Here is a 144,179-nt window from a genome sequence, read left to right as displayed (position 1 = left end):
AAATGTACACATTTGGCATTTGTAACGTGCAGCATGCTTTGATTTCATTTAATATGACTTTTTGGAGGAAACAGACTCGTTTCAGTTGAAGAAAACAATGACCCAAAATATGCCCAAGTATGGTTATCACATGACTTCTATTGTTGCTTTAAGAAATGGGGTCAAACCGGGGTCAGCTTTCCGACTGAGTAGTGGCAGAATTTCAAACACAGTACCGGTATTCCATATTAAAAAATATAATTGCAACCTCGTTAAACATATCATAGTGCTATGATAAACAAACAATTAATGGTACATGTATGGTTAGCATACACAATCGTACACCGACAAAAATGTTGCGCTAAAAGTGTGTTTGTAAGAATTTCTGCTAAGGTCAAGTTACGGTAAATGGGCTATGTCACAGATTTTGGTAAAATTGTGCATACATATTTGGCTCGTTGAACTTTAACTGAAAATCGAAAACAAAAATGCATTTATCTTTTTTTTTATTTTCAGAAATATTACTGATTGATTTCTTTTAAAATAGGTGACATTTATATAGAAAGTATATAAATCAGCAAAAAACGTCCTTAAATTTGTCTTAAAATCATCAAATCTCCAATTTCAAGAACACAGAGTTTTCTTAAAAAAAATTTTGTTGTTGGTACATCAATTTAAATTTAAATGATGTTAAATAATGATAGGGTCACCGACTTCGTTTTTACGGTAAACATCATTCAAAGTAGTGTTGTAGGTGAAAACATACCACATACGTCGAAATAAGCGTAACATCATCTCGTTGCAGGCCGTAAAACGTCGATTTAAGACATTTTTCACTACCAACTAGATATCAAATTTGTTAATACCATAAACACGAAATTGGTGACCGTATGATTAATTTACATCATTAAAACGGAAATTTATGTATCAACAACATATAGTTTTTTATGAAAAATTCATGTACTTGAAATTGGAGATTTGATGATTTTAAGACAAATTTAAAAACGTTTTTCGCTTATTTTATGTGCTTTCTATACAATTATCCACCTACTTTGAAAAAATTTAATCAGTAGTATTTCAGATAATAAATGAGATAAATACATTATTGTTTCGATTTTCAGTTATAGTTCAATGAGTTGAAAACGATGCAAAATTTTACCAAAATCTGTGACATAGTACATTTACTGTTCCTTGACCTTAACGTGATATACTTGTAATCTATCATATGGCGCAAATTAATGTTAACTATAAGAAGGTATAGATACACATTTTAGTTTGCAATGATTTACACGTCACAACTTAATTAAATCAATACTATAAGCAAAAGCGTAGCAAAATGAGCTTCACCAGATAGATCAGAAAAAAAATATTAATCAAATCAGAGAATGGTTATTTATATACGATTTTTTACGCTTTCAATGTAATGTGTTTTTATCATTAAGGATGTTCGCTACTCTTGTTTTTGACTTTTTTCAGATATTCGGAATTCTCTAGTTTTATCCATGTAGTGCCAATAACAATTTTGCCAACTGACCCCTTCTTTTCTTTTCATAAATTTTTTGCATATAGTTTTAAAAGTAATTTTTTTAAATTTTATAAAATCCTTGTTATTTTTTCGTGACTTTTGAAAGGAAAAAGGTGTCATTGTTAAATATATGAAAAATCTAGAGAGAACCATTTCCCGCCAAATTTTCAATTGATTATATCTCAAAAACTAGAGCCCGGACCTATCATTTTTTTTCTAATTTTTAAATTCCCTTATTCATATTCTATCAATCTATAACAGTCATTTAAAAACCTTGTTATTTTGAAACAGAGGAGCAAACATCCTTAAATTTTATAGTTTTGAAAACGAAAATATTCTGATATAGTTTCCTGTCATATGATGTGACTCGAAATGCCTATACCGAGTCAAGAATTTTCCGTTTTGAATTTTCCTTGGAGTTCGGTATTTTTGTTATTTTACTTATTGTATTTACCTGTACGTACTACTACAGTTATAGCTTCGTATAAGTATGAGATCAGGTATCATTGCAAATAAGACAACCGAAGGTCATGGTTGTTTGTAGCTATAGATTACCTTTAACAAATACTTAAACCGTACTATAAGCTAACAAAAAAAGTACCAGTAAAACAATATGTATTTAACAATTGAAACGAGAAAAACTAATAGCACGTTCTATTCTAAAACAATAAACGAAAAAAAACAACAATTCAGACAGCAAAAAACAAAAACAAAAAATACAACAACCATTAGTAGGCTTCCGACTTGGGGAAAAGCCAGTAAAGAATCTGGAGGTCTGAAATATGATTGAATGGGATAAACTCGACTCTAATTCGACTCTACAGCGGTGAAACAGAGGATTATAATTATAAACTGTACAATCAATTGACTCATCAGGTCGGCGCAAACCCCAGAAAACCCCTAACAAAAAGACAAACGACATAAAGGATCGATCCAATAGTACTCGAAGTTACCGAAAGTCAGTTAAGCCAACTACAACTAAAACAACATTTATGTTTTCTCAGAAAAAAAAATAAATCAGTACACATGCAACGAATTTAGTGTAAAAACGTCATCAACGTCTTCGGTTTGAACTTAAAACTAACATTGATAGTAAAATATAACCATTCCATTTAAACAGTTATGTTTGTAATTAAGTTACCAGTAGTTAACCATTGGTCAAATCTCGTAAATAGGTAAACAGAGACAATCAATGTCACAAATAAAATCTGAGGGAATCGCAGGTACTTTAAATGGAGCCAGTCTTTGGGCGTCTACAAGGTAAGTGTCTCCTGCTAAACATGTATTACCCGCCATGCGAAACCATACTAAGTCAAAATGTCGCAGATCAGACAACGATACTGGTATCTAAAGATCTAAAGACCGCAACAACATGTCGCTAGTGAGTTGAAACACCTACACATGTATCCGTAAACCTATCCGCGATGGTGACCGGTAATAATTGTTTTAGTACGGTTTTGGTTTTATCATTATCTTTGTCTTTTTGAGTCCAGTCTTGTTTCTCCACGACCTCCAATGAACTGCCGATTCAGAAAACTTTTCTGAGTATAGACCATTAATATTGGCCATAGAACATGAACGATACCACCAGGCTCCTCTTTTATAGATCGCACAACTTCTTTTATCTAAATCGTTGTCCCTGTCACGAGTACTAAACATCATACCACTCAATGATATTCCTCTAGTAATCGCCATACTATTTCCTGTAAAGAATGTTAGATATGACACTATATTATTATGCGTAAGCTTCATCATAAGTCAGTGAAGCGGAAACATTTGGACAAGATCAATAGTAATCTAGTGGACAGAAACACGTTTAGTTCCCAGAAATTTAGTTGTTGAACAAAAAATAAAGTTTTACTTAAAAGTTTGCATAGTTACTTATTGTTCAGTATAACAACTTTATTGGGTTTTAAAAATATTCGACAAAGTAAGATAATCGTTTTATTTCTTTAAAAACTAATAAAAAAAGTAATTAACACGTAAGCTGGTACATGTAAACCAGATCACTTGGATATGTTTCGGCATTTAGTTTTCTCTCTTTAGTACAGTGATTGACCATTTTGAGCAGAAATGGTGGTCATAAGGCACAGAGGTTGTGCTATTAAACTTCAAAACAAATGTCAAAGTAATAAAATAAACAGAATGAAAAAGATGCGCATTTTGACAATTAATGTCCCTCTAGTGATGTTTGACGCCTTAAATTTGAAAAATTAATGCAAAACCTTTTACAAACGTGGAAGATGCAAGTTAACATTCAACAAATGTTCTTTATTTTAATTTTGTTTCATAGTTCATAATTCAACATTCGATTTCAACATTCAAATTACATCATTCAATGTTTAACTTTCAAATTACATCATTCATTCAATGTATAACATTAAACATTCAACATTCATATTCAATATTCAGTATTCAATTTCAATCAACATTTGTTATCAACTTTCAACCTTCGTTTTTTTAACATTTACCATTTGATTTCATCATCCAAAACTCAAAACTATTTTGTTAACTTTATTTTCTCCCATGGATGAATTTTAATCAACATTCGATTTATAACATTTTCAACTATCCATTTTCAACCTCCAACATTCGATTTCAATATTTAACTTTTTTTTTGAAGTACAGATTGAAAATAAAATTTGGTAAATCTACTTATTAAGGGCTTCGTAACTCATCACTGACAAATGTTTGTATATCGATTGATAACAAATAACAAGTCCCCCTTCAAACTTTATAGACAGATACAAAGGGCGGTATGAACACATGTGAACAAGTAAGAAGCAGTTGTGTTCGTTTTTGTTTTAAACAGAAATTAACCCGAGTCGCGTTTATAATAAAAGCCAGAAGTTACCAATGGGACAATCAGAAGTCATAAGTCTAAGAAAATCTGACAATGCTATGACATTGAAACAAATGCAACGAAAAGACAAACACCGGTGTATAAAAGACTTAATAGAAAACTTAAGATTGAGAAAAACTAACAGATACACCATATGCATTTATGGAAGAACGCATTAGATACACCTTGAATGACCAATTTGGAAAGCCAGAACCACAATTTGTGGAAAGCATTCAAGGGATAAATCATAAACCAAAGAATTTAACTGTCTAAGGTGATCTCGCCATGCAGTTATGATGAAAAACTATGAATTTCGTATCGTATGCTCAGAAATTACTACGTCAATTAATCATTTCGATTGTGAAATTGTTTAAAGAATGATATTTATCACCAAATGTGTACTTGCGACGTGAAGCATGACGGGTGCAACTAGTATAGTAAGAACTTGAGATTATCCTTAGTTTTTGGTGTGGTTAGTGTTGCTGAGTCTATCCCGTTGTAATCTTATAAAAAAAAAATGCAAACATTTCTGAATTGACCAATGTATCAAAAGAGAAAGTAATATCGTGGCTGTCAGTCTATTTGAAAAAAAAATAGTGACCAAATATGAAATCGGATTCAAGGTCGAGGTTTACTTAATACCATATTCCGATTATTTGATAAAAAGGTTAACTGATTTATGTAAATTGGCATACGTTTCAAAATATTTTATTCATCTGATCGCAATATAAACGATAAGAGAAATGAATCTGATTTTTTTTATCACTACACGTTTTTCTGAAATAATTTTTATAATGTACGCAGGGCCCCAACACATTGGGAACCTAATTTCATAAAATATTTGCCTTCTTTAAACTTAAAGGCCTTTTTCGGAACAATTATTACTAAAAAAGGTCAACTTAGCCTAACAGAATGGCAAATTTAAGTCAAATATATATATTTAATTAAAAATTAAACTATGAGCTGGGTGATACAAGAACGTTTTTTCTTTGTTATGCGATACCAATAACAGATTGTTAAGAGATATCTAGTTAAGCATGTTAAACTAGGCTCCCCGATCTTGCCCTACTTATTTGTTTACATAATGATTACCTGCTGTTCCATAGTAACCGGTCAGATTGACTTTATAGTAAGCACTCTCATCACCAATATACATTGTACTGTATACAGCATAAGATGTATTCCCTGTAAAATCTTCAAGGTCAAATCGGACTTGGTAGGATCTTTGTCGAAGTATGAAATGTAGATTATCATTCCCTGTAAAAATTAGTAATTATGTGTAGAATATTTGTAGGACATAATATTCGTTAAAATTAAACAACCTTCAAATTGCATACACTTTCAGCAACAATGTTCAGTTTTATCATGTCAACTTGGTTTTTTTTTAAACGCTAGTAAATTAGTTAGGGCAAGACTTTTCCAGTATTCAACATTTCCATTTATGGTTACAAAATATGTTCAGTACGTTTTATACATTTTATATAAACGATTCTTCAGTGTTTCGAATTTATGCATGTGAAGTTATTAGTTTGGCTTAACTACAGACCCTTGATTATCATATATTTGCTCATGTTTTCTACGCAATTTGGACTGCATAGATAATGATCCGAATGATTTTGAGTGCGCTTATGTTTTTTTTACCCAGAATACAATAAATTCTTCAAGTCGAAAAATTTACAACAAACTTAATTCTGTTTTCAATTTCAGTTTTGCAAAATGTAAAGGAATATTACTTTTTGTTATTCAATCAAATACTAATAAAATATTCGTCAGCATAACAATGGCTTAATCTTGTTTTATTTTGAATTGTCTTTAATTTTATTGTATTTAATAGTTTTGAAATACATTTAACATATCAAATAATCAAAATAAAAAAAAAAGTCAAATTTATTTTTTAACGGTTTACTTGATGCAAGACAGCGTCTAATTAGCTAGGAAAAAAGTATTAACAAAATTCCAAACTCCGAGGTAAATTTAAAAGGTGGAAGTCCATAAAACATGACAAAATCAAATGTCAGATTATATCAACCAACAGAACGAATGGTAAACAACTGTCATATTCCCGGCTTATTACAGGTATTTTCCAAAAATAATAGTGTGTTAAACATGGTTTTATAGCTAGCCAAACCACCCATTTGATTTTACATAAGTGTAAATAAAAACAAAAGTATATTTTTATTATAGTATCGTACTTTAAAAATCAACAACCGAATATTGTTTTATCTACTGATTTGAATTAACGAATCGTACTTAATGGAGTCATGCTCTGAATCGAGATCGATCGAGAATTTGGTATATACTTTAAATTTGTTTTGATCTTACCCGACATAGGTTTAAAAGTTATTCCACCTTTTTTCTGATGCAATTTTACAAAAAAAGGCTAAGAAACATTATTTTTGATAGATAAAGGTCAACGGTTTCAGTAAATATAATATTCTAAGGTAATGAAATTCTTTTTATCTAAATTTGGGACCCATTTGACATTTTTATGCCGCTTTTTGCAATATTTTATGGCAAATGAATGCAAAATATTGCTGTGGATACATAGCTATATAGAGATTATGTTTCAACATTTTAATTATTGAAAATCAAATTTATGGAAGACATTGATTACATAAATATGTTATATGACAAAAACAGTTAGATTATTTGTTATAAGGCCAGGCAAAGAGTGTGGTGAAAATTTATGAAGGTAAATTCTTTTTTATTTCATAAAGTCCTGTTGAGCTTAAATTCAGTAAGCATTTGTATAGCAAGAACAGACTTGCGGTAACTTTCTGGGATGAACGGGTTCAAACTAAATGGGCGTGGCCTTTTCAGATCCAATGAACACATGAAAGGGTATTATACAGTTGTCTTATTAATCAAGGTCTAAAGCAAAGACGGGAGTAAAACCAAATCGAATTGCATTAACACCCAAAATAATGATACCACTGTTGACAAGACAAGCATATTATGCTGTACAAGCATCGCTCGTCACACAATTGCGAGTAGATATATAGTGGCGCCTATCATGACCAATAACGAAAAATAGAAAATTAGTTTAATTTGTCATTGTCTGGAAAACAACTGAATGAACAATTTAAAAAGACTTCAAATGATTTAACTGTATACATAATACATCTTGATTAGACAAGGGGCTTCGGTGGCCGAGTGGTCTAAGTAGTCGAACTACTGTACCACAAGCCGGTCAACACTGAGGTTGTGGGTTCGAATCCCGCACGGGGCAGGTGAACTCGATTCTAATCTTAATTGAATAGGATTGTCAGTTTTCCTACCGAAGGTCGGTGGTTCTCGCCGGGCACTCCGGCTTCCTCCACCCATAAAAACTGACCGCCTCGAAAAAGCACAGTAGTGTTGAAAGTCGCTTTAAACACCAATAAATCAATCAATCAATCAATTAATCTTAATTAGACAGAGGTTATAAGCCTCTTTTTGTTTATATGCTTCAGGCAAATTATTCCGGAATTACTTAATAAGATATATGTCCTATTTTATTATAGAAATGTAAAACATATACAAACTCCTAAACAACATCGCTTAGTAGAAACTACGTTACCATTGTTTCGACGATTGTAACTTACAGTCCATCCTCCATTATCAGTGTTCATTTCACAGAACACAGTCATGCTGGGTCCGTTTTCAGGCTGGATAGTGTACACTCCACTACATGATTCAGCTGGTAACTCACTACAGTCCTTTGGTGGAGGATTTAACCCTTAAATTGAAAACAAAATTAGATAAAAGCATGTCCAAAGGCACCGAAAACTTGAAAATCAGTGGTTGTTGTCTGTCATATTCATTTTTTCGTTCGGAGGCCGACCGGTGGCCAAAGGAATTCTTTTACAGTGATTTCTAGCCATGCAATTTTGAGGTTGTGTTTAAGAGCCCCGCTCGTGATGAAGTGTGTTCAACTCATATCTTAATTGACAAGAATTGTCGAAGTCTCCGATCCTCTCCTGGTACGCCGGCGTCCTGTATAAAAAATGGCTGAAAGTTCAAAAATTATACATGTATTCCATATATTAAAAGATACTGAATTCAAATTAATGCATCCAATGCGAATTTTAAAAATCCATTTTTCGTCAATGGAGCTTAATACCATCTATTGGGAAAGTCAAAGTATCTATTAAAAGTTAAAGAACAACAAAAAGTAACTTATAAATGCAGCAAATAGACAGAGTGATATTTCTACGTTAGAGTAATAGCCATTGAATTAAATGAATGTTTTACGGTTATATCCACTTAAAGTTCTCAATTATCAGTAACAAACTTGGTGGATAGTTGTCTCATTGGCAATCATACCCGTCTCTTAATTTTTGTATTCTATAAATAAATAGAGATGTGGGATAAATGTTAATGAGACAACAACCCAACGACATATAAATATATATATGTACAAAACAATTGACTATCAGGCTACCATAACATCTCTGAGTTGCAATCTACCAGCAGTTACATTGACACCGTTAAAATTCACCAAAGATACAAGGATTATTATTTATAATAGTAGATGTGGTAAATCTAAATGGGACTCATCAACAATAGTAGAATTAGTCATATTTTTTTAAATAGCCACAATAGAAGTATGCATGCAAAATACTCTGAATTCTAGTTTATGTTGATTTTTAAATTCTAGTCTTGAAAATTATGTGTAGAATATTTATCAATGAAAACATGCTTCATCAATTATTTAATTTTATTTTCACATGGTAAAAACCTGTTTTGTAAAATCAATGAAAACATATTTACAACTTTAAATAAATTAAAAAAACATGTTGATTGATGATTTAAATTTTGCAACTAAAAGAAAAACAACAGTACATTCTCTTTTTTAAAATGTCTTTTCATTTTAAACGCATTTGTAAACTTGCATTTGGAATGATAAAAAAAAATTAGATTTTATCAATAAATATGTTATATCTTTCTTAATTACTCAGTTTTACTATTTTTTAAACATCAAAATTATTCTTAATAGTAGAAGTGGTAGAATGTAAAGTGTAATTATACCTGTAATCATTTGGTTTATTACTCCTAATAAACTTATTGTATAGTATCTGTTTGTATTGATCAAATTTACAATTTTAAAATGCTGTCATTCTACGGAGAGGACAAGTAACTTAAGAAAAAGTAAACTATTTTTCAAGTTTGTTAATATGTTTTGTATTCTTTACATGTAATTATACTTGATTACTTGAGGAAAGTCCAAATTGAATACGCAATAGTAAGTCATGCATAAGATTAGTCATTCTATATGTAGTTACGTGAAAAAAGATGAAAAAAAATATCTAAGTAAGAAACAATTCTTATTCATTCGTACATGATATACACTGGCATGGGGTTGAGTGAGGATGAAATACCTCCAAGGACAGAACATTTTGCCAATCATTCGCAATTTCAACATATCTATCATATTAAATGAAAAGAAAGAAATACGCCAAATGCAGGAAAAAAATGTAAAGTGTTTTTATGATATTAGATTATCCAGGCTAAACTTATACAAACTCCTGATACAGAGATTTTCTGGGAAAGAACAATCTTTGATTTTCATATTTATAACATTTTAATTCAAAAGTTGGGGCACTAGTATTAGTCATGACAAAATGATACCCAAGGTTCACGTATTGTATTTAATTTAAATCTATTGTGATTATCAAAATACTCATTTTAGTTTAAATTATTTGATGTGAAATAAATGAAAATTAGATTAACAAAATAGAAATAAAAATAAAATAAAATAAAATAAAATAAAAAGATTAGATTAAACCTCTAATTATTTAATTACGAGTACCTGTAAGCCCTACCTAAACTCTTCTTTATAGTTTGTGATTCCTTTGCAAATTCCTTGTAAGGGCAGCATTCAAGAAATAATGAACAATGTCCTAGGTTTGTGTCATATGTACTGGAGCAGCAGTTGTTATCATTTGTGCAAATCATGGCGCATTCGATTCCAGAACTGACTTTTATTGTCTTCATTGATGCCCCAACTAATCGTGTTTCCGTTTCTTTGTGAAACATCTGAGATTTTAAACTAAAACATGCAGTAAATTGTGTGAAAAATATACAATCTGATACTGTCCTTAAATAAAACATAGTTTTCACTGGTATGCTGCTACCGATTGCGACTGTTCATTTCACAAAAGCCAAACTAAGAATATGAAGTTTTGACTTCGTTTCAATTTTGATTCGATAAAATTTGATCATGAGATAAATTGCATAAATAAAAGATGTAAAAATTGCACAGTTGATTCATCGCCTACAGAAACAAATGTTTACATAACAACCGATTTTGATCGGCATCACAAGATGCAAATTGCAAAAATGCAATTTATCTTCTGTAGTGTTTAAAATCAAATGTAAGAATTTTGAAAATATTCAAACTGCATACCTATAAGACTTCAAGGTCAATTCTCTCTTCGATTGTGTAAATGTATGGTCTGGGAAAACTGATACTTTTTTAGATTTATGATTAGACTTAGTATGTCATGTTTGAAAGCTGCAACGTGTAAATCATTCAACAAAACAAAAACATCCAAAAACTCCTATGACTATTATTTTTTCACGACGGAGTCATCTCGGATAGCCTGGTTCATTTAAAACAGTAAACAATTTTTTTAGCAATAATGAATTTTTCTCTGGTTTTGCAAATTTGAAAAAAAAAAAATCAAATTCTTTCCGTGATAATCAAATATATTTGTCAATTTTTGTATGAAGTATATATATGATAAGTTACCATTTTGGAAGGACCATGACAAGGCTCTTTCGGGCATCGGACTACTATGAGGTGTCATTACTTGTGTCCCAAAAGAAATGACATACATGCAGATGTAATTTAAATCCCACTTATGCATGAAAATTAAATTTTGGGACAATATATGTGATTGATTTTTCTAATGAAACTAATGGCGTAATCTAAATAACTCATGTTACTCCTTGACTTATAAAAGCAATTAAAATATTGATTGTTTTTCAAAATTAAAATTGCAGCGGCTATTGTACTTTTAACGAACAAAATGTAACATACAGTAAATACTTCATAGCTTATTGCGGTCTGATATTGCTATACAATTATCTGGAATAACATGAATTTCATATTCTTCGTTTAAAAGATAGACATGAAAAATTCAAACATTTAAACAAAGCATTCACTGTAGATGAAAGTAACATGAGTAATGCATTACCATTTGTTTCAATGTATTTTTGTTGGGGTTGGTAGCGTTCAATTTTTAGTTTTCCGTGTAGTGTATGTTTGGGACAGTTGTTTATCTATTCGTTGTTTTTCTTTATTTTTTTTTTTCATGGCTTTATTTGACGTATGATTTTATGATTACCATCATTTATACTTTCTCCCTCTTTGTAATAAAATTAATTTATTCATAACATTAAAAGCTCATTCAGAAAAGGAGCTTGCGATATTGTATACACTATTATCTATTAAAGAAGACAATTCGTTTAACGCTATGCCTCTTTTTTTATTTTTTTATGTCGTTTTGTTGCTGTCTTACCCAATATCATGTTTCAGTCCGTTTGAACGAAATTTAAACCAAAGTAAAAACTATCGTTTATCACTGCGTTTGCCATGCATTTCCTAATTATCAATTATAATCAATTAAGGTCGCAATCAAAATTTTAGAACCCCTTTGTTTGCGTCGATGTGGCGCGCTCGACTCAGATGCGGAGTTCGTGGGGTCGAACTCCTGGTCGTAACATACCAAAGACTGACAAGTGGTATTTGCATCGCTACATTTAGGAGAATGAGAAAAAAAAAATGTTGGATGGAGTCAGAATTATGTGTTCAGTTCATGTCACACATCTTAGTGTAGAATGCTACCTTGTAATCTAGTATGTTATAATGCGACTTAGTAGTTCAAAGCAGGGTTCCTATTCACATCACATGCTCGTCCTGATAAGCATGTTATATTTGCCACTTGATGTTAACTTTAATCACTCGTCATAATTATCATCATCAAAATTTAAACAGTCAAACAGGAATAATAACATCGGAATTAGCAACACCAAAGCAGGTGACATTCAAAATCCTTAAGTTGAGCATAAATACACTAGGCCATGGTAAAAAAATTCACACAGTCACACACACAAACAATTGCCTTTAACATTACATATAAAACTGAAAACTGAGTAACAGGCACCCTACGAAATGAGAGGCTCCGGGAGGGTTAACTGTTGAATGCTTAAATTACACTGTTGTACCATTGATTTGAGATTTTGATATTGATGGCAGATGTAAAATATGCACTGTTTAATCAATTGATACACATGTACAACTAATGCGTCCCGGGTAATTTAGAGAATGAAATGTGTACGGATACTAGCCTATTGATATGACTGTATGCTGACCTACATATCTCTATAGTTTATTGAATTTAATTGTTAATTTTTGACAGCACCAGGGAAAAAAAAGACCAAACGATAAACAACAGTATACAAATCACAACATTGAAAACTAAAATGTGGGCAACACGAACCCCACCAAAAACTAGAGGGATCTCAGTTGATCCGGAAGGGTAAGCAGATCCTGATACACATATGTCACCCGTCGAGTTGCTTATGAGATGAGCATAATTCTGTAGGTGACATTCGGAAAAACAAATAAACTAACGGAGGCTGTCCTTGAATAGGACGTAGTTTTCTCACTTATATGGTGCTATCGATTGATACTTCCGATTCCATAATTAACAAACTCAGAATATGTAGTTGTTACGGCGTATCGAAATAGTTGTTTCATTTTTTATTAGAGAAACTTTGATTATGTGAATTATTGCATGAACAATAAATGTCAAAATCATATAGTTGATACAGCGTCTAAAGAAACAAAAATGTGCGTGTTAACTGAAAGATATATTTTATAACTTTCAACAAAAAGTGTTCTATGAAGGTGGTATATGAAAAGCGATAGTCTTTGAAAAATAAAAACCATCACAAGGCTAATTTGGAGTGTCCTTACTTTCATCTCAAAGGAAATGACATCGATGCATATGTAATTTCAGTCGTTATTGCACATGAAAGCTGATAAACTAATTGAATTTTGGAACAATATCTGTGATTGATTTTTCTAATGAAACTAAAAACAATATCTAAATGATTCATGTTTATATCTTGACTTTTGAATGCAATCAAAATCTGGATTATTTTCAAAAGTAAAATATCGACAGCTATAGAACTTGTAACGAACACTCAATTAAATACAGTAAATATTGCAAAGCTTCTTTCTGTCTGGTATAGCTATACAATTTTCGAGTATAATTAAAATAGAACTATTTTCGTAGACATGAAACATGAAATATGCAAACATATGAACAAAATATAATCATTTGCATTCACTGCGATAAAAGCAAACATGAGTGAAGAATCACCTTTTGTTGACATGTAATTTTGCTGTGTTTCGTGGAGCTCCGTGCTTTGATTTTCGAGGAGTGTTTTTAGGACGGTTACTTGTTTTTTTTTTCCTCGTTTTTCTTTTCTTTTGTATTATGTTTTGTATTTGACGTAATAAGTCATGTTTTGTATTTGACGTAATAAGTCATGTTTTGTATTTGACGTAATAAGTAATGTTTTGCATTTGACGTATTGTGCCATGTTTTGTATTTGACGTAATAAGTCATGTTTTGTATTTGACGTATTGTGCCATGTTTTGTATTTGACGTAATAAGTCATGTTTTGTATTTGACGTATTGTGCCATGTTTTGTATTTAACGTAATAAGTCATGTTTTGTATTTGACGTATTGTGCCATGTTTAGTATTTGACGTATTGTGTCATGTTTTGTATTTGACGTTTTGTGCCATGTTTTGTATTTGACGTAATAAGTCATGTTTTGTATTTGACGTAATAAGTCATGTTTTGTATTTGACGTATTGTGCCATGTTTTGTATTTGACGTAATAAGTCATGTTTTGTATTTGACGTATTGTGCCATGTTTTGTATTTGACGTATTGAATCATGTTTTGTATTTGACGTATTGTGCCATGTTTTGTATTTGACGTATTGTGTCATGTTTTGTATTAGACGTATTGTCTCATGTTTTATATTTTATACATCAAGTCATGTTTTGTATTTGACGTATTTTTATATGATAATCCCACTGATGACTTCTGTCTCTCTTTGTAATGAAATGAATTTATCTAGAGAATAAGACACCCATCTACAAAAGGAATGTGACTTTTACTTGGAGCAAAAAATACTTTATACACTATAATCTATTAAAGAAGACTGTTTGTTGACCTCTATACGTCTTTGCTTTTTCTTATGTCGTTGGGTCGCTGTCATACCCGATACAATATTTTAGTCATATTGAAAACAATTTAAATCACACCGTAGACTGGAAAGAGATATTTGCTGGGTCTCTGCATTTACGAGATTGACGAAATACTGATTGGATCGAATTATGATTAGGTTTCCGAATAGAGACACAAATCTTCGTGTGGAATAATACTTTATAAACATGCGCAGTAGAAAATGGCATGGTAGTTTATAGCAGAGGTTTTATATTTAAAGTATTCAGTCTAATAATGTATCAAAATTGGATAACTTGCAGCAATTCGATATCTATTAACACTAAATGCTAAATGCACTAGGAAAGTTAGATAATCCATTCGTATTATTCATTTGTAAGGGGTATTATTATTAAAAAATGCTTTGATTGGTAAGCATCAAGTGGGCACATAGTTCATGCATATTAGAACGATAATTGGTAAGCATCTATCAGTTAGAAAGATACCAAGGGGACATTCAAAACTCATAAGCCGAGCCAAAATAGATAAGGCTATGGTAAAAAAAAAACAGAGACAAACAATTCTACTAAATACTACATATGAAACTGAAGATTTAGTATCATGAACCCAACTTAAAACCGGGGATGCTCTGGAAGGGTTTACTATTGAATGCTAAAATCATATACTACATGTACTATGTTGCCTACCATTAACTTGAGGTCTTAATATTGATAGTAGATCTTAGATTTTCACTTTGTAATTGTTCATAAACAACTCATGACCTCCGGGGAATTTAGAAAATGAAATTTGTACGGTCACTTTCCTTTTGATTACACTGTAAGTTGACATATAGATCTCTATAGTTTGTGAAATATTTCTTATTGTGTTTTTCAACAACTCTGCAAAATTGAGTTTCTCGTTGGTTTCGAAAATTACTTAGATTCTATGCATTCGGATTGTTGTTTTAAAATATAACACACCCAGTCAAATGTCACAATCGGTTATTTAACTTGTTCAAATGCTTGAAAGTGGATATTCTACGTTTTAATTTTAAAGAAAAGATTCGTTTGTTATTAATTTTGCGAGCATTTTATTAACAGTGATTGTTTCCTTAGTTATATTGTATAAGTTGATTGGTTGCGAAAGAATCCATCAAAATGTATTAAATATTTCATCGTTTATTTGTGGTCTATAATAGCTTTATCATTTTCATGTATGGTTGAAGACCTAGAAGTAATTGTATTATATAATTTATTAATAAAATAATTATATACGTAAACATCATCATATTAGAAACATTTGTGTCTTTAAACCATACAATTAGATCAAGCGAAGTATTTCATAGTTGATACTTCATTTATTAATAGACATACAATACAAAAAACAAAAGATAATAACTATTGCATTTTGAATGATCAAAGCAAAACAAAATGATTACATCAAGAGTAATGTAATAACAGAAAAATGCAATGCATTAAAAAGAGTTCAACCATTCATTCACAGACGAATTCGACATGTTAAAAAAGATTTATTTTAGTAATAGTTATTGATAGTTATTGTGAAACTATAAAAACTCCTTTTTGTGTCGTTTGTATTACACATACCATCAACAGTACCAATTGTTATCTGCATCAGATGCGCATTTCGACAATAACTCTCTCTTTATTGATGCTGGAGGTCAAAGTATTTGAAAATCCAAAGCTTATTAAACAGACGAAGAGCTTATTTTATATGATTAATTTAAATTTAAAAATATTTTTAGTGATAATAAGCTACAGGTGTTTGAAAAACAAACTTAGCTTTCGCATGTTATATCTTAGCATTTTCATCGTACATTCCATGTATGTTTTCTCATTAACTATCTATCTGATATTACATTGCAATTAGATAAGTTGTTTGCAATTCTTTTATCTCTTACAAGTTAGTATGCCTGTCATCAGACTTGCATCAGAAAGAACCATGCAGTCAACAGTTGTGTTTGTCTTTGTTATAGAGATTTTGTACAATATACTTCAAATCCAATTATTTAAGAATAGAGGTAACCAGTGGGCGAGTACTTTCAGATCTGTACTTAGTTTCATTTTGTTGTTTGGATGTACAAGTACCCGGCCAAGTCCACTATGTGTTTTAGTTTAAATGTTTTTTTATTTGTATCTATCTGATGAGTTAAACCTTTTTCAGCTGATTTTTATAGTTTGTTCTTATATTGTACTGTCACACCACTGTCCAAGGTTAGGTGAGGGTTGGTGCCTTGAAACGAGTTTAACCCCGCCACATTCTGTATGTGCCTGTCCCAATTCAGGAGCCTGTAATTCAGGAGTTTTCGTTTGTTGCTGTGTATTAAACCTGTTTGTTTTTCGTTAATTTTTTGTACATTAATTAGGCCGTTATTTTTCTCGTTTTAATTACTTAACATTCATCATTTTGGGGCCCTATATAGCTGACTATGCGGTATGGGCATTGCTCATTGATGAAGGCCGTACGGTGACCAATAGTTGTTAATTTCTGTGTTATTTGGTCTTTTTTGGAGAGTTGCCTCATCAACAATCATACCAAATCTTCTTATTTTAATATATCATGTATATACAATTGATATTGATAGACAAGGCATGGGTATTTTGTTTTTGCTTGTTTCAGAGTCGATTACTGCGTATCAATTATAGCTATTTGACTAATAAATGGTTTTATTTTAATTAAAATCTAGTTACAAAGATATGAATTAAGTTATTATTGTAACACAAACCAAACAATATTGCTTTTGCAATCGAAGTTACAAATCAATAGAAGTTTTCAGGGAAAATAAAAAAAAAGAATAATTTACATAGATATATGATTTTACAACATAAAATATTTATTACGTGAAATAATGTCGGAGCAGTAACTGATTAAGGTCCCAGAAGACCTGCGTTCATAATAAATTATGGTAGGTTTGAAATGGTGAATCTATAGTTCTATTTGAAATTATTTGAAGATTAATAAATTTTTACTGTATTTTTTTATTTTTTTCATTTTATTTTTTTTTCGGGGTCGACAGTACTCTACGACAGATTATTGCCTTCTTATATAATATTTCTGCGGTTTATTCAGGATCCAAGATTATATTTTGTTTTAATTTTAGTAGGGTTGGAGAGGGAGAGGAGGTTCATAAATCATGCGATTTTTTTTGTAATTGTTTTTGTTCTATCAGAATTTAGAAGAAAAAGTATTTCCGGGACTCCCTAACAAAAAAGATGAGACAAAAACAACTGTCCAATAAAATCCTGTATGGTCGCTTGTGTGTTCGTCAAATGTAGCTTCTGGTTTGATATGCATATAAAAGATTGAAATTGTTGTTTCGTTTATGGTAAACTACATATTTTTGGACAGAATCGAATAACGGATTGTGTATGCATATCAAGTTAAACTTTCCCAATCAGTACACATGTGAATATTTCGTTTGAATTTACACGATTCCATCTATATTTGTTCTTATGATTAACCATTAATATCAAAAATTATTACAGTTACTATAATCATAACAATTACTATTTAAATCAGAATATTATCTCTATAATTGATACCCAATATTGAAAAAATACCTTAATAAATTTATTTTATCATTTAAAAGTTACAGACCCAGATCATTCTCCTATGCCATAATCTTGGTATATTGTATTATTCATAAAAAACAATTGACATATATCCTATCGAATCATGTAAATCAATTTTCGAACGGGCATTTGTCAATCCATTACAGAAAATCAAAATGTTTTGCTAAACGAATAACAAAAAAAGTAACGCATCGAAAACTGTTGTTTTTATGATGTCATTACTTATAAGGATTTTGTTCAAATATTTTATATCAGTGATGATTCATAATTATGACAAGAAAGGAGATAAGGAGTGTAATTATTGACACATGTTACGTAGTACGGTAAAGTTAAAAACGAAGCAGGAATTTTAGCGTTCATAATAAATTATGGTAGGTTTGAAATGGTGAATCTATAGTTCTATTTGAAATTATTTGAAGATTAATAAATTTTTACTGTATTTTTTTATTTTTTTCATTTTATTTTTTTTTCGGGGTCGACAGTACTCTACGACAGATTATTGCCTTCTTATATAATATTTCTGCGGTTTATTCAGGATCCAAGATTATATTTTGTTTTAATTTTAGTAGGGTTGGAGAGGGAGAGGAGGTTCATAAATCATGCGATTTTTTTTGTAATTGTTTTTGTTCTATCAGAATTTAGAAGAAAAAGTATTTCCGGGACTCCCTAACAAAAAAGATGAGACAAAAACAACTGTCCAATAAAATCCTGTATGGTCGCTTGTGTGTTCGTCAAATGTAGCTTCTGGTTTGATATGCATATAAAAGATTGAAATTGTTGTTTCGTTTATGGTAAACTACATATTTTTGGACAGAATCGAATAACGGATTGTGTATGCATATCAAGTTAAACTTTCCCAATCAGTACACATGTGAATATTTCGTTTGAATTTACACGATTCCATCTATATTTGTTCTTATGATTAACCATTAATATCAAAAATTATTACAGTTACTATAATCATAACAATTACTATTTAAATCAGAATATTATCTCTATAATTGATACCCAATATTGAAAAAATACCTTAATAAATTTATTTTATCATTTAAAAGTTACAGACCCAGATCATTCTCCTATGCCATAATCTTGGTATATTGTATTATTCATAAAAAACAATTGACATATATCCTATCGAATCATGTAAATCAATTTTCGAACGGGCATTTGTCAATCCATTACAGAAAATCAAAATGTTTTGCTAAACGAATAACAAAAAAAGTAACGCATCGAAAACTGTTGTTTTTATGATGTCATTACTTATAAGGATTTTGTTCAAATATTTTATATCAGTGATGATTCATAATTATGACAAGAAAGGAGATAAGGAGTGTAATTATTGACACATGTTACGTAGTACGGTAAAGTTAAAAACGAAGCAGGAATTTTAGCTTTCAAGACACCAGAGGCTCCTTTTCAGGTTTGGCCAATGGATTTTTATGGACCTGTCCCACTTTCTTCAAAAGGAAATTCTTACTTTTTTACATGTGCAGACGCATTTACAAAATGTGTAGTTGCAGAACTAATTCCAAACAAAGATTCTTTAACAGTTGTTGAACTCTTGTTTAAACTCGTGTCTCAATATGGAGTATGCGATACTATCATCAGTGATCGTGGTTCTAAAGCCACAGCACGTGCAATCAAAGAAGTGTGTCGTTTACTCGAGAAAAAAACAACAATATACACCGAGTTCTACCCACCATTGCCTTGGTTTGTGTGAAAGAACACACAGAACGTTTGCCGAGCGCATGACCCCTTATATTCAGAAAGGAAAACGTTGGGAGGATATGGTTCCGTCAATTTTATTTTCATTGAACTCAACAGCTAGTGAAAGTGTTAAATATTCACCGTTTGAAATACTTAACGGCAGTCGCCCGAAATTTCCATTATCTGGACACGCTAGAAATTTGGATTTATCGTCAATTCCAAAAGACTATCACGAATATCTAGGAATGTTTATGAAAGATTAGATGCTATTCGAAACGAAGTAAAGGAACACGTAGAAAAGTCTAAGACAGCCATGATGGAACGTGCTAATCAAAAGGTTCACAGTTTAACATTAAAAGTGGTTGACTTTGTGTAAGTGAGTTAAGATCCCACAGGACCGGCCATAAATTTAAGTACAAATTTGCAGGACCATACGTTGTTGATAAATGTGAAAGTTCACTCTTATACATGTTATATACATTGAAGGATCAGATAACATCTAAAATTTTATCATCAATTCATGTTAACCGATTAAAGCCGGCATATGTATGCAACCCAAATCATAATAATTATTTCATGGATCCAGTCATATCAAGTATTGAACAGATCATGTCAGAACACGAGTCAATACCAAACAGTTAGAACGAATGTCCATGCAACGATCTGGTTTTGTCCGAAAATGAGTTATCAAATATCGATGATACATTGGAACATGATGGTACTTTTACAGCGTTCTAAAAGGAAGAGCCAAAAACCAATGCGTTTCCGAGATAATGACTTTACAACATCCGAATCTTCAGTAGAGAGTCAATTGAGTGAGACTGTTAAAATTAAACGTTTACTGGCTTGTAAAATAGTGAACGGGACTCATAAATATTTAGTACATTTTTCTGATGAACCGGCACAAAATGCACGTTGGATGGACATTTCTGATCTTAATTTTAAAGCAAAACAACTTGTAAAGAAAAGGCCACCTCCTCTAATAGAATATGTTCATTATCCCGTATCGGGCGTGTGGAAATCATGCCGCCGCTTCCTGAAATAAATACCTGTAGTACACACATGTAGCGTCTGCACAAGCGTGTGTGAGTGATACTGCCGCTTATTCATATAGTATTTTTAAAGAAGTATGTTGAAAAGAAATCTCTTAATGACTTTAATCAAATTTGGCTGACTGAAGTTAGTGTATAAAGTACAGATACAGATACTAGCGTAATAATTGACGTAACTACTATTTGTGTGAGGGTTTATCTCGCCAATCTTTGCTTTGAAGATTGTTGACAAACTTTGCTTCTTTTTAGTTGATAAACTTAAATTTCATTGATTCTAACATTTCATGTTTACCATTGTTTTCTACATTTAATTGTGTTTTGATTGAAATTTTTTTTTTTCAAACTGGAATAGCCCATTTTCTAGAATTTAAGAAGTATGTATATTTTCATATTTTCGGTAAAAGATGGTTGGTCTTTGAAAATATTAACATGAAACTAAATTGCATTAACCTTACATGTATACAAGAAAACGGAAATGTATGGTAGTACGAGTCACGACATATAATACATTAGTTGAATGTTCATGTGAAACATTGTCAGTAGCGGTATGATAGAAGTCATAAATTGCCGTTTTCGGAGATGTTGCATTTGTTTTAAATGTTTCATTAACTAAAAATATGATTAACAAAAGAGTCTTTGTGTGAGAAAGAGTATGTGTGGTGTATGAGTGTGTGAATTTAGTAGTTATGGCGAATGAAACCTATAGTGGAAAGCTCATTTTCAATAAGAGGTAGCGGTTTCTGTTGATTTCATATCTGTATTCATTGTATTGTAATAATTAAGCTACGGTCATGACAAAACTGTTTCATTTTACTGCCATATTTAAACCATCGAATATTGATTTCATTACTTTACTAACTTGTATTTAAGAATAAGGAAGGAGAGATAGTTTGACGATTACTCGAAAATCGTGCACAGAAGACTAAGTTTGTAATATATGCATGCATTGGTTCAAGAATGGGATTATCATTCATATGACTAAAAAATTCATTACTTTTATTGGATTTAATTTTGGTCGCAGCACGTTGCCGGGACCTATATATATCGTCGAGGGTAATTTAGGAATGTCATTTTAGCGTAAGTGCATGCAATTCACGTAATATATATTAACAAGCTTTTCAACTACCACAGATCAGTGTCAGTTTATCTATACATCAGCATACAGGGTCATTGGTAACAATTAAGGTCAGAATATATTATCTGTAACATCATCAGTAACAAACTTTACTGCAATTATCAAATTGATAACAATAGAGTAAGTTTAAATCATGAAAGTTTCCAGTGCATAACTTTTTTTGTAAGGAAATTGTGTTGCTCGGATGACATTCGAAGACGAGATCCTTTTTATTGTTGAATATACATGTACGAACATTAATGTTTCAAGAGTATACAGTATTTGCCAGTGATCGAGAACTAGTAACGTCACTAGTAGATGTGTTCTTGTCATAACTTCAACAGATTATTACCAGCCCAGCAATAAGCACTTCAATGTTCACAGTTCACATGAACATCATTGATATATTCATTTTCTGTGAATATACTATTTTAAAAATTATAGTGAACTTTATTCGAAACGCTTAGGTTTTCGTACCACATGTATTGTTGCCTTTGCAAGATTTGGTCCAACTGTTTAAAATTGTGCGTTTATGAGAGCGTGGATGGGGGTTTACAGAAAAGAGAATAATGGGCAAACATATAAAGATTAGAGAAAAATAGACCCAAAAAATTAGAAGAATAGAGAATAAAATAAATATAAGGAATAAAGAATAATGGACAAAAAGTATAAAGAATAGAGAAAAATACCTTAAAAGTTAAAGATTAATAAAATGAAGGATCCTCCCCCTTTCCAGACCATTTATTATGCTTTGCGAATAATTGGATCGGGTTTTTAAGCTTGCCAAGTGAACTGATTCGAGTGCCACTGATAAGTCCGATTCAATCTGATTAAGATATATATTTCTGATTTCGTTATACTCATATAAATGTACGCGAGCACGCGAGTTATTATAGGTCTGAATTTTTGTTAGCTTTGAGTTCATCTTAGACGAAACGCGGATCCGACATACTAAATTATGAATATAAAATTAGGATATTTGGTGTTCGAAGCTTTGCATCAGAGACCAAAGGAAGAGAATGTAAACAACTACAGGTGAAATTGCAACCTTCAACAAACACTGGATTGCATATTCATTACTTCCGAAAAGCCTTTAAACAATGTAATAGAGCTGAACATCTCTATTATGAGCGACCAACGCCCCCGAACATGGTACAGTGGGAGTAACAGTACAATATAAGAAAACATTTTAAAAATCAGTTTGGAAAGGGTTGACTGTTCAGATTGGTACTAAGCACAAAACAAAAATCAAACAAACAAAGAAGGGCATTAAAAACTGAAAATTCTTAAAATATTTTGCCAAATACGGCTTCAATGGTCTTTGCCTGGGGATAAAAGAGTACTCAGAGTTATTGAAAGCTAGTTCCAAGCCCAATTTTCAACTTGTAAAAAGTCATAATTTTTCAAAACTAAAATATCAATCAAAATACCCAGTACGGATTCAGTGTGAAGACGTCTTAAGCAATCTGGAAACTATGGAAACGATGACCTTGTGCAATGCCAAACCTTAAGTATCGACTGGCTGCAGTTTACTATAATTCTATATAAGTGTTCATATATTGATAACAGTACACATTTTAAGTTATGTATTATTAACATTAATGTTAGAAGCGATAAAGACAATATTCACAATCTTACTGCAATGGTATATTGATAATCTTTAACCTATAGCTATAACTAAGTATATCTTTGAAATGTTTGTAAAACTTCGTATCAGTTTACTTACTATATACTTGTATTTACCTCTTTGTAACTTTTCATACATTTTTGTAAGTGGAATACTGCAACGTTTTCTGTTTCAATCCGAAGGGAAATGACAATACATATACCGGAATTAATATGTATCATTGTGTCATGTGATTAAGGCAAAGTGTCTGTTTTAGTTCGAAGGACAATGACAATACATATTACGCGGACTAAAAGGTATTATTGTGTCATGTGATTGAGGCAAAGTTTCTGTTTCAGTTCGACGGACAATGACAATACATATACCTTGACTAACAGATATTACTGTGTCATGTGATTTAGGCAAAGTTTTTGTTTCATTTTGTAGGACATTGACAATACATATACCCGGACTAACAGGTATCATAATGTCATGTGATTAAGGCGAAGTTTTTGTTTCAGTTCGAAGGACAATGACAATACATATACCCGGACTAACAGGTATTATTGTGTCATGTGTTTAAAGCAAAGTTTCTGTTTCAGTTTGAAGGACAATGACAATACATATACCTTGACTAACAGATATTACTGTGTCATGTGATTTAGGAAAAGTTTTTGTTTCATTTTGTAGGACATTGACAATACATATACCCGGACTAACAGGTATCATAATGTCATGTGATTAAGGCGAAGTTTTTGTTTCAGTTCGAAGGACAATGTCAATACATATACCCGGACTAACAGGTATCATTATGTCACGTTAGTAGGCAAAGTTTCTGTATCAGTTCGAAGAACAATGACAATACACATACCAGGACTAACAGGTATCATTATGTCATGTGATTAAGGCGAAGTTTCTATAGCAGTTCGAAGAAAAATGATAATACATATACCCGGACGACCAACAGGTATTAATGTGTCATGTGATTAAGGAGACGTTTCTGTTTCAGTTCGAAGGACAATGACAATACATATAACCTGATGATCAGGTATCATAGTGTCATGTGAACAAGGCAATGTTTCTGTTTCAGTCCCAAAGGACAATGATAATACGTATACCCGGACTAACAGGTATTACTGTTTCATATGATTAAGGCGAAGTTTCTGTTTCAGTTCGAAGGACAATGACTATACATTACCCGGACTAACAGGTACAATGCATTATTGTGTCATGTGATTTGGGCAAAGTTCTTGTTTCAGTTTGAAGGACAATGGAAATACATATACCCGGATGAACAGGTATTACTGTGTGATGTGATTAAGGCGAAGTTTCTATAGCAGTTCGAAGAACAATGATAATACATATACCCGGACGACTAACAGGTATTAATGTGTCATGTGATTAAGGAGAAGTTTTTGTTTCAGTTCGAAGGCCAGTTACAATACATATTTCGGATTTACTGATAATATTGTGTCATGTGATTTATTCAAAGTTTTCTGTTTCAGTCCCAAAGGACAATGACAGCACATATACCCGGATTAACAGGTATTACTGTGTCATATGATTGAGGCGAAGTTTCTGTTTCAGTTCGAAAGACAATGACAATACATTACCCGGACTTACAGGTACAATATATTATTGTGTCTTTTGATTTAGGCAAATTTTTTGTTTTAGTCCCAAAGGACAATAGCAATAAATATACCCGGACTAAAAGGTAATATTGTGTCATGTGATTTAGGCAAAGTTTCTGTTTCAGTTTGACGGACAATGACAATACATATACCAGGACTAACAGGTATTATTGTGTCATGTGATTTAGGGAAACTTTGAAATTTCTCTATTAATTTGAAGGACAAAGACAATACATATACCCGGACCAACGGGTATTATTGTGTTATGTGATTTAGGCAAAGTTTCTGTTTCAGTTCCAAAGGACAATAGCAATAAATATACCCGGACTAAAAGATAATGTTGTGTCATGTGATTTAGGCAAAGTTTCTGTTTCAGTTTGACGGACAATGACAATACATATACCAGGACTAACAGGTATTATTGTGTCATGTGATTTAGGGAAACTTTGAAATTTCTCTTTTAGTTTGAAGGACAATGACAATACATATACCCGGACCAACGGGTATTATTGTGTTATGTGATTTAGGGAAAGTTTTACTGTTTCAGACCAAGAGGACAATGACAATACATAAACCCGGACTAAAAAGTATTATTATCTTCTACCTCCTTATCCTTGTAATTTGATTAATCGTTGGCAGAAAGAAGAACAAGACAGGCGATACAGATGTGAATTGCTATTTTTTTTTTTTTTTTTTTTTGCGGTCATGACGTATTCAGGTGACATGTTTGAAAAGAATATTTTTGATGTATTGACAAATGATTTTTTGTTTCGTAGGCAGAAGACAAAAGTATCTTTTTCTTCCGATGATTGACAATACTAAAAAAAATCTAACTTTTTTCTAACCAAATATTCCTTTCTCTATCCATATAAGTGATAATTTTTTTTATGTATTTCAATAATTAGATTACCAGTTTAGTCAGGTTAGCCAAGTTAAAGCGTAGACACAACGTTTTTGATCTAAGATTTAATATAACCATAAACAAATATTTCGAAAAGAATTTGATTGTGCTTGTAAAAGAAATAGGATGATGATGATGATGATGATGATGAAAAAATTACTTTTTTGGTAATAAAAATAATAAACCATACTTGTTTTTAATTATTTATCAATTGACAGCGACACTGGTTGGAGGTGCCTACATTAACGGAACAGCGAAAGTGATGGATAGAGACGGATTAATTTGGTGTGTCGCACCTGTTGGATTTACCATAGGAATCATTATAGGTAGGAGAGTAAAAAATAAAAAAAAAACAAATGAAAAGATTCAAATGTTATGTTACTTACATTTGTAGTCAACGAACGTGTAAGAATATTATTTTTTTCTAATTCACCGGGAGCTTAAATTCCATAGTTGGTTTCAAAGACTCCTTGGCTTTTTTTACATTTACATATACGTGTGATGCGGAATTGGATGTAAGGGTATATTTTTTTTTTATTTATTTATGAATAACTGCAGTGTGCATATTTATAATATAAATTTTGAAACCCATTGAAATATTTTCTTGAGAATTAATCGAAAAGACTTAAATGACGATAGGCATGCACACCATAAACAAGCTCCGTTGGAAGATGGTAATGATACTATTTGACTACTATTTAAAGTACTAATACGTCACATAACTGCTTTGTCCAGGTTTTTATTATAAAAAGTGGTAAATTTAGAAAATGTTAGTATTGTCGCCTATGGAAAAATAAACACTACCGTGTTCCCTATACATCGCTGTGATACCAGTTTGGTGTAACAAGGACAAGTTATCAATACGGAATTCAAAATATTGTATAATGAAATTAGAAATAGAAGAACAAGTTAAAAAACGTTAGTGCTGGATATGTTTCAATACCCAGAAATTATAACTTTTTTCCTCTCAACAGCATTATATTTATCTCAAGATCTACAATCCTTGCACCGCGTCACAATATCGACATATATCTTTACTTCTGGTCTATGTTAAGCTGCATTGGCTTATGTTCCCAAAGCAAGAGAAAAGAATTACACACCAATATTCGACATATTACAAGAAAAATATGGAAAGGGAATTGGTGGACGAGTTATCCTCTGATGTACTTTGGGAATCTGCAATACTCGCTGCTTTAGGTATGGTTATAAAATCACACAAGTCTTTAGTTCTATGAACAAACAGTAAGCCAACGAATTAGCGACTTTCGCGAGTGGCACAATATCGCCAGTATAAATCGTTGCGAATTTGTCAAACATGCATCATGGATCTTCTCTTTTTGGAATATAATAAAGATTAAAGACATCGCAAAAATAAATCGCAACAATATTGTTTAGAATGGACCAAACGCGAAAAAAGTGTTCGCGAAAATAAGTTAGTTTATAGTGTATTAATTTTTAAGTATTCTATTCACATGTAACCCTTGATATACTAGTACTGAAATTGTCAAAAGAGCCGAATAGAAATCATTCTGTATCTTGTTTTCAATGACAGGTACGACTTGCATATAATACAAGGTATATTTATGTCGACAGCTGTAGTAGTGTCTGCCGGTGTGACAGAGTTTTATATACTTTTCTGTATCTTTTTTCATTGACAGGTACGACTTTACATATAATACTATGTATAGATATGTCGACGGCTGTAGTAGTGTCTGCCAGTGTGGCATGTGTTTTTTATATTTTTCTGTATCTTGTTTTTTAATTGACAGGTACGACTTTACATACTATACTTGGTATGGATATGTCGACGGCTGTAGCAGTGTCTGCCTGTGTGGCAGTGTCTGTACATTTTTGGAGGATTGTATTATGTAGCGTATACATATATATAGCACATTTTTCTTTTGTCGCTTGGACTGGTATGTAGCTCATTCTGTACCATTTATACATGAATCATGGCATATTCATGACATCTATATACTTATTTCTGTAAATATAATGTGTGTAAGCTCATTCCTTAAGAACTGTACCAAATATTTAACAAGCTTTCAATATATGTACACGAGACAACAATATGGCAAGGCATTTTACTATTTATTCGAACTTCAAGATATCTCATATAATATGTATAATATATGTATAATATATAATATATATCTTATATAATCTAGTTTTTATAAGATATCTTATATACTTTATAAAATATCTCATATCGTTTTTAAGATATCTCATAAAGTTTATTAGGTATCTTTAAGTTAGAATATTGTATTTATATTGTGTCATAGATCAAGTTTATTCATTAAGTGTATGTTTTGTTTTTGTTAATATGTTTATTTGATTGAGTTTAGCCATTTAAACTGATATTTTATAGTGTGTCTTCTATGTTGTAATGTTACACTACTACTTTAGGGTAGAATGAAGGTTGGCGCCTGTTAAAACATTTAAACCCGCTGCATTTGTTTGCACCTGTCTTAAATCAGGAACCTGTTGTTCAGTGGTTGTCGTTTGTTGATACTTGTTGTATTACACTAGTCATGTTGGGGCCCTTTACAGCTTGCTGTTCGGTGTGAGTCAAAGCTCCGTGTTGAAGGCCATACTTTAACCTATAGTTGTTTACTTTTTACACGTTATGACTTGGATGTAGAGTTGATCCATTGACACTCATACCACATCTTCTTATTTCTATTTCAGATATATAAGAGTTCTTGCATTGTTGACGATATAAACACGACATTGTGTTAACATTGTAAATATCGCAATGTCCACAATATTTTTAACATTGTGTTCTGGACATGAATGACTATATAGTACGGATTTTTCTCATTGTTGAAGGCCGTACGTATGCCTTTGATTGCTTAGATCCACTTCATTTGTAGTTGATAGTTGTCTCATTGACAATCATGCCATATCGCCATGTTTTAAATTCTTTTCTGACTTTTTAATTTCAGTTCAGTTTCGATGGCTGTGTCTGTTTGGCTTCATTGTGTACTCTGGAATGTCTATACTTATTATGTTACATGACATGAGTATCGGTAAGTTTTATTTTTATACATTCATATTTCTTCATTCGCCTATTCTTTTATTTGTATATATGGACTCTGATACTCCCTCGTGCCTTATATTATCTCCTCTTATATTGAATTGTAAGTTATTGAGGATAAATTTCAAAAGGTAATGTTTCGGTAACGACAACTGTCCAGTTTTTTTAAAGGACTAATTGAAGTGAAACATAGTCTTTATCTCTCATAGTGAGGAGACAGTTTGTGCAATTATGTAATTTTTGATTGTAGTGATCTTCAAGTTAGCTTGTTAAATTTTGGTTTACAAGCATACATGCATGTCTGCTCTTTGGTCGGGTTGTTGTCTCTTTGACATATTCCCCATTTCCATTCTCAATTTTATAACATATTAGTTACGATACACGAGATATGGGCACTTAATTATAATTTATGCGTTTTTATTAAATATTTGTCTAATGAATACGTTGGTACGTGATAACTGTTGATAAAAGTATTCACATTTATTAAGCATTTAACAAAATTATATTATTTTATTTGTCATAGTTTAATTTTCTTACAATGTATTTCAATTATTTCAGGTGTAACAATTGGTCTAACGGTTGTTTGCTGTCTTATAAGCCCCATCTTCGTTACATGTAATTATTACTGTAAAACAGAAAAGAAAAGTGCACGTATATAACTTGTATCAGATAAAAAAAACAATGATAACGAAATGAAAAAGAAAAAATTAATAAAACAAAATGAACTATGGTGATGTTCCTTTGGCACTATCTTACTGTGCTTATATATTACAACTCGTTCGCTATGCCCGTGTCTATTGTAACGTTTTGGATTTTAATGAACGTAATCTATGTATTACTGGTAAATTATTAAGTCAGTGATTTCGTTACCACAAATTACTTAAAATCTTTACTAAATTCTTCCATAGATACACAGATTTGGTTTTGAAGTTTGGTTGTCCCTGTAGAAAACTTATTTCAAACGGGATAGCACATCCTCATTTTTACGGAGATGTTGTTTACCGTCCCCGGAAATTTAGAAACGATCCTAGGAAATTTATAGATCCTTTTAATAAACTTGTTCTAAATGGTTACCAATTCAACATTGTAATTTGATCTTTAAATGTTGTTTCTATTTGTATTAATATTTGATTTTGTTATCAGTAAATTAAAAGCAAACTATATATTATTGTAATATACATATGTACATTCATGGATCTACAATCTGTCGATACCTGTATCTTGGCATTGCACAAGGTCATGTTTTTCTCTGACTGTTTATGACGTCTTTACACTAAATCCATTGGATGTTGAATGTGTACTGATTGATAATTTAGTCTTAGATGCATGTTTTTTTTATTAGTTGTTATTGGTTTTAAAATAGCTGTCAGTAACTGCGAGTACTTTCAGATCTGTACTTAGTGTCTTTCTGTTGTTGGGATGTACAAGTATCCAGCCACGTTCCCTCCGTGTTTTTTTTTTTTTTTTTTGTTATATGTACTTCTATTTGTATCTATCTGATTAGTTAAGCCTTTTTCAACTGATTTTTATAGTTTGTTCTTATGTTGTACTGTTACACCATTGTCCCAGGTTAGGGGAGGGTTGGGCGAATACTAACATGTTTAACCCCGTCACATTCTATATGTGCCTGTTCAAAGTCAGGAGCCTGTAATTGAGTGGTTGTTGTTTGTTGCTGTTGATCATATGCGTTGTTTGTTTATTGTTTTGTAGAGTTCTTGCATTGTTATGTTGTACCACTGTCCCAGGATTAGGGGAGGGTTGAACACCCACTAACAGGTTTAACCCCGCCACATTTTGCCTGTATGTGCCTGTATGTCCCAAGTCAGGAGCCTGTAATTCAGTGGTTGTTGTTTGTTGCTATGTTACATATTTGTTTTTCGTTCATTATTTTGTACATAAATAAGGCCGTTAGTTTTCTCGTTTTAATTGTTTTACATTTGTCATTTCGGGGCCTTGTATAGCTGGCTATGCGGTATGGGCTTTGCTCAATGTTGAAGGCCGTACGGTGACCTATAGTTGTCAGTTTCTGTGTCATTGTGTCTCTTGTGAAGAGTTGTCTCATTGGCAATCCTACCACATCTTCTTTTTTTATATTTATTTTCCCAAAAAAATGTAAAATATTTCATAAATTGTAATGTCTTGATTTAAATAAAATATCATTTAGCCCGCTTTGAACCATCGTCCGACTCTTTGCTTATTGAACTTAACAAATACACATTTTTGTTTTGTTTGTTCATGTTTACGTGTGTGTATGTTGGTGGTATGCTCGTATCTAAATAACTGTCTATTAGACGTGTAAGATCTGACGTCATGACCGTTTTAAACTAAACTAGAGCAATGAAAAACAGATTTAAAAAAAGACATATCTTGAAAAGATGATAACAGTGGAAAATAGAAATTACCTTAAGTTTGTCTTTTATTTATTATACATTATAATGTTCACAGTTTTTCAAAAATAGTTTTCCGAATCAAACCTGTACATGTATATTATGTCTTTTCAAGTAAAACTCAAACTGTTGATCACTTTAGATTTAAACAATTGTTCAATATTTTGTTTGTATGAAGTTGTTTAAGCTGTATGCATTGCTAGACAAACTATTTTAGTAAATAATCAAAACCATGACAAAGCAAAGTACTGTTTTTCATAGATGAAATATCTTTCAACAATACAGATGTGTGTTTAATCGTTACTGACTTATTGAGGTATGATGTAAATGTTAGGACAAGTTAAAAAGAATCATTCAAACAAAAATAATTCTTCAAACGGAATATCTTGTTGGTTTTGATCTGTCATTTGACACCGAACAGTTATCAATCCGTTGACAATCAGATTTTAATAAGTTACCAGGCAGTGAAAGTTTTTTTATCGTGGTAAACAGCGACAATACCAAGGTGGCAATCAAACTCAAATAGAAACTATCTTGGCCATTCAGAAAAAAAGACTAAGAATCAGACACAGTCAAACCAGTACATAGAAAACTAAAGATTTTCAAATTTGCTGATAAGTAGTTTTCTATAGATTATTAGATATGTGTATAAGTTCCGGACCATATGAATATCATCAAACACTCCTCATGAAAGTTTCTACGATCCTAAAACATAATAATAATATAAACTTTGTTATCGCTATTTTACGAATTTTTCCTTTGATTTTTCCGTTCTCAGCGGAGTCGAGTGATATGAAAACGGAGTCGACTGATATGAAAATTATCCCTAGAAACTAAGGGAACACGTGCCGTTGTCAAGGAAATTTACAACGTCTTCATAGGTAAAATAGCGATAAACAGATTATCATTGGTCATCTCAACTCGATTGCTTTTCTCACTTTCGCCGTACCGGCTCAAGCGAGAAAATCAATCTCGTTGGGATAACCAACGATAATCTATAATTACAACATATCATATTATACTCCTTGTAGATATCTAAGAGCAAAGAGGAACCTAAATATGTTAGGCTCAAGGTTTCGTGTATAATTAAGGAACCCAAATGTGTTGGAAACTTCAGGTGTTTATATTCAGAAGTTTTGAAGTATTTATTATGTTTTGTTTAATGTTTACTAAAATATATTTAAAGTATTACCGTAACTTTTATTTGACGAAATGCTTCCAAGACAGAGTTTCAAAAACTAGTCTAGAAGTTGCAAAGACGTTAAAGAAAGAGAAACATAAGAATGTGTACTAGATAGATTAGCTACCTTTATATTTATAAAGAAACATGACGTTTGTTTGTAATTTGTTAGCTCTTTATATTTTAATGTCCATTTCAACACACTTTCTATATAGTTCACTGTTTTTCTTGATTAATAATAAACACACTGTGTAAAATGTATTTTTTATGTTTTCTCATATACAACATATGTTTAATATCACATATTGTATTTGTATTTATATTGCACTCTGTATTTGTATTTAGTTTCTCAAAGAGTAACGTGTCCTTCTATTTGTCTCATGAATAACTTAATGTACATTATACAATTTACAGTAACATTCAGACTGAAAGTTGTCGCATTTTGTACATGTTATGTCACTTTGTTTTATTACTAACTTGTCGAATGAGATATTTTACCACAAAGCAATGCAATGGTATTTTATATTTTACCGATTGTGTCCCATTCTTAATTGTGACATTGGGACTGATTGTGAGTGACGCATAGATAGCAGAAGACACTTACCAGTTGACGCATCCGTTCTTGCTCCTTTTGAAGTTCATGCAATTCATAAAGTTTTTGTTTGTTACCTTGATTTGTTGCTTCTCAATTGATGGACGTGATTTGAACATCGATAAACTACCATCGCCACAATTTGATAAAAAATAATGTAGGAATTGAAAGTTTTTGTTGTTGATTTTGTTTCTATTCAAGCTTGTTCGGTGTTTCAATCATGGTTGTCACTCTCTTTGTGCATAAAAGAATCTTCGCAATTACTTATTGAGGTTGTCAGACTGCTTATTGAAAAATGCCTACTGATACATACACAGCAAACAATTTCTGTTCTTGGCAGTTAAGATATTTTCTTTCATCAACCAATTATACCCTAGTTCTTGTTATTTTGTTTCATTAAATTTGGTTTAGAACAAAAATAACATGCGTCTTAGAGGCTAAGCAAATAAAAATCGGTCTTTGTTTTTTTTTTACTTTCAGGTGTTAATCTATGCAAAAGCACAAATATGTACATTTTGTATTTATATATGCTTGACTTTCAAATATTTTTCTAGCTATTTTGGACGCCATTTGGACGCATAAAATTCAAACGTTTCAAGGACGCTATCATGGTTTGTGTTATAGTTATTGGTGTCAAACTTGTGTCACAGACAGCTCCAGATATGTTTCATATTTCGTAGTAATAATGCCCATTTTCACCTTGATTTTGACATTATCGAATGTGACTAATCAATTAGTTTGAACCTGTGATTATAAATACAATGATTGAGAGTTGTCTCATTGGCAAAGAGACCACATCTTCTTATCTTATATCAAGAAATTAAATATACCACGCTTTTATTTTGTTCGCAAGATGTCCATTTCGTCAACATTAATCTCATGAACAGCTCTCGACTCATAACAGTTTGGAAAATGGTAAGGCAATCCATGTCTAGGGATAGAAAAACCTTTTAAAATACTTCGAATAATTTGACCTTTAATAAACAGTAAATTTCCACAAATGAACATTTCAATGATAATTCATATCAATATTTTTTTGCTTATTACTGGACAGGTGAGATCCCCGAGGGGATAACGTCCACTAGCAGTGACATCGACCCACTGGTAAAAATTCATCAGAGATATCATGCTTATAATGCAGTTTGCCAGACGCGCGTCTCTTCTATTTTGGACTGATCAGTGGCGCCAGGGTCTGAATAAAACAGTTTGAAGGACAAATAAAAACAATGTTGAAAAGCGTCAAAAACCAACAATTCTAAAAGTTGTGCCGAATACGCAACGGCAATATATGTCTGGGAGAAAAAGTTTGAAGAATTTGAAACTTTTATTACATGTTTTGAGTGCATGCCTTCTTTTGTCATGTTAAAGAACTTTTTTTTAGCAGTATTCAAGAATAAGTTAATCCATTACTTCGTTAAAATGTCGAGTAATTAGTCTGAATTTATAGTGCATCGTTATTATTATAGTCATTCAAAAAACTGTCTGATTGTTAGAAATGATGAGTTTTTTTTTACATAAAGAACACATGATTAGATGATTAGAAGACCTGTGTCATCAAAAGCCTATCCAATAAGATTAAAAACTATCTAAAATCTACCCGAATGTATTCAATAACAATCATTGCAATTTTGTAATAACATTTTAACCTCAACTATATCATTTAATTCAACATTGCTGTACCTATGGCGAATTAACATTTGAAGACCCAGCTAGGGTCCCATATGTACTCATTGTGACCGTAACTAGCATATATTTTGCATATAAACGAAGCAGCGTATTTACAAACTTTCTCAAAAAATAATAGGGAACACATATGCATCTTGATTAGGTCTTAAATTTTACGTTCAGATATTTGCATAATGACATGTCATCAAATTATCAAGAATTCAGTGATTTTTTTATATCTTATAAGATTTAATTTTAATAATCATGTTAATGATTCTGCTGGAGGTTGTGCTTGATATATAGACTTTTCCCTGGAAACCCACACAGTTAGACAACTTAAATATATGATCTATGACATATGTGGTGATAAAGATTCTCATTGTTCTATTCACATGATTAAGAAAGGAACTGTTTTGTCACATTCACATTTTTAAAAAAATGTTATGTTCTGTGGGTTCCATATAAATATATATTATCGTGCTGCTAAAACGACAAGGACTCCAGGAATTGTGCCTTTTAACAACAGACTGCTTATATCGTCATACATATATTTTTATTTCAATTGTAAAAACTCCGTTACCTCTGATCCTATTAAGCTTGATGAATTCCGAATTTTCTGTAAATTAAACGTGTCGTGAGACTATATGTATATCGTGAAACTATGTCATCTCTTTATGACATTCTATATTTTGGAAAACGTTTAACGTTTTAAGGGAGTAGGCCTTGATAACCCCAAATTTTCCACTGATTTTATTTTTCTTATATTTACACCATTGACATAGTAGGGGTTAATGCATCATCTGCCAAAGTCTTGTTGACATTCACAGTTGCGTTTTATGTTTAAGGTAAATTGAAAATGACCAGTTTCAGGATACCATAAAAAAAAAAAAGACCGAAAGCACTAGTAGGCATATATTAATTTGTGTTTTTGCACATGTTCTCATAAGGAATACCCATGACTGTTTTAATGCATAGTAGAAACATATTTTAAAAGTAAATATGACATGTCATGATAATATTTGAAGCCTGAATGTAAATAAATAGTTTAAAATTATTGATAAGGCGAATTAAATGGCCAGCTTAGATTTATTTTGCTAACTTTGCCAGAAAAAAAATCGCTTTATTCTTGGGAACAAAATGCTTAAACAATAATTATAGTTTATAAACCACTAAAATCCTAAACTTTTATAGAATTTAACCGTTTGAATTTTTTTATTTCTTCAAACAAGTTGGCTGACAGACACAAGAATAAAAGGAAAACTTTTTGATGAAATTCATTTATTTTCATTTCAAACCTTTTACAGTCTCTCTTTGTATTATTTTAATGTGTTTAAGCAAATACTATATTGTCACCATAATAATTGTAGCCAAGTTTATCAGGAAAAAACAGTTATATTCAGTATGGGACGAATACCCTTCGGACGAATTGACATATCAAATTAATGTTGTTTTAATTCTCAAAAACTTCAAAATGACCCTGTTTTCAGTATCCAGACGCTATCAAGATTTAATGTTTTGACAGTCTGCCACTATCTAAGTACTATCTTTGTGCTAATGTAGTTTATCTCGAAGCATTAACATGTATTGGGATGGATGATCCTGTCATACCTTCTAGAATATTACCGTCTGTATTTAAAAACCATAGACATACAGTTAACTACAGCTGATTAACCAATAGCTTAGCACTAAAACCTTAAAACTTAATTATTCAATCCATTTTTTTTCCAACTAAATTTTTCCTAAACCTTCCAAAATTTTATGGAAATGATGTCACTTTAGTTGTTTCCAAAATTCTAAGTACATTATTTTAAAGAATTTCACGTATAATTTTCTACTTTTTCAACTTTAATTATTGAGGGTTTAAGAATGTAGTTCTTTAATTGAATGCCTTGTGGCGTTTAACTAGTTAATCCTGCATCATTCTCACAGTCGAATGTTAACAAACATAAATGTTTTTTTTTTGTTCAATTGACAGACATTCTTCTCTATAGCATACGAAAAAGAAAAATATGAAACTAATATCTCGATTAAATGTTACTTCTATCATTTAAAGCCAAGATTCAAGAGTGCCGCAAACTGATTTAATTTTCAGTACAAATCGGCATAGCAGTAACCAGTTGCTTTGTGTTTTTTTGTTTTTCTGTCCTTTTAATAAGAAGAATGCTGTAGTCCGAGTCCATGGTGCTAAGCTTAACTTTATGCAACTGTGTTTATTTTAAAAGATATGTTTGCCCGAGAAGTTTTTATTTACCATTATTTGAGAATAATGTGAATTTGTGACGATTCTCGACCAGTACTGTTATTCATCTATATTATTAAACATGACATACATTGATCACTCCTACATTGTCCTCGTATTCAGTTTTTATTTTAAGGTATATGACCCCATAATTACATGAGTAATAATTCTAGGAAGTACAAACGAATTTAATATCAGAAATTACATTTATTAAAAATCATGACAGGAAATCATGTTAAAAATATAACAATTGCTATATTCACCAGGAAACTTTATTTCTAAAAAGTCAGTTAAGAATTATTCTAATAAGTACAAATGCATTTGAACTGCAAAAAAATGGAAAAAATCTTCTTTTTATTGTTGATTGATGCATTGCTGTCATGTAAGTAATGATAAGTTCAAATCTAACATTGTATTTGATTCGTACACTAGAATAAGTAAATGAAAACTAGCATAACGTTGTACCAAAAATGGGATGATACAATATAAAAAAAATCATAAGACCTTATATATATATATAAGTACGTCTGAACCAGTGACAACTCTACGACAGATTGTATCCATCGGATCACCAGTGATGGTGATACAAGGCTAAAAACCATCACTGGTGATCCAATGGATACAATCTGTCGTAGAGTTGTCACTGGTTCGGGCGTACTGATAATATAATTATTTCTGTGACTGTATCTTACGTTAATTTGTAAGATCCTCTTTGATAGATAATTTAGCTGATCTGTAAGATTCCATCTTCATGCCTTATATATCATGTACTGTGTTACGACGCTAGATAAAAACTGACGAGGAAAGGTAACACCTGGCCACCGGAAGCTTGTTTTATTCGAGCCTAGGTGGTCGAGTGATCTAGCGCGCCGTGCATAGTGCAAGGCGATTTAGTGCCACGATATCTCAGTAGCATGAGTTCCAATCCCAGAACAAAAAATTTGCTTCCGCAAATTTATAGATCTAACATTGTTGGGCTCTTATTTAGAAGAATTATATATATATATATATATATATATCATAAATCATAGGTTTGAACGTTCTTTAGACTTGCTTATATATATATTCGATTCCTAACATCACTGAAGAGAGATTAATTGTCGAAATCCGGATATAGTGTACAAATTTTTGCACCTCATGTTTGCGGTATACCATCTTTTCCGTAAGTTTATTGTTTTCTGTTTGGTATAATATTAAAAATCAAGATTCAATTTGTTACATCTAGTGATCCGTTTATTTGGTAATCGCCATGGTGAGATCCACAAGCCTGATGAAGCTAATTTGTTTAGCGAAATATTGCGTATTTCTATTTAAAATCTAATCGAATTTTTTATGTAGTAATTAGCGTGTTTAAGTTATATTCTTAGACATTTATATAATTTTTATTCAGTAACTGTATCAGTTTATTTTCATAAACTGATCCACGCCTAAATAGATTGAATGTTGATTGTTGCTATTTTTAGACATTATATATATATATATATATATATATATATATATATATATATATATATACAGCACAAACAACATTTTCCAAAAGACCAAAAAAGTGAAAAAGTATATTTTAACAAAACGCATTTGACTAACAGGTCGAACAACAAATGTTCTTAAACCCTGCTGACTGCCATTGGCGATTGCCAAATAAACGGATCACCGATATAATAAATGGATCTTATTTATAATTTTTATACTAAACAGAAAACAATAAACTTGCGGAAAAGATGGTATACCGCAAAAAGAAGGTGCAAAAGTTTTTGTACACCATATCCGGATTTCGACAATTAATGTCTCTTCAGTGATGTTAGGAATCGAAACGGTATTTGGAAAGCCATACAATTTACCTCAATTTGGGATAGACTCTTGAATTTGGAGGAGTCAAAATAGGATGAACGGATCATATAAACCCGAAGGCAAATATAATACAAGTCCAAACGAAAAAATATAAACAAGTCTAAATTGAAAACAACGTTCAAACCTATGATTGCGTTGGATAAAAACCGCAATTTTAAATTTCTAACATCTCTGAAGAGACATTAATTGTCGAAATCCGGATATGGTGTACAAAAACTTTTGCACCTTCTTTTTGCGGTATACCATCTTTTCCGCAAGTTTATTGTTTTCTGTTTAGTATAAAAATTATAAATAGGATCCATTTATTATATCGGTGATCCGTTTATTTGGCAATCGCCAATGGCAGTCAGCAGGGTTTAAGAACATTTGTTGTTCGACCTGTTAGTCAAATGCGTTTTGTTAAAATATACTTTTTCACTTTTTTGGTCTTTTGGAAAATGTTGTTTGTGCTGTATTTAGACCCCTCTAACAAGAAATTTGTTTTGCATGCACACGTATAAAAATTGCGGTTTTTATCCAACGCAATCATAGGTTTGAACGTTGTTTTCAATTTAGACTTGTTTATATTTTTTCGTTTGGACTTGTATTATATTTGCCTTCGGGTTTATATGATCCGTTCATCCTATTTTGACTCCTCAAAATTCAAGAGTCTATCCCAAATTGAGGTAAATTGTATGGCTTTCCAAATTACGTTTCGATTCCTAACATCACTGAAGAGACATTAATTGTCGAAATCCGGATATGGTGTAAAAAACTTTTGCACCTTCTTTTTGCGGTATACCCTCTTTTCCGCAAGTTTATTGTTTTCTGTTTAGTATAAAAATTATAAATAAGATCCATTTATTATATCGGTGATCCGTTTATTTGGCAATCGCCAATGGCAGTCAGCAGGGTTTAAGAATATTTGTTGTTCGACCTGTTAGTCAAATGCGTTTTGTTAAAATATACTTTTTCACTTTTTTGGTCTTTTGGAAAATGTTGTTTGTGCTGTATTTAGACCCCTCTAACAAGAAATTTGTTTTGCATGCACACGTATAAAAATTGCGGTTTTTATCCAACGCAATCATAGGTTTGAACGTTGTTTTCAATTTAGACTTGTTTATATATATATATATATATATATATATACATATGTACATATCAAATAGTAAGTATCTGATCATATCCATTTAATCACATTACAAGAAAAGTAATATGTATCTCATCTTTCACATCAAACATTACATCACTTTTAGTGCAAAAAAAGAAAGACACACACACAAGCATAAAACACTTTATAACAAACTAATCATAAAGCACCAACAAAACCAACAAAACAACGGAACTCTTCACATGTTCGATACGTGAAAACAATTCCAGCCCAACAAAAGAGCTCGCTGGTGCTTCTCATGGCAAGTGAAACAACGCTACAAGTCGCATCCAGTACTGTCGCAATCTAGGACAAGATGACGGGGTACGTGCCGTCGACAAGGTAAAACTATATGTGGTTATCTGTTATCTAATAATAATTCACTTTGGCATATGATTATTATCAATAGAAACCCTTTTTTCATTTAATTGGATTTTATTTTGCATTAGCAGCCTCCAATTAATGCAGATAAGATAGCCATAACATGAAAAACAAGCCCGGCAATTTTGCACCAACTTGGATAAATTTAGCATATATACCAAATATGAAAGAAATGATGGAAACGTTGGTCATATATTTTAAATCCTAACCGACCATCATTGCCTATATTAGCAATTGATGTATTTCTTTATTGCTTTTATCTGGTGTTGATATATTAATGTATGTAGATAGAATACCTTTAAATCAACTGTTTTGTAAGGCATAACGGATTACAAATATCATTACGCAATCATTTAACTTATTTGTGATTGGGTAATACCTCCAAAAATAGGCTGCAAACATATCAAACAATTGTAACTGATTTTTACAGTTTGTTCTTATGTTGTACTGTTACAGTACTGTCCCGGAGTAGTTAGGTGGGGTGGAGGTTAAGTTCTCACAAACATGATAAACTCTGCCACATTCTTTATGTGCATGTTCCAAGTCAGGATCCTGTAAAGTAGTGGTTGTCAAAGGTTCAAGTCTGTCATATTTGTTTTTCATAATTGTTTCGTTAAATTAACCCTTTAGTTTTCTCGTTCGAATTATCATTGTTTCACATTTTCCATTTAGGGTCCTTTTATAACTGACTATACGTTATGTGTTCATCTCATTGTTGAAGGTAGAACAGTTGTCCAAATAACCTACATTTCATTTAGTTGAAAATAACTCTTTTCTAACGTTTTCACCCGTCACGAGAATTTTCAAGATATGTAACTTAGTAACGTTACCTTGAAGGTAGTGTGACGTAACGTTATTGTTGTGAATAAACTTTCATTTCGGCTATGTAATACAATTGATTAGATTTCTGGATTTGCAGGTCATGTCTGCATTCACGTGAAATATTTGTCTACTTTTAATTGTTTTTGATCCACCAGTTTCAAGAGAGTTATGATTATCATTACTGTAAATTCCTCGGATATCTACATGTTTAAACAGAAAAAGTGTTATTTTGAGACTGAAATTTTGCTATTGTCAGATTTTGTTTTATGTTTCTCGGTTGTCTCTTACTATTTTTTATAGACTTTGATGGTATAATGTTCTTCATCCTTTCGCTTTCCAATACAATTTTTATATTCAATATAATTGTTTATGGGCAAAAAAGTGCTCCCTCATATGTCAAAGACATTCAAAGTAAAGCTAAATTCAAAAAACAAAATACGCAGTTTTTGCCCAACAATAACATAAAGTCACACTACGCTCGTTGTAACACAACTTACAAATGTAGTTACATATCTTGAAAAGTCCCATGAAGGATGAAATCGTTAGAATAATAATGCCAATATTTTATTTTTTCTACTTTCATGTATTTTGTGTATTATTTTATAAATATACAAATCTATACACGACTGTATTTGGTGCCTGGTCCGAGTACACAGTTATTTCGTAGTGCATTTCTTTTAGACAATAAATGAAAATTAAAAAAATCCCACCTGCGCTTTCTCAATAATATGTTTACAGTGTGTTGTACTACTTTTGGGACAAATTATATCAAAATTATAGAAAACTTCATCGGCTCTAACTCAAAATATGGACAATTTTATGTTAAGGGGGTCTTCAAATCTTTTGACAGCTTCCGAAGTGCTAATTTTTAACATTTTTCAGCTGGACCAAATCACTACTTTACTTTAAAATTCATGACCCAAATTTTTTTACAGTGTCATTTCACCCCCCTACTTGCTATTTGAGTCATAAAACATGGAGAAATAAATTTGGAAGGGGTTTTAAAAAAAATTAGCAAGTAACACACTGTCCACACTAGGGACTATATTCGTGGACAACGAAAATCAAAGGACGATAACTGTGTACCCGGACCGCCTGATATGTTAAATAAATTGAGATATACTCAAACAAAAAAATTCAAACGACAAGTATGTAAATGTACTATTCGGAACAATGCAAAACCCTTAAAATTATAGAATCACGTATATTTGACATTCCAAGAATATGCATTTTCTGATTTCTATTGAGGCAACCATACAGCCTTGATAATGTAGTCTTTTTCTCCAAAATCACAAATAGCAGACACAAATGTCCGGACTTATAAATGTTTTAACCATGACAAAATGTGTGCTGAATGATAAATTTTGAATAATGAATAACACATCTTTAATATAACGAAGGCAAACAATTCAATACTCATGTAGAGGACAACAATAGGAAAATGATCACTAAATTTGATAATAAGCGTTCGGCAACCACGATTGTTCTTAACACATTTCATCATTTCCAATTTATTTATTTGCATTTATCAATAGGTTTTCTTGGTTTTTAGGTTCCACAGCACAAGGTTTTGTTAAACTCTCAGGGAATCAACATGTTAAGCGTTTGGGTAATATAAGACTAAACTGTTCCTCAGACAACACACCTTTTGCAAATACAGCAAGCATTCAAATAGACGGAAAATCGTATACTACAATTACTTTACTGGATGACGACTGTTTTTCCAGCGTTTTAGGAAAATGCACTCCCGATGTATGTAAATGCTCAAACCGAGGTTTATGGTACAGTCATACATACAAAGTCGTTCAACCTGTTGGTGTGGTTAACTTTACATGTTTGATGACATTTAAAGCATATGGATCCTTTACAGACAGCATTAGCGTGAAAATTATCGGTAAGCAGAATTTTTTTTTTTATCTGTGAGATACGAGTAGGATGTAAACAAGTATAAAAGTTGTAAATAAAAGGCTATCTGAATAAACAGAAATATTGTTAAAAAATTAATATAGCAAAAGCAAATATATTCAAACAAGCATATAGCAACACAAGGTGGATAAATTAGCATAGATCATTGCTGTACGTCTAACATGCTTATTCAAAGATCACTTATATGGTGAAAATACCAAAGTGGACGGCCAATAAATAACCAAACAAGTCTATACTCATATTGTCATATGAGTATACACATATAGTCATGTCTGTACGCGTCTGGTCCAAATACTCTAATGGTCCACAACATATACATTATGAAAATTTTTACATACACCACGTATTGTAAAATTATGTCATCATTTTTTAATAGTGGAAAATTAGTTTTTAATTGAACATCTGTATCTGTAAATATCATTTCCTAAAACCCCGGTAGCACTTATAGTAAGACATTTGGGTTCATTTATTAATTGAGTATATCAAGATAGTAGATAAATGAGTTATAACATTATGCATATGCTCATTTGATTATTTCCTAATCTGATAAGTATTGTTCGTACTTCTCTGTATATGTTTGTGATCGAAATAAAAAAAAACATAAGACAGAGAACAGAAAACAGCTATATTCTTATTGTATCTTAAACGCAATGAATCTCGGGGGGGGAATAAAGTGATAGTGGCGGAAAACATGACTTGTGAATTTATACAATAATAAATTAGGTGAGGTCATAATATGTGCACATGTTCATGATAAGACAACAAAATGTTTTGAGTCATTTTCACTTACTAGCACTGGGTCAATATAATTTCTGACGGACTATAATTTCCACATGGTATAATCAGCTCCGTAGTCATTGCTTTGGTACTGACATGGTATTTGACATACTATTCTATAATTCCATGTTGATAAATTAAGAAACTACTTAAACTATTAGAATCTATGGTTCAAAATTACTTATGCAAATTTGACCCCAGCTGATTGTTGCTATGTTTTTATGTCATTGTTAGCCACAAAGCTCTTTGATGCATATTTAGATATTCCATGCTTTCCAATGTTTTTATGTTACAACTGTAACAGTCATGATAAATTTTAATCAAGAAAGATCTCAGAAACAAGGAGGTTAACGAGGGTTAAATTTGGCTATTACATTTATCCTTTTTATCATTTAGCTCTTAAATTTATATCGGCTCTGACATGTCTGATACATCTTTTCATTTCAAACATAAGGCTTCGAGCGTTTGTAATGAAGGCTAATTAGGAAAAGCGCTTTCGAGTCATGAAATTTATCAAATTTTATTTTCAACTGTCAGATTTACCCTTGCTTTAATACTTTTTTAATCCGACTAGAATACTACATATATTTCATAAGACTTATAAGAGTTGTCTCATTGGCACTCATACCACATCTTCTCATATCTATTAGTATAGTCTTATTTATTATTATATATATTACTGTTAAAAAAATCACTATCATGGTCGTTCCATCTGATCCAAAAAAGTTATGTGTCCATGAATTCAATATAATCCTTGGCACCTTTTTACAAAAGAACATTTTGGATCATTAGTGGCAGCCAATGATTCTCTGAAGCTATTGTGTCCAACAAACTAGCATAACACCGTTTTTCCCAAAAATGTGAAATATCTGTCGTGATTCGCACTGCTTATTTTTTTCCAGTAGTCATGCGGACTTGTCTACTTAAGGACAGGTCTACATAGCTATTTAACTACTAGTATATCAAACCATTGATATATATGATGAATGTGTAGCAGACATAAACATAAGGGCTTCACATAAAATTCATAAAACGCACAGTTCTGGAATAAAGTTTCAGCATCATATTGAGCGTAATGTGTTATGATTATTTTTTTCTAGTCAGTCTTTTTATCGAAAATGTTTTATCACGATTGACATCAATTGTACGCATTGTTAAAGATAAAGATTTTTTTTTAAATTATTAGATATACCTAAGTCTTTTTGGGCAATGATACTATTCGTAAACTTTCGTGAAAAAAATATGTTAAAATTGTTTTATACTTTGTCAGAGGAAAATAAATCCAGACCTCCACCATGACGACAAAATGGTGGTAAATTGAGCCAATCGACCTCTATCTCATTGGTCCTATTAATTAGATGTATACATCAAATATGACGTCATTGCATAACTTGTAAAATTGAACTTTTATTAAGTAATACTAGGATAAACTACATTTACTTTTTACTAAATTTACACAATATTTTTTAGACTTCTTAGGTCCTACAATTACTACAGAGCCTGGATTGCCATTTCCATCTGGTAGCAATGTTGCATTTACCTGCATGGTGGAAACTTTGTCGACGAACATAACATTTGAATGGGAATGCCTTAAGATTGAACCTCAAAGCAGAAGTGGTTTTTCATCTAATTCAACAAAATATTCTTCTGTTATTCTGCGTAATATACATTTGATTCATGATGGCGAAACTTGCAGATGTTGTATAAATGTTGACGGCATTGTTGGGAATTCTGAAATTACACTTGCAATCAGCAGTGAGTAAATAGCCATCATCAAAACTGTTTTTTATACGTCGTTTTAATATAATGAATTCCGTTATTTATACTCAACAATAAATAATGGCTATATTGAAAATCCTCGCATACTGATAGAAAACAGCAGTAAATGAAATGGCAACAAAATAAAATATTATACCCATATCAAAAATTACAAACACGAAATCATTATGCAATATAAATAATATAATTATACAATATAAAAGGAATAAGTATAATTGAGCAGAAATAAGTATACAATATAAATGCAAGAAATATACGTGTTCTATATAAATGCATAAACAATATGATGATGGTAAATTACTAAAAATAGAAAAGACCCATTGGTGGCCTTCGGCTGTTATCTGCTCTTTGATCGGGTTGTTGTCTCTTTAACATATTCCCCATTTCAATTCTCAATTTAAACTTAAAAAAAAAATCTTTTGGATGACCTAAATTATCTTGGATATATGTGACCTGCCAAGACATTTCCAGGCTTATGGCGGTAATCGTCATAATGAGAAAAAGTCGATTTAAGTCGCGTAACGTAATCGGGGCACCTGTTATTGAATGTTTAATCATATCATACAGTCAAAAAAATCGTTTTTCGTGACACGAGGAAATTTGAATTATATATTAAAACAACGAAACAAGTGGATCGTTTATGTAAAATTAATAATGTAGGTTAAAACCCATTTTAGAATAACGTCCTTAAATTGCACATTTCATCTTTAAGATTGCATTCCGTAAATCACTTTCTCTTGAATGATTAATATTATTTAGATTATCCAAAAACTGAATGATATCACCATTGCGAGATACTATTCTAACATTCCTGAAACATATTACAGCATGAACACCAACTTTTTGGAGTAAATCTCACTATTTCACATAGTATGGGAAAATATCAACAGATTAACCGGTATTTGTAAATCAAGAAAGATATGCCTGTCCATTAGGATCCAAATAGTGTCTCATCCCTTGTTTATCCCATGTTAATCAGATTTATTTTTTTTAAATTTGTATTTTGTTGTAAATCCATGAGTGTTTTAGAACTATATAAACAAGATATATGTGTTGTTGAAAGTATTTGTGTATCTCGTTTACCTACATGCCTTAATATGATTGATCATGCTATTTAAATCTTTTATCCTACTCTGCATTAATAGATCTTTGATTTAATCACTTTGTCAGGATAAATGTACCATATATATTCAAAATCAAATAATAAATGAACATTTGTAAGCATATTAAATAATACACAGCTCCTTGATACAATCAAAAAATAGATGAACTTTAAAAAGCATGTTAGATAACTCACAGCTCCTTGATGGTTTATTATATATCTTGGTTCTCACTTTCTTAGCTTTGAAGTAGCTATCCTTACCGAAAAAAATTAAAATGTTGTAGTTAATTTGATTTGATTGCACAAAAAAAAATCATTTTTATCCTGGTACCTCCATAAGCCTGAAAATCTCATGGCTGGTCACGTGTATGCTTTAACGTATTAAATTGCAAATCTGAAATGTAAGGTAACAAGAAACAATAATACGCTTAACAATTTGCATTACTTTAATAGCTTAAGTAGTCTGTAAACCATATTTATCATAGAAGGAGTTTGTTGCAATATGATCTGCACTGTCTTCAAGGGGTTGATAAGTCTGATTTATTTTTCAAAAACTGTTTCGTGTTTCTAAATGACGTTTCGTTGGTGTGTCATTGATTGTCATCAATAGTTTTCTAGACATTGGTCATTTAACGAAAATATAACAAAATATTAGCGTCTGTATATCAAGTTAGCGTCAATCAATTATTTGATGTCAGATATTAAGTCTATGTTTTTTCTTAACATGTAGCAGAATTTGTCAAGTTCCTTGTCGTAGAATGTAAACGACGGCCATTCATTAAAGACCATTTACCGACCTTCACCTTATATTGATATAAACTAATAGTTAAAATGTTACATAATATGTTTAGAAGGCGACCTCTATATTGTATTTTGTAAAAATAGTTTCACGAACACTTACCACTAGTAAACATATCTACAATCATTACTTAGAAAGTGGAATAGTGGTAATAATCTTAATATTCTGTTATATTGTAATAAAAAGAGACAAAACATACAACAAAGTTCGTCTTTGACAATAAATATGACCATTCTGAGATGAATACTAAGTGTTAATTGTGAGTGAAGTCTCCAGTGATCTTTATACCAAACAATAATTTATTGTCTTGTTTTTGTCCTTTGAAGGAAAACCAATCATAGACATTAGCAAGTCAGCAACATGTGAAAGCTCCTCTACAGTTACTGTATACTGCGAAATCCACACCGGATTTCCTTTATCCGGGTTCAAAACTTGGATACATTCCAAACATGGCGCTTTTATTCGACATTTAGAAGGGGAAAGGAACCATACAAAGTCACTTTTGAAATTTAATTCCTGCAGTCATGATGATACCGGAGATTATACATGTGAAGCATATAATGAATATGGTAGCAACATAACCTTTGCAAATAAAACTGTGTCGTTGCTTGTATATGGTACGTACTGATAAACATATATATTTTAACGTTGTATACAGTTATTTTGTCATATGAAATTGCACAAATTTTGTGTCGACATTATATGTCTCAACTGCTATAGCATTAACAAAACCAAAACCATGGCCAAGAAGAAGAAAAATCAGAATAAGCAAACGCTATTCTTCAGAACACTTTACAGAAAACCAAAGTGTAGGAATACATACTCAATCAAAAATGGCGCGTCTCTGGTGCTCTGAACGGGTTAGCAAAGCTTTGTCTTCTATTCGCACCCGTTGTGTTTCTCGTGTTGGGTATGCAATCAGTGAGATATCACAATAAATGCTAAGTTGTTTTAATTTATTAGACAAAACTATAAAATAAATGCCCACTACAATAATTTGAAACTTATGTTTTGTATTTAATTTCATTGCTTTGATGATGTGATGTTCCTGGTTTGACAAATAATATTTTACAAGTATACGTAGATATTTTATACCATGCATAATTATTTACTCTTCTCTCTGAAGAATATACTTGGCGTATGCTGTTTAAGAATGCCAAAAATATGTATTCATCCTACATAGTATTTAAGTTATCAGGTATTTCAAAACCGGTACGGATTTATTTCCATGTTCTTTCTTATCAAGAAGTCTGTTTCAGGTCCACCGGTTATAAAGTCTGAAGACACAGTTACATGCACCAATTCATCGGTTACTTTGTCGTGTAATATTAATACAGGACTCCCTGTATACGGGTTTAACCCATGGATACACCATTTTAATGGGACATTTGTTCGCAGTTTAAATGGATCCGTGAAAGAAATGAAATCGATTTTAGAGGTCGAAACGTGTAGTTACCAGAATGCCGGAGAATACATGTGTGCTGCATGGAATAAATATGGAGATACAGCTTTAGTTGCAAATAAGACTATTGTTCTTGTTGTTAATGGTAGGTCTGCGATATTGTTTTATTTCATGATCTCTTTTATTACATTAAAATGCAAAGTACTACCGTTGTGGAAAAATTTGGCCGTGTAATTAGGTGTAGATCGGGTTTTTTCAAGTGCTAAAACATGCGATAAGGTCAATTAACTGGTATTTTGTAATTATAATAGTTTTTTTACATGACTACCCATCTTATTTTGAATACTATACATGTTTTGAGCAACTAAGAAGCACAATCTCCTTGTATTTAAAAAAAAATCAGTGATTAATATTGCTCGGGATATTTCGGGATCAACAATGAAACCGTCCGGGTTTTTTCAACAAACGGTCCTGGTTTTTAAAAGAAATCTTAATAAGAAAAAAGGTATTCTTGATTTTAAAAAATGACTTTTTCTAGTGTTAATATAAATGTAATTAGGTAAAGGACAATATCATAGATTCCCAATAAATCACCAAAACACATTACTACGTTGATCAAAATTAACCTTTTTCGATTTAATGCAAATTTTCTGTTCGGAAAACGTTCTACCAAAACTTTCCAGTGTTAGATTAGAAATTACCGGTCTTTGGAATATAGTGCAGGGGACTCATAATCCTTTCAACTTCGTCTCATGCTACTTTTGCTTTTACAGTTAATGATATTTTTTGTGGTGAACTCCGGATCCGGAGTTTTCAAAAAAAGCAGTCAGAAATCTACTAGATATCAGTGAAGAATCAGAAAAATGCTATGTAATAAAAAAAAATTATTTTTCAAGAGTACTGCCCCAAACCCCTCCCCCCCCCCCCCACACCCCCCCCCCCCCCCCCACCCCTACCCACAACCCCTTGTCCAAATCAAAAAAATCCATTAATAAAAAAACACATACACACAATAAAACCGCCCCATTTTTATTCCCATTGTCAATAAAATTACAATCAAATTTCATTTATAATTAACAATGAAATAAATAGTTCATCAGATTAACACATTATATGTATGTACGTCTCAATCCAAATTGTCTATGCTTACATTAGATTGTTGACATCATGAATATATACTGTAATTTATAAGATGTGACAAACAACAATATTTACAAATGAACGATACTTGTTTATGAAATGTAAGTGTTAGTACACCATTATCAAACTGATGAATTCATTGGTTTCGTGCCTTGAAAAGTACTTAATGTTAACCTTCTTGTTATTGTGTTTAAACGTAAATACACTGACACATAACATTTTAAGCTATAGGAAATTTGAAATATCACTCTATAATACACGGACATACTCTACAAAAAAATGTACTGCTCTCGAAAAAACCCAGACATATAGAAATGGGTTTAGTCTCACAATGCACTCACAAGAATTTGTGTAAAGTGTCTGTATATCTAAGGATATTTATATTCCATGTATTCATTTCCGTCGACATTTGCATTGGTATGTGTATAAAAATGGCTTTAGTCTGTATTTTGGAATAAAATCGTAGGAAGGCTAAATTTAATTTTTTTTAACGAAAAATAATGTATGATTGATAATATCTTTTTATTTCAAATACTAACATACCTTGTATAACCTTGTACATGAACTCTAGCTTCTATATCACTTCTTGTCATAACGGAAGTCTGTTTGTTTACATTTTCGATCATATTCAAAAAAACAAAGTGGTCACACTCGAAAAAACCTGATCAAATCACTCGAAAAACAACGATCCTAGCCGGACACTATACCTACCGTGTTTAACGTTACTACAATCTGTTGATACTTTATTCTGACATTGCACAAGGTCATGTTTTTCTCTGACTTTTGATGACTTCTTTACACTAAATCCATTGGATTTTTGATATGTACTGATCTATATTTTAGTCTTAGATACAGGATTTTTTATAGATGTTATTGGCTTTGAATTAGCTGTTTTAGTAACTGTGAGTACTCCCGGATCTGTGCTAGGTGTCTTTTTTTATTTTTTGGGGGATGAGGGATTAATGGATACCATTCCACGTTCGGTCTGTGTTTGTGTTTGGTGTTTTTCTACTTTGTGTAATTCTAAAGAGTTTTTCAACATACTTCTATGCTTTGTTCTTGTGTTGTGTTGTTGCACTGCTGTCCAAGGTTGGCCAGGATTGGACGCTCGTAGACGTGTTTGGACCCGCCACATTCTTTGTGTGCCTGTCCCGGGTCGGGAGCTTGTAGTTCAGTGGTTGTAGTTGGTTCATGTCTGTTATGTTTCTTCTTCGTTGATTATTTTTTTGTGCATTTGGCAGGGGGAAAGATGCATACAAAGTAACGTTTGAAATTTAATTCCTACAGTCGCGATAATACCGGAGATTATACATGTGAAGCATATGATAGATATGATGGCAATATAACCTTTGCAAAGAAAACTGCATCGTTGATTGTATATTGTACATACTGATAAACCTTTCTGAAAGTTGTATACAGCTATTTTGTCATATGAAATTGTACAAATTTTGTGACGACATTTTATGACTCAACTGCTAAGTTCTAACAAACACAAAACCATGGGCAAGAAAAAAAAAATAAATCTTTAAAGTCAAACACTATTCCTTAGAACACTTTCAGAAAACCAAAGTCTTTGGAACACGATCTGTATCAAAAATGGCGGATCTCTGTTGCTCTAAACGGGTAAGCATCATAGTCTTCAAGGTTCACCCGTTGTATTTCACGTGTAGGGTATGCAACTAGTGATATGTTGCAATAAATGTTTAGTTGATTTGATTTATTAGACTAAACTATAGAATAGATGCCCACTACAATGGTACAAAATTAGAAATAAACACGGGAAATGTTTCAAAACAAGTCAGTGTTAACCATTCAGCCAGTTTAGTGTTTGCAAAATAATTAATTGCGATATTCAGGTAATATTTTTGTTTATTAAAGAAACACACAGATCTAATGCATATATATCTTGTTGGTATCTTTTCTCTTTTGTTTATCGTTTATTGTTTTTTCTCCAATAGTAGTAATATTTCTCTAGTACTACTGTTATTTTCACTATGATACAACACATAGATTGTACTTACGTACTGTAATTCATCTTTTTAGCGCCTTGATAATATAATGTAGCTGTTTTGACAACTAAATAATACCTTTCACAAGTATAAATTGTTAATCTTTCTCTCGGAACAAAATATTTCTCGTATGTTGTTTAAGAAGTATGCAAAAAATATCTATTCATCTACATAGTATTTAAGTAATCAGTATCAAAACCGGTACGGATTTATTTCCATGTTCTTTCTTATCAAGAAGTCTGTTTCAGGTCCACCAATTATAAAGTCTGACGAAACAGTTACATGCACCAATTCATCGGTTACATTGTCGTGTAATATTGGTACAGGACTTCCTGTTTACGGGTTTAACCCATGGATACACTATTTTAATGGGACATTTGTTCGCAGTTTGAATGGATCCGTGAAAGAAATGAGATCGATTTTAGAGGTTGAAACGTGTAGTTACGAGAATGCCGGAGAATACATGTGTGTTGCATGGAATAAATATGAAGATACAGCTCTAGTTGCAAATAAGACTATTGATCTTGTTGTTAATGGTAGGTCCGCGATATTGTTTTATTTCATGATCTCTTTTATTACATTTAAATGCAAATTACTACCGTTGTTTAAAGATTTGGACGTGTAGTGAGGTGAAAATTATCAGACGGATACAACCTATTTTGAAACAACCCTCTCAGACCAACTGCAATCATCTATTTCCCCCGAAAACCAAACATTCTTATTGGCTAAGCACAAAAACAGAAACAAGAATGGGAAAATCGAAGAGGGAAATGGTTATTTATACTGCTCTATATTTTGATGGAAACAATTTCTCAAAATCAATGTTAAATGGCTAAAGCACAGCGCAAAATCATGTTAACTATCTCCGGTTACGGTAAAGTTTAAAAATTATGGTCAGTCACCATGACCTGACAAAATTAGACTTTTTTTACATATATCTTATACATTAAAAAGAAGAGAAAAGCATTTGGTGGAAATTTGTCTGAGCATTGAATAAAGCCACACACTGGTTATTTTGTTTACATAAAGCTACTATCACTCATTTAAATTTCATTCCATAAATGCCGGCCATAATACAAAACTGTAACTCAAAGGGACTTTCCCAATTGACTTCCTAGGAATGTGGTCTTCAAGTAAGTTAATTGGATATCGTTTTATTAAAAAAAACTTATATGGAGAAAATGTTTAGCACATCAAGTCGCAACTTTGTATTTGACCACAACTTTTGTGCAGTCTTAAAGGTAGATAATCGATCTGGGAAAAAAGAATAAAGAACACCAACACTATCTGCGCCACCCGCATATCACTATTTTCGTAGCCATGATTTTATAAGTAACCTAGATTCAATGTTTGTGTATCTTAAAGCAGAGACTTTCTTTATGATTGATCTTGGTAAATTTAAGATATCCGTAAATGAAGGATGTGCACAAAAACTATTAATTTATCAAAAACTTTAGATATGTTTAACAGAGAAAAAAAATAAAGTAAACAAACATATCAAATACAAAAAAATGAAGAAAAAAAAACATAAAAAAAAAATTGCATGACAAAACATACTGTAGTTTACACAAAGTAGTTATCAAAGTATGTATGATATGAACACTTTAACTACTAAGCTTACAAAGTTTTAAAAAGCGATCAATTTTGTAATAGTTCCAATGTAACTAGTTAATATACATCGTTTTGGTTTATTTTTATTTGAGCTTCCCCACTGATAATCTCGTCGGGCGTCATTCGGGAACAACAAACAACCCTTTTTGCGACATTTTACTCTGCTACAGAGGTGCTTCTTACTTGGCAGCAATCAAACCAGACACTTACCAATTCGACAGACCGGTTGCAAACGGTAGATAGAAAGAAGATTGAGCTTACTATTTATAATAAAAGTATTGAATGTGATGGGTATATTGCTCATTTGTCACTCAGATCATCTTTAGTTGGGGAATACGTTTTACTTATCCAGAATACATTTGATGAAACAAGACTCTTTTTTGACGTGAGTGAGTTAAGTACACAAGGTAAGATAGGTCGTATTCTTCAAATTAGACATTTGGTGCGTATAAATGTTTGAAATCGAATCTATAATGTGTAAACTAAATTATAGGCAATCATACTAAAAGTTTTGTTATACACATATGCACTTTAACACGGTAAGTATAGTGTCCCGCTAGGATCATGGTTTTTCGAGTGAAACGGTCTACTTTTTTTCTAGTGTAGATCGGGTTTTGTTAAGTGATAAAACATGCGATAAGGTCAATTAACTGCTATTTCGTAATTATAATAGTTTTTTACATGACTAACCATCTTATTTTTAATACTATACACTTTTTGAGCAACGAAGAAGCACAGTTTCCTTGTATTTAAAACAAAATTCAGTGATTAATATTGCCCGGCTTTTTCGAGAGCAACAGTGAAACCGTCCGAGTTTTTAAAGAAAATTTGAATAAGAAAAAAAGGTATTCTTGTCTTTAAAAATGACCTTTTTCTAGTTTAGAACTGTAATTAAGTGAAGGACAATATCATATATTCTCAATAAATCACCAAAACATATTACTACTTTGATAAAAATTAACCTTTTCCAATTTAATGCAAATTTTCTGTGTTCCAGTGTTAAATTAGAAATTACCGGATCCGTTATTAAACGGTCTACAGAATATAGGGCAGGGGACTCGTAATATTTTCAACTTCATTTCATCTAATTTAGTTTGTACAGTTAATGATATTTTTTGTGGTGAACCCCGGAGTTTTTGATAAAAAGGAGTGAGAAACCTACTGGACAGCCGTAAAGAAATCAGAAAAATGCTATGTAATAAAAAATATTCATGTAAAAGAGGCCTGCCCCCCGCCCCAACAAAAAAAGTCCATTAATAAAAAAGAAACACAAAGTCATACAATTAATCCGCCTCATTTTTATTCCCATTGACAATAAAATTTGAATTAAATTTCATATATAATTAACAATGAAATGAATAGTTCATCAACTTAACACACTTTATGAATGTACGTCTCAATCCAAATTATCTATGCTTACAATAGATCGTTGACATCACGAATATATACTGTACATGTAATTTATAAGATGTGACAAACAACAATATATACAAATGAACGATACTTGTTTATAAAATGTAAGTGTTAGTACACCATTATCAAACTGATGAATGCATTGGTTTCGTGCCTTGAAGCGTTCATAATTTTAACCTTTTTTTATTGTTTTTAAACGTAAATACACTGACATTACATTTTGAGCTATATCAAAGGAGTAGGTCCAGTAAGACCCCTTTTTGGCCCCAAAATATAGCAGTTTTACAAAATTGTTAAAATGTAAACTTTTAGCTATTTATTGGAAAGTAGAATTCTTCTGCTACATAAATATGGGCTATTTTTTACAATACATTGCACATATATCGGGTACTAGCTTCATTAAGTCATGCTAAATTACTGAAATCTTCAAATTTTAGCATTTTGGGTTAAATTTTAGACGGTTTCCATCTTAAATGGAAGTGGCCGCATTTGTGTTCATTCTTAATATTTAAATGTAAGTTGTATTTGATGATAATACATCACATATATAAAGGTTGAGAGTGAACACGGATGCGGCCACTTTCATTTTTGACAAAAACCATCTGAAAAGTGACATAATATGGCATTTTTGATAGATTTTTCATATTTAATCTTGAATTTGAGCGTCTTAAATGACTAAATCCGTTCAAATCTTTCACATAAACTAATTGAATCGACTGAAATAGACACTTGAGTGTTTAAAAAGTGTCCAAAACCTTTCATCAGATGAACTTAAAATTTGAGGCCAAAATCGGACCTTACCGGACCTACTCCTTTGAAAAATCACTCGATAAAACCCGGACACACTCGAATAAAACCGGACTGCTCTCGAAAAAAACCCTGACATATAGAAATGAGTTTAGTCTCAAAATGTCGTTTTCAATGCAATAACTCAAATTTTCGTAAAGTGTCTGTATATCTAAAGATATCACTAGTAGCAAGATTTCAGTCTGACACGGTCATTTTGGTCTGATCAAGTCTGAATCGACTGAATTTACCGCTAGGGAAAAACGTTAAGAATTTTTAGACTTTCAGACGCTGTTCCGATATGTTGTGTTCAGTCCGTTCATGCATGTCAAGATAAACAAGACAGAAGGCTCTAGCTGTTAAACAAGATATGTTAAGACGGTTTTAGACGAATTCAGACCAAACATAAAAAGTAACGTTCAAAATTTTCAGATCGGGTTGATATCCGTTTAGTGTGTCCGAATGATATTAGGAGTTACGCCCCTTCATATGGATGACACATTTTGATTACAAAAAAATGCACAATATAAATGCTAGAATGAAAAACGTATATTTTGAATAGTTAGACATAGAATCATTGGTTGACTTTTTATTTCTGTTGGGTTTTTTTTAAGAGATAAGGGTATTAATATATATAAACTTTTGTAAATTTGTTTTGTTGAGGAAATAAATTATTGTCCAATAACTGTTTATGATTTAATTTTATTTTTTTATTTTCTGATGTTTATTTATGTATTTATCTACTTATTCTTTGAAAAGAAGTAATTGCAAGTATTAAAGATAACATTACCAAACGAGTGAAAACACCTTATAAATTTCTTTCGTCTGAAGCACGTGTCTGGATTGAACTTCATCAGGAACAATCAACGCAAAATACAAATATGTTTTATGTCAGATAATTTATATCGTTAATTTCGTTATCTTTCGATACTTAACTCTAAAATTTAATAATTACTTCGTAGCATTTAAAATTCATTCCCCGTGCGAGTTATTCTTTTAAAATTTGGACAAGCGTCTTTTTTTGCTTTTATTTCGTAAAGTGATGCGTCTGAACACCAAGGCCGCATTAGGGAACTGCACTTAGACCATGGACCATGATGAGACAATGTTAAAACCATAAATAACATACCATCGGAAAGAAGAGGATGTTGATGGGGGGTTTACAGAATAGAGAATGATGGGCAATAAATATAAAGAATAGAGAAAATGGAACCAAAAAAAATAGAATAGAAAATAATAAGGTGCTTGAATATAAAGAATTGATAATAAAAGACAAAAGGTTTAAAGAATAGAGAAAAACGGCATAAAACATTAAAGAATACAGAAATGAAGGACTCCCTCCAGATCCTCATTGAACTTTTCGTTAAAACAATATAACCTAATTTAAGTTCAGCATCGAGTATATATCCTTGTAAATGCGTTAATCCTTTCTTTTATTTTAATAACAAACTTATTTATATCATAAAATATGTATTTATTTGTTTATTCAGGTTGCACTATAATAAATCATTATTCTTCGTCTTCTTCTTCCTCTTAAATGATGTATTCGTTATTTAATATTTTCTGTCTATAAAGATTCAGTTCGATGGCACGTGCCAATAATCAAAAGGTAATAGAATCAATGATCCTTAAAATATTAAAAACTTGGCAATTACAATGGCTATTTCACAATTACATCATATGTACACCTGTCATGGTATCATAGCTCCGTACATGTATGTGTAGTTAAAGGTTCCAACACATTTTATAATAGCTTCTTTCTAAATACTATTGACGACATTGTTAAAACTACACGAACATATCACAAAACCGCAAATTTGGTGGTTAAAAAAATTTACGATAATGACACAAAAGAAAAATTAAAAAACTAAGAAAAACAAAATTCTGTAGGAGGTAGCATATATTTACATGTATACACTGTCCAATTCATTTCATTACAGCGGTATACTTGTTTCATATACAGACCATATTCTGATCATATTCTATGCTAAGATATTGACAAGACAGAAATAAATATGTTTAAAGTCGCTATAAATCAATTCATTTCACAGCTGAGACAAATTTCCCTTCCCATTGTTGAATGGAGGTTAAATAAATGTGAACACTAAAAAAGATGTATATTTTTTAGGCATGGATCTAGGCAATTCTGAAGTATCTTTGATAGCATGTTTGTTTTTCTATCAAAAATGTATGCTGGTATATTTGTAACTCTAGGTGTTTACCTAAAATGTATTGTATATGTAAAAGTTTTAGATTTTTTTTTTTATTTGCCAAAAAAAAATTATCAGAAAAACCATATAATGGCGTTTTGTCCTTTAATTCTTTTTTTGTGACTTTCTAACCTACCTTCTAATTGATACGTTAATCCAAACAGTGCAAGTGTGTAATGCAACCATTCAAAATTCGGCTGTGGTGTATCATGTTAAAAAAAAATACCCATAAATTATGATAATTTTCAATAATTTTAGATAAGATTATGTGAGGAAATATGTTTTTGTTTTCTATTTATCTAGCAAAATTGTATCTTTTTTTACACAAAGATGTCGATAAATAAATTGGATACCCTGCATTTATCATGCATTTCAATAGCATATTGTCAAATTGTTGAAATATCTCCTCCTTAACAGGGAATCCGTTAGTATTGAACGTCCCTGTCCCAAATTATTGAATTTGTCATTCTGCATTGACAATATTCAATTTATCATGGTGTAAGTTATACGCACTCATTCGGGCTAACGCCCTTAAGGTGTATCTAATACTTATTATTTTCTCCCTCGTTTCACCCCTCCGAAAATAAAGTTTTTTCTCAAATAGATATCGTAGAAAAAACCAAACATAGTATAGGGTTTTGCGTTCGCTACAAGATCGCCTTTAATTTAACATGTTCAACATAAATATATACATACATCAGCTATACATAAATGCATAAATTTTCACCATACACAAGTCGAAAAGAAACGATAATGTTACATATTAGATGGGTAAATTGGGTGAGAGGGTGTGGAATAGTATACCAAACTAACCTAGTTTTCGTAACTATCTTGTAACGAACGTCGCATGGGTCAAACAAACCTTAAATTTTCCTTATATACTGACTGCCGAAATCGTCCGTGCAAAAAGGAATTCAATGGGTATTACCCTATCTCATTTAAATATAGAAAGACCGTTATATATAAAACATAGGACCATAAAGAAATGTAAATATTGTATTTCATTTAACTTCCCAGATAGGTTGTTACCTTCGTTTCCGGTACACTAACACTAATAACCTGTGATTTCTGTTTGACTTCATCTTTAAGGAATATTTTTTTTTTGCTATATTGTTGATCATGCGTTTCAAAATTTGTGTCAACTAATTCTACCTCTTATAAAGTCAAATAAAAGTAAGTCATTTTCACTCTACTATGGCATGAAATGAACAAGAACTTTTGACGAGGTATAGTTATAATATAACATTTCTTTATACTTATAATTATAGTTTGTACTGTAAGACGAACAATCCACTTTGCCCTCTGGATGTCTTTTGGCTGTTTTTTTGTGGTTTGTTTGCTATAATATTATTGATGTAAATAAAACCGATAACTCCTTTTATTCATATATACGAGTTCTGTAAATTTCTAGACGTACGTAAGAATGAAGGACGAAAATGCAGATTTCATTAATGGTCATCAAAGAGCGACACAATTAAAAACAAATAAACATATAGTTATTACAGCTACAGTCATTTCTTTTCTATGAAAAACATATTTGATACTTCTTGCGCTATTGTCATATATCGAAAATTCAAAAAAAATCTAACAATACCACAAATAAGCTTTAATATCTAGAACTTATAATCTATTTCTGAAAAAGACTTCCCGTCCAAGATATGCATGAAATGTTTGCCACTGGACGTTAAGCAACCAACAATCAATCAATATTTTGCTCTAAAAAACTAATTATACGATGAAAGCCACAATTGTATCAATCACTTGGTGTCTGCTGTCTGTTTGTACAGTAAACATACTGAATTCGTTTTTGTCAAGAAATATATTCCTTAGACGAGTCCAAGTGTGTAAAAAAATTGATAGGGTATCATGTGGTAGTTGAAATTATTCATTGCAGTAATTATGTGTCCTGTGACTTTTTTTCCTGCGACCTCTCTGTCCGTTTACTTATTGTACACCTTAGTTTTCTCCTCAACACGCCTGAGCTATTTGTCACTGCTCGATTATTCTCTATTCTTTACATCATTGCAACTCATTCATCTCTTTTCTTCTTTTTTTTTTTTTTTGCCTATCTTTTTTAATTCTTTATTTTTAGCCTGTTATTCTGTACATTATTCTCTATTCTGTAAACCCCAACCAGACAGACCCTCATGAAATGTCCTTAAGAAGTCTTTTTACATAAAAAATAATCTTACTCGCAAGTTTGAGATGCGTCTAACTAGTTTCGAAATGTTAAAGAAATCATTCATTGCCACGTGATTCTATTCACGTTGGTGCCTTTTCGATTGAAGAACAGAAGTTTCTCCAAAAAATAATAATAAAAAGATAAATGAAATAAAGAAATACGTGTCATATCAGTTCACAAATACGTGCCTACGTGAATTTAAGAAAGAAATTTTTTTGTCTTATTATTATCAATTCATTAAATTAAATTTGTTCCTTTTATTTCAATTTGTGTTCAATGTTACCCTCTTTGCGGAACTTTGCCTTTCTGCCAATTGGCATGTCATTTGCGCCAAAATAATCTTTCATTTGCGCCACAAACCATATTTCATTTGCGCCAAAATAAAACATTTCATTTACGCCAATAATACAGATTGTAATGAGTCTTTAGCCTAATATAAGTTCTGATGTGACTTACTCATAATGTTTCATTTTCTGTTGATAGGAAGCCGTACCAAAACATGTTTATCTTCAACATGTTGTCAGGTTAAACACATAAAGGGCTTAAAATGTTTAAGCTGTAAACACTTTCCTTACTATGTTTAGGAGAAGAACATATTTAGGATAGGAACGTGTTAACAAATGCATTACAAGTAACATCTATAGGTTTATGTTTAACCCCTAAACACATGTTTTAGAGTGCATTGGTGGCCTTCGGCTGTTTTCTGCTCTGTGGTCGGGTTGATGTCTCTTTGACACATTCCCCATTTCCATTCTCAATTTTAAATAGTATAAAAAGTAGTTTTATTCAATAGAGACTTTGAATAATAACTTTAAAACACAGTTCTGTTATAATTTAACGAGATCATAAAAACTAAAAAAAAAAGGACTATATACTGGAGTAAAACCAAAAGTTTGTTCCGACACAAGACGTGTAGGCAACGGATCGGATGTACTCATTTATACAAGATGACCTATATGTGTGGTCATAAAAATTACAGACTAATTTCCTCTATGTAAACACAAGGAGATGTGGTATAATTATTGCTTATGAAACAACTATCCCTAAGTTCAAATGAAGTGGACGAAAGCCACCAGAGACAACCGTACGGCCTTCTAAAACCCATTCCGTTAAGTCGGCTAAATACGGTCCCAACATGAAAAATATGAAACAATCAAACTCTGAGAAAACTAACGGATTTTACTCTATTTTGACACCTCAAACATGCGAACACTATATAATTTTAAACCAAACTGACTCGCAGTTTTATATTGGTACGTCTAAAAACCGCTCAGGACCTCAGGACACAAAAAGTGCACTCAGGACATGTAATAGGTGTTTTAGTGAGTGGTAAAGGTATGCATTTGATAGATGATTTAATTCTTCATCTAAATAATTTTTTTTGGATAAAATCAATTAAATATTTACACCCAATTTACAATAACCTTGACAAATCTCACTACTAGCCTTGTTTGTAGTCTGCTCGACTGTCTTCTCCAATACTTGATTGTCTATTATTGTCCTTTGTATCCCCATGAATTCATTAGTAATTTATTTAATAACGCTGCCAATACCAGATAATTAGTTGGCTTGACCGTATAAACTCGTCAATGAGTTGATAAGTCATTGTTATATCATAAATAGCCTCTGACTAAATTTTATTTTATCTAACCGGTTGGGGCATAGTAGTATTCACCTTATGTCGGATTTATAAATAAGGAATCATATGAAGTTCCTTTTCCCTATTATACTTTCAATAGATCTCTGTACCATCGCCCTCCCCCTAAAAAAAATTACATTTCACAAAAGAATCACATGTACAAATTTAACTGAATTGAGTTGAAAAGTACAGCAAGTCTTTTTACAAATAACCACATCCACAAAATATAGAAATAGACTTCGACGCTGTAACTTGTTCTAGACCGTCACATATAGCCATCTCATTCAATTCACGTGCGTAATTGATATGACTATGAAAATAGTCTCATTACTTTAAAACATATTTCACATGTATTCAAGTCTGTGTGATATAGAGGTTGATATGATAAATCTTTATGACGGTGTCCCAAAATAAACATAAGGGTATTTTCGGCGAATCTACTGTGGTCAAAGCCACAATTGTTCATGACAACAGTGTCCACAGGACGTAAGCAATATTTTCCAAATCATTCTAATTCATGTAAAGCATTAGAAAAAAAGTAAAAGATATGAAATCCATTTTAAGGTCCACCTAAAATATTAAAATATTCAATTCCAATTCGCCCATGAAGGAGGTTTTCCGTGTTGGTGACATTGGAAGCATATTTGTGTACCTATATAGCCTTTTCCCCTACTGTTGAATGTCCGTAAAGTCTATTTCTAGATGAAAACTCCATATCGATGAAAAGAATATGTTAGTCCAGTATGAACGTCTGTATACTAGTATCTTTATGCCAAGGTCATATATATAAAATAATGTGAAATTAGCATATATAGTTTATTATCTACCCGTACACATCCGTCATTCGTCATTGTCGTCTTCTTTTACATAGTGCATTTGTCCTTTCGATTATGGTATACTTATTTATTTCAATTTGTTGCATTGTTTCTTTGAAAGACATATATAAACTAAGGAGAAGTGGTATGATTGCCAATGAGAAAACTAAGGGGACAACCAGTTGCTATTTTTAGGGGAAGGTGGATTTTTTTCTGAGGGTTCAACTATGTACGGTTTTGACGTGCAAAAATTACTTTTTACTTTTGTACACCTTTATTTACTGCATTGTGTTGGGTAAAATATATTTTTCCATTCTGTTTGGGCGAGGTTACTTATTTTTATGTCCTAACCAGGCCAGACTATTAATGTTCACAATTCTGCACCCCTCCTCAGAATATCAAGTGGTCGTCCCATACAGAGTCAAATTAAAGGTGATTGCAGCAACTATAGGTAATCATACGGCCAACAACATTATTAGCAAACCCGGTAGCCTGTAGTCAGTTATGAAAGGCCCCGACATGACAAAATATGAAACAATTCAAACGAAAAAATTAACGCAAAACAAACATGCCTGTAGAGTTACATGTGATCCATTAGCAAACAAGATTAGACAACAAAGAGTTATCAAGTAATTGATGAGCTTTATACACCAAACAAATTAATTTCCCGGCATTCAAAGCGTTACTAAATAGTTTTCTACAGAATTCATTGGGATACAAAGGACAATAATAAACAATCAAGTAGTAGAGAAGACAGTCGAGCAGACTACAAACAAGGCTAGTTGTGAGATTCGTCAAGATTATTGTAAATTGGGTGTAAGAAGTTATTGAAGTTTTCGTCGGCACGCGCCGTTTTCATGGTAAATGTCATGCATGACCAATGATTATATTGAATGCCTATTATCATGTTGATTAGGTTGTTTGTTCTTTAATAATTAGGAGTTATTAGTGATGGTTCTAACCCTCATAAATATAAGCTTGGCAAACAAACAAAAACAAGATGTCTTTTGAAAAATAAATTACAATAACGATATATTTCTTGTCGTTAAAATTCATTTAAATAATTTTTAAACACGTTTTGACCAATGATAGCCTATGCTTGTAAAAAAAAACTGTTTAATTCAAAATTTCGTGTAGTAAGATTTAAATGTATTCCCCCCATTTAAACTCGTTCTTGTCCAGTAAAAAAATCATTGAACGAATTTGAAAAGGGAAATAAAATCTGAAGAAGAAATTTGTCATACTTTTCATGAATCAAGATTTGGTTTTATATAGATCCCGTTCTTAACTGTATAAGCCGTACTCACCAAAATACGCTTTTCAGACAATGTTTGGATATTATTTTTAAACAATTTCATGTACAGTAAAATTTGGTTTTACATTGAGCTCGTTCTTGTCATCGCTGCAGTATTACATTTCTTGAGCAGTTTAAGTGTAAAACTAAATTCTGAAAAATGATTTTTGTTGTAAAACAAATGAATTGAAAATAATTAATTTTGTTTCTCAGTAATTCGAATGTTGTCATCCTTTTTTTTTTTTGTCAGTTTACTGTCCCGAGCAAGACCCACTTCCATGATCGAGCTAATTTAGTGCTATCGTATACTAAACTCTCGCCATTTTTCATATTTTGGTATTTTACTGTAAAAATTAATTTGAAACAAATAGTTTGTTGGTCTTGTATTAAACAAACCTTTTTTTCGAAATTTGAAAACACACACAAATGTATAATTATAATAGCCATGATGGATCATTTTACTGACTAGGTCTTCGTGCACAGATATTAAAGTGCCAAATCCCCCAGAAACGTTCCATCTACAATATACGGAAATGACACGGCTGGGTATTGTAAAGTTACTGAAGGACGTTTAATGTCAAATTCATATCCCCGGGCGAAAACATTATTATTTACCGGTTTGTCAAAACACCGTTTGTACACTTACAAAAGTGTATTGATCTTTCACGCTGTCTAGTCTGAGATTAAAAGTTTAGGCAATTTTTTTAGGTTTTTAAATGAAGAAAGAAGATCAACAAAAACATTAAATGAACGGATAATGAGCGTTGCAACCGTGTCTCTAACGATAAAAAAAAATACTGTGGTCCGTCAATATGACATTTTACAAAGGCAGGTATAAATATTTGTAAAACTGCATTAAATATTTCATTTAACAGCAATTTGTAGAACTGATTATTTTGATCCCTCGAATATGTGTAAAATAATGAGTATTTATATTATTTAGACTCTTTCATATAATTGTTTTTGTTTATTGTATTCACGAATTTTATATAAACTCATGACGTTTAGACCTTGACATTTCGTGCAGACACCTGTTTTCATGTTGAAGACTGAAAGTGCCCTCTTGATTTACCCAGAGACATATATAGATTTACCTATGGCGTTTTTGTCATTTGGTTGCTGTCAAATGAAGTTTATCCCACATTTCCTATAGTTTGAGTTCCGTTTGATTACTTTGAATTCAGTTTATTAAAATTCATAAATGAAAGGGTTATGTGCATGAGTATAGATCAATTGCTTTTCTTTCATCCAAGCCATGAATATACTCAGAGGAAGACTAATCGTAGAGAGGTATGTACATAAATTTCTGGTACAAGTTAACAGAAACAAGTTTCACTTCTCAGTCTTTAATTTCATCCCTCCTTCCACAATATTTCAACTGTATTAATTTTTAAGACATGTCACATCCAAACGAAGTCTACATATATGTACATGTATACGTCTTGTCTTGTCTATAGTCGGGAAATTTTCCATTTAATTTATTTCATTTGAAAACGTTAAAAATAATATAGATCTTTTCATTGCAAAACGTGGCGTCCTTTTTGGATAAAACCCCTGTTTCATCTACGAGGAAAGTCCTATAATATAAGAATGCACAGGTGTGGTTGAACATTGATAGAAAAAAAAAGAAGGAAAATGCATCAACAGAGCGCATAATAAATTAAAAAATAATTACAGTAAAATTGTGTTTCTCCTTAAAATCGTTCTTTTCCTGTATTACCATGATTACAAGCCTGAACAAATTTTAATGTGAAAATAGATTCTGAATAATGTATTTGTCTCCATTTTTCTGTGAGTTTTCTGTCCCGATCAAGACCGGCCCCCTTTCACAAACGGGCTAAAATAATGCGTACATTGACTTCCGTCATTTATCATATTTGGGGGGTTTTTTTTCTTAACAATTTCGGGTAGTAAGATTTGGTTTTAAATCGAGCTCATGAGAAATTATGAACTTTTTTGTCTTACAGAAAACATGTTATTTCATATCAATTAAATGTTGTTTTTGCAAGACTCATAATCAAGAACAGCGAGAGAGACTATTTCGCAGACTGTTGAAAGATACTCAGTCCGTTCTTATAACGACTAAGTCCTTATGCACAGATTTTGAATAAAAATAAAACAAATACTTGCGCATAGGCCAAACCAAAGAAAGAAGCCAATGAAAGCACGTACTCTGCCAAGATATTAGACTTAGCAAAACAAACCAAAAAAACACTTGTCTGCCTTTGAATGTTTATATTAAATAAAATATGATATTTGTTTATTTAATTGATGTTGGAAAGGAGAAAAAGTTCACGGAAGAAAAATAAAAACGAACTTGTAATAGACAAACTATAAAACAATAGCAATTGTTATTTCTTTTACTTTAGAACTGCAGAACGTACAATAATAAAATTAATTTAGCTGACTCATTACACATAAACTGTATCCAAATACATTGTTTTGGACTTTAGAGTTTTTTTTTTTCCATTATCGTTAAAGTCAATACACATAAAGTATTTAATTACATAAATCAATTCCGAAAAAAAAACTTTAAAATTTCGCATAATTTAATTTAAAAAAAACACTGTTTTAATGACATGATATTCATAAGATAGATTAATAAAATATTGAATCTGAATATTCATAAGCAATAAGGATAATCCAATCAATTTTGTTGATTGGATTATTCACGGCTGAGTAGTTGTGTAATCAGTGACAGTGACAAGTGCCCTCATTAAAAATAATGAATATCTATTTAAGTTCGTTTTTAAAAGTAACCACTAAAATAAACAACGTGCAAAGAATATAAACATTTTTCCTGTGTGCATATACGATGACTTTAAAGAGTCCTGGGTGCACTTTGTATGTCCTGAGTGCACTCAGGTGGTCCTGGGCTGTGATTAGACGTACCCGTTGATTTGCAACTTATATTTTTTCTGTTTTGACACATACTTACATATATGAACCTCATTAAATTCGATCTCCAAATAGTGACTATGAAGGAATAGATATTTTAAAAAGTCTTTATAAATTCCATTGAGCACAAAACTAATCAAAATCCGATTTCAATTATTTCGTGATTCTAAAATACGCGTTTTTTTTTTGGCAGAAATTACAATTACTTTTTTTTATCTGATATGACTTTGAAACTGAAACACTGATTTAAGATTTATATTGTCCACAAAATATCATAAAATATAAGGGATACAGAAGACGCTTTTCTTTTATTTTTTTTACAAAGTTGTTAATTGTTTACACCCAATTTAAAATAACCTTGACAAATCTCACTACTAGCCTTGTTTGTAGTCTGCTCGACTGTCTTCTCTACTACTTGATTGTCTATTATTGTCCTTTGTACCCAAATGAAATTTTAAGCAAACTATTAAGTAACGCATCGAATTCCGGGAAATTAGTTTGTTTGGTGTATAAAGCTCATCAATTACTTGATTATTCTTTGCTTACTAATCTCGTTTGATAATGGATCACATGTAACTCTGAAGGCATGTTTGTTTCGCGTTAATTTTTTCGTTTGAATTGTTTCATATTTTGTCATGTCGGGGCCTTTAATAACTGACTACAGGCTATCGGGTTTGCTAATAATGTTGTAGGCCGTATGATTACCTATGCTGTAATCACCTTTATTTTGACTCTGTATGTAAGGGGACGACCACTTGATATTCTGAGGAGGGGGTGCAGAATTGTGAAAGTTAATAGTCTGGCCTGGTTAGGACTTAAAAATAAATAACCTCGCCCAAACAGAATGAAAATGCACATTTTACCCAACAAAATGCAGTAAATAAAGGTGTATACAAAAGTAAAAAGTAATGTTTACACGTCAAAACCGTAAAAAGTAATTTTCCTCAGAAAAAAATCCACCTAGTTCCCCTAAAAATAGCAACTGGTTGTCCCCTCAGTTTTCTCATTGGCAATTATACCAGTTCTCCTTATTATATATATGTCTTTCAAAGAAACAATGCAACAAATTGAAATATATAAGTATACCATAATCGAAAGAACACAGGTTATTCTGATCCATGAAAGATACTACATTCAGTGCACTATGTAAAAGAAGACGACAATGACGAATGATTGACGTGTACGGATAGATAATAAACTATTTATACTACTTTCACGTTATTTTATATATGACCTTTGCATAAAGATACTAGTATACAGACGTTCACATTGGACTAACATATTCTTTTCATCGATATGGAGTTTTTATCTAAAAATAGACTTTACGGACTTCATAAGTAGGAGAAAAGGCTATTGAGGATACACAAATATGCTTCCAATGCAACCCACACCGAAAACCTCCTTCATGGGCCATTTGGAATAGAATATTTCAATATTTTAGGTGGACCTTCAAATGGATTTCATCTCTTTTACTTTTTTTCTAATGCTTTACATGAGTTAGATTGATTTGGAAAATATTGCTTACGTACAGGGGACACTGTTGTCATGAACAATTGTGGCTTTCAGTCAGTAGATTCGCCGAAAATACCGTTATATTTATTTTGGGACACCGTCATAAAGATTTATTATATCAACCTCTATATCACACAGACTTGAATACATGTGAAGTATGTTTTAAAGTAATGAGACTATTTGCATAGTCATATGAATTTCGCACGTGAATTGACTGAGATGGCTATATGTGACGGTCTAGACGAAGTTACTGCGTCGAAGTCTATTTCTATATTTCGTGGATGTGGTTATTTGTAAAAAGACTTGCTGTACTTAGTTATACATATCCTTATAATCAATTCAATTAAATTTGTACATGTGATTCTTTGTGAAATGTAATTTTTTTAGGGAGAGGGCGATGGTACAGAGATCTATTGAAGGTATAATAGGGAAAAGGAACTTCATTTGATTGCTTATTTATAAATCTGACATAAGGTGAATACTACTATGCCCCAACCGGTTAGATAAAATAAAATATAGTCAGAGGCTATTTATAATATAACAATGACTTATCAACTCATTAACGAGTTTATACGGCCAAGCCAACTAATTATCTGGTATTCGAAGCGTTACTAAATTTTTTTTAAGAATTCATTGGGATACAAAGGACAATAATAGACAATCAAGTAGCAGAGAAGACAGTCGAACAGACTACAAACAAGGCTAGTAGTGAGATTTGTCAAGGTTATTGTAAAATAGGTGTAATTATGTCGTAATTTGCTAGGTCAGTGGCGGCTTCAGGGACCGACATATCGTACGCTTCCCCTTTGATTGGAAAATATATCATTTTTAGCATAATTAAAATCATCATTTCTTTTTATCCTCGCTCATTCCGCGTTATTTCTTCGTCTGTATATCACAGCTAGTGAATTAGTCTAAATGTCCATCCAATGTATAGTAATATTTCTTTTTCATCACTTTTTTATTCTTAAATATAAGTGTTGTTTATTTCTATCTGACAAGCCCACACATGGACTTTTTCATTAGTATAAAAAGTCCCTGGCCCACAATAGCAACAACGTCCTTTTGATGATCAATTCATTATAAAAAAAAATAAACTATGTGGACAGTGGGTCATCTCACATAGGTTTGTTTAACAAGACAGCTGATTGGATAAATGTGATAGATTGTCACTCCTACATTAAACTGATGTCCAATCAAATGCCAGCAGAAACCTGTCAATAAAAAAGTTATTGCAACCGTGGATAAGTTAGAGATTTGATTGTGTATTCGATATTTGAACAAAAAGTTAGATAGTCACTATTCGTTAAGCATTACATTGCGAAGAACGTGTTCGTGTAACAACGCTCCCCGTTTTCGCCTTCTTATTTTTACACTTTCTTTTTTAACAAAAAAAGTATTAGATATGAGCGTACTGCAAGTTTCTGAATTTTACAAGCATATATATATAGCGACTTGTGATTTCCGGGAACGTCACATTTTCAAGATTCACAGACCTCTGAAAAAGTTAGAACATACAAGTTTCATCTACTATTTGAAAAAAAACACTACCAAGTTATATTTGTAAATTAGAAGAGAATTAGAATAGTTTTATTCGTACTAAAAATCGCCTGAAATATAACAAAACAAATTTCTCTCTGCCTGAATGCTATCGAAAGCAAATTTCATTTCATTCTTTATCTATTTGCAAAAGACGAAGAAAACTGTAAATTATTAAACAGACAGACTAACTTTAAAGGATAAAATACAAGTTTGCACTACCATCCAAGGAAATAAGTGTTCCATAGAGTAACTAATCCTTAATTCACAACCGTCAAAACTCTGGACTCATTTTTGATATTTACATGAGAGATCATAAAGGACATACATCTACCAAGAACCTAACCAAAGTGGCAAAAATGAAACAATATTTTTTAAATTTTTTTGGTAGACGAGTAGCAAATTGAATAAGGAAATGCTATTGAAAGAGAATTAAGATAAATGATAATTTTGCTAAGCAAAGTGGCAAAAACAAGAATATATATGGAGATACGTAGGTGCCAAAAAACATATATATTGATAGTCAATTTCGACTATCTAATTAAGGATTATAGGTCGAACACGACACACGATTCTTGATTTCCAATGTACATGATTTTAAACCGGGTTTTTTCTTCTACAGATTGCATTCCGAAGAACACATGCTTGGCCATGATCGTTGAATGTTCAGCGTACAATATTACATGATATTCAGGATGATTTCAACGGAAAGCAAAAGAAAAAGATTTATTTTTTTAAATCCGAGCATTCCTTAAATTCAACATTTAAAACCGTTTTGTTTTACGCAATAAATATAAAATTGAGAATGACTGATGCACTTTTTATTCTCTCTAACAATTAGCATTGGTAGTCCCTACAGCTTTCTCTCCATTAGTAAGGGAGGTCATGGTCATGGGTAAGGGAGGCCCTATTCTTAACAATGAGCGGACACTGAAAAGTCACAGGACAAAAAGTCACAGGACAGAAATTCACAGGACAAAAAGTAACAAATAATTTGTTGACGATTGATTAAGTATGGAAGTGAAATATCTTGAAAAAATACTTTTTATTACATATATTCTTTTAACAGTTTATGAAATTGTTCATAAGCCTTGATAACTGAAGATTTTTTAAATTTTAATCATAAAAATGATATAATATGTCTTAGCACCACGAAGCTGTTTAGGTACCAAGCCACTATGATAGTTTGTTTTCTAAACAATTATTTGTTCATTTAATACATTTGTTTACAGAGTTGGTTTAGATATACATGCATACAATAGGTCAAGATACATACACATTTTCTTTTTTTAAATAAGTATTTTCTTATTCAAAGAAAATAGTCTCAGAAACTGAATTGTGACCTTTTGTCTGTGACGTTTTGTCTACAAGCACGCATTATTTATGAGTAAAGTTGGAACAAAGGCCAATTTGGCTCTGATTCACAACAATTGTTTTCTTGTAAACATGACCTTTTGTTTTTGTCGACACGCGCTCGCCGTATCAGGCTAGAACAAATCAATGCCTGTGTCTTTTCCTCGACTGAATGTCTTTAGCAATATAAATATTTGATACAATTGTAACGTAATGAATTGCATTTGATCCTAGTCTACGTTTAATTTTCTGTTGAATCAGTTGATCATCTAAGTGATTATCGATGTGTAATATTTGACACTGGACATTATTTTAGGAGCGATGCAATACAAATAACGTATTTCTATCAATCATTTACTTCTGTTAAAGACTTTGAATGTAACAATATGGTACAAATCGATTTGATTTACTGAATTGCATATTTCTTTTTATCGAAATGAAAATGTTATAAACTGCTCCCGGTTAATATAAATAAGAAGATGTGGTATGTGTGCCAATGAATCAACTCTCCATCCAAGTCACAAAGTATAAAACAATTATGGGTCAAAAGTACGGTCTCAACACGGAGCTTTGGCTCACACCGAACAGCAAGCTATAAAGGTCCCTAAAATGACTAGTGTAAAACAATTCAAAATGGAAAAACAAAGATCTAATCTATAAGTACGGTCATTTTGCTACGTTATTTTATAGCTTTTTGGTCAAGTTTTTAAAATGACAAGTAACGTTGGTGTTATAAAAACAATTCTGATAAGAAACAGAATTATAAACCGTACACTAGATTTTATCAATCGTTTCTTAACTTATGTTGTTTGATATTTTTCTATAATATGATTTATTCTTGTATTATTTCTTGCTAAAAAAAAAAACTTGATGATAAAAAAAAATCAAGAGAGGTATCAAAATCGGTCTTTATAGGTATAATGGTAAATATAAACTGTCAACTAAATTCTTAAAATATTCTTTATTCTTGTTGCATTTATTTTGAAAAAATAATGTTTTATTTTTAAATGTAATAATTTTACCCGGTTATTCCTTATATAAGATAAAACAATAAACTTCATTCATTTTACGTCCATGGATGAAACATCATAAGCGTTGCATGGGTAATTATTTAGATAGTTTATGACAAGCCGTTTCGGTTGACTGCTTAGATAACCGTTTATTGAAATGTAAATAACTTTCACCAAGCAACTGCCATCTGTATAATATTCAAAAATATAAAGTAAATTAGATACTTAGAATATATTTTTCTTGACAAATTTTATATGGATAAGAACTATTACATTACATTAGAAACAAAAAATGTTTAAGAAAATTTCAGAACATCTTTGGGATATATAACTTATCACTATATCTTTACAGGCGGAATGAATAAATACATGACTACTTTATGTCAGAAAGCACGACTGCAAAGTTTTTATGACTAACACATTTTCCGGTTACAACAATTAATATTTTCTTATATAACCAATTAAACGTTAAAATTCTATCGGAAAAAAATGAATTGTACGTTTGCATACGTTATTTAATGAAATAGATATACAGTATTACATTAAAAGACCACAAAAGAATATCCTCCAAGCTATGCCGATTTTATTCATAAAGGGGGAGTAACCCCTGATCAACACAGATAAAGTGTCGCCCGTTTTATTTAAAATCTTAACACGACTGAACACGATCTTACAGCAACTAAACAGATTTTTTACCTGTGGTCTTATTGTATCTGAAAGTGATCTAATAAAGTCTTATTTGAACGCTAGAAGAATCCGTCTTGTTTATCTTGACACGACTGATCTGACTGAACACGATATATTGGAACAGAGTCTGAAAGTCTAAACAGATCTTAACGTTTTTCCCTAGCGGTAAATTAAGTCGATCAAGACTTGATCAGACCAAAATGACCGTTTCAGACTGAAATTTTGCTACAAGGGTATATAGATTCTATGTATTCATTTCCTTCGACATTTCCATTGGTATGTTTATAACATTGGCTTCATTCTGTATTTTGGAATAAAATCCTTGTAAGGCTACATTTAACCTTTTTAACGAAAAATAATGTCGGATTGATAATATCTTTTTATTTCAAATACTAACATACCTTGTAGAAACCTTGTATATTAAACTCAAGCTTCTATATCACGCCTTGTCAGAACGGAAGTCTGTTTGTTTACATTTTTGATCATATTAACTGGAAAAAAAGTGGTTACATTTGAAAAAAAAACCATCGAATCACTCGAAAAACCACGATCCTAGCCAGGCACTATACCTACAATGTTTAACTGTACTACAATCTGTTGATCCTTTATTCTGACATTGCACAATGGCATGTTTTTCTCAGACCATTTAAGACCTCTTTACACTAAATCCATTGGATGTTTGATATTTACTGATTTATATTTTAGTCTTAGATGCATGATCATTTTTTATAGATGTTATTGGCTTTGAACTAGCTGCTTTAGTAACTGTTATTACTCCTGGATCTGTGCTAGGTGTCTTTTTTGTTTTTTAGGGATGAGGGATTAATGGATACCATTCCACGTCCGGTCTGTGTTTGTGTGATGTTTGTCTACTTTGTGTAATTCTAAAGAGTTAAGCATTTTTCAACTGATTTTTATGCTTTGTTCTTGTGTTGTGTTGTTGCACCGCTGTCCAAGGTTGGCGAGGATTGGGCGCTCGTAGACGTGTTTGGACCCGTAACACTCTTTGTGTGCCTGTCCCGTGTCGGGAGCGTGTAGTTCAGTTGTTGTAGTTGGTTCATGTCTGTTATGTTTCTTTTTCGTTGATTATTTTTTTGTGCATTTGGCAGGGGAAAAGATGCATACAAGTAACGTTTGAAATTTAATTCCTGCAGTTGTGATGATACCGGAGATTATACATGTGAAGCATATAATAGAAATGATGGCAATATAACCTTTGCAAAGAAAACTGCCTCGTTGGTTGTATATTGTACGTACTGATAAACCTTTCTGAAAGTTGTTTACAGTTTTTATTATATGACTCAACTGCTACATGTATAGTTCTAACAAAAAAACAAAGTCGTGGCCAAGAAGAAAAAAAAATCTGAAAAGTCAAACATTATTCTTCAGAACACTATACAGAAAACCAAAGTCTTGGGAACACGATCTCTATCAAAAATGGCGGGTCTTTGTTGCTTTGAACGGGTTAGCATATCCTGGTCCTCAAGGGTCACTCTTCGTGTTTCTCGTGTAGGTATGCAACAAGTGATATGTTGCAATAAATGCTAAGTTGATTGAATATATTAGACGAAACTATAAAATAGATGGCCACTACAATGGTACAAAATTAGAAATAAACACGGGGAAAGCTTCAAAACAAGTCAGTGTTGACCATTCAGTCAGTTTAGTGTCTGCAAAATAATTTATTTCGATATTCAGGTAATATTTTTGTTTATTAAAGAAACACACTGATATTATACATTGCATGCATATATATCCCGTTGGTATTTTTTGCCTTTCGTTTATCGTTTATTGTTTTTTTTCCAATAGTAGTAATATTTCTCTAGTACTACTGTTATTTTCACTTTGATACAAAACATACATTTTACTTACGTACTGTTATTAATTTCTTTAACGCCTTGATAATATAATGTACCTGTTTTGACAAATAAAAAATACCTTTCACAAATATCAATGTATATATCATACAATGATTAATTGTTAATCTTTCTCTCGGAACAAAATATTTCGTGTATGTTGTTTAAGAAGTATGCAAAAAATATGTATTCATCTACATAGTATTTAAGGAATCAAGTATTTCAAAACCGGTACGGATTTATTTCCATGTTCTTTCTTATCAAGAAGTCTGTTTCAGGTCCACCGATTATAAAGTCTGAAGAAACAGTTACATGCACCAATTCATCGGTTACATTGTCGTGTAATATTGATACAGGACTCCCTGTTTACGGGTTTAACCAATGGATACACTATTTTAATGGCACATTTGTTCGCAGTTTGAATGGATCCGTGCAAGAAATGAAATCGATTTTAGAGATTGAAACGTGTAGTTACCAGAATGCCGGAGAATACATGTGTGCTGCATGGAATAAATATGGAGATGAAATTCTAGTGGCAAATAAGACTATTGTTCTTGTTGTTAATGGTAGGTCTGCGTTATTGTTTAATTTCATGATCTCTTCAATTACATTAAGATGCAAAGCACTACAATGTGTAACAACCTGGACGTGTAATAAGATGTTAATGATCGGACGGACACAACCTATTTAGAAACAACCCTCTCAGATCAACTGTAATCATATATTGCCACCGAAAGCCAAACCTTGTTATGAATTAGATACATACACCGAAACAAGTATTAGAAAATCGAAGAGGGGAATGGTCCTTAATACTCCACTTTAATAGAAATAATTAATGCTTGCGAGCAAAAGCTCAGCGCAAAATCATGTTAACTATCTCTTGTTAAGGTCAAGTTTAAAAATGAAGGTTAATCACAATGACCTTTTAACATTAGACTTTTTTTTACATGTATCTTATACATTAAAAGGAGAGCAATGCCTTTGGAGGAAATTTTACTAAGCATTGAATAAAGCCACACACTGGTTATTTTGTTTTCTATAAAGCTTCTATCACTCTGTATTTATGAAATCCTCTTTTAAAATTCATTCCACAAATGCCGGCCATAATGCAAAACTCTAACTCAAAGGGACTTTTCCAAGTGACTTCCTAGGTGTGTGGCCTTTCAGTTAGTAAATTGGAAACCGTTATATTTAGAAAAACCTTCTATGGGAAATATTTAGCACATCAAGTCGCAACTTTGTATGTTTGACCACAACATTTCTTTAGTCTTTAAGGTAGATATTCAACTTGGGAAAAAAATTAAAGAGCGCCAACACTATCCGCGCCAACCCCATATCAATTTTTTTCATAGCCATGATTTCATGAGGTACCTAGATTCAATGTTTGTGTATCTCAAACTATCTATATGATTGATCTTGTTAAATATAAGACATCGAAAGTGAAGGATGTGCAAAAAACTATTAGCTTTATCAAAAACTTTAAATATGTTCAACAAAAAAATAAATAAATACACATACATATAAAATACAAAAAAAATGGAAAAAAACAAATCACAATAGCACGAGAAAAAATACTGTAGTTGTTTACACGAAGTAATTATAAAAATATGCATGTGATAAACCACTAGGCTGACAAAGTTATGAAAAAGCAATCAATTTGAACAGTTCAAATCTAACTAGATTATATACATCGTTTTTTTTTTCTTTAATTTGAGCTTCACCAGTGATAATCTCGTCGGGCGTAATCCTGGGACAACAAACAACCCTTTTTGCGACATTTTACTCTTCTACAGAGGTGATTCTTACTTGGCAGCAATCAAACCAGACACTTACCAATTCGACAGACCGGTTGCAAACGGTAGATAGAAAGAAGATTGAACTTATTATTTATAATAAAAGCATTGAATGTGGTGGATATATTGCTCATTTGTCAATCAGATCATCTTTAATTGGGGAATACGTTTTATTTATCCAGAATACATTTAATGAAACAAGACTCTTTTTTGACGTGAATAAGTTAAGTACACAAGGTAAGATATGTCGTATTCTTCAAATAAGACATTTGGTGCGTATAAATGTTTGAAATCGAATCCATTATGTGTAAACTATATTAAAAGCAATCATACCAATAGTTGTTTTATACACATATGCACTTTAACGGTACTACAATCTGTCGATCCTTTATTTTGGCATTACACAAGGTCATGTTTATCTGTGACTGTTATTGAAGTCTTTTCATTAAATCCAATAGATGTTTGAAATGTACTGATTGATATTTTTGTCTTATATTCATGATTATTTTTTATTAGGTTTCATTGGCTTTGAACTAGCTGTCAATAACTGCGAGTGCGTCCAGATCTCTGCTAGTTGTAATTTTATTGTTAGGAATGAGGGGGTGATGTATACCCTGCCAAATCCAATCTGTGTTTGTGTTTGATTATATATTCTGCTTTGTGTAGATCTGATGAGTTAGGCCTTTTTCAACTGATTTTATGGTGTGTTCTTGTGCTGTGTTATTGCACCGCTGTCCCAGGTTGGGTGAGGATTGGACACTCGCAGACGTTTTTGGCCTCGTCACATTCTTTGTTTCATGTTTTTCATGTCGGGGCCTTTTTTGGCCGTCTGTGCAGTGTCGGTTTTTTCTCATGGTCGAGGGCCGTGCGGTTGCCTATAATTGCTTACATCTGCTTTGTTTGAACCTTGGTGGATAGTTGTCTCATTGGTAATCATACCTAATCTCTTCATGTTATGCACATGTTGCTGTCGAAGGTAAAGTCCATTCGATGAAATACTTATCAAATTATAGAAGTCCCTCATTTAAGATACCATGCAACACACATATATGATAAATATCAGTCATATTATGTCATATACTTACAAAAATGCACATGTTTAATTACGCATTAAATGTTGCATAATAAATTGAATTTATTATTTCAAACCTACTCTACTATGAAGTTTAATTATATGATAACACAAAATGTAATTCATATGTTTGTCATTCTGCGCATACATAAATTGAAAGTTTATGATTTTATTCAGATACACGTTTTTTGTTGTATGATTCTATATTACTAAATATTCGATATATCATATTTTTTTTCAAATTGCAATTCATTTGTTTTATTCAATTTTGTTGATTTTATTATCATTATAATGATTATTTGTTTAGATATGACAGCTACTTTCGATTTACGTACAGTGATGTTTTGTATTATTGCCATTGGAATATTTATTTTGAGTACAGCTGGAACAGTACTCCTGTCGAAAGGGATACGACGTAAAAGTATGTTTGTTATAACATATATATTTTCTTAAATGGACTTCCACATTATACTGTACTTTAAATCAGTAGCCAGTGCTCAGTACAGATATGATTGATTACATAGTCTTCTAAAATTCCTTTTTGATCACGAAACTACTCAAAATCGAAGATTCCAACTCCCTTCCACAATGTTGACTAATCATGATTGGTTCCCTCATTTTGAATTAGCTTTAAACATTTCTACATATTTATTTAGTGTTCTGATGAAGGTTAATCCAGAAAAGCGAAAAAGGATTACACATTTTATAAAATATTATTTAAATTTACCAGCAATGATTCGATACCACTGCTGTTATTGTTTTATAGCAGTGTCTTCTAAACAATAAACGTATGATATAATTTTCCTTGCGTGCGTCAAGTGTTATTCAAATATCATTTGTAACACTCGAGTTTTAACTTTTCTTAATCCAACAATAAAGTGTAACATTTGAGAGCATACTCTATGTTTCAAATAATATAGAGTGTTTATACAACTTATACAACTGTTATGCGAATAAAAGTCATCTACTAACAATATAATACCACAGTCAGTTTATATTTTTGGAGATTAAACGTTAGCAAAAAATATGTGTACTATGCTATCTTTGATTGTCGCATGTATTTCTTGGTGATATAGTTGAAACGTCAAAATTGCACAAATTTACATATTAGAGCTCGTCTTATCTAATGCTGATTTATCTATAATTGTATGTTGGATTTCTGATAAATCACACCAAAAGAGGTAATTAAATCTAAAGAATATAAATTAAAAAACAATCACCAGTCAATTAAAAATCGTACAAAATTTGTCTTTCAATGGTCTTCAGAATACATGTAACTGTGTGTGTGTGATATTGCAGATGTTATACATATAATTGGTCCACATGAAAGATGTCCTACAGTTCCAATGTGAGTAATGATAATAATTTTTATTTCTATTATATAGATTGAATTTGTCTATTTTGTTTCATGCAATTGTTATTGTCATAAAAATATCGCCTGCAAATCACGCATTACTTTGACAAAATATTTCATAGAGTGTAATTTAGTAGTATGTTAAACTTCACTTACCGCGCAGTATTCTGTAGTTGCCTGTCCCAAGTCAAGAGCATGTTTTGTGCATAGATTAAGGCGTCAGTAGTTTATGGATGTTCAAATAATCGATTATGAAAAAACAGACAAATTCATGAACTCAAAAAGGAACAAGAGCGGTTCCGTCGACAGTGTAAGTGTCTTATTCTGTGATTGCATCTCCCGCCATGCAAATTCACACTCAATCAAAATGTCGTAATCGGGTATTAGACGCATTCGGTAAAATCTATATAACATCTTAACATCTAAGACAATTGGAAAGCTGAAGTCATCCCGGTTGGTATACATTCTAGTTTTAAGTCGTCCGTATGTGTCAATATCGAAACATGAAATTAAGCAATGAAGTGATTTCTTACTTTCGGTAGTTTTCACTTGGAGATGTTTCACTTGTTGAAATATCTGTTATTAATTGACAGAACATAATTCCCGTATCAGGTCATTGATTTTCAAGTTTTAACTGTTTTTTACAGGTTGTCATGTAAATCAATGTTATTATTGTTATGTCGTATTTTGTTTTTTTTTTTTTTTTTTTTGCTTTTTAAACAAAAAATAAGGATGTTCTCTCTTTCAGTGTTAATTTCCTTATTATAAATCATTTTCTGATCTCTCTCTCGCGGTTTATGTGTTAAATAAAGGCAACAATAGTATACCGCTGTTCAAAAGTCATAAAACGATTGATAGAAAACAAATCCGGGTTACAAACTAAAACCGAGGGAAACACATCAACTATAAGAGGAAAACAACGGAACAACAGACACACTGAAGTGCAACAAAAACAAAAGCATAGAAACGAACTATTAGATAACAACTGTCATATTCCTGACTTGGTACAGGATATTTTAAAACAAAATGATGGGTTGAACCTGGTTTTATGGCTTGCCAAACCTCCCGCTTTTATGGCAATGTTACAAATGCCGCTAAAATGACAACATAACGTGACTGGAATACAGTACAAATAAATGCAAGAACATTCAGGACAGAGAAATACATAAAAATGTAATATAACAGTACATTTCGACATGTTAACCCCGGAATAACAACGAACACCTAAAATCATTTTACGACAGTACACAAATACAGCATAATAGAATTATGAACTAGGCGTCACACGAGTGTATCCACGCAACAAAAAGTGACGTCACAGGTAAATTTCTAAAAATTGAATATAAGTTTGTAATGGTGTTATTTGATTTTTTTTCTAAAATTTACTAGAAACTGACTCTATTTTAAAAGAGTAAAATCCATTTTATTCCTTTTTATAATCTTTTTTAATGTTTACTATAAATGAATGCAAATTTCATAAAGAAACACACAATTTTTACAATATTCCATGTTTTTATTCTTAAAATTGATAAAACTTAAATTTAATGTTAGGGAAATTTCCCAAAATATATGAAAGTTTTAAAATATTAGTGGTAAATATGTATGTGACACTTGTTATTCGGGAAATGTCCCGAAATCATTTTCAACATTATTATTTATAACATATTAAAAATTGTTGGCAAAGCGTTTTGACAAACTGATCTGAAACACATTTCGGGAAAAATCCCGACAAAAATAAACTAAGTACAAAATGTATAACACAGATGTCTTCAAATATTTGGGGATTTATCCCGAAAATCTATGTAAATGCTAGAACTCATGACTAATAATTTCTTTCACATTTCGGGAAAAATCCCGAAAATATAAATCTATTATCAGGCACACACTTGGTGCATAGTTTTTTTTACCCATTTCAGGAAAAATCCCGAAATAAAATCTACAAGCAAATATTATGCTACAGATTTCTTAAACATATTGGGAAAAATCCTGAAAAACAAAATCTTTAAGATTTTACAACACAGAATTTTGATAGATTTAGAAGGTTTTTATGTAAACATGAAATATAATGTTTGCTCTCTATTGCATCTCTTTTGCAACATGCTATATTTGACTAAGTGCATATAACAGGTTAAACATAGAAAATAAAATTCCATTAAAAAAACTTGTTTTAAAAATTATTTCTTAATTAAAAAGACTAAGATTGATGATAGGTATGGTATTTAATAATGCATATATATGCAATTACTACGCGGCACGCGCTAGTTAACTAATAAACTCACATATAGAAATACAATCACTACAATGTTTTAAAAATAGTGGTTGCATTAAAAGGAGCTAAAAGGTACCAACAAGATTTGCAGGATGTATACATGCCTATACAAATAAGATGATATTGCATTATTACATTTATACCAAAAAGACACAATAATTTGAAAGATATCAGGAAGTATGCAGTCCTTTAAACTATGTTTGGCATTCTTTTCCTCTTGTTTATCTTCATATCTGTGTCTTTTAAGACTTGAGTCAATTTGTCCTCCAAGATTTCTATGTATCCTACAAAGAAAAGTCAATTCAAGTTCAATATTTTAAAGTCCTTCAGGCATATTATTCATGATTTTTTTTCCCGGCATATTTTGTTCTTTCTTATAATCATGATAATAGATGAATTTGTTATCACAGGTCCTTTCATAACTTACTCATGTTACTGTTTGTCATTTGTTTTGTTCAATAATTGAAGCCTTACCACACTGATGATATTTAAATTTTGTTCAGATTAGGGCAGTTGTCTCCTTAGCTATCATACTGCATCATTTTTTCTAATCTGGTGTTTTCATTTTTTGATATATATATATATATATATATATATATATATATATGTGTGTTACTTTACCGATTATTACCTACAAACAAATGGGGCAAACTGGAAAAGTTTTAAAAAATAAAACATTTTTTTTTTTTACTTTTAGCGTTATCATTAGGATTAGCAATCATACTATAGATATCTTCTTCTTTTAAAGGGGGGAAAAGTTCTAATCCTATTAATTTAATTATGTTACTTTACCAATAATTGTCTGAAAACAAACAAGGCAAATTTAAATGGTTTTAAGAAAAATTTGTAAGGGTTCCAAAGAACACGGTGTCTCGCCTGTGATTGTCGCTGTCACTGTAAAATTGGCTTTCAAAGTGAGCGCATTTTTACTTGAAAAGACTCAACATAATCTAGACTGTACTTAACTGTACTTGACTTTGGTCTACAATTTAACCTAATGAGTCGAAGAGTACTTGATAATCTTGGTAAAGTCAGAATATGGTCTTGTCAAATGCTCAACCAGTCCCGACCAGTCTCTACTTAGTCTTGACCCAGTCTCCACCTGTCTTGACCTTTAAATTTAGTCTTGACTGGTCTTAAATCAGCCCAACTATATCAATTATGTATTGAACAGGTTATTTTATAATATATGGTTTATTGCTTTCAAACTTAAGGATTTAATTTTAATAGGTATAAACATGATAAAAGCTACAATTTTTAGTTTGAACTAAATTTCAGGTAGTCATCTTTAAAAATTTCTATAACTATTTCAAATCAACTTGGATTTAAAAAAAATATCTAATTTAAAAGCTCACAATCATCATTTTTGCTTTTTAAAGTTTCTATTTTCCATAAAAAAAAAAACCAAACAAACCCATCACTGACAGGCAATAACTCAACTGATGACTTTGGCCATGTGACTTATATGTAGATCTTATGGTGTTAATCATTTTTACTATTCAAAGTTTCCATCTCTTTACTATAGTTTTCAATAGGGCTAACAACAAAAAAGATGTGTTTTGATTGCCCTTCCAACCCTAATTTATCGGCTCCGACACCAAAAAAGTAAAAAATCGATGTTTAACAAAAAATTAAATGGGGAATATGTCCATGGACCACAGATGATGCCCCCGCTTGCATATCATATAAAGTTATAAAGGGACATAACTGAAGAACAGTAAAAGTGACTTTATCTAAAAACACTTGATCGGAGTTTAGTGGTAATAGGTATTGTGTATAAGTTCCATAAAATTTGGTTGATGCAAACTTAATTTAGAGAACGGAAACAAAAAAATCAGCAATTTTTCCATTTGCAAAGGGGCATAACTCTAGAAAATTTAGTGACAACTCCAAAATTCAAACTTGATCTATAGTTTGTGGTAATAAGTATTGTGTACAAGTTTCATAGCATTTGGTTGAGGCAAACTAAAGTTAGTGAATGGAAATGAAAAATTCAGCACTGTTTCAATTTGTGAAGGGGCATAATTCTAGAACAGTTAAAGTGACCCCCTAAAATTCAAACTTGATCTATATTTTGTGATTTATAAAAAGCATTGTGTATAAGTGTCATTGCATTTTGTTGAGGCAAACTAAAGTTAGAGAACGGAAACTATAAATATAAGCATCTTTTTCATTTTTAAAGGGGCATACCTGCAGAACAATTAAAGTGATGCCCCCTTAATTCATACTTGATCTGTATTTTGTGGTAATACGCATTGTGTATAAGTTTCATAGCATTTGGTTGAGGCAAACTAAAGTTAAAGAACGGAAACGAAAAAATTCAGCAATTTTTTTGTTTGTAAAGGGGCATAACTCTAGAACGGTTAAACTAAATGACGCCACCAAAATTCAAACTTGATCCGTGTTTTGTGGTAATAATAAAGCATTGTGTATCAGTTTCATATCATTTGGGTGAGGCAAACTGAAGTTAGAGAACGGAAACCAACTTTGGGAAGTATGGAAGGACTTACGTACAGACAGACAAGGGTAAAACTACTGCGGGGGCATAACAAAGGTCTTCCTTATCATGTCCCTAATTTGCACTATTTGTGAACATGAATGCTAATAAACAACTGGCCAGCTAATGTGTGCTGCCAGTACGCTTGATTATACAAATGCAACATTCAAATGTCATATAAAAAAGAAGATGTGGTATAATTGCCAATGTGACAACTCTCCACAAGAGCCCAAATGACACAGAAATTAACAACTATGCCTGCTTTACTTATGATTGAAAATATGACGCTTTTACTACAATTATCACTTAAACTTGATCCGTAAATATCCATGAAAATAAAGGCATGGTCAGTATAACCCGTCAGGCAAATACAGCTTAAAATCATTTCATACACAAATATAGTGGCCTTATTGCTACATAAGTGTCTGAGAGACAGAGTATTTTATTTGTGAAACAGCACATTTTGTTAGACATAACATATTTTTGTACACTTACAAACTTTCAAACTTACCTTTCAAATCTTCCCATTTTTAGACTAAGAAAGACCTTGAACTTCACAGAGAATTAAATCAGAGACCTTTATCTTCCTATTTGTCTAGGCTAACTGCATGTCCTATGGATATGTCAATCTGAAATAAGAACAGAATGGCATAAGACTTCATGCTGAAAATGTTTATCATCCTTAGCTTTTTTTTTACACATGAACTGTTCGAAGGCACATTAATTAAAAATGGTGATTTGCACTAATGCAGGGTGGATATTAGATTAATTTCTATGAAATTTGTCTATGAAATCAGACCAGAGATATGATTTTCACCTAAATAGGTGGATATTAGATCAATTTCTATGAAATTATGTCTTTACTAAGAAAAAGAACAAAGTTGAAAATAGATATATATAATATACCATTCATTACAAATTATCATTCGAATGCTTAACATGCTTAAGCAGAAAACTTCAAAAAGTATTCAGGAAATACTGGCATCTTATTAAAACAGATTCTACAATAGGTGACAAATTCCATAAAAACCTATTAGTGAAACAGCTATAAAATAATTTATATGAACCTAATAGTTCCTTCTAATGTTTAACTGTGCAGAACTAATTAATGACATTAATGTAAACAACACATGTAAACTGGTATTCTTATGAAGACACTTCCTTACTATGAAAAACTTAATTCAACCATGGAAGTAAATGAAATATAATACTTCCATGATTAAAACAATTTAAGTACCAAAAAACCTAAAAAAAATTTTGGTAAAATATTCTTTCAAGGGCAATAACTGCTTTAAAGGATCAATTGTCAATTAAAATAAGGAAATAATGCAAGTCCTATTCCCAGATGGTGCTGAGGTTCTAAGTTTTGTATTTTATGTATGAATTCTGTCTTTCTCGGTTTTTCTCTTGATTATCCAAGTTTTTAATTTTGTACATTATTTGGCCTTTTAAACTTTTGTTATTCGGAAGTTACTTATGAGTCTTTTGCAGACGAACTCTTGTCTGACCTAAAAACAATTATTAGGGTATTTGTCATTTATGTGTTTATGGCTTGATTTATTAAGGTCTAGATAGGGGTTCTGTATATCTTTATCCTTTAATACATGTATATTGGATTGTTTTTCTTTAATCTTTTGTTAATTTTTTTTAATCTCTATTCTTTATATTTCAGCACCCTATTATTCTCTAATATTTATTTTGGTTTCCTACTTAAATTCCCTATTTATTATTTTTTTTTTTACCTTTATTCTGCACATTTTGCCCGTTATTCTCTATTTTGTAAACCCCATCTAAAATCTCATCCATGTCAATTTTTTTTTTCAAGTACCATACTCATTATACTTGTATGCAAAATTCTTGTAGGCAATTATCAACTCCTGAAATTCAGAAACTAATTCTTAATACTTTTTTTTGCATTTAAATCAACAACAATAATGTGTCCATAGTACACAGATGACCCACTGGTACTATCATTTTTATATGTTCAGTGAACCATGAAATTGGGGTCAAAACTCTAATTTGGCATTAAAATAAGAAAGATCATATCATAGGGAACATGTACTAAGTTTCAAGTTGATTGGACTTCAACTTCATCAAAACTTAAACTTGAAGCCGGAAAGACGGATGGAGGAACATTTCAAGTTGATTGGACTTCAACTTCATCAAAACTTAAACTTGAAGTCAGAAAGACAGATGGAGGAACAGACGCATACTCATGACTCATCAGAAAGCATAATGCCCAAAGGTGGCACATAAAACATCTATAGGCAAATATCCTTAGGTGACAGATTATTAAATTTATCACTAATGCATATATCAATATAAAAAGTTTTAATTGATATATTAGAATTTTTTAAAATTATAAAACATCCTTAATTTCTGTATGTCTGTGGTATGCAGTGGCAGATCCAGAATTTTCAAAAGGGGCCCGCTCAAACTTAAGCTTTCTTCAGTGATTCGATCCCTAAAAAAATTAATCAACCAAATTTTTTTCAAAAAGGGGTGCCCCGGCGGGGGTACTGCTATTTTGCATGTTGCGTGTTGCATGTTGCATGTAGATAAAGTTAATTTTTTTGTACATTAGGGAAGTCTTTTCTTTCTTTTTTGTTTTTTGTTGTTTGATTGCTATTTCTATGACGTCATTCACAATTATATAACAATACCTTCATTACATGATAGATGAATGGTGGTTTGATTTTTTTTCTGTCATGAGAACAAATTTATGTATTATATATATGTTTTTACCAGTGTCTGTAAATTTAACTTTTTTTTATGTTAAAGTAACAGAATCTGAAAAATGAAGGCTAAAAATTTTTAATATTCATTTGTTAAATTTACATGAGGTTTAATGTTATAACTGAATGTACATGAGTCATATTTATTCTGTACTATCATGACTATATTATGCTTGGTAATAAATGGACCAAACATGAAACTATATGATGACATACATATGTATATATATATAGTGTATCCTTCAATTCATTTGAAATTTTTAATTAACCTATCAACAAAAGTCATCAAAACTTGGATTCTGGAGACTGATCTATAGTAGTATTAATTAGATGATATGGGATAATTTGATAGAATTTTATGACCTGTTAACATGGTTAATTATTTTCAATGACAGAGATTTTTATATTTGGCTAAAATAAATAAAAAATTTATCAAGCTAAAGGTGAAATGATCTCTTATAATTGAATTGATTCAAATTTAATATATACATATTTGTTATCTACAAATTCCATCATATATACAAATACATATAGTTAAAGAGAGACACATTCATTAGCATAGACGTATCGAATGGAGGTAGCTAATCAGAGGCGGATCCATTTTTTTTCCGAAAGGAGGACAGGCCTGCTTCATTTTTCTTATCTGTAAGTGTGGGTTCTTTATCTTGGAAATCTTTATGAAATCAGGATTTTGGGGTCAAATTTGGTTCTGCCCTCTCCAACTTACAGTATTAAAATGGAGCGGGCATGTCCCAGTCCCCCTCCCTTTTTGGAAAGTCATCACTATACATACTCAACTTTTTCACATTTTAACATTTAAAACAATATTGTTAATACATGTAATATTGACCAGGGCTTGGATACTTTCTAATATGAATCAATTTAAAAGTAGAATGTAGTTCCAGATCACACAACTTGAGGAACAGGATATAAAAACAACGAAATCATATAATATAGGGCTAGTAATGAGAGATGATTAGAGTTGATTCACAACCATGACAGCTGCACAATACATTAAATTTAACAGTCAATGGGTCAGTCTGCTAAAGTACATAAAAACAATTAATTAGTAATATCAACACTCCTGAAAATAGCAAATTATTGTCAACAATTAAAAACTGATTAGAGATCAAATATAGTTTACAAACTTAAGCTCAATGACAATATTTTAAACCTTAATAATATGAAAGACAGATATTGATAGAAGTGCAGACTCCATGATGTAAGTCAAAGACATTTTAAAGGGTGAATTTATACGATGACTGATGAGAAATTTTACCAAAAATATTTGTATATATCCAAATTAAAATTCTTCCAATTTTACAAAAAGTTTTTGTATATCCTAATTAAAAATTCTTCCAATTTTACAAAAATTGTAAAAGAAATTTATTTATAATCGAAGATCAATGTAACACGCAACACGAAACATGCAACATGCAACACACAACATGCATACTAGTCAATTTCGCCGGGGACCACTAGCCCCACCCCCCTTAATCCTCCTCAAAATAAAACTTTAAGCAGACCATACACAAAACAGAAAAAATAAACCAATTATTGGCATTAAGTATGAAATTATTACTTACAATATTTTTTTCAAAATTCTCTCCCTGTATGTCATTGTGAACATATAATACTGTGTATTCTAATCCTTCTTATGATTTCACTTTTATTTACACTAATAGACCTACTACCATTATACTTAATTATGTCCATTGAATCAATGTGGTGAGTATATATATGTATAACATTTACTTGTGTTTTTATGTTTTTTAAGCATAATACACACAACATGTACAAGTAAATGTGACCTGTTTTTATCCAAAGATCTAGGAAGACATAAAATGAATTTCTCTTTTATCTCATTGGTTACTATGGATTCATATTGATGTCATGACCTCATTACTTGGACATCATAAAATGTGTAGAGGAATATAAAATGTTGAAATTCATCAAGAATACACTACTCTTATTACTATCTGTATCATGTTTATTACTATTGTTTTTGTGGTGATTTTGTGAAGAACCATGCAGTGGAGGAAAACAGTTCAAAGAAGAAAATGGCAAGTTAATTCACTTTGAAGTTTAGATACAGTAATATAAATTATATAAAAAGATAATTACAATGATTCTCTATCAAATATTTCTTTAAAAGTTCAACAACAGTGTGTTTGAAATTTACACATCATTCCCTAATTAATGCATAATGACTATATACAAATGTAATTCTGTCTTGAAATAACTGGTTCAGGATAGTTTGAAGGGAATATTTTGTCACATATATATATATATACATGTGTATACCTTCACCAGATGATTTAAATTATCTTGTGTATGTTTTTTTAATAGTTCTTTACTAAATTTTTTTTTGTATCTTATATTGCTGATCAATGAAGTCTGTTTAGTTTCTCTTTCGCTTCATGATTTTATTTAGCTCTTGCTCCAAACACAAAAGAGTATTTTTTCTGATCATTTTTGCATTTTAAAGTTTCTCTCTATCTATTATAGTTTTCAAGATAATAGGCAAAATTGAAAAAAAAAAGTGGGAAAATTTGATTCTATTTCATGTTTTTGGCCCAGTAGTTTCAGATTACAAAAATTTATGAAAAATTCTTAAAATAGACTATAACTCCTTAAGGGGTCAATTGACCATTTTGGTCATCTTGACCTAATTGTAGATCTTACTTTGCTGAACCTTATTGCTGTTTATAATGTATCTCTATCCATAATAATATTCAAGATAATAACCAAAAACTGCAAAATTTTCTTATAAACTATTAATTCAGGAGCAGCAACCCAACAATTGGTTGTCTGATTTGTCTGTGAAAACTATTTTCCCCAATGATGTTTGTGGCCAAGTTTGGTTAACTTTGGCCCAGTAGTTACAGAGGAGAAGATTTGTAAAAGTTAACTGACGACAAAGGACGATGATGACGGACCTCAAGTGACATGAAAAGCTCAGTTGGCCCTTTGGTCCAGGTGAGCTAATAAAAAAACTAACAAAAGTTTGTAACATTAGAGTTCTCACGTCAAAATGTGCTTCAATGGTGACTTTCGATTTAATTGATTTTTACACAACTTTTGGTATGCATCCCTAAACTACAAAGTGACAAGGATGGTGAATATACAGCTTTGATTATATCCAAGGTTAGACTAACTTAGCTAGAATAGTGGCATCATTTCAGTTAGTTTACATTTTAAAGTCCAGCAGTTCTTGTTATATGTTATTATGTACCAAATGTATTTTAACTTTGAATAAATGCCTTTTTATTTACTTGCATTTAAAGCCTGGACATATTTTTCAGGATTTAAGAATACATTTTTTATAAAGACTGTTAACATCATTTCTAGATGATAGACTTAGTCTACCTGGGCATTACCTTATTGACAAGGATTTAAGCTTGGCTGCCTTTATGTTTGAAACAAATATTCTGACCTCATCAAATTTGCTAGCTCTCCCTCCCAGCCCTCCCTCAAAAGTAGATTGTTGTCCGCTGCTGCTTAGCCCTCTTGCTGACGCTTATTTAATGTGGAAACATTTCGTTTCATGCCAGAAAATACGGCAACTGGACATCATATGTCAAAATTTGACGTCATTCGATATATGAAGTCGCCCCTTGATGACGTAACATTGGAGACCTAGCGAAGCCTCGGAAAAAGATTAAATTATATATAATCTTTGGTCTTTTATTTGAAAGAGATGCGGTAAAAGAAAAAAAATAATTGCATAAATTTCAAGCGGATAACAACCGAGGAGTTCCGGAAACAATCTCGAGATGTTCCAAAAGGGGTGCGATACGTGGTATGCGATACGGGTTTAGCTATGCAGACTTGAGGAAAGAAACTTTATTAGGTATACAAAATTTCTGTATTTAGTACTAAATATATATATAAACAAATCTAAATTGAAAACAAGGTCCAAACCGCAATTTTTATACGTGTGCATGCAAAACAAATTTCTTGGTAGAGGGGTCTAAATACAGCACAAACAACATTTTCCAAATATATATATATATATATGTATATTTTATATATATTTAATATATATATATATATATATATATATATTGTCAGATACAATTTGTTTAAGTTCAAAATTCACTATTTTAATGTTTCATTGTTATGGTCAGTCAATATGTCTTAATAAACTGGAGAAACAAATAAAGGTTTAAAACAAAATAAAATAATGTACAATAACTCAAGAATGCTTTGAGCAGTTTTCATGAAACTTTGTTGACTGGTTTATATCTATTGAAATAACCTCCTTCAGTTTTAAAATTTTCTGATATGACATTGAGAAGTTATGGAACTTTATTCATTGAAAAAGCGACAGGCGTATCATGCGCTCATGGCACAGCTCTTCATTAACTTTTTAACTGTAAAGGAAAATTAGTATTTAGATTTTTATGTAACTTTGTAATTTAATGAAAAAGAGCAGCCTGCAACCCGTAGCCTGCAACCCACAAAATAGTGATACTGATAAAAGTGACACTACCCAAATTTGTAGTTGATCTGACTTTTGTGGTAATAGGTATTGTGTATAAGTTTCATAATATATGGTTGAGGTAAAATTAACTTAAGTAAGAGAACGGAAACTTTTATGTTTGTAAAGGGGCATAACTCTAGAACAGTAAATGTTACACAACCAAAATTCTAACTTGATCTGTGTTTTGTGGTAATAAGCAGTGTGTATAAGTCTCATACCATTTGGTTGAGGAAAACTAAAGTTAGAGAAAGGAAATGAAAAATTCAGCAATTTTCATTTGAAAAGGGGCATAACTCTAGAACGGTTAAAGTGACGCCACCAATTTCAAACTTGATCTGTATTTTGTGGTAATAAGCAGTGTGTATAAGTCTCATACCATTTGGTTGAGGAAAACTAAAGTTAGAGAACGGAAATGAAAAATTCAGCAATTTTCATTTGAAAAGGGGCATAACTCTAGAACGGTAAAAAATGACGCCACCAATTTCAAACTTGATCTGTATTTTGTGGTAATAAGCATTGTGTATAAGTTTCATAACATTTGTTTGAGGCAAACTTAAGTTAGAGAACGGAAACCAACTCAGTTAAGGCATAGTTGTATATACATCTATGGTTAAGGGTAAAACGTAATGCCCCCACCGCTACGTAGGGGGCATAAAAAGAAATGGATTCCCAGACGTATACGTATTTCTTAAAGAATGATAATGATTCAAAACATGGACACATGTACCTTCTTTCAAAAATTCATAAAATAAATCTAGACATAATTAATGAGGCATTGCGAACTGGTCAGATATAGTAGGAGACATTAAATGTTCCTTACCACCAATTATCAATAAGTGTAACTCTCCCACGAGACGGCATTGAGAGATTTCTTGATCTAATTATAAAACCATTATTGAAGAAGCTTAACTTTTACATTCGAGATACAAAAGATTTCATTAATAAAATTGAGTCACAAGAGATCAAAAAAGCATATAAACGCATGCCAACAAGAATACCTTGCGAGGTGGTAGTTGGGAGACTTTTGAAAAGGGACCCATGCTTAAACAATTTTAAGCAAAAAATCCCGAAACACTGATAAAATTCTGAATTATAGGCAACAAACATTTATTTAGTTAGCAAAAACGGTTTAAAGTCTTGAGATTTATTATGTATATATGTTGGCTGAAGGAACCACATTTCATAATAATTTTTAATTTTAAAACACAATTTCATAAATTCAGATATATTTATTAAAAGAATGTTGGTCTCAGTATATTATGTATTTTCAATCTTAATTCATATATTGATATATAATTGCTTAAACAAATACCCGAACGTAAGATCAAATACACTCTTTTTCTAACTTTCCAATGTTTACAGAATCCATTGTATGCTTATTCATGTTATTCAGTGTACAAATCTAGAGTTAATTGTTTTGTGTATTTGTATTTTTTTCTTTTGCATAACATATTTTTTAAAGACCTCATGAAAAATTAACATGCAATTGTTAAATCTATTTCCTTATTTAAAAAAGTATATAATATATTTTTTATTATTAAGAATATGATTATTTCCTGGGAATATTAACAAACAGTCTTTATTTTATTTGTTTTATTTTCAGTTTTTGAAACGGACATTTTTGTTTATCTGATTTGTCAAAATGACATGTGCATAAAATTTATTGTTACAAATCAACAAATCCCAAAGCCTACTAGAACTCATTATGTAGAAACCACAACACCATTAATATCTGGCACTGATGTCCAATACAATAGGTCGTTAAATCTTGACCATTTACTTTCACTTGTTTATCAAACGTTGCAACTGTCAACTTTGCTCAAGTGAACACTTACGATGCATAAATATAGCTTGAACATACATGTTTGAAAGTGATCTATAGATACATTTAGTTATTTATCATATATCAGATAAGAAAATAAGCGATTTGTGACAATTTCTTTATTGCGACGTTTTAAATATCTCAGATACCCCCGTATGGAGGTGCTCTTAATTGCAGGAGGCTAATACAGATAAGATGAATAAGAGTTCCGAATGAAGAATAATTTAGCTTCCGAATATTCCTCCATAGACTATATTTCTAACTAATTAATATGCGTGAACCCTCAGGGGTTCACACAAAAATATCTTGTACCCAATTAACCTACTAGAATTTAATAGAACCATTAGATAAAATTTCATTTTCTGAAGAGGGTGTATAGAAATAAATGTATGAATTCTGATAATAATATATATGATTTTAGTATTATGCCATATTATCAAAATAGTTTCTCTATTACTTTCAATTCCCAGTAGACATGGTAGATGTCTTAATGTTACATTTTTTGTATGTCCTATGGATTGAGGGATATCAATTTTAAATAAATTAAAGAGTACAATGGACTAAGCAAGTTGATTGTTTGACCACATAAATAACAAAGGCAGAAAATAGTACCCCAGTAGATTTAACTTTTTGACCATAGTAAATAATTGATAAAGAAATCTAAAGAATAAAAGAAAAAGAGGAATCTAAGGCACTTACTCATATTATTTTAGTAAATCAGCTGATTATGTTCTTACCAGCTGCACAAATGGTCAATCAATTAAAAGCAATAAATTTCTTCAGATTAAGTGACCACAAATAATTGCTCCCAATCAAGCATTAAATTTCTCTGACCCTAAAATGTTGTGGAACAGTATCATTATAAATCACAGCTTTATTCTGTTAAGCTCCTGTATATTTAGCATGTCAGTTAATACATGAGATTTAATTATGCTCACTGAAATTGAAGTTATTGGAATAAACATAATGTTGGAAGAAAATATTTTAGAATATTTAGGAACTTTTCTACAAAAACCGTCACAGATACTGGACAAAAACTATAAAAAAAAATCCCTTGAAAAAACAATGAGAAAATATAATAAAAACGCGTCGAAAACTAGTGCAAAGAATGAATAAGGTAGCTTTGTTACTCTAATAATACCAGTTGTTTCCAGATTATTACGGTTGATGATATGATGATATATTTCACTTTATTCATCTAATTGTAATTATATTAATTTGTATGTATATATTCAATAAAAATTTTGATAAATGTTTTGTCTAAAATTAACCCCTATGGTACAAATACATATAGGGGCCAGTTAAGTCCTAGACTGTATGAGTATACTCATATGGTCTGACCGTACACATATGGTCCGACTGCACGAGTATATGTGTACGGTCCAAATACTCATATGGTCTGGAACATATATACAATATGAAGATTTGGATAAAGATTGAGGTTTTATTACATTATATTCTTTGATGTATAGCCTGTACATGTAAGAATATTTAATCGCATTAACAAAATCCCTCTGCCCTGATTACATGTTTCCCCTAGGTCTGTTAACCCAGAGTTCATTCACCCACAGAGTCTGTTCGCCCTAGGTCCGTTCTCCCTAGTACTTTTATTAAAACATATTGTTTAATGGGTATTAAACTTTAATAAACTTATTCATATGGTATAAATTCAGGAAATTTATGAAAACACATGGAAATATTTAAAAGTTGTTGGCTTAAAATTTGTTTTAGAGCATTAATTGTTAAAAATTATAATTCTCACTGATTGTTGTAATGGATTTATAATAAAAACAACATTTTTTTTTGATAAACTAGCTATATAGTCAGCTTGGAATGAGTAACAAAAAATGATGTACCAATTTTAAAACTTGAAAAAGATATAAATTCATATTGTTATCAAATTGACTGATTAGAATTAATAAAATTGTTAACAAATATCAATAAGATAAGTCATGTAAGTACAATGTATTCCAGTATTCTACTATGCAAATAAAAAATAATTTATATTTGTTTGCAGCAAATACATTTTACAAATATTGGGCGAATTTTTCAATAAATTTTAACATACTCTGTTCAAACAATAAACATTATTGATTATGCAACTAGACTATAATATAAAAAAATCAGGATGAAATTAAAAAAAAAAACAGGACAGGAGTTTTCAGTAATCAAAAGGTGGGATGAGACACTTTGCAGAAAAAAAGGCAGGATGACTATTTACATGTATGTAAAAAAAAGTCAGGATAAACTAATGAACTAGTACACATTATTGTTTTGGGGCTAGCTAAAGCAAGCCTCCTGGTGCAGGATTTTCTCGCTATGTTGAAGACCCATTGGTGGCCTTCTGCTGGTTTCTGCTCTTTGGTAGGGTTGCTGTATTTTTGACACATTCTCCATTTCCATTCTCAATTTCAAAACAAAAAAGGCAGGACCGAATAGAGTGAAAAATACATAACAACTAATAGAATGAAGGACAAAATTTTTCATCCTAGCCCCCCATAAAATCCAAATGGTAGGTCCCTTAGTTATCTATACCTTTCACCCCTCCCCCCCCCAAAAAAAAAAAAAAGAAACAAAAAATCCAGTCCCTCTTTAAACGTGATTGCTCTCACACTTGTTTTAACTAAATGTTTACCATATATATAAATTGAAATCATTTCAACAACAAGTTTTCATTCTCGTACTGACAAGTTTTCATTCAGCATCTCTGCATCTTCAAGTTCAAGGTCACAACAAGTTTGTCTTACATGAACTGGTTCCCTGATTGCATTTGGATAACAGACGTTCTTCTATCGCACTGCAACTCAGGACTCTTGTAGAAGTTGAACTTTACCAGTTTGAAGGTGAGGATGTTTGTTCCATCCACAGAACTGTTACCCGTCACCTATTATGTATTAAAATTCCACCTTTTTCAGACGAACCACTTCGGTTTGGAAATCCTCTGGTTACCTGACAAGTATGGGGAAAATCTGGATTCCGAATATTTTAATTTTTTGGTATCTGCTTGACCACAATAATGTCAACTGGTCAATGCTTATTAGATAGAGCAATAATTCCTCTTACACAGTTTAATAAAACCAATTTAAAATTCAGAAATAAAGTTATTCATTCAATCAAGACTACCAAATTATGCAAATATAGACCTATTCAAGTACACCTTTGGCTTTGGGTGTGCTTGACTTTGGATTGTATTTGATTTAAGGTTGTGTAGGACTCTTTGTAAACAATAAATGCTGGCATGGACATAATACTTGTAAGTGAGTTAAATTTTACAATGAAAATCTGTAATAGATCAAACTATAACAGATAAAAGTCTTTCTTTTGTTTTTTTTTTACAAAAATCTAGGCTTTACTTGCATACAATCCCTATTTTCTATTCACCTACATCTGACACAGGTATTGGGGGATTTGGGGCCCACTGCAAAAAAGTCTTGTTTAATCTCCATAATTACAATTTTCTAAAATGTATTGACATATAACAAGTCTCAACAATCCATTACTAGTCATTTAAGTAACAATACCTTTTTTTACTATCAACCACCTTGACACTTTTTCACAGAAAATGTAAATATTTTAATTTGTCCGATGCTGTGAAAAAGTGTCCTTCAATTCATTATTTCATGATAAAGTACTATTAAATTCTGTCCTGCAAGGTTGATTTTCAATAAGAGGACCTTTTCACAGTAAAAGGTGTCCTTTAAAGGGAGATAATAGAAAAGTCACTCACATATTTTGGCTATATTAATGTTCTATTACTAAAACAAACCAATCAAGAACCTGTTATAATTTGATAAAAACACCAAATGGAAGGTGTTAAATTCCAAAGCATATTCAATTATCTTAGCTATAAAGATGTCAACAAAAAGTATCCACCAGCATCAACTGTCACAACCCCTATATAAAGTACAAGAAATGCCAAATGAAGAAAGAACAGTATTTATGAGAAAATTCTTGAAAATTACATGATTTTTAGCTCGCCTTGACAGAGTAAAAAAGCGAGACATTATAGGTTTGCCGAAGGCAGCAGCGGCGTCAACAATGTATTAGTTTGAGATTAGGTCTAGTTTATGGTGAAACACAAGTGGTAGGTCAATGATATTTGGTATGCAGTTGTATAAGCATTGGCATATCTCATTTCCATAGAGATTATTTGGCCCTGCCCCCTGAGTCATGGTCTATTGACCTTGAAAATTTTGCTTAGTTTTATACATGTATTAGTTTGTGATTAGGTCTGAGTCAGTTTATGGGGAACCACTAGTGGTACATTTGTAGGTCAATGATATTTGGTATGCAGTTGTATTAGCATAATGGCATATCTCATTTCCATGGATATTATTTGGTCCCTTCCCCTCAGTCATGGTCTATTGACTTTGAAACATTTGCTTAGTTTATATGTATTAGTTTGTGATACTGATTAGATCAGTTTAAGATGAACTGCTAATGTTAAGTCAATGATATTTGGTATGCAAATTTATTGGCATAAATTTGCAAGTCTTGTTTCCATGGAGATTATAAAGCAACAACCCCTCATCATGGTTCATTGACTTTGAAACTTTTACATAGTTTACCAAGTTAATGTTTGTGTTTAGGTTTTTTTTAAGGGAATGACTTAGATGATAAAGTCAATTATATTTGGTATGCATAAAAAGAAGTTTTGTATAATTTAACATTAGCATATCTCATTTCCATGGAGATTGTTCAGCCATGTACCTTCAGTCATGGTTCATTGACTTTGAATATTTTACATAACTTACATGTTAAAGTATTGCTATTTTAATTTCAACAATATTGCTTTATCAAAATTACGAAAAGGCAAGCTGCATTTGTTTGCACCTGTCCTAAGTCGGGCACTTTTTCTCTTGACATACTGTCCTTTCTATGAAGGACACTTTTTCATATGAAATATTGTCCCTTCATTGAAGGACAATTTTTCACATCTGGACACAATTGTATACTATAGGCAAACATTGTTTGGACAATATTTCATAATAACATTAAGTCCGTGGACACAATTTACTGTGAAATAGTGTCTGGTGGACATAATTTCATGGCAGACAATATTAAATCCTATATATATATATATATATATATATATATATGTTCTTTGAAAATTTCTTAATACATTGTTGGTCATCTAAAATGTGAGTCATTAATATTTACATGTACTTGAGATCTTTTAAATGTTCAAAACTGTTCTATTTGTTTAAAAGTAATCTGAAGCAATTTCTAGACACGCTTTGATCATTAGGGTAAAAGCCTTGTGACATAAGGGTGTATCTCCTACTGGAGCCCCAGTTTATGAATGCATGTATATATCTTACCTTGGGGAGGAGGTTGATCTTACATTAGAGTCAGCAGTCAGGGTAATTCCGTACACTTTTGGTCCTAAATGAAAGTCATTTGGTTCCCTGTTTAATACACAAGCAAAATGTACAGTAATTACCTGGTCTGGGAACACAGTTATCGTCCTTTGATTTTCATTGTCCACGAATATAGTCCCTAACTAGTGTGGACAGGGTGTTACTTGCCAATTTTCTTTTATCCCGCTTCCAAATTTATTTCTTCATGTTTTATGTCTCAAATAGCAAGTAGGGGGATAAAATTACACTGTTAAAAAATTTGAATTATGAATTTTAAAGTAAAATAGTGATTTGTTCCAGCTGAAAAAGGTTAAAAATTAGCATTAATTTTGGAAGCTGTCAAGATTTCAAGACCCCCTTAACATAAAATTGTCCATATTTTGAGTAAGAGCCGATGAAGTTTTCTATAATTTTTATATAATTTGTCCCAAAAGTTAAGTAGTACAACACACTGTAAAAATATTGAGAAAGCTCAGGTTGGATTTTTTTTATTTCCACTTATTGACTTAGATGATAAAGTCAATTATATTTGGTATGCATAAAAAGAAGTTTTGTATAATTTAACATTAGCATATCTCATTTCCATGGAGATTGTTCAGCCATGTACCTTCAGTCATGGTTCATTGACTTTGAATATTTTACATAACTTACATGTTAAAGTATTGCTATTTTAATTTCAACAATATTGCTTTATCAAAATTACGAAAAGGCAAGCTGCATTTGTTTGCACCTGTCCTAAGTCGGGCACTTTTTCTCTTGACATACTGTCCTTTCTATGAAGGACACTTTTTCATATGAAATATTGTCCCTTCATTGAAGGACAATTTTTCACATCTGGACACAATTGTATACTATAGGCAAACATTGTTTGGACAATATTTCATAATAACATTAAGTCCGTGGACACAATTTACTGTGAAATAGTGTCTGGTGGACATAATTTCATGGCAGACAATATTAAATCCTATATATATATATATATATATATATATATATGTTCTTTGAAAATTTCTTAATACATTGTTGGTCATCTAAAATGTGAGTCATTAATATTTACATGTACTTGAGATCTTTTAAATGTTCAAAACTGTTCTATTTGTTTAAAAGTAATCTGAAGCAATTTCTAGACACGCTTTGATCATTAGGGTAAAAGCCTTGTGACATAAGGGTGTATCTCCTACTGGAGCCCCAGTTTATGAATGCATGTATATATCTTACCTTGGGGAGGAGGTTGATCTTACATTAGAGTCAGCAGTCAGGGTAATTCCGTACACTTTTGGTCCTAAATGAAAGTCATTTGGTTCCCTGTTTAATACACAAGCAAAATGTACAGTAATTACCTGGTCTGGGAACACAGTTATCGTCCTTTGATTTTCATTGTCCACGAATATAGTCCCTAACTAGTGTGGACAGGGTGTTACTTGCCAATTTTCTTTTATCCCGCTTCCAAATTTATTTCTTCATGTTTTATGTCTCAAATAGCAAGTAGGGGGATAAAATTACACTGTTAAAAAATTTGAATTATGAATTTTAAAGTAAAATAGTGATTTGTTCCAGCTGAAAAAGGTTAAAAATTAGCATTAATTTTGGAAGCTGTCAAGATTTCAAGATCCCCTTAACATAAAATTGTCCATATTTTGAGTAAGAGCCGATGAAGTTTTCTATAATTTTTATATAATTTGTCCCAAAAGTTAAGTAGTACAACACACTGTAAAAATATTGAGAAAGCTCAGGTTGGATTTTTTTTATTTCCACTTATTGACTTAGATGATAAAGTCAATTATATTTGGTATGCATAAAAAGAAGTTTTGTATAATTTAACATTAGCATATCTCATTTCCATGGAGATTGTTCAGCCATGTACCTTCAGTCATGGTTCATTGACTTTGAATATTTTACATAACTTACATGTTAAAGTATTGCTATTTTAATTTCAACAATATTGCTTTATCAAAATTACGAAAAGGCAAGCTGCATTTGTTTGCACCTGTCCTAAGTCGGGCACTTTTTCTCTTGACATACTGTCCTTTCTATGAAGGACACTTTTTCATATGAAATATTGTCCCTTCATTGAAGGACAATTTTTCACATCTGGACACAATTGTATACTATAGGCAAACATTGTTTGGACAATATTTCATAATAACATTAAGTCCGTGGACACAATTTACTGTGAAATAGTGTCTGGTGGACATAATTTCATGGCAGACAATATTAAATCCTATATATATATATATATATATATATATATGTTCTTTGAAAATTTCTTAATACATTGTTGGTCATCTAAAATGTGAGTCATTAATATTTACATGTACTTGAGATCTTTTAAATGTTCAAAACTGTTCTATTTGTTTAAAAGTAATCTGAAGCAATTTCTAGACACGCTTTGATCATTAGGGTAAAAGCCTTGTGACATAAGGGTGTATCTCCTACTGGAGCCCAGTTTATGAATGCATGTATATATCTTACCTTGGGGAGGAGGTTGATCTTACATTAGAGTCAGCAGTCAGGGTAATTCCGTACACTTTTGGTCCTAAATGAAAGTCATTTGGTTCCCTGTTTAATACACAAGCAAAATGTACAGTAATTACCTGGTCTGGGAACACAGTTATCGTCCTTTGATTTTCATTGTCCACGAATATAGTCCCTAACTAGTGTGGACAGGGTGTTACTTGCCAATTTTCTTTTATCCCGCTTCCAAATTTATTTCTTCATGTTTTATGTCTCAAATAGCAAGTAGGGGGATAAAATTACACTGTTAAAAAATTTGAATTATGAATTTTAAAGTAAAATAGTGATTTGTTCCAGCTGAAAAAGGTTAAAAATTAGCATTAATTTTGGAAGCTGTCAAGATTTCAAGATCCCCTTAACATAAAATTGTCCATATTTTGAGTAAGAGCCGATGAAGTTTTCTATAATTTTTATATAATTTGTCCCAAAAGTTAAGTAGTACAACACACTGTAAAAATATTGAGAAAGCTCAGGTTGGATTTTTTTTATTTCCACTTATTGACTTAGATGATAAAGTCAATTATATTTGGTATGCATAAAAAGAAGTTTTGTATAATTTAACATTAGCATATCTCATTTCCATGGAGATTGTTCAGCCATGTACCTTCAGTCATGGTTCATTGACTTTGAATATTTTACATAACTTACATGTTAAAGTATTGCTATTTTAATTTCAACAATATTGCTTTATCAAAATTACGAAAAGGCAAGCTGCATTTGTTTGCACCTGTCCTAAGTCGGGCACTTTTTCTCTTGACATACTGTCCTTTCTATGAAGGACACTTTTTCATATGAAATATTGTCCCTTCATTGAAGGACAATTTTTCACATCTGGACACAATTGTATACTATAGGCAAACATTGTTTGGACAATATTTCATAATAACATTAAGTCCGTGGACACAATTTACTGTGAAATAGTGTCTGGTGGACATAATTTCATGGCAGACAATATTAAATCCTATATATATATATATATATATATATATATGTTCTTTGAAAATTTCTTAATACATTGTTGGTCATCTAAAATGTGAGTCATTAATATTTACATGTACTTGAGATCTTTTAAATGTTCAAAACTGTTCTATTTGTTTAAAAGTAATCTGAAGCAATTTCTAGACACGCTTTGATCATTAGGGTAAAAGCCTTGTGACATAAGGGTGTATCTCCTACTGGAGCCCAGTTTATGAATGCATGTATATATCTTACCTTGGGGAGGAGGTTGATCTTACATTAGAGTCAGCAGTCAGGGTAATTCCGTACACTTTTGGTCCTAAATGAAAGTCATTTGGTTCCCTGTTTAATACACAAGCAAAATGTACAGTAATTACCTGGTCTGGGAACACAGTTATCGTCCTTTGATTTTCATTGTCCACGAATATAGTCCCTAACTAGTGTGGACAGGGTGTTACTTGCCAATTTTCTTTTATCCCGCTTCCAAATTTATTTCTTCATGTTTTATGTCTCAAATAGCAAGTAGGGGGATAAAATTACACTGTTAAAAAATTTGAATTATGAATTTTAAAGTAAAATAGTGATTTGTTCCAGCTGAAAAAGGTTAAAAATTAGCATTAATTTTGGAAGCTGTCAAGATTTCAAGACCCCCTTAACATAAAATTGTCCATATTTTGAGTAAGAGCCGATGAAGTTTTCTATAATTTTTATATAATTTGTCCCAAAAGTTAAGTAGTACAACACACTGTAAAAATATTGAGAAAGCTCAGGTTGGATTTTTTTTATTTCCACTTATTGTCTAAAAGAAATGCACTACAAAATAACCGTGTTCTCGGACCAACTGCCTGTACGAAATTACCTGGATCGACTATAATCTTTATAGATTAATCAGTTAAGCTAATTCTTTTTTTTCATTAATAAAAAAATTCTACAGATGATTAAGTATACAACTTATATCTATTTCAAACAAACTAAGAATGTTTAAAATTAAAAAAATTCACAGAATCTAAATAACAAAAATTTTTAACTTTGCATTATTTGTTAAAGGGACAGTATAGACTCAGTTCATCATTATGATAGGAGCACATGTCCTGTGCATGCTGTGTATATAGTATAATAGATTTATTATGTCTTGTCTGTATCTTAAGTTTGGTTAAACTGCCTACTGGGAAAAAATTTATTACATGTTTGCATTCCCAATCACTACTATTAGTCAATTATGTGTGAAAAATTTCAATTTCATGGGTTTAAGTCCCCCAGGATGTGAAACATCATTAGAATTTGTAGATATAAATGAAGAGATATGAAAATGTTATCCTCAGTACTGTGTCAGTCACTTAATTAAAGACAATAAAAACATTAAATTAGGGTAATAAATATTCCCCCAAAAAATGAACATTGAGAAGTTCTGACTCTGATACACATTTCAATGATCAATTAAATCATCTTTTAATAATTAGATGTGAGGACATGATGGATAATTTTTAAACTCTTTCCTTACTTAGAAAAAGCACCTGGTTCCCTTCAGAGCACAAAATTTCAGGGGGAGGGTGCAGAGCCTCTATATACTTACTGCTCTCCCAGATACTGATTTGTGAACATGTAAAAATAAGGCAGCTAATGCACTCATGTAACCTCAACAACGAAAGCGACAAATGAATAATTTTATTTACTTTTTGCAATTTCTCATTGATGTGATGTAAATTTTCTGTTAGAAAGTCACACGATTCTTTATTTAAACTAGTATGACAGTTACACATGTACAAGACTGTTTTATCTTATTTTTGCAGATTTTTTTTCTAGGTGTACAACTGTGCAAGTATTGAACATCAGCTTCAAATGCAATGTGATCTAAAAGACAGCATAATAATGGACAGATGTAAGTAATGATCAAATAGTTAAAGATATGGGAATGTATGAAATTGTTTGAAAATGTCCACATATCAAATACTCCTTGAAAGTAGATAATTATCATTTTTACTGTTCTGCTAAATGAGGGTTTGGATGAGGGGGTCCTTATTGTCTTTATTCTTTAAATATTAGACCATTTTTCTCTCTATTCGTTATTTATTTTGCCCATTTATATTATCTCTATCATGTCTATTTACTGTATTTTTGTCCCCTATTATTCAATATTCTGTATTATTTTTGCAATTGTTTCTCTATTCTTTATTTGTTTGCCCCTTTATTCTGCACATGTTTGTCCAATATTCTCTTTTCTTTAAACCCTATCCATTCTTTCTCTCCATTACAGAGTTCTTGAAATCTTTTTTCTCCTGGTGGTCCTTGAGGGAAATACTGAAATTGTTCTTTGCAAATTTTGGTGGTCAAAAACTTTTAGACTTATATGTGATACAGAAACAAAACAACACAACACAATACAAATATAAACATTAACAAAAGACTTCTGTAAACATGAATAATTTAAATTATGATCTTTCAATAGTATTTTAAACAAAGTGTATAACTCTGTATGTCCCCGCAACTAAAAGTTGGCGGGCATATTGTTTTACCCCTGTCCCTCCGTCTGTCTCATTCAGCTATAGGTCACAGTACAGCCTTCAACAATGAGCAAAGCTCATACTGCATAGTCATATATAAAAGGGCCCGAAATTACAAATGTAAAACAATTCAATACTAAAGGCCTTATAAAAATACAAAAAAAATAACGAAAAACAAATATGTAACACAGCAACAAACGACAACCACTGATTGTCCAGGTTCCTAACTTGGGACAGGCACAGAATGTGGCAGGGTTAAACATGTTAGCGGGGTTCCAAGCCCTCATAAATTCATATATTTTAGATATTCTCCTCAAGAAAATTGGATATATCAGAAATGTTATTAACATCAACACTTTTAAATGTTGTACTTATAAACTTTATTTGATTTATGCTTATAAATGATGTGGTATGATTACCAATGAGACAACTCTCCACAAGAGACCAAATGACACAGAAATTAACAACTATAGGTCACTGTGCGGCCTTCAACAATGAGCAAAGCCCATACCACATAGCTATAAAAAGCCCCGAAATGACAAATGTAAAAGAAGAAAAATAACGGCCTAATTTATGTACATTTAAAAAAAATGAACGAAAAACAAATATGTAACACATCAACAAACGACAACCACTGAATTACAGGCTCCTGACTTGGAACAGGCACATACATTACATTGTACATTAATATTTTAATTCCCATATTGCTATAAAATCTATCATATGTTTTTTCCCATGGCAGGTCTAATATAAATAAAAAAATTTCTTTGGAGTGCATTATCTTCTTTATTTCTAAACACCTGTTGTACATCTTTTTTTAGCTCACCTGGCCCAAAGGGCCGTCGTCGACCATTAACTTTTACAAAAATCTTCTCCTCTGAAACTACTGGGCCAAATTTAACCAAACTTGGCCACAATTGTCATTGGGGTATCTAGTTAAGAAAATGTGTCTGATGACCCTGCAAACCAACCAAGATGGCCACCATGGCTAAAAATATAATCTAGGGGTAAAATGTAGATTTTGGCTGATATCTCTAATACGAAAGCATTTAGAGCAAATCTGACATGGGGGTAAAATTGTTTATCAGGTCAAGATCTATCTGCCATGAAATAGTCAGACAAATCAGACAACCCGTTGTTGGGTTGCTGTCCCCGAAATGGGTAATTTTAAGGAAATTTTGCAGTTTTTGGTTACTATCTTGATTATTATTATAGATAGAGATAAACTGTTACATATAATAAACAGCAATAATGTTCAGCAAAGTAAGATCTACAAATAAGTCAACATAACCAAAATGTGTATTTGATGAATAATTTTCATTACGACTCATTAACAGGGCAAGATATGGAAATTTATTTTTCTCTTCTGTGGTTTTTGAATATTAAGAAAAAACAAAATGAAAATGATATTTTGATAAACATGTTGTTGTCGTGGTATTGTGCTCTCTTAAACCATCAGATTATTACTGTACGTACTGCAATAAAAAAAACATGAATCAATATCAGGGAACTTTAAGAAGTAATTGAAAACTAGTTCAAAACCTTAATTGCACTTTAGCTTTTCTTTGCCTCAACCAAGTGTTATGAAACTTATACACAAAACAAGGAATTATCTGAATCTGGAATAATTTTGAAATCTGGAAAATTGATAAGAAATGTATGATGAAAACATACCCAACTAAATAGGGTTAGCCATGCACGGCTAAGGGTAATTTTACTTTCACTGTTCTTTCAGTATGAACTAACTAACCCCCCTTAGCCATGCGCGCATGGCTAACCCTATTTAGTTGGGTTAGTTTTCATCATAAATTTCGTTTCAATTTTCCAGAATTCAAATAATTCCTTGTTCCAAAGCTTATCAACACCAAACACTGATCAAGTCACTTTCATCATTCTCAAATTATGTTACTTTATTAATAGAAAAAAGGATAAATTAGAGATATATACAAGCAGGGACATCCGTGTCCCATGGACACATTCTTGTTTTATTTATTACATATTTTAGTGTATTAAAGTAATTATACTGCTTCCACCTTTCAAAATTCTAACAAAGCTCTATCTCTTTAATGGATAAATAAATGATACTAGTCGAGAACTCAACAGATAATTTTTTTTCAGGTTCTCTGGTCGTTAGTTCTTGTTTGCCACACACATGAAGATATTGATCCTGCTTTCAGCTAAATATCAGAAAAATTAAGAACAAAGGAAAGGATGCTGAAACTGTACAGTCACCAGTCAGGATTGTTTCAGAAGTGAAATTATAATACAATATATGTTACTGGTTAATTCCTATGATTTGTAATTTTAAACAACACACATAGACTTTGCATTATTGTTTTACAAGAGAGACACCAAAAGATGCAGTCAACATTTATCATTTTTATCAAAATACATCCAGGACAAATCATGGGTACACTTAGCTTGAAATATGGTGCTTTCATACCAAAATTGCCTGGACGTAAAAGAAATAAAGAACCAAAATTCATGTCAGCAATCATGCAGGGGATAAGATGAAAGAATAAAGAATAAGGTACTGTCATATTCAGTCTTAATAAGAGTCCTGCTTTATATGTATATGCATTTTGTTATGCCCCGTCGTAGCGGAGGAGGATATTAAGTTTTATCCTTGTATGTTTGTACATAGATATAAGAAGATGTGGTATGAGTCCCAATGAGACAACTCTACATCCAAGTCACAATTTGTAAAAGAAAAACCATTATATGTCAAAGTACGGTCTTCAACACAGAGCATTGGATCACACCGAACAGTAAGCTATTATTAATTTAAGGACCCCAAAAATTATTAGTGTGAAACCAGCTGTCAAACGGGAAAACCAACGGTCTAATCTATATAAAAAAAAAGAGAAACGAGAAACACTGATAGTGCGTGATTTTCTCGCTGTGTTGACAGTCAGGGATATAACTCTATAGGATTATTACAGAAAAATAACATACATTTGTTATTGTGGACTAAAAAATCAAAGAACTGTGATAACTTATGCATGTTATATGTTTCAAAGGGACAATATACATCATTAGTTTATTTAAAATGTATAAAAGTTCTATTGATACTACTTTTGTCTATATGTATACTTAACTATTGAAAGATATAACAGTTCATAGTTTGCCAATTTTGCATAGTACACCTATATGTTATTACAGAAAAAATATGCCTGTAATAACAAAAGGGTGTTATCACAGCTTCTCTATATCACTTCAAAGCATTTGCTGTGAACCTTGTTATCACAGCTAAGTTTATCCCTTAATAGCCTTGTCTCATTGATTTACCATGGTTAATCAAAAATGTATTAACTTAATTAAAAAATTAGTTATCAAGGCTATGCATTTAGTTTCTGCGCATAGTCTCAAGAGATCCCTAGATGCCACTATAATTGAAATAATTTTACAAATAACAAATATATGTTATTACAGATTTAGAAAATTTACGGAATAAAGAGTAGACAACTCATGAAAGTATCTGTAATAACACACACAAGTTATTTTCTGTAATAACCCTATAGAGTTATATCTCTGACTGGTTGAAGACCTTATTCTTTGAAAAAGCGACAGAGGTATCATGTGCTCATGGCTCAGCTGTTTATTCATTTTAGTTCACTATAAACTTAAGTTTGCTTAACCAAATGTTCTGAAACTTATACACAATGCTTATAACCACAAAACTCAGATCAAGTACTCATTTGGGTACTGTCTGTCACTTTTACCATTCTTGATTTATGACCCTTTAAAATGTTATATGCAAGTGGGGGCATAATCTGTGTCCCATGGATGCATTCCCCATTTATTTATTCACAGAATTTTGAAAGGAATAAATAATCCATGATGTTCACATAAATAAAACATATTGTTTCAAGAAATTTTACCTGTTTATTACAGATGAAACGCAACTCAACAACACAAAAAATAACTAAACTGCATAGATCTATGCAGTTTTGACCTATATTTATATAAAAATAAGGAGAAGGTGCATGATTGCCAATGAGACAACTATCCACCAAAGTTTGAATAAAGTGGATATAAGCAGTTATAGGTAACTGTACAGCCTTCTACAATGAGAAAAACTCATACTGTATAGTCCGCTATAAAAGGCCCTGATCAGAAAAAATATGAACAAAATCATTTGAGAAAACTAACGGCCTAATCTATATAATTTATTATAACAAAACAAGTAGCGAAAATCAAATATATAACATACATAAACCAACAACTTCCATGGAAATACTGGCTCCTGACTTGGGACAGGCACATAAAGAATGTGGCAGGTTAAACAAGTTTTTGGTTGCTCAACCCTTCCCTAACCTGGGACAGTGGTGTTACAGCACAACATAAGAACAAACTATAAAAATCAGTTGAAAAGGTTTCATCATATTTTTATAGGTCAACTGTCTTGAAATGATCAACAAGTGATTGTAGAAATAAATAAACTTCTCAATTGTCAATTGAATAACCAAAAACACACAAACATCTACTGTCAACACCAAATTCCCTGAAACAAAAGCTTTAAGGGGGCTCGCGGGTATATCTCAATATTTGTTTTTAAATATAGGATTTCGCTAATTTTTTCTAGAAATAAACTTTATCCTATACTTAATAGAAAAAGAAAATATAAGTAAAGGGTCACCGTTCATTTGAGCTCACAATCTGCCTTCGAAAGAAGCATGCATTTTTGTTCAGTTACTTTTTATACGACCGCAAAAATTAAAAAATTTTTGGTCATATATTGGTATGACGTTGTCGTCGTCGTCGTCGTCTGGCGTCGTCCGAAGACACATTGGTTTTCGCACTCTAACTTTAGTTTAAGTGAATGGATCTCCATGAAATTTCACCATAAGGTTCAATACCACGAAAGGAAGGTTGGGATTGATTTTCGGGGTTATGGTACCAACAGTTAAGGAATTAGGGGCCAAAAAGGGGCCAAAAATAAGCATTTTTGTAACTTTCAGACAATAACTTGTGTGTAAGTGTATGGATCTCTCTGACATTGTACCACAAGGTTCCATATCACAAAGGGAAGGATGTAATTGATTTTGGGGGTAATTGCCTCAAAATTTTAGGAATTAGGGTCCAAAAAAGGGGCAAAAAACAAGCATTTTTCTAGTTTCATGACAATAACTTGTGTGTAAGTGTTTGGATATTTCTGAAATTGTACTACAAGGTTTCATATCACAAAGGGAAAGCTGGAATTGAGTTCGGGGGTAATTGCCTGAAACGTTTAGGAATTGGGGGCCAAAAAGGGGCCAAAATTAAGCATTTTTCTAGTTTCAAGACAATAACTTGTGTTCAAGTGTATGGATCTCTCTGAAATTGTACTGCAAGGTACCATACCACAAAGGGAAGGCTGGGATTGAGTTTGGGGGTGATGAATCATAAGGGGGTTCAAAAAATTTGGGGGGGGGATTTTTTTTTTTCTTTTTTTTTCTTTTTTTCCTTTTTTTTTTTCTTTTAAAATTTTCCATTTTAAGTTGGTTATTTCTGATTTATATTTAAAAGCAGATAATAATGATATGGTAGGAGATACACACCAAACAGGATGTGTAAATTTTTATATAATAAGTATTGTGCAATAGCAAGAAATTTTCAATTGCACAGTATTGCACAATAGCAAGAAATCTTCAATTGCACAGTATTGCGCAATAGCAAGAAATCTTCAATTGCACAGTATTGCGCAATAGCAAGAAATATCCAATAGCACAATATTGCGCAATAGCAAGAAATTGTCAATTGTACAGTATTGCGCAATAGCAAGAAATATTCAATTGCACAGTATTGTGCAAAAGAAGATACTTCTTATAAATTGCTTATTTCTTGATCAATTTCAATGGGGTTTTATTCTTGAATTCTTGGGGTTCTTTAATATGCTGAATATAACCATGTATTAAGTTTTTGGATTTTGGGCCCCGTTTTTAAATTGGTCCACATTGAGGTCCAAAGGGTCTAAAATTTAACTTTGTTTGATTTCATCAAAAATTGAATTATTGGGGTTCTTTGATATGCCGAATCTAACCGTGTATTTAGATTCTTAATTTTTGGTTCCTTTTCAAATTGGTCTACATTAAGGTCCAAAGGGTCCAAAATTAAACTTAGTTTGATTTTAACAAAAATTGAATTTTTAGTGTTCTTTGATATGCTGAATCTAAACATGTATTTAGATTTTTACTTATGGGCCCAGTTTTCAAGTTGGTCCAAATCGGGGTCCAAAATTAAACTTTGTTTGATTTCAACAAAAATTGAATATATGGGGTTCTTTGATATGCTGAATCTAACCATGTATTTAGATTTTTGGGCCCCGTTATCAACTTTGTCCACATTGAGGTCAAAAGGGTCCAAAATTAAACTTTGTTTGATTTCATCAAAAATTGAATTCTTTGGGTTCTTTGATATGCTGAATCTAACCATGTATTTAGATTTTGGATATTGGACCATAATAGGTGAATGTCCAATTTAAAATTTTTAAGTTCTTAGACCACATTCATTCTGTGTCAGAAACCTATGCTGTGTCAAATATTTAATCACAATCCAAATTCAGAGCTGTATCAAGCTTGAATGTTGTGTCCATACTTGCCCCAACTGTTCAGGGTTCGACCTCTGCGGTCGTATCAAGCTGCGCCCTGCGGAGCATTTTATTTTCTGTTGAACTAATAGGAGAAAAAAAGGGAATGTCGAAATAAAAAAAGAACTAAATTACAGAAATTGCTTAAATTTTAGAATAGTTTAGTTTAGTACAGCTTATTTGAAAAAAATAATAAAAATATAGGTCACCGATGAGTTAAAAAAGATATTCAATTTTAATGCAAAAAAATGGCATTTTTTCATCAAAGGGAGATAATTTGGAGCTTTTTAAATGATATAAACAATTCAAAAGTCATCTGGGGCCAAAATGAATTGATTTTTTTTGGTTGATTTTTTACCATATCATAAAGTAACAACTAATAGTGTAAGAAATAAAAATTTGTAATGAAAAAAAAAAAGTTTAAATTTTTGCTGAATTTTTATACCCTCAAGCCTCCTTAAGATACAACTTTAGGTGACAGGAACGGTCTTGACTTTGGAAAGCCACAGGAAAACTCAATATTGCTCCCCTTTTAAATCTTGATCAGTATTTGTTAAATGAAAAAAAGTAACATAAAAGAATGCAGGTTGCCAGGAACATTCAATTGGAGAAAGGGAAAAGAACTCAACTCTACACTAAATAATTTTGAAAACTATTATTGGCTATACTATCTTTATTGATAAAAAATGTCAGAAAAGTTATGTACATTATGATCATGTTGATTTTGTGAAAAGTCACACAAGGTAATTAAAATGGTCAGAGGGGGAAAAGAAGTTTTGTTTATAAATGTCAAATGTGATAGTCTCAACCTATCAACATGATCAAAATTGTTGATTTCACCATTAATATTTACATTTAGCATGTTCAGCGGAATAGCACGTTTTTGTTATATTTTACTAAATGTTATTTTACTTTTCTCTTATAGGCAGGAGTGAAAGGAAGAGAAAAAGTCATCAGTAAAGAAACAGATCAATTTACATTAACATGTAATAATTCCATCTGAATATAACAAGCATTGCACATGTTATGAAGATTTATTCACATGTTACTATGATTTGTAGTTATATTTTATTGTATGTATTTGTAATATTATATAGAACATGTATTTTATTTTAGAACAGTATTTTTCTTTTTTGTCGAGCCTGCGACTTTTGTCGCAGAAAGCTCGACATAGGGATAGTGATCCGGTGGCGGCGGTGGCCGCGTTAGCTAACTTCTTAAAAGCTTTATATTTTAGAAGGTGGAAGACCTGGATGCTTCATACTTTGTATATAGATGCCTCATGTTACAATGTTTCCATGTGTCACATTTCCATTGACCGTGACCTCATTTTCATGGTTCAGTGACTACTTTAAAAAAAAGTTAAGATTTTTTGTAATGTTAATTTCTCTCTTATTATGAGTAATAGGTGAACTATATTTAGTATGTGCGTACCTTGCAAGGTCCTCATGCCTGTCAGACAGTTTTCACTTGACCTCGACCTCATTTCTTGGATCAGTGAACAAGGTTAAGGTTTGGTGGTCAAGTCCATATCACAGATACTATAAGCAATAGGTCTTGTATATTTGGTGTACAGAAGGACTGTAAGGTGTACATGTCCAACTGGCAGGTGTCATCTGGCCTTGACCTCATTTTCATGGTTCAATGATTAGTTAAGTTTTTGTGTTTTGGTCTGTTTTTCTTATACTGTTTGCAATAAGTCTACTATATTTGGTGTATGGAATGATTGTAAGGTGTACATGTTTAGCTGGCAGGTGTCATCTGACCTTGACTTCATTTTCATGGTTCAGGGGTCAAAGTTAAGTTTTGGAGTTGTGGTCTTTTTTTCTAATACTATATGCAATAAAAGTCAACTATATTTGGTGTATGGAAATATTTTATGATGTACATGTCAGTCTCGCAAGTATTATTTGACCTTGACCTCATTTTCACAGTTCATTGCTCAGTGTTAAGTTTTTGTGTTTTGGTCTGTTTTTCTTAAAACTATAAGCAATAGATCAACTATATTTGTTGTATGGAAGAATTGTAAGCTGTATATGTCTGCCTGGCATGGTTCATCTGACCTTGACCTTATTTTCATGGTTCATTGGTCAATGTTTAGTTTTCTTGGTTAAGTCTATTTCTTAGAAACTATAAGCAATAGGTCAACTATATTTAGTGTATTGAATGATTGTAAGGTGTACATGTATTTCTTGTTTGGTTTATATGACCTTGACCTCATTTTCTTGGATCATGTTAAGTTTATGTGATAGTGGTAGTAAAGCTTTATATTTAGGACTATCATCATAAAATCAATAATTAGTACTCTTGTGATATTTTGTTGTGGAGAACATCAAAGAAATATAGAAAAATGTAATTAAAGATAAAGTTTCGTCCATGTTTTCTGTGACAAAAACAAAATTGTGCAAATTAGGAAAATGAAATGAGGCTACATTATTGAATATTTTTGAGTTTGAGTTTTTTCTTTTTATTCCTATTTTTTAAAGTTCATTGGCATTTGAAGTAATGAGTTGAAACTAGTTTTTATACGACCGCCAAAAAATTTTGCGGTCGTATATTGGTATGAAGTTGGCGTCGTCGTCGTCGTCCGAAGACACATTGGTTTTTGCACTCTAACTTTAGTTTAAGTGAATGGATCTCTATGAAATTTTACCATAAGGTTCAATACCACAAAAGAAAGGTTGGGATTGATTTTGGGGGTTATGGTACCAACAGTTAAGGAATTAGGGGCCAAAAATAAGCATTTTTGTAACTTCCAGATATAACTTGTGTGTTAGTGTATGGATCTCTCATACATTGTACCACAAGGTTCCATATCACAAAGGGAATGCTGGGATTGATTTTGGGGGTAATTGCCTCAAAATTATAGGAATTAGGGGCCAAAAAAGGGGCAAAAAACAAGCATTTTTCTAGTTTCATGAAAATAACTTGTGTGTAAGTGTATTAATCTTTCTGAAATTGTACTACAAGGTTCCATATTACAAAGGGAAAGCTGGAATTGAGTTTGGGGGTAATTGCCCAAAACGTTTAGGAATAAGGGGCCAAAAAGGGGCCAAAAATAAGCATTTTTCTAGTTTCCAGACAATAACTTGTGTTCAAGTGTATGGATCTCTCTGAAATTGTACTGCAAGGTACCATACCACAAAGGGAAGGCTGGGATTGATTTTTGGGGTAATTGCCTCAAAATTTTAGGAATTAGGGGCCAAAAAAGGGGCAAAAAAGCATTTTTCTAGTTTCATGACAATAACTTGTGTGTAAGTGTATGGATCTTTCTGAAATTGTACTACAAGGTTCCATATCACAAAGGGAAAGCTGGAATTGAGTTTGGGGGCAATTGCCCAAAACGTTTAGGAATAAGGGGCCAAAAATAAGCATTTTTCTAGTTTCCAGACAATAACTTGTGTTCAAGTGTATGGATCTCTCTGAAATTGTACTGCAAGGTACCATACCACAAAGGGAAGGCTGGGATTGATTTTTGGGGTAATTACCTTAAAATTTTAGGAATTAGGGGCCAAAAAGGGGCAAAAAACAAGCATTTTTCTAGTTTCAGGACAATAACTTGTGTGTAAGGGTATGGATCTTTATGAAATTGTACTACAAGGTTCCATATCACAAAGGGAAAGCTGGGTTTGAGTTTGGGGGTAATTGCCTTAAACGTTTTGGAATTTGGGGCAAAAAAGGGGCAAAAAAACAAGCATTTTTCTAGTTTCCAGACGATAACTTGTGTTCAAGTGTATGGATCTCTCTGAAATTGTACTGCAAGGTACCATATCACAAAGGGAAGACTGGGATTGAGTTTGGGGGTGATGAACTATAAGGGGGTTCAAAAAATTGGGGGGGGGGATTTTTTTTTTCCTTTTTTTTTCTTTAAAATTTTCCATTTTAAATTGATTATTTCTGATTTATATGTAAAAGCAAATAATAATGATATGGTTTGAATAGGTAAATTAAAAATTTTTTAGTTCTTAGACCACATTCATTCTGTGTCAGAAACCTATGTTGTGTCAAATATTTAATTACAATCCAAATTCAGTGCTGTATCAAGCTTGAATGTTGTGTCCATACTTGCCCCAACTGTTCAGGGTTTGACCTCTGCGGTCGTATCAAGCTGCGCCCAGCATTTTATTATCAATCATTTTGTTTTCAAGATGTACAGACAGTACAGTAGGTTAAGGTTTTGTGTACAATAGTTTACTATGATGTTATGGTCAAATAAACTTGAAACTTTGTACTTTCAAGTGTTCATTATGAAGTCATTGATTTTTAAAGTAATTACAAATAAGTTACTGAATATGGAAATCTGAATGTGGAAGCAGGGTATAATGTGTTATGGACACACATCTCAATCCCATAGAGCACCGCCCTCCTCACCAGCCTCTCAGTAATGGAATATTGACTTTGAAAATTTCCTTAGTTTACACTGTAAGATTTGTGATAAGTTCAGTTTAAGGAGAACCACTAAAAGTAGGTCAGGGATATTTTATATGCAGTTGAATAAGCTTTTGGACAATACATGTGCTTTGGGATTTTTTTATCCTGAACCCTAAATCATGGTTTTATAACTTAGAATCTTTTGCAGTTTATATGGAAAGTTTATGCTTAGGCCAGTTTAAAATCGACCACTTATAAGAGGAGGATTTAGAGGAGGCCTACCCCCCCTTTTTGTGGGACAAATTTGGTTGATATTATATTTAGGGCATTACTAAAGCATGACAAAAGAGATGCAGTAGAGAGCAACCTTAATATTTCTTAGAAAATACTTTTTTCTGACCTGTAATGAAAAGTATGGTTATAAACAAAATACATATTTTTTTCAGTTAGAAACATATTTTTTATGAATCAAAATTTTAACAAATGTTCGAAACAAATTTACATAAAAACTTTCTAAATGTATCAAAATTCTGTGTTGTAATATCTTATAGATTTTGTTTTTTCGGGATTTTTCCCAATATGTGTAAGAAATCTGTAGCATAATTTTAAAAATTTGCTTCCAGATTTTATTTTGGGATTTTTCCCGAAATGGGTAAAAATAATCTATGTAACAAGTGTGTGCCTGATAATAGATTTATATTTTTGGGATTTTTCCCGAAATGTGAAAAGAAATTATTAGTCATGAGTTCTAGCATATACATTCATTTTTTGGAATAAATCCCAAAATATTCTAAGACATCTGTGTTATACTTTTTCCACTTAGTTTATTTTTGTCGGGATTTTTCCCGAAATGTGTTTCAGATCTGTTTGTCAACAATCTTTGCCAACATATATGTTATAAATAATAATGTTGAAAATGATTTTGGGACATTTCCCGAATTAAAAGTTGTCACATACATCTTTACCACAAATATTTTAAAACTTTCATATATTTTGGGAAATTTCCCGAACATTAAATGTAAATTTTATCAATTATAAGAATAAAAACATGGAATATTGTAAAATATGTGTATTTCTTTATGATATCTGCATTCAATTTATGGTAAACATTGAAAAAGATTATAAAAAGGAACAAAATGGATTTTACTAGTTTAGAATATTAATATAGAATGGTGTAATTAATTGTATCTCCTAGCTATGTTGGTTTTTCTTCTAAATCAAACTGTGTAAAACAAATAAATACTGTGCATATAGTTGCTTTAAACTAAAAATCATATAAATGAATTAGGTGATTAATTAAAACAGTTCGCACATCCTTAGAATAAAAGTCGAAAATTATTTTGATTGATGCTCATAATGACGAATGGACATCCAGATGTAAACTTGTTTACCAATTCTTCGAAATGAAGTTACAAAAAATACGCTGCTGGCCAAATACTGGAAAAATTGACATGACCTATTATTTTTTAGAAAACCAAACTACAACTGTGAAAATGGCTTTTACAGTTTTTGATTTGTTCATTCTATCTGATTGACGATATCTGACAGTAATGATTATCAATTTGTTTTGTGTTTTCTTAATCGAATTCAGTATTTTTCTGTTTTATGAACGAAAAATGTAATACATTGCAGATATCATACAGCTCCAGCTTTTGATACTACGCCGAATGTATATGCCACCCCAGAAACAGGATACCTACAGGTTACCAATGAAGAATGTGAACTGGATCATGTTCAAGATACTGAAAACAAGGGCGGGGAAAATTACACATCGAGATACATGAGCTCTAATTATGATGAAATTGATGTTTGAAAAAGTAACCTATAGCTGCTTACTTTTAATATTAAAGGGATTTTGGTAGTTGTCTCATTGGCACCCGTTTTTCATTTACTTATGTTTAAACGTATGATTTGGTTTGAAAGCCAAATATATCAACAAAGAATGGAATGTGGACTCGGTTTGACATCAAACAATTTTATAGCTGTAAAGTATAAGACATTGTGTTATTGTGCTATGGCCATATTTTGTGTCATTGTCTTTAATTTTTGATTATGTGCTCTGTCTATATGCCATTTTGTTTTTCTTTGTTGACATATTTGTTTGTTTTTAAAGTGATTTAGATATTAACACAATGGTGACTGCAGTACCCGTATTTTTGACATTTTTACATATTATGTCTGTTTGTTTTGCTTACAAATTGTCAATTATAATGGAATTCTATGCGACTGTCATGCAAGTGAGAGGTTTAGCTAGTTACAAAACCAGGTTTAATCCACCATTATCTATATAAGGAAATACCTTTTCAACGTCAGTAATATGACAGTTGTTTTCCATTCGATTTGATGTGTTTGAACTTCTCATTTTTTTCCATTTTGAATTTTCCATTGAGTTCGTTAATTTTGTTATTTTACTTTTTATGCTTTTTTATATTTAGTTTATCTTTCTGTTAAGCAGTATATTCAATTTCTGAAGTTGAAAACTGTCTCATAAGGAATGTATTGGCATTGATCTCGTTTTTGGTAGTTTCTCGGTGTCCCTGTATTGATTTAAGTATAACGAAAAACTATATATAAACAGGGTCTCAATTCAAAATGCAAATCAAAGTGAGATTATTTTTTTTCCTCGTTGCTTTGCAAATCTAATGCATTTTCAATCTGAGAAAGAGAGCAAAAGGAATAAACAAATTGTATCTTGATAGTTATGTTGTATCGTTTAATGTAGTTTACAAACTTTTGATTACAATAAGGGATGTCAACGAGTACTCGAGCATTCGAGTATCGCTCGGTAGTACCGAGTATCGAATACCAAAACGATACTCGACTACTCGGTTTCCTGTTAGAATATTGTTGTCTTCTTTATATAAACGTGATCTTCTTGATAACCTCTTTCGGAAAATTAAATAGGCATCACTGATTAATCATACTAGTAAATAAAATACATTTTGTTTCGAATGCTTGTGCTAAATAGTCATTTAAAATGCCTCCGAAAATATATGGGCTTTACCGAGGCTAACACATTAAAACAAACTGTTGCCTTTATTTATTCAACCCTTATTTTATTGATTTTGTATTTACATTGTATCATAGATCAAATTTATTCGTTCAGTGTATGTTCACTTGTGTTAATATGTCTTTTGATTGAGTTAAGCCATTTCAATTGATATTTTATAGTGTGTCTTTCTATGTTGTATTGTTACACTATTGTTTCAGATAAGAGCGAAGGTTGGTACCTATATAAACGTTTAAACCGGCTGCATTTGTTTGCACCTGTCCCAAGTCAAAAATCTGATGTTCAGTAGTTGTCGTTTGTTGATGTGGTTCATAAGTGTTTCTCGTTTCTCGTTTTTTATATACATTAGACCGTTGGTTTTCCCTTTTGAATGGTTTTACATTAGTCATTTTTGGAGCCCTTTATAGCTTGCTGTTCGGTGTGAGCCAAGGCTCCGTGTTGAAGACCGTATTTTGACCTATAATGGTTTACTTTTACAAATTGTGACTTGGAGGGAGAATTGTCTCATTGGCAATCATACCACATCTTCTTATATCTATGTCTTAGCCATTCCGTCCAATCGGTACAGTTAGAAAAAAAATATTTTCGTCTTCAAGACAGTTATTTTCAAAGTTACAAAACCAGCTGTTCCTTATAATAGTTGATAAGAAAATGTTTCCAAATAAAATAAATTCGTTGCATCCTATGGTGACCCTCAGTGAATATTAAAACGTCTTATCCCTACGTCTTTGTAAACATTAAATGTGTTTTCAAAACGATTACCAAAATACTATTGTTTGATATTGTTTTTCCTTGATACAATTTTTAAATAGGTGTTCATTAAATTGTATTTATTAAATATTGTTTGTAACTGTAAGAGTACTTGTAAGTAATGAGCTATTAATTATTGTGTTACATTCTTTGTCCTAGACACTTATGTAGATGGTTTTTCATCCGTTAAACAACATATCACAGAATCACTGTATATAAAGTGCAAATCCAGTTAGTTCACTTTCACTGTCGTACGCGTGTATTACTATAATTGTAGAATAAAAGATAATGGAGAAAACGGTGTTTTTTTTTACTTTTTGAAAATACTAAATAATTACTTACTTACGTAATTTACTTTGGATGCACTCTTATTCGTTGGATACCAATTTCGTGTATTTCGTTGGTACGGTTGAACCGCGAAATTAAATGTTCGACGAATGACAAATTTTCTAAAGGCTTGTAAGCAGACTTTGGCAAAACCACGAAATTAAATATCCACGAATATGTAAGGTTTCCTTAATTCACGAAAATATATACCCACGAAAATAAATGAATCCACAGTAACACAATTTTATTAGAATATGACTTAAAATATACAATAAAAGGATCAAAGTTTTAAAAGTTTGATGAAAGCAGCTGAATCCATAATTGTTATTACTGAATGCGATTCATTTCAACTATAAATGCGATGCATTATCACTGTAAGTGCGATCATTTCTGATGTGGAATTTTTGAAGATGCCATGACTTTTATTGTTGTTTTATGTGATTATTCGACATACAACATGTACAATAAGTGAAAATAGTGATTGAATGATTTTAATATTGATGATATTTACAATTTGAAAAGCAATCTAGTCTTAGATGCTTACTTGTATAACCAGTGTATTGTTGATTCCGGACGTTGTGTATTTTATACCGTTCGTCATTTTTTTCTGTACGTTGCCTGTTTAAGTAATAGTTCTTTACCGTTCGTTAGTAAAACACATGGTTTGCTGTTTTTATTGAAATACTTACCTTTTATTTTGTGTTAGCAAGCATTTACAAGTACTAAAACTATTTGACATTTCTAACATTTCATATTGAAAATTTAAACACCTGAGTATTGTATTTGTTTGACGTGAAACAAAACTTACTGGAGCAAAAGAAATCCACTCATCGGAGCATCTGATTGCAATCAAGTTTCCTAGAAATCCAGTATTTTGATCTTGATGTCAAAGGTCATACGCATACAAAGGTCGGGGTGATATGCGTCACATCGTCTTAAGGTGATACACGTTCATATCATGCATATTCAAATAATTTTGGTGAGTTTGCTATTAGTTTGTCATAGATCCGAAAATATACTGGAGTAGAACATCCATGAATATAACATATTTTTATTGCGAATTCCCGTGAAAAGTTTAATAACTAGCTTGAAAAAGCTTTGAAAATTTTTCACGCCGTTTCATACATATTTCTACCATATTGATAGGCTTTCGCACAACGAACAGTACAAGAATTTACAACGAATTGTATTTAAGACAGCAAACACACTCCACAGACAACGAATCGTACATTGCCAAATTTTTTAGGACAGTTTTTCAATTAAATGTCTGCAAATAATATAAAACAACGGGTTTCTCATTCGCATTAAGTATTTTAAACAAATCATAAAATACACGGTCGCATTTAGTGTAAGGGCCAACCAATTGTCCTTTATTTGTAGTTTGATCAAGTTTGAATTACACAGAATGTTTACAAGTAATTTACAGACCTGTCTCTTTAAAAGACTCACAAGGTGTTCATGTAATATAAATGATATACAATGTTGTCAGGCGCAAAAACTTTGTTTTCATAAACATTGAATACTTAACTGAACAGTACGTCAATTAGTCATTGGTGAAAATATTAGGACGGTCTATCTACCAACCTCGCTTACCGATGCAACGATTAACGTCCGGAATCAACTGTACGGCGGTTTTACCCCGTGGCATAGAACTATTCAAATATGTACAACAATAATATGTATTTAGTTTGGCCTTGTATTCTTACAATTACGTATTTGCTTATTTGTAACAACAATTTGTAAGAAAATTCAAATTTGAATTAAGGTGACTCGATTGTTGATCGAACTTTCTTTACTGTATACACAATGACATGTGAAATTTCAAATATACAGCCATCCAAGCGTCAAATGTAAGGTAATTGATTGTGCGAAATGCAAACGTAACCACTCACTCAATCGTGAAATGAAGATCGTATTTTGAACGCTCTTTGTTATCAAAGATGCATTCATTAGAGCTATTTCCCTAATGCCTGTAGTTTAAAGGTTTGTTTAGCTTGTTTGCTTTTTTGTATATATATTTGCTCAATCATAATTACAATATTTAAGCAAACATTTATACAAACAAAGCGAGCAAGCTAACCACACCTTTAAACTACAAGCATTAGGAAAATAGCTCTAATGACGTTTTATTAGTTTGTGATGTAGAATTACACCAAAACCGAAAACTTTAATTTTCGCTGACGTGAATTGGCTTTACTGTCGAAGATATATGTATTTAATGATGGCGTGTCATAGGAAAGGATAAATTTATCCTACAAATAGATCTGGACAAATTATTAGAGAAAATAGAATTGACTATATTAGCAATAAATGCTAATTTTACGGAATTTATTGATATATTACCTCAGACTTTCACTCACAAAGTATGCATATATAAATAGTCCTTCTGACTTCATATATTTGTAAAGGGACTTAATTAAGACTTCATGATGAAAATTAAATAATTTCCTTCTGTGAAAATGCATCGCTCTAACAATAGTAATGAGTCGCCCTACAGTGAAAATGAAAGTCAAGTATCATTATTCGACAGTACACATGAATCGCATAACGAAAACAGCATAGTGGACTTTAATTCAATACCAACAAGCTGAATGACAAAACCTGTTTTAAGTTATATAACATTAATATTTATGTTAAAATGTACATTTTTCTGCAAATGAAACTTAACTGTTGCTTTTAAATCTCTTGCACGCTCTGTTCGTGAACTTTTCTTAATATCTATCTATTTGTATATCAAATTAACACCAGGATAGCTGTAGGCGCGATGAAAACCCGTTCGCATCTTTTACCTATATCATGAATTTATAAAACAGTACATATTATATTTTATTTTTTATTTTATTAAAAAATCACGAATTTGTCGTCTGTTTATTTATCATTCTACATTAGAAATTCATAGCGGATACAGTGAAAATATAAGATTCACACATTGTACATATTGTGGTATGATTGCCAATGAGACAACTCTCAACAAGAGACCACATGACACAGAAATTAACAACTAAAGGTCGCTGTACGGCCTTCAAAAATGAGTAAAACCCATACCGCATAGTCAGCTATAAAAGGCCCGAGATGACAAATGTAAAACAATTCAAACGAGAAAACTTGATCTATGTAAAAAATTATGAAAGAAAAACAATTATGATATACAGCAACAGATTGTTTGTTTCTGTAACGGTTGGAGGTATTAAATCTAATAAGTATTCTTGAACATCCTCATTCAGTATTTTGGAAAATAGAGTTAAATTTTTAACATTCCGTCTGATCTTTAACTTTTCCCATCCCGTTTCTAAATAGAGTGATTGAGTGAAAGCGTAACTTGTTAGACCAGTGACAAAACGTGCTGCTTGCAGTTGTAATTATTCTAATCTTTAAGAATTCAATTTTCCGCAATTGTCCCAAACTTCAGGAGAATATTGAAGAATGGGCCTAATTAAAGTTAAATAGATATAGGAAGATGTGGTATGAGTGCCAATGAGACAACTCTCCATCCAAGTAACAATTTATAAAAGTAAACCATTATAGATCAAGGTACGGCCTTCAACACGGAGCATTGGCTCACACCAAACAGCAAGCTATAAAGGGCCCCAAAAATTACTAGTGTAAAACCATTCAAACGGGAAAACCAACGGTCTAATCTATATAAAAACGAGAAACGAGAAACACGTATGAAAAACATAAACAGACGACAGCTACTGTACATCAGATTCCTGACTTAGGACAGGTGCAAACATTTGCAGCGGGATTAAACGTTTTAATGGTACCAAACCTTCTCCCTTTTCTGAAACAATAGTATAACATCACAACATAGAAAGACACACTATAAAATATCAATTGGAAGGCTTAACTTAATCAAAAAACGTAAATTAACACACAATGAACGAATAAATTTGATCTGTGATTCCTGAATGCAATACATTTTTTCTAAATTTTCCCTTTCTAACCGTATATTTCAAACGTCTAAGAACATTTAATTGTTTTAATACCACTTCTATTAAATGATCTACATGCTTGGTCCGCTTGACGTCCCTACTAAAAAATAAACCTGATTGTTTGTGACTAGTAACTGTACCTGAACTCCACCAAAATAAAAAATCAAGTTATTTTGAATTCTTTATACTGAATAATACAATATTAGTTTTATTTGGATTGAATTTAACTAGACAATCATTTGCCCAGGAATTTCACAGATATGTTCCAACTGTCGTAAACACAATCCCGTTCCCTTTTACCGAATGTGACCTACCGAATAAGACTTATCAGCGGGTTTGTACTAACATGAGCAACATGACGAGTGCACCATGTGAAGCAGCATCTGCTTATCCTTCTTGCGCACCTGAGATCACCCCCAGTTTTTGGTGGGGTTCGTGTTGCTCAGTCTTTAGTCTTCTGTGTTCTGTTTTGTGTACTGTTGTTTGTTTGTCTTTTTCTTTCTATCCAAGGCGTTGTCAGTTTATTTTCGACTTGTGAGTTTGAATGTCCCTTTGGTATCTTTCGCCTCTCTTTTTTCATGGATTGAAGAATAATTTCATCTGAAGTAGTATGTTCAATAGATGTTTCGTCTGCAGTCATTGTAGATAATCCAATCATAGCATCTGCAATGTCATTAATGAAGATAAAAAATAAAAGGGGACCCATACCAAGCCTTGTGGAACATCAGCTTTAAGATTGCCTAATTCTGAGGTCGCCTCTCATAACAATGTTTAATACTACCCTCTGAGTTCTATTGGTTAATTAACTCAAAAGCCACAATAACAGCTTGCCTTTGATACCATATTTTTCTAACTTAAGAAGTAGACCCCTTATTCATAAGCCATCGAATGCCATGCTTACATCAGCAAATGTTACAGTTGTATAAAATGTATTGTCTAAAGCATACAAGCTAGAATGGTACATCTCAATTAGTTCACGAAAAGTAGAACAGCTGGTAATGAAACCAGACTGAAATTTTTGCATAAGTTTATTAGAAACTAAATGACTAAACACATATTTGAATATTATTTTATTTCTAGTAACTTGCTCACGAAAAAAAGAAAGAAGTGAAACTGGACTGTAATAAGGCGGCATTGATTTGTATCCATTTTTAAATAAAGGAATAACATATGCCCATTTCTAATCTTTAGGAAATACTTCTGGAGAGAGCAATTTGTTAAACAGAATACATAAGGGAAGTGCAATTTCATTTTTAACTGTTATCAGCATTTTATTTCTGATTGTGTCTGTTCCAACGGCTTATTTTGGATCTAAATTATTAATGATATCTTTAACTTCTTCTTCAGGTACATTAATTTCTGACAAAACTTTATTACCTCTATCATCGTAGTCAGGCAAGTTTTTTGTTTTCTTCATCTAATTAAGCTAGCTATAAAAAATAAATATTTAAAATGTCAACTTTTTCTTTTGCTTCATAAGAATATTCCAAAAATAACTAGTGTTTTGCAACGGCGGAATATCATTAGTAGATCTGTATTCTTTTAATAAAGAGTTTATAGTTTTCCTATATACTCAACTATTTGTTTGCTTATGTTTGTTTAAGTTTTCATTAATATTTTCATAAAAGCTTTGTTTAATTTGTATCTTTGAATTCATGGAATTATTCACTCGATTTCTATGGTTTTCAAATTTCCTTTCGTTTGTAGTGCTTTTATTTTTTTTAAATATTTTTTCAAATCTGTCTCGTTTTCTTATTTCTTTACGCAGTTTTGAAGTAAACCAGATTTTATTATTAGAACGAATAGTTACTTCTTTTATTGGAAGTGAGCATACCGAACGAGATCAAAAAGCCTTCATATTGTGTGGAGCAGCTGATATTTTACAATCTCAATATGCAGATAACCTGATAATGGATTTATCGTGCTGTATTTGCGTCTTTTGGAAGTGTTTTCTTTGTTTCACCAGCAAACCGGGGGAATGCTCGAAGTTCGGGTCAAGCTTATCAACGTCCGTTGAAACATTATGACGTTGCTGATATGTCCGGGTCAAAGTTATTAAAGCCGGGTCGCTGTAATTGACGTCACAAAGCCGTGATATGCAATTTAATTAAGAGCTGAGCAGAGTGATCCCACCAAACACAGAACATTTTAGAAACGTTTTTTAAAGGTTTCAAATAAGTTAGTGTCGAAAAAACGTTTAAGAAATGTTTTTAAAAGGTTAAATTGAAACGTTTTCTGTAACTATAGTAGAAATGTTTCTGCAAACATTTTTTAAACGTAAAAAAAACATTTTTTCAAAAATGTTTTTGATGAACATAAATAATACATTATAAAACAACGTTTTTAATTTTGTTTTTTAATAATGTTTCAAAAATGTTTTTTAATAAGCATAGAAAAACTTTATAAATCATGTTTCCCATATCACCGCAATATTTTTGTTTTTAATAATTACTTTCAATTTTAAATTTACAAAAAGTCATCTTCGATCTGTCGATATGATGATATGTTATGTCAAAAAAAATTCTTGTATTCTAATAACTGGTTTCTTTTCTGTAGAACCGGGAACCAGTTGTAACTTATTAGTTAGTTTCGTATTTTATTTCTATATTTCCATTAATCGCATCTCTAAAGTATTATCATATTCGAAGATAGACATTTTAATTGAGAAAATGTATTATTTACGACAATAATTTGTATTAAAGCAGAATTCTTCATTAGATAAAATTTGTTCGAAACTTCCGGACACTGTCACCGCCTTTTTTAAATTGGGAAAACAACGACACTAGACATGCTAGAAGAGCAGTTCTACAGAATAGCGTTCAGTCTATGAGGTATGTATAAAATCAATAAACATTCGAGGTATTTTGTAGAAATTGAGAGAAATTACTGCATTATTTTCTCCATGACATTCGTATGATTTGCATGAGTCTATTTACATGATTAACAGATTTAACTACTACAGGCATAAATTCACATTCACCACTGCATGATGCCATCACGTGTCAATTTGTCATGCCTCGTGGGCTACTGGTCTGACTTTTACACGAGTTAAATAAAAACAAGCACCCGAAGACAGCATAATTAATCATTTAAACTACCCAGAGCGTAGTCAAATAACAATGACGTTTTGTACGGCTTTCTTATTTGACAAAAAAAAAAATGTGGTGTCCTCCAACTTCGTAGCAACAGCAAAAATCAAAAATATCCTTTCAAGACGTCATATTTTTTTTGGATTACCCATAGCCGTGCTGCCAGTGCTGGGCCTCATTTTACAAGATATCTTATGTCTGACTAAAATTGATTGTAACTTACCAGTCATGAACAATTCAGTATACCGCAAAATGTAACTGCATTTGATACGTTACACGATAGAAACATATTGATAACTGTTAAAAAGTAATCATAATCAAATGTTATCGATAGTAAATAAAAATATTATGCAAGGGCACCTGACGAGGATGAACGGCCTTTGATCGAACTTGACCTGAATGATATCCGAAACACCAGGTGTAATATCATCAATTAAAGAAATTCATATACGACCAGTGTTGATTACCACAGATCATTTACGTTGGGGAAAATCCTTTCAAATAAATAGATGTGTAAAAGTTTATAATGTAACACCAGAACAATCGACCGAGAAAAGGTCAAATCAGATTTTAACAGTTAAAGATAATATATATTAATTTAAAGTAAATACATATAAGCGAAACATGCTATATATATGAATAAAACAATCATGCATTAATAGAATAAACCTGTAATTGAAGACAAACATTCAAATGCATATAAAATTGCATATAACTTATACACAGCGATACATGGAAAATCATTATAGAAACTCGATACGGACAAGAAATAAAATATCTTTTAGGCAATAATATTAGTAGGTTTTGCTAAGATTGGTTCATGGACACGATTATTTATAAAACAAATATTTGATTTCACGAAAAATAAAATAACAACAGGACTAAATTGTAATTTTGTAGGTCCAGTATTTGGTGTCACAGGGTGGTCAGAGCCCTTCAAACTGTATAGGAAGGATGATGAAAAAGTGTGGCACTAATCAGTTATGGGCCAAATACAGTCTGAAGGGGCAAAAGGGAAAAGAGGCATTCACAGGTCACCCTTTGTGCAGGATAATCCTGAGTAAGTTGATTAAGAAAATATGTCGAACATTTAAAAGCAAGTGCTATTTATATAGATTGGATTTTTTATCTGACTTTAATCTCAAAAAGAATTCATATGATGAATATGAATATAATGTTTCTCACTTATTATTTTAGATAGAAAAAGAGTGAAAAGTTACATAAAGTTATTATATATATTTATAAAAGTTTAGAGAAGTTAAAAATAATAATGAAATATATCTTTTTAATTCTGTAATACTTTTTCAGAAAGTTGTGCAAGAGTGTTCCCAAAATCCAAGGTTTCCGATATGGATGGACTCTTAATTGACTTCCTAAAACAGGCCCCACACAAGCCAGGAGGACCAAAATATAAGGTATTTTTCAATTGAATAAAATATCTTAATATACGTTTAAGTGGAAGGTTTTATTTATTTAAAAGTTTGTTTTGCAATTTGATTATCTATACACAAATTTCTGAGCCATTTATAGCAATATAACATTTGCCAACCATGCAGAACTTCTGTTTATTTAGAGACATTAGAATAATACATCATTATGTTCTTGACGATGGAACTATTGTCTTTATCCTGCAAATAAAACATTGAGATTTACATTTGTAGCAATTGCTTTTGACATGTAAAATATTATTTATGTTTTTTGCCTATCTTAATAATTACTTGGATTGCAAAAAATAGCTTAATTTCCCCTTTATAGATTTAATGAAATAGCTTGATTGAAAGGGAGTACAACAACTTACTGGGGTTGAGAGTTATATGCTAAACAGTGTACTTGGGCGTACTGATCTCGTTAACAAATTGCTTTTGATCATTTCAGAAACCTGTAAGAAAAGGACAGACGATTGCGCAAGAAGAATTGGAGTCTGAACAAATAAATCTGTTTAAAAGTACATTGATTCTACTGATTTTAGTCCTGTCAATACTGTTTTTTTTTTGTTGCAAAGTGATAAATGATGTTTATAAAACTGTATTCCAATTTCTGCAACAATTGAAGCTTTGGTTATAAACTAGATCATTGATTGAAGTTATTATGATAATATGTCAAATTCTCGGTTTAAGAGATATATGTTATCTCCTTGTCAACGCAAGAACTTTATTGAATTGACTTTCAAGGTCACAGGACCAAGTTTAAACAGTTAGAGGTTGACAAGCTTTGCTTTGGCATAGTTTTTTTATAAAGAATATCTTCCTTTAGAGCTTTGGTGTAATGGTGAGTGTGGTCGCCTCAAGTGCGGAGGTTGTGGGTTGGAACTTCGGCCTGGCCAAACCAATGACAATGAAATTATTATTTGTTGCTTTTCCCCAAAATGAGTTAGAGCAAAGACTTCTTGGCCCGTAGTCAGAATAATGTGACATGTCATCCTGCAAACTTGCCTTGTGGGCTAGAACCAAAAAATCTGGCACAACATGTTGGTCTATTACAAGACAGGGTATTAATTTCTAATAATCATGTTCTCATCCAGAATATGCATCTGACTTGCCACTGGTCGTTAAACAACCAACCATCCATCCAAGCTTATGGAGATGTTGCTTTTTCTTCAATTAAACACGTGCATTACCAATTAAGAAATGAATGAAATACAAAACACTGCACAATCAATTATATATTTTTAAACCAAAGTAATGGTGGTCGAACTAATGCATCATTGTTACACAAATGTGTTGAAAATGTTTGTTGGAGGTTGACAGAAACGTTTTTCATAAAACCTTATTTCAACGTTTTCTGAATGTTCCAAAATAACGTTTCTTCAAAATGTTTTTGAAACATTTATAAGAGTCTACAAATTTTGGTTTTTAAAACGTTTTAATAAAACATTCTAGAAACCAAAACAAAACATTTTTAAAACGTTTTTAAAATGTTGAATTGTTTGCTGGGATATAGACAGTGGGAGGACCGATAATTTATTGATATCGGGTCTATTAGAGCTTTCTTACAATTTGACGAAAGGTACATACGCATGACGAATCATACGTAAGACCTGATTGAGGGATACTTTATTTTTACTTTTGAATTCTATTTATGTAATATTAATCAAGGCTGTCTCTCAACTATTACACTGCATGCCGCGCGCATGCAATTACATATGTCAAACTCGAATGTGTATGCTACATAGGAATTTTTTTACGTACAATGTAAACAACAATAATAAAACAAAGACAACTCAACAAAATTTGGCAAACATAGACTCGTCAGATGAAAATTAATACAAAGAAAAAATAATTGTGCTCAACTCCCCCCCCCCCCCCCCCCCCCAAAATCACCCCCTAAAAAAACACAATAATAATAATAATAAAAAATAATACCTATTTGCATTATTTAACATAAGAAAATACCGATGCAAATATAAATCAAACAGCCCCTCCCCAAAAGAAAATTACTACTTAATTTTTAATTTTGAAACCCTCCGAGAATAGTCAAATTGGAAAAAAATGACACAGAAAATATAATACGGGATCGCTTAATCACTAAGATGTGTAATACATGTAAATAAACAAAACCAGATCCATAATTAGTTGATCTATAATTAGAGCACAAGGACGGATTTAGAAGTGGGTGCAACTGATGTGTCATATTCCTACCCTTCTATTCTGGCATTGATCTATCACATGAACAACTAAGCCAGAGGCAGAAACGTTTAACCTCCTGCATTATCTAAGTTTTCCGTTTTTTGTTTGTTTTTGTTTTTGGTTTTTTTTTGTATAATTTGTATGATGATTTTTTTTTTTTTTTTTTTTTGTTTTGGACTATTTAGCGTTTGTTATACAGTGTGATCTATATATCGTTCATATTGAACTCTATTTCCATTGATGTAGATTATAATGTATTTGTGTGTTGGTTATTGTATCAGTTGTGTGTGTTTGCGTGTGTGTTAATTGTTCCTTAAAATTTGACACTTTATTTTACAAAGCTTGTGTTCTGTGAATGCTAAATGCACCACTGATTAGTCTACAAAAAGTGAGTGATTTTTAACCAATTGACGACGTTTAAGATTAATCATGCATCTAGCAATAATTGATGATATTACCAGTTGCAAAACGACTACAAAATATCAGCACAAAGGCAACGACCATTCAACTTTCAGTGGGATTGGGTGGGCATAGGGGGTTATTTTTTTTTATTTCGTTTTACATTTATTTCATGCGATCGCAAGTGTCGCAATATTTTCTGTTTAACTTTTAACCTTTGACAAATGTTTGAATAGATTGAAAAAAACGTCATCACAAAATCTCTTTTTTTTTCCCTTCTCCCAGGTTCTTTTCCCTATTTTTTTCCATTCATTGTAGTTTCTTTGTCTGGCAAATCTCGATGATGCACGTTGACAATTTGTTGATGGCATACTCATTGATAAATTAAATAATTAAAATCAGTGAATTTTGTCGTTAATTTCAGAGTATCATACTACAAGAATTTCATGAAAATGTTAAGGAGTAATGGTTAAAACATTTAAAAAATAAAAGCGTGCTTGAAAAATTCCCGCGCAAATGTGTGTAATCATCGAACGTAAGTGTATTTAAACTATTTTCCTTTATTTTCAGATATTAAATGCGTTTTTTTCATTTGCGATATGATTACATTTTTAAAGATACATTTCTTTTAACAAAGAAAGCCGTTTCACCGGTTAAAACATAGACTCTCAGCCTTATCGGGAGAGTGTAATACATGCTTCCTTTACGTTCGTTCTTACTTTTTGTCAATATGTATGAAACCTCTAATAAGGACGACGAACCAGTACCTGAATCAAGATAAGTAGCATTGTTAGTTGTATGAAATAGATCATTAGTAAGAATACTTAGTATATCACTGATACAGTTAGGGAGAGTTACCACAAATGTAGTTAGAAATTTTTATTTAGATCACCCAAACAAATAATATGATTAGTTTCGTCTAAGGCCCCTTTCAACATCATATCGTATAGTGGCCAAAAATTGGACAGCAAAAAGCTCTCAGATCGATAAATTACGTTATTCAATATCACTTGCAATTTCGTTTTCAACTCAAACCGCATAATTTTAGACTATCGTGCCCCAAATCTAGGCGCCGCTTTATATTGATGTACTGTTATAATACATAATAACACAACCTCCAGTTGCTGTCTTTTCGTATAAGTGTTTTAAATGCCGGAAGTATATTTTTTACATTGGAAATAAAAGGAGCCAAATGAGCTTCTGGAAAAAATATGATACCGAATTCTTCTATAACATTTGAAATATAATCAAGTTTTTTCTCAAACTGCGTATGTTACAGTGGAAAATTGATAGACTTTGGTCTGAAATGTCTACTGTATCCGCAGGGATGGATTTGATTCCACATCTCCTGTCAACATCAACATATTTGCATATGTAACACTAATATAGAAGACTGGTAATTTTTTTTCAGCATAGATAAGAAGTTGTTTATAATTAAGCAACAAAGCCATAACATAAATGAGGAAAATACATGGTACTTATTGACATGTATTTTTATCTCTTTTCTTGTAAGTACTCCAATAATTTTGCCGTAAAATAGCCCTATCGTTATCCTGTGTGTGATCGCATCACTTCCCATTGTCAAAAATAGATCAGACACACATGTTTAAAAAGGGCTGTGTAAACAATAAACTATGCAAATACACTTAATTGATGACTTCAAATGGTATGTATAAAAGCATGTGAACATATAAAATAAAAGCAGTATATGTACAAGGAGCTCATGCGTTCTGTAAAAAAATTTATGTTTGCAAGCATCAAATTTGGAAAAAAAAGTGAAAATATATTCAATCAATCTATACATATATATTTTGTACCTATTGAAAATTATATAATGATTAATAATTTCAAATAGCTACTGTAAATATAACTTGACTTTAAAAATCTATTTATTATTATTACTATATTTTTTTTATTCCGTGTGTGAATATAAAGCTGTTTCAGGACTAACACTTTAAATTAGTTATCAGACACTACAAAATTAAACAATAAATGTGTATCATTACTGGTCTTCCAAAAAAATAATAATACAGGTAAGTCACTAAAGGACATGCTAATTTTCCGGTTGACCGATTTGAAATTAAAACAAAAACAAACCAACTGCAATACCAAATGACCTTTGAATATAGCAAAGTGCTCTCAGCCAATGAAATAGTAGGATTTGGTGTTTCTTAATTGTGAAGATTGAAAGTAAATCATGTTCGTAGTAAGGGATTATCCTATTGTTTAGGCATGTTTACAGTTTAAAACAAAGAGTTTCTATAAATGAATTACAAATGCACCGAAGCACCGAAGCACATTTAGCAGCTTGAACAGATTTGTGATTGAAACTATATAAAAGTTTTTTTTTTTTTTTTTAAATGACAAAATCAAAACTAGTTGAAGTTTACTGGTGCAGTAAAATTGGTACCATTAATGCTATTAAAAGAATATTTATAACTGCAAATTTACTAAAAACATTAAACAATATCAAAGCGATGTAAAAAAAGAAAACGTTCTAAAATTAAATATAACCTTAATCTCTAGCTAATACGCTTATCATATATAACTCAGAATAATGAATCCGCTGTTGGCAAGAACAGTTATCAGGGCCCTAACAATTGGCGGGTCGCCCTATAGTGATCAGTCTGTCCGTCCGTCCGTCCGTCCGTAACAGATCGTGTCCGCTCTATATCTAGAGTTCTGTTATAATTTCATACTTTATACTTGACATGTATATTAGCCAACACCAGAGGGTGTGTCATAATGTATGTACAATTTCCTGGGTCAAAACCTTTGGTTTCAGTTGACAACCCCATGTCTTATGAAAAGATACAATTTTTTTACCACACGTTATTCACAGCGGGGCCCACAGAGATTACTCCCATCTCAATGATGTTTAGTTTCCAATATTCCGATAAGATTAAGAAAAATGCAGGAATTCAATTTAATTAAACTTTTGATTATATATAAAGCATTTTATTTGAACATGTTGAACATTTAGTTTTAGTTAATTACTTCACACAATGAAGTAGTATTTGATGTAAAGAGCTGTACTCCACTATTGTCTGTGAAAAGAAATTTAGTTGTAACTCAAATCTTGAGTTTACTGATTTGAACTGTCAATAAACAAAAAGATAACTCCTCACTAAATTATTTCATGATTAAAATGCATACTCACAATTACGAAACTTATACAACTCCTTCCATTTCATCGTACTGTTGTGTCATCTAACGTCAAAAATACAACTTATTAATAATTTCAAAATTATAAGAAAGTCCATACATCACTAAAAAACATTAATAAATGAAATAAAATGCCTAAAAACAAGTCATGCATTAATTATAACCATGCACTGACAGTGAAACGAATTCTTGAATACAACCAATCAATAGATCATTTGAGCCTTGATCGCTTTACAATATTTTAAGTTTGTAAGAGAATGATAATACCTTTCTTTATGAAGAAGAGTCCAAAAAGAATGTTATTTTTTCGTGAATCGTAGGACATTCACATGTTTCAGGAGTACATAGTGGTATCTTCTTTGGTTTTTCTGTAATGAAAAGTTTATCTTTGTTGTTTTTTAGTTTTTTGTTTGTTTGAGAATACAATTTGACGTGTTCGATATGACAAGAAACGATCTATTACAGACATTTTACCGTTCTTGATCTGTCCTATTAGAGGCTGGTAAAATTTAAAACGTATTCAATCGTATCAGGTGCGTTGACGTATACGTACCTGAGAACATTCGTAAATAATATGTGGTACAATCCTTGAGTGAAATATGTGTAGGAGCTGCTCTTACAAGGTACGTCTATGCGTGATAATATGTAACAAATATACATGTCCAAGTTTAATTATCTTGCGTCTGGAATATAACTGAATCGAGTGCACCTTATTCTGAGACACACAGAATGTAGAAAAAATTTAAAGGGGAATTCGCTACGAAATACAACAAAAGTTAAAATATGATTTGTTTTTGTTCAATCATTAATGAAAGTGAAATACTGTGAATTCATTATTATTCGTTTGATACCAATTTTCGTGGATTTCGTGGGTACAGGTAAACCAAGAAATCAAATGTTCAACGAATGGCAAATTTTCTATAGGCTTGTATGCAGACTTCGGCAAAACCACGAAATCAAATATCCACGAACATGTAAGTTTTCCTTAATCCACGAAAATTGGTACCCACGAAAATAAATGAATCCATAGTAGTGAAATAATCGTTCGCTTTAGCAGCCAGTTTGGTTAAATTTGGTCCAAATAAGCTAAGAAACATCAATGATAAATTATTCACTTGCAAGTAAATAATTTGACATCATTGAATCCGTATTCATTTGAACTTCAATTTAACCCTTTAGCTAGAGATGGGTTACGCCTGATTAAGACATGTTCAGTTATTAAAAGGAAAAGAATGTCAACATTGAAAATAATTCAATCTATCCTAATAGGGGATAGATTGCTTTAACTTTGTGAAGTTGACATTTCAGTAATTTGATTTACCTTTCTTGATACCGCGGGCATTGGCGTTCAGAGATTTTAAAAAAGAAAAGGAAGACATTTTTTCGTCAGAGTAAATTCTAGGTTTTGTATTAATATTTCTATGTAATGTAAGAAAAGTATAAACATTTCTACGTAATATAAAAAAAGTACTGATCAGAAAAGATTTATAAGATTATATTTGATTCAGTAAAGACATAATTTTTGGGAAGTTTTGCAGCGGGATTTAACGTTTAGGAGTGGTATTGTATAAATATTCTATGAAACTAGGACGATGAAAATCTGTTGCATATAGGTCATACATCAGATTGTAATACTTTTATGTTGATGTGGTCATATATTAATCAAAGACAATTATTGTTTATCAATGTAAATAGTTTATACATGTGTTATTAAAAGTTTAATTGTGTTTTAATAGGGATACTTGAGAGATATGAGAAAAAATCTGTTTGGATAATAGGCTCATCCATTGTAAAACATGCATTTACCCATGCCCGCACCACTTATGACGGCATCCATTTGGGTTTGAAGCGGAAAAATTGTACCATTTGGTGGCAAGGTAAAGGGGGCATGAATTGGCACGAATTAGTACCAAGGATAAAATATTTGTTAAGATTTGAACAGGAGCCAGATTTTTTTATTGTACATTGTGGGGGCAACAACATAGGCTCCTGCAAGTTACATAATTTTAGACGGCAAATTAAAACGTCACTGTGTAAGGTTTCAGAATTGCTACCTAAAGCTAAACTAATTTGGTCCCAGATACTACCGAGGCTTTTTTGGCGGAATGGCCAAAACATTAAGTCTCTGAACCGGGCTGCGGTCAGGATTAACAATTTTGCTGGTTGGTTATGTCTTAAGTCTGGTGGAGGATATATAGAATATCCTGAAAAAACGTGGAATGAGAAGGGACTATTCCAAAAGGACGATGTTCATCTTTCAAACATGGGAAATAAACTATTTTTGTATAGAATTCAAAGTTTTCTCCAGGAAGTTGTGTAAGCGTTACTAATGAAAGAAAATGCACAGATAATAATTTAGTGTACAAACTGTGCGGTTACAAATGCAAAAATGTTTTGTTAATTTAAGTCGTGCACATGCAATAGTGTGTTATGACGTTCTTTTATTTAAAGGCTTCACCCTGCGAAAGAAGGGATTGATATACATATGTAGTAACCAAAAGTCAATAAGGCCAAGGCTTGTTGCGTCGTTTTCTTTTTATTGCATGACGGTGGTCGCATGTTTAACATGTGACCATTTGGCGAGAAAGCGACACAACGCCAACAATCTTGCTCAATGTTCACATAATGGATTGTAATATCCGTTACTGAGCTTCTGTTCCCATGGCCAGTATTCGTAGAGTCAATGTCAGTATTCATAAATGGACAGTAAGGATAAAGTGCTCTTTTTGTACAGATGGTTCTAATTGATCATTCTTGATCCATGCTAATGTTATAATTGATCAATCGTGATCCATGCTAAGGTTTTAATTGATCAATCGTTATCCATTCTAATGTTATAACTGATCAACAGTGATCCACGCTAATGTGTTAATTTTGATCACTTGTGATTCATGCTAATGTTTCATTTTTATTGATGATAATGTTTGATAAATTTGTAAGCCGTGGCCTTTATTTTGCCAATTAAAATAATAATTCATTTATATCTCTCTGGTATTTATTCAAGCATGAATCTTAAGTTAAAACAAGGGTTATCCATTTTATTGACTGATTCGATCCACAAAAACTCATTCTTATACAGGTAAAAACGATGATTAACATATATTTTTAACCTAAAATATGAAATCAAATAGACCTAGAAAAATCCAATTGCACGAGTTTGCTATCTATTTATATCTATATCTATGTTTATATGACCATCGGTAGTCTTCGGAGTTCACCTCGATAGTTAATTAGATGGCGGCTAGACTAAAATAAACACGAAATGCTGATACATATTATTGAGCCATGCATATTAATTTTTTTTTTTATACTTTTTATCATTTGAATACACGTTTTAGTATGTTATCAATCAAATATTAGAATTTGAGTCAAATCGGTGAACATAAATTTGACAGCTAATGCCCCTTGAAGGTTCATCAAAAGGAATTAAAACATTTGGCCGTGTTTACACCTCAAAAAATACAATGAGTACAGACAAACTGCATCTAGGAAAGATTTAAGTCATGGCAGGACCTAGATATATAAAAGTTATATGTAGTCTATGTTTCAGAAAATTAAAAACTTTAATACCTAGATGTTTTCCAGTCTGCAGAAGATAGCAAAATAAACAAACACATGAGTTACATTTGATACGGTCCACTTTAAATCACCTTTTGTTTGCAGATGTCTACTGTCCATCTATTTCCATTTAAATCAATACTACTCACAACATTTATTATATGAGGGAGCTTCTCAAACCTCTTTTCATCTTAGTTTATATTGGCACCTTCTGCAGGAAGAAAAAAAAAATATCAAAATCTAGAAAAAAGGTGCGAAAGATACCAGAGGGACATTCAAACTCATAAATAGAAAATAAACTGACAACGCCATGGCAAAAAAAAAAACCAGACAAACAATAGTACACAAAACACAACATAGAAAAATAATGACTAAGGAACACGAGCCCAACAAAAAACTAGGGGTGATCTCAGAAGCTCCGGAAGGGTAAGCAGATTCTGCTCCACATGTGGCACCCGTCGTGTTGCTCATGTTAGTACAAACCCGGTAATAAGTCTAATTCGGTAGGTCACATTCGTGAAAAGGGAACAGGATTATAGTTACGACATAAGGAACATATCCGCTATCATCTGTGAAACGGATATTCCATAACGGTCAACCAACTCGTGATGGCGTCCGTAAAATTTACGAAGGGATGATTTCAACTTCACTATTTGGAACTCTTGGTTTAATAGCTTCCTTGTGAGCAGCAACCCTCTATCAAGGAAATCATGATAGGAAAAACAAGCCCGGGAATATCAATTAGGAAATATATACCAGGCATGGGGTAATGCAAATTTGTAATTGTAATGCATGGTAATGCCTTACATTTTTCCAAGTAATTGCATGTTATGTGTAATTCAGCAATTTTAGCATTACATGTAATTGTAATTTAATGCATTACTTTAGCAAAAAGTTGTGTAATTTCATGCATTACATTGCATTACATGGCATTACTTTTTTTCTGATACTATATATATATCTTTTAACAGGTTGTTTGATATTTAACAAAAGCAGAATATAAGATTTCTTGATTAACTAAAAAATTATCATTTGAATATTGATTTTCTATTTATTTTTCACACTTTACCCACTTGTACTTAATCATAAAGAATGGGATTATCATTCTCTTACTTAGTTTTTTATTTCATTTTATTTCATATATTTTCCTGCATAAAAAGATTGATATTTGAAAAGCATTACTGTAAATGTTAAAAAGTGTTCCATTGTTGTCAAAAGATCAGAGAGTACCTTGTCATAATTAAATAACAGATAATTGAACATTGTCATAAAACACTAATTAGTTTGTTTTACAATCAACAACATTTGGTCATAAATTAAGTTCTGTGTTTATTTTATAATTAGAAAGAATTTCTCAGTAAATATTTTGATTGAAATTAAAAAAAAAACAAAAACAAATTTATATTTATAAAAGAAAAGTTAACATTAAGTTAAAATGAAGATTAAACTTCATCTCTGTCACTTTTTTTTTAGAGAAACACAGAGATGTATTATATATTGAAACTTTAAAATCAAAGATAGAAGAGCAACCCACTTTGATAAGTTCTGTGAAACAGTCAGGTAGTCCGCAATATCATTGGGATGATCCTAAGCAAAAGGAGGCTACAGATGCATTAATTCAGTATATTGCTGGTGATTTACTTCTGTTTGTTACAATTGATAGCCAAAACTTCAAGAACGTTGTTAAAAACTTGACCCAAAATTTAACCTTCCAAGCAGAAAACATCTCTCGTCTAAACTTATTCATACTAAAGCCAAGGATATGCTAGAATTTTTTGTGATTTCATGTTGTTTTTCAAAATGCTTGATTTTTCTTTTCACTTGATAATAAAATTTACAAATGTAATGTGTAATTCAATACATTACTTTGCAAAAGTAATTGTAATTTAATGCATTACTTTGATAAATGCATGTAATTGTAATTGTAATTTAATGCATGGTTTTGTCAAAGTAATTGTTATGTAATGCATTACATTGCAATGTAATTCGCCCCTTGCCTGATATATACTCAGTATGAAGACGCTGCTGGAATGTTGCTACATTGAAATCGAAAGTTCACATTTGGGAAGCTGAAATCATCTCTTTGTCTAGAAAAGTTTATAGTTTTCTGAAACATAAAATGCATTTAAAATTTTTTTATCTACTTCCTGCCTTGCCTTTTGCACAGGTTTGTCTGTACTCGGAGTAGAATTTGTGGTGTATTAAACTTATGATTTCCAAATGGTACGTTTCTTAATATAAAGTAATGTAAGATTAAGAAATGGAGAAAACCCAGCTCCTTACCGGAATCGATAAAAACTATGAAACAGCATGAAATAACAAAAAGGGTGAGATCGCAAAAGGTAGGCGCGGTAAGTGATTTATTTGGCCCCCAATATCAAGTCCATTATGCCTAAAAGTGCTTTAGGTTAATGAATAAAAGTATGAAAGAGTAAAATTGAACGATTTGTAGAACTTTGCTATTGAAACGCAACGGCCAGACATGCATAGGATGTCTTTTTTTCTGTGTTGCATTTGACGTTAGCTAATGGATAGAGTTTTGATACGCAAAATAGACCAACTTTGGTTCAAATATTGTGTTTTGTTGTATCTCCAGATATGTTAACGTCAACGTATCTGATATGAGTGGATACGTTTTAAAATGATCGACCTCCATTGGAACAATGGAGGGAGATGTTTTACCCCGATATCATACTAAATATCCAAACGTGGAAAGGTGCTTTGTATGCTTAATTTGTGTAATAAAATGAATAAGGGACACAAATAACTTCTGGGATATGATATTTTACACATTCCTAGCAATATAGCCAGATGCACTTCAGTTTTAAGGTATACTTCTATCTACCTTCGACCTAAACAAATTTGTTTTTAAAAGATAAATATGGGTTTTATGCATATCCAATCAAAATATTATAGTGGTCCTTGCATGTGGCAAGTGTAGTCTAAACCAACAGTAAGTGTCTACAATTATGAAGTCGTATTTGACACCATTACTGTTGTGATATTTTGAGATTAGTGAATTTGTATTTGTTAGATATGTTTGCATATATTTTCATCAAATGCTTCCTTTAATTGCTAACAGTTCAGAGAGGAAATCAGTATGCTTCAAAATGTGAATGTCGCAAATATTAATCAAAGATCCGATAATGAAAAAAAAAAGTATATTTTACCGATCTTGTGATAATATAGCATAGACAGTTCGTTTTGAATTAAGCAACTTATATTTTCTGTCAAATACTTCCCGTCTTATAGCAAAATCAGTTAACTGTTATGCAAACCCGGTCACCGTCCTTGTTGAATTCAAGCGATTCTTTCGGTTTGTGTTTCTAACCTTGATTTGTAACATTCTTGTATAAACGTGTTTCAATACAAAATTCCACATTCTATCATGTTTCAAGGTTTAAAGGTTTACACGGCCGATGGTTTACAAAATTGGTAATATCATTTGGTTAGATCAGAGTCAATTACCGATGCACTATTGCAAGATGCCTTTTATTATCAACGTAATTTATAGGTTTGGAGTAATACGGATGACAGATGTGAAACAGAATATGTTTATCATTCTAGAGCACAGGAGATTACCAACGGTTTTGACGGGATTGTGTTGCAGAGTCTTTAGTTTACTCTCTTGGTGTGAATAAAGATTCAGACAACTACCGTTGAGTAGTAATTTATTTAGGAATATGTATAGCTCAACTTGACCTTTGTTAATCATTTTACCATTTGTAAATTGCGTGACTTCAATATTTTGATTTTACACCTATATGCCTTTGGAAGGAATGACATACCAGGAACTTGAATCATACAAAAGGAAGATTTTGGTAGCAGTTTTAAAACTGTTTACTGAAAAAAGACGAAGAAACGATTTATGACTGCTTTCATGGCTTTTTAAAGTTTGAAAATGGAAACGGAAGTAAAGACTCTTCAATCTTCTGTTCATCATTTAACATCGGTAGGATTTTAATTAATTTCAATCCAATGCAATACTTAAAATGGAGTTTCATTTGATGAATACTTATTTGAGTAAGGACATATCTTAATATTCAGAACAATATCCCTAAATAAAGGGTTTTGTTTATTTCATTGAATTGCATTAAGTAGTTTGAGGTCTTGACGCAAATGTGTAGAGCACAATTCAAAAAGGTGACCTTTTCATACCAGAAATGATCATATGTTTCAATGTGTATATTCTTGATTTTGCAAATCATCCAATTCAGCATTTGCTTTTGATGATGAAAAGTAAACATCTCAAAGATTTGAAAGTTTGCCCAACGATCCTTTCTAAAGGAAGAAATGGCAATAGTTCGTAAACCTATAATATTTTTACATGACGATTTCAATTTATAACCCATATCAGCAATTTGCAGATGGTAAATACTTCGATGACAATCGTTTATGCAGAAAAAATATCATGTCCAAAAGGTACCATTAAATTCATCATCAATACCAGAATTTAAATTGTGTACGCCAGACGCAAGTTTCATCTACAAAAGACTCATCAGTGGGGTCGAATAAATAAAGTTAAAGTGCCAAAGAAAGTACGAAACATGATTTACATTTGTACGCTTTGTCGGTACATATCCAGTGGATAACATTTGTCATTTTGCTCATACTTATTCCATAGGTAAATACTGACCTATAATGATTCAAATAGAAGTTGTTTTTTTATTTTCGAACAAGTGTGATCTATACTCAAAATTTCTATCATTTGATTTATGTTTTAAAGGAGCATTAGCTATTAAATTAATGTTCACCGATTTGGACTCAAATTCAAATATTCGATTTATAACATACTTAAACGTATACCCAAATTATAAAAAGTCTAAAATAAAAATTTTTCGATGCATGGACTCGATAATATGTATCAGCGTGTGTGTATTTTATTTTAATTTAGACGCCATCAAATTACCCATCGAGGTGACTTTCTAAGACTACCGACAGTCATATTACCCGACATAAACATACATATAGATGTAAATAGAAAACGAACACGTGCAATTAAATTTTTCTAAGTTTGATTGATTTCATATTATAGGCTAAAAATATGACAATCATCATTTTAACCTGTATAAGAATGAGTTTTTTACCCTTGTTTCACGTTCAATGTTGACATTCTTTTCCTTTTAGTAGCTGATCTCGCCTAGTTTATGCGTAACCCATCTCTGGCTAATGGATTTAATTGCAGATCATAAGAATACGGATTAAATGACGACAAATTATTCACTTCCAAGTGATTAATTCATCAGCGATATTTCCTAACTTATTTTGACAAAATTGAATCAAACAGGCTGCTCAAAGCGAATTATTATTTCACTACTTCACTTCATGTATGATGTGCCAAAAAAATTTTCATATTCTAATTATTTCCATATCCTGAAGCATTAAAGACATGATCATTTTTTTTATAGATTTGGTTAATATTTGAAACTGATACATGTATAGTAGTAAATAGAAACAGTTCATGTAACATAGTCAGAATATGTGAATGAGAACGGTTTTATAAATGACATTATCGTCTTTTGCTTAAATCAGTATTTTGTAGAAATTAAATCCTTGTACACATATTAGCTATTAATATATAAATAATGACATAATGTCCAAACGTTTTATTCAAATTTCAGATGTTATTCATATAATTGGTCTGCATGAACGATGCCCTATAATTCCAATATAAGTATCTTCTAAAATATGCATTGATAGACAGTCTGACAGGTGAATATTGCACATTTAGTATTTTATTAAACGGGATTACAAACAAAATGATGACGATATGTCTAACCGTTGAATCTTAATTGGTACTCGATGTGACGTCAACATTGGGAAAGTATAGACATAGAAGAATTTGAAAGTGCATTTCCTATTATGTGTTTTTTGTTTCCTTTTGTCATTTTTAGAAATTATTTAAATGGTTGCTGCATATTAGAATAGTAAACTGTCATGTGTTCTTAAAGAAGATGTAATCCTCTTACACTTGATGCATTTATCTTAAATCTTAACGAAGTTGATATGCAATGAAAAACAAAAATTCCCAAATTTTGTACCTTATACGATTAAGGGCATCTATGTCTGGAAATACAAACTTTGGTGTTTTGTAACATTTTATTAACCGTAAAATTTACAGAAAATTATCGTATTAATGATATACAATGTAGAAGTACGGACCACTGGGCTGGTGAACCTAGGTGAATATTACTTTAGATTGTGTAACATGTTCGCTCATTGTAACCTGCACCTGCCAAATAAATCATATAATGTTAACATGCCTGTTACTGCAACTTCCCTTTTGAACCAGCTACGTAATCCCCGAATCCCCATATACTTTGCTGGGGGTGATTATCGAAATGCTGTCATGCTCCAAATGTTTCAGATTATGCAACACATTTGCTCTTTGGTCGAATCAATTAATAACAAATGACGTTAATGTTGGATGTGAACAGTATGTATTCTGTTGACACGCTTGTAGTAGTCTTAGTCTATTCGAATTCCTGTTTAATAAAATCTTCATTATCTTTGAGATTGACTGCATTTAAACAGTAAACAGTAAAATTATTGTGACTTATTATTCACGTGAGCAACCTTGTATTATATTCCTCATCTATGTGTACATTATCTTAAGTTTATCTACATTAACAGCGTTTAGTCATTTAATTGCATGGTATGAGACCTAATTATTTAAAAAAAAATTCCTTCTTTTTATACGTAATTATGATATGTTGAATACCGGCAAAAAACTCAAATTCATAATACCATTGTCCACTTATAAACTTAGTTAAACTATACGTCAACGGTAAACTAAGATCCCAATTACAATGACCTTATTTACT

General features: G+C 31.6%; 3 long non-coding RNA genes across 4 annotated transcripts; all 3 read left to right on the top strand.

Moving 5' to 3' along the window:
* Positions 1-78,385: 78,385 nt before the first annotated feature.
* Positions 78,386-118,197, top strand: LOC127718294 (uncharacterized). The gene is made up of 3 exons (XR_007989709.1): positions 78,386-78,486; positions 79,365-79,413; positions 117,132-118,197. It is a non-coding gene; the product is annotated as an uncharacterized LOC127718294 (long non-coding RNA).
* On the top strand, positions 95,916-112,246 carry LOC127718291 (uncharacterized). Of its 2 annotated transcripts, none has more exons than XR_007989707.1 (4): positions 95,916-96,071; positions 103,850-103,938; positions 106,679-107,090; positions 112,054-112,246. It is a non-coding gene; the product is annotated as an uncharacterized LOC127718291 (long non-coding RNA). The 2 variants fall into 2 exon arrangements; XR_007989706.1 differs by having other exon boundaries at positions 95,917-96,071; positions 103,863-103,938.
* Positions 118,198-126,009: 7,812 nt separating the features above from the next.
* On the top strand, positions 126,010-128,555 carry LOC127718290 (uncharacterized). The gene is made up of 4 exons (XR_007989705.1): positions 126,010-126,349; positions 127,508-127,667; positions 127,916-128,022; positions 128,483-128,555. It is a non-coding gene; the product is annotated as an uncharacterized LOC127718290 (long non-coding RNA).
* Positions 128,556-144,179: the final 15,624 nt, after the last annotated feature.

This window comes from Mytilus californianus, unplaced genomic scaffold (genome assembly GCF_021869535.1).
Source record: "Mytilus californianus isolate M0D057914Y unplaced genomic scaffold, xbMytCali1.0.p SCAF_10, whole genome shotgun sequence".
NCBI classification, from domain to species: Eukaryota; Metazoa; Mollusca; class Bivalvia; order Mytilida; family Mytilidae; genus Mytilus; species Mytilus californianus.
This window is presented reverse-complemented; position numbering and strand designations above follow the sequence as displayed.